Genomic DNA, 116250 nt, shown 5'->3' on the forward strand with positions numbered 1-116250 from the left:
GGAGCTTGCAGTGAGCCGAGATCGCGCCACTGCACTCCAGCCTGGGGCACAGAGCAAGACTCCGTCTCAAAAAAAAAAAAAAGAGACATGGTCTTGCTCTGTCTCCCAGTCTGGAGTGCAGTGGAACGATCACAGCTCACAGCTCACTGCAGCCTTTCCCTCCCTGGCTCAATGGAGCCTCCTACCTCAGCCTCGTGAGCAACTGGGACTACAGGCCCATGCCACCATGCCCAGCTAATTTTTGTATTTTTTTTTTTAAAGACAGGGGTTTCACTATGTTGCCCGAGCTGGTCTTGAACTCATAGGATCAAGTGATTCTCCTGCCATGGTCTCCCAAAGTGCTGAGATTACAGGCATGAGCCACCACACTCAGCCAAAACATTATTTATAATAGCTGTCTGGAAAATAATCAACTTTAGGGGAATAGCTAAATAAGTCATGGTGTCACCTTTTAAGGAACAGTGCACAGCCATCAGAAATTATGTTTTCAAAGGATAAACACCCACAATATGATGTGAAGTGAGCTCACCAGCTTATAAAATGCAGGCACATTACCATCCCAGGTGTGTAGTGGAGTGGACTCGTGTTTTTGTTTGGTTTTGTTTTTTTGAGACAGAGTTTTGCTCTGTCACCCCGGCTGGAGTGCAGTGGTGCGATCTCGGCTCACTGCAGCCTCTGCCTCCTGGGTTTAAGTGATTCTCCTGCCTCAGCATCCTGAGTAGCTGAGACTATAGGCATGCACCACCACACCCGGCTAATTTTTGTATTTTCAGTAGAGATGGGGTTTCACCGTATTGACTAGGCTGGTCTGGAACTCCTGACCTCAAGTGATCTACCCACCTTGGCCTCCCAAAGTGCTAGGATTACAGGCGTGAGCCACTGTGCCAGGCCTTGCAGACCTATTCTGCTCCAGTACTTTATCTATCTATCCCTTCTCATGGACTCTATCCGTTCTCATGATGATGCCATATACTTTGATGATTATAGCTTTAGAATATGTTTACCCCTGATAGTGCAAGCCCCTGACATTGTCATTCTTTAAAAAGTTTTTGCTAATTCTCAATTGTGTATTTTTTTTTTCAGATACTTTATAGAATTTTGTCAAACCTTCCCCAGCCTCTGAAATCCCACCAGAATTTTTGTTTGTTTTTGAGGCAGAGTCTCGCTCTCTCGCCCAAACTGGAGTGCAGTGGTGCAATCTTGGCTCACTGCAACCTCTGCCTCCTGGGTTTGAGTGATTGTTGTGTCTCAACTTCCCAAGTAGCTGGGAATACAGGCGTGCACCACCACACCCAGCTAATTTTTTGTATTTTTAGTAGAGATGGGGTTTCACCATGTTGGCCAGGCTGGTCTCGAAATCCTGACTTCAGATGATCTGCCCTCCTTGGCCTCCCAAAGTGCTGGGATTACAGGCATGAGCCACCAAACCTGGACCTCATCAGAGTTTTGATTGGTGTTGCACTAAATATGTTTAAATTGGAGAAAAACTAACATCTTTACCCCCAGTTTTTCAGTTTAAGAAGGAAGTAAATGGGCCAGGTGTTATGACTCACACCTATAATCCCAATACTTTGAGAGGCCAAGGTGGTAGGATTCCTTGAGCCCAGAAATTCGAGACCAGGCTGGACAATATAGGGAGATCACCGTCTCTACAAGTAACTAAAAATTAGCTGGGCATGGTGGTGCGTGCCTGTAGTCTCAGCTACTTAGGAGGTTGAGGTAAGAGGATCACTTGAGCCAGAGAGGTCAAGTCTACAGTGAGCCATGATCGTGCCACTGCACTTCAGCCTTGGCAAGAGAGCGAGACCCTGTCTCCAAAAAAAAAAAAAAAAAAAAAAAGGAAGAAAGAAGGAAAGAAGGAGAAAAGAATGAGGTGAATGTCTCATTTATGTATTTATTTATTTGATACAGAGTCTTGCTCTGTCTTCAGGCTGGAGTGCAGTAGCACGATCTCTGCTCAATGCAACTTCTGCCTCCCGGGTTCAAGCGATTCTCCTGCCTCAGCCTCCTGAGTAGCTGGGACTACAGGCGCATGCCACCACGCCCAGCTAATTTTTGTATTTTTAGTAGAGATGGGGTTTCACCATGTTGGCCAGGATGGTCTCGATCTCTCGACCTCGTGATCCCCCCGCCTCAGGCTTTCAAAGTGCTGAGATTACAGGCATGAGCCACTGCGCCCGGCCGTGAACATCTCTATTTATTCAAGCCTTGCATTAAGTTACGGTTTCACAGGCCTCTTCACCTAGTACCTGAACGGTTTCTATAGTAGTTGTTATTGCTATTTTCCCAGTACCCTTTCTAATTGGCTATTGACTATAGCTTCTTTATCTTGTAACCTACCACCTCCCCACCTTGCACTATTTCTGTCCTCAGCAATGTCATGTGCCCATGATGGTGGAAAGCACCCGCCAAGTTGTCCTCATGTCCTTGGGACCCAGCTCAGAACCCTGCACATCACAGGTCTGTGTGGTGAAGGCTGATTAAATTAGTGAATGATGAGTGAATGAATGGATTGCTTCAGGATACAATTTCCTCCCTCTTTCCTCGGGTTAGTGTTCATCATAGTAGCCCTTCGTGCCTTTGATATCTGTGTCCATCACCCTACAGAGGCACATTCCAGTGAGGCACCTAGCATAGGTCATAAGGTGGGCCACCCCCCGCCGCCACCAGATGCCCCAGCTCAGAATCCCTGGGAACAGGCTGTATTCGGCAACAGCTCCAAGTCAGACAAGAGGCAGAGAAATATATAAGACCATATGCTTATCATGTGGCCTCCCCAGTGGCTGTCGCCACCTGTGCCTTTTCCTAAAAATAAATGGAATATGAAAGGGAGAGGACAGAGGCAGGGAATAGCCAGATGGGCACGAGCTTGTTGCTGCCCCTACCTTTCAGGGGACCCAGGGTAGGTCCTGACTTAGGGCTCTAGTTTGGCCATCTCTGCCAGACAGGACTGACTTGTGGATAACAGACTCTGTCTCCTTCCTTACCGCATCCAGCCACACCCTCTGCTACCTTCACAACACCGAATAAGTTTCTTTGGACAGTGCAATGGTGATGATGGTTATAATGACACTATTTGTAGCTCTCATTATTCACAGTTCCAGGCACTGTTGGATGATTTACCTAAGTTGTTATTACATTACTGAACCTTCACACAATCCTATGAGTTAGGGGTTATTATAATCCTCCTTTTACAGATGAAGAAACTGAATCTTTGGAAGGTAAAATGACTTGCCCAAGGTCATCAGGTTAGAAAGTGACAGAGGTGGGATTTGAGCACCAGGCAGTCTGGCTTCAGACCTAACCATGGCATGATTAGCACACATGGGCACCTGCCCTGTTCTAGGCTCACGGGGAGCCCTTCAACAGGAGATGAGGTGATGCAGGCACAGACGCCTGGACTGCCAGAGCCCCAAAGCCCATAGGAAATATTGGTGCCCAGCCTGCAACACATAGAGAAGGCCCAGTCTGACCCAGCTGTTTCCTCAGCAGTGACCCTGCCCCAGGCTGTGCCAGGTGCCCTTGTTCCATACACCTGGTCCCCTTAACCCCTCCCCTGTGACTCCCATTCCAGCAGGATGATCCCTGCATCTTATTAACCTCTTCATCCCCCTGTTGTCTTGCTGAGATCTGGCACAAAGTAGCCACTGATCCATACCTGTGGAAAAAATGAATGAATGAATGAATGGATGACTCCAAAGAGCCAGACCCTGAGCAGACTTAGTGACTAAATATAATGACTTGACCCTGGAGCTGTGTACTAAGGCCACTGCTCAATTCAACTGGCATTTATTGAGCACCCACTGTGTATGTATACAACACAAGCACTGTCAGAAAGGGCTCATGTTTTGGCCAGGCATGGTGGCTCACGCCTGTAATCCCAGCACTTTGGGAGGCCAAGGCGGGTGGATCACAAGGTCAGGAGATCAAGACCATGATCAACATGGTGAAACCCCACCTCTACTAAAATACAAAATATTAGTCAGGCGTGGTGGCGAGTGCCTGCAGTTCTAGCTACTTGGGAGGCTGAGACAGGGGAATTGCTTGAATCCAGGAAGCAGAGGTTGCAGTGAGCTGAGATCGCACCACTTCACTCCAGCCTGGCAATAGAGCAAGACTCCATCTCAAAAAAAAAAAAAAAAGAAAGGGCTCATGTTTTATTTTATGTGCACTAAAAATATGTATTCTCCACACAGCATCCCTGGGAGAAAACCATCGATTACCAGAACTGGCATAGTGTAGGATGTAAATATGGAAGCTCGAAGTCAAACTGACATCCGTCCACACCTTGACTCCATCATTTCTTGGCTATGTGACCTCAGACATGCTCTTCACTAACCTCTCTGTGCCTCAGTTTCCTCATCTGTCAAAGGAGGCTAATAAAACTTCTTTCTCGGCAGGGCATGATTGCTCACACCTGTAATCCCAGCACTTTGGGAGGCCGAGGTGGGTGGATCACCTGAGGTCAGGAGTTCAAGACCAGCCTGGCCAACATGGTGAAACCCCATCTCTACTAAAAATACAAAAATTAGCCGGGCATGGTGGCACGTGTCTGTAATCCCAGCTACTTGGGAGGCTGAGGCAGGAGAATCGCTTGAACCTGGGAGGTGGAGGTTGCAGTAAGCTGAGGTTGCGCCATTGCATTCCAACCTGGGTGACAAAAGCAAAACTCCGTCTCAAAAAAAAAACTTCTTTCTCAAGTTTGGGAGACAATACTGGTGAATCCCTCAGCACAGTAAATGGGCTGGGAGGAAATGCCCAGTAAACACTCCTGCTGTTAATAATCTGCCCAGGGCTGGGCACGGTGGCCCACATCTGTAATTTCAGCACGTTGAGAGGCCGAGGCGGGTGGGTAATTGAGGCCAGGAGTTCAAAGCCAGCCTGGCCAACATGATGAAACCCCATCTGTACTAAAAACACAAAAATTAGCTGGGCGTAATGGTGGGCACCTGTAATCGCAGCTACTCAGGAGGCTGAAGCAGGAGAATTGCTTGATCTCGGGAGGCAGAGGTTGTAGTGAGCAGAGATCACGCCACTGCACTCCAGCTTGGAGCTGGAGCAAGACTCTGTCTCAAAAAAAAAAAAAAAAAAAAATTCTGCCCAGCACAGTTGGTGGTCAAAACTTTGGGAACTCAGCCACGGATGGTGGCTCACACCTATAGTGCCAGCACTTTGGGACGCCAAAACAGTAGGATCATTTGAAGCCAGGAGTTCAAAACCAACCTGGGCGACAAAGCAAGATCCCGTCTGTACAAAAAAAAAATTGTTTTAACTAACTGGCCATGGTGGTGTGCACTTGTAGTTTCAGCTATTTGGGTGACTGAGGCAGGAAGCTCACTTGAGCCCAGGAGTTTGAGGCTACAGGGAGCTGCGATTATGCTCCTGCAGCTCAATTCAGCCTGGGCAGCTGAGCAAGGTTTATCTTATCTCTAAAAATAAACCAAAGAACAAAAAAGCTTTGGGAACTCAAGAGAGAGTAAAGAAGCCATTTCTTTTCTTTTTCTTTTTTTTTTTTTTTTTTTTTGAGAAGAAGTCTTGCTCTGTCACCCAGGCTGGAGTGCATGGCATGATCTCGGCTTGATGCAACCACCACCCCTGCCTCCCAGGTTCAAGCAATTCTCCCACCTCAGCTTCCCAAGTGCCTGGGATTACAGGCGGGGGCTACTATGCCCAGCTAATTTTTAGGTATTTAGTAGAGGCGGAGTTTTGCCATGTTGGACAGTCTGGTCTCGAACTCCTGGCCTCAAGTGATCCACCCATCTTGGTCTCCCAAAGAGCTGGGATTATAGGCGTGGGCCACCGCATCTGGCCCTGAGATTCTTCTTTTCAACCAACTCTATGTGATGCCAGGCTGCTGGCCTGGCGTCAGTGATACAGCAGTATAGGATACTTAGTATGATCCCATTTCTGTAAAAACAAAATGGAACAAAATGAATATGTATATATATGAAAAACAAAGCCAGATAATAAAACCTAAGCTAGGCCGGGCGCGGTGGCTCAAGCCTGTAATCCCAGCACTTTGGGAGGCCGAGACGGGCGGATCACGAGGTCAGGAGATCGAGACCATCCTGGCTAACATGGTGAAACCCCGTCTCTACTAAAAAATACAAAAAACTAGCCGGGCGAAGTGGCGGGCGCCTGTGGTCCCAGCTACTCGGGAGGCTGAGGCAGGAGAATGGCGTGAACCCGAGAGGCGGAGCTTGCAGTGAGCTGAGATCCGGCCACCGCACTCCAGCCTGGGCGACAGAGCCAGACTCAGTCTCAAAAAAAAAAAAAAAAAAAAAAAAAAAAAAAAAACCTAAGCTATAGTGGTTATCTCTAGGTGAGAGGATGACCAGAAGTTTTTAAATACTTGTGTAAACTCTGGTTTTACAATAACTTTCAATATTGCAATTAGGGGGAAAAAAGTAAAAATAACAAAAGCTGGCTGGGCATGGTGGTTCACAGCTATAATCCCAGAATTTTGGGAGGCCGAGGCGGGCAGATCATGAGGTCAGGAGTTTGAGACCAGCCTGGCCAAGACGGTGAAACCCCGTCTCTACTAAAAATACAAAAATTAGCTGGGCACGGTGGCGAGTGCCTGTAATCCCAGTTACTCAGGAGGTTGAGGCAAGAAAATTCCTTGAACCAGAGAGGGAGAGGTTGCAGTGAGCTGAGATCACACCACTGCACTCTAGCCTGAGTGACAGAGCAAGACTCCATCTCAAAAAGAAAGAAAGAAAAGAAATACACAAAAAAATCAGCCCGGGTGGTGGCCTGCGACTGTAGTCCAACTACTTGGGAGGCTGAGGCAGGAGAGATGCACTTGAACCCAGGTGGCAGAGGAGTTTGCAGTGAGCTGAGGTGGGCAAATGGGGGCTGGGAGGACTAGTACCAGGTGACCAGACAGGCAGGCAGGCGGGGTCCTGCTCTGCTCGCCCAGGCACTGGAGTGCGAAATGGCGAGATCAACTCTATCCGCCTCCCAGTTCCGCGCCGTCCCGACCTCAGCCTCCGATAACTGAGGACTGGCGCCCGCCACCGCTGCCCGACTGGTTGTATTTCTTAATAAGACGGGGTTTCACCCGTGTTAGCCGGATGGTCGTCCTGACCTCGTGATCGCCCGTCTGCGGCCTCCCAAAGTGCTGGGATTACAGGCGAGCCGCAGCCCGGCCTAAATAAATAAATTTTTAAAAAGGCTGGGTGCAGTGGCTCATGCCTGTAATCCCAACACTTTGGGAGGCAGATCACAAGGTCAAAAGGTTGAGACCGTCCCAGCCAACATGGTGAAACCCCATCTCTACTAAAAATACAAAAATTGGCAGGGCATGGTGGCTCACACCTGTAATCCCAGCACTTTCGGAGGCAGAGGCGGGCAAATCATGAGGTCAGGAGATCGAGCCCATCCTGGCTAACACAGTGAAACCCCATCTCTACTAAAAATACAAAAAAAAAAGCCAGGTGTGATGGCACGTGCCTGTAGTCCCAGCTACTTGGGAGGCTGAGGCAGGAGAATCGCTTGAACCCGGGAGATGGAGGTTGCAGTGAGCCAAGATTGCACCACTGCACTTCAGCCTGGGCAACAGAGCGAGATTCCATCTCAAAAAACAAACAAACAGGCCGGGCTCAAGCCTGTAATCCCAGCACTTTGGGAGGCCGAGACGGGCGGATCACGAGGTCAGGAGATCGAGACCATCCTGGCTAACACGGTGAAACCCCGTCTCTACTAAAAAATGCAAAAAACTAGCCGGGCAAGGTGGCGGGCGCCTGTAGTCCCAGCTACTCGGGAGGCTGAGGCACGAGAATGGCGGGAACCCGGGAGGCAGAGCTTGCAGTGAGCTGAGATCCGGCCACAGCACTCCAGCCTGGGCAACAGAGCGAGACTCAGTCTCAAAAAAACAAACAAACAAACAAACAAACAAAAAATACAAAAAGTAGCTAGACGTGGTGGTGGCACATGCCTGTAGTCCCAGCTACTCGGGAGGCTGAGGCAGGAGAATCGCTTGAACCCAGGGGGCAGAGGTTGCAGTGAGCTGAGGTCGCGCCACTGCACTCCAGCCTGGTGGCAGAGTGAGGCTCTGTCTCAAAGATAAATAAAATAAATAAATAATATTAAAAGCTCGCCATGATGCCCTCTAGGCGGACATCTATAAACTGCACCCCCTCCCGGTGCCACTCATCCAGGCTCCCATCTCTGCCTTCTTTTGTCCTCAGAGCATAATAACAGGTTGGCGTGGAACAGCTGCCAGGATGCAAGTTGTGTGGCACTGATGCTCCAGCTGTCTGGTGAGCTGTCATCATTGGCATCTTCACAGCTGCAGCTTAATAAGGGTCCCCTGAGCACCAGGCCTGGGCTGTGCCCTACACAGGCATTTGATCTATTATTATCCCCATTATCCAGATTAGTTAACTGAGGTTCAGAGACGTGGAGGGACCTGGGTCATGCAGCTTGTTTAAGGCCCAGATTAGGCTCCTAATCCACTCCTTTGTGCTACTAGGGAGAGGGACTGCTTGTTCCCCATGCCTGCCTCGAAGATTCCTCCCCACAAGGGTCACTCTCTGATCACCATCTTCACAATAGCAACACCACCCTACCCCGCCCCTGCTTTCTGGCTCTGCAGGGCACATCATCTAACAGGGCCATGGGTATTGCCCTATTTGCATATTGTCTGTCTTTTTCCACTGAATTGTCAGCCACATGTGGGTAAGAACTTTGTCCATTTTGCTCACTGCTTTATCTCTGGAGTCTAGCATAGTACCTGGCTCAACAAATACGCATTAAATGGATGAGTAAGTGAACAGTCTTCAATTCACAGACCACTTTGTCAGCAGTGCCCCCACACTGTTCACAGCACAGGGAAATGACTCACTGACTCCCCATAAGCACAGTGTAGGCTAGCCTTCCCTTCCTGGCCTCCGCCATGAATACTAATTAGGTTTCTTAAATGCAGAGGTGGATGGCTGGGCTCAGGGCCCCATGGTCTCTCCGTGTGAAAGGGTAAGCAGGGCAGGATTGTAGGAGCCTTGGATTTGAATCCCACTGCTTTTTTTTTTTTTTTTTTTTTTTTGTGAGACGGAGTCTCGCTCTGTCGCCCAGGCTGGAGTGCAGTGGTGCGATCTCGGCTCACTGCAAGCTCCGCCTCCCGGGTTCACGCCATTCTCCTGCCTCAGCCTCCTGAGTAGCTGGGACCACAGACGCCCGCCACCACGCCCAGCTAATTTTTTGTATTTTTAGTAGAGATGGGGTTTCGCCGTGTTAGCCAGGTGATCTCCCGACCTCGTGATCCGCCCGCCTCGGCCTCCCAAAGTGCTGGGATTACAGGGGTGAGCCACTTCGCCCGGCCGAATCCCACCGTTTTATGCTGTTTTACCACCATCCTGATGGGCTGGAGCAAAGACTTCCAACTCTAGGGCAAGAGCTTCCAATTCTCCCAAGAAGGGCCTTTCAGGCGTCAGGGCCTCTGCACTTGCTGGTCATTCAGCCTGGCATGCTCTTCCCCCGATCTGCTTGCTGCTGGCTCCTTCTCATCGTTCTGGTCTCTTCTTAAATGTCACTTCTGCAGAGAAGTCCCCCGACTCCTCCCAAGTCAATGTGAACTTTTCACACCCACAATGATACCTTTTTTCACACTGTTTATTTCCTCCATCCCTGTTACTATAAACTATTTTCATTTTTACTGTTTCATGTATCTGCTTATTCATTTAGTGTCGGTCTCACCAGCTTGATGCAAGATCTATGAGGGCAGAGGCCTTGGCTGTCTTATTCGTTGCTCAATCTTCCGTGCCTAGGACAGGGCCTGGCTTCTAGCAGGTACCTAGTAAATATTTGTTGAATTCATGCTCCAACTTTCTCCTTCTAGAAACAAGGAAACTGAGGACCAAAGGCAGAAAGGGACATGTTGGTGATCAGAGTCAGGATCTAGGGGTCGAAGGCAGCGAGGTGAAGGGGAACTCCAGGTCAGGAAGCTGTGACCTCAGAGGAAGCCCATCTACTCTCCAGGCCTCAGTTTCCTCATCGGTAAGATAGAGTGAAACATCCATGACCACTATCCAAGAGGCCTGGTACTAGGAGAGAGATCCCACCCATTGACAAATATATTCTGCGCAGCATCCGTCCGCGCACCCTAGACACTGCTAAAGCACCCCGAAAGCCGCAGAAGGTTAAAACTACGACACCCATGGTGCCCCGGGCGGCGCCTGCGCACGGCGGCCGGCCCGCAGCGTCGCGGGCTCCCCCTAGCGGCTTCCCGGAGCGGTGCTCGTTCCGATCCCCGAGGGGCGGGGGCCGCGCGGCTCAGGCAGTCGGGGCGCGAGGCTGCAGCGGCGGAGCCGGAGTCGGAGCCGGGAGCGCGAGCGGCAGCCGGATCGCAGCCTGCGGGGCCCGCCGCAGCCATGGGCAACCGCGGCATGGAAGATCTCATCCCGCTGGTCAACCGGCTGCAAGACGCCTTCTCTGCCATCGGCCAGAACGCGGACCTCGACCTGCCGCAGATCGCCGTGGTGGGCGGCCAGAGCGCCGGCAAGAGCTCGGTGCTCGAGAATTTCGTAGGCAGGTAGGCGCGGCGCGCCCCCAGGCGCCGACCCCCGACCCCCAGGATCCCCGGAATCCCTGCCCGGGGCACCGACGGCGCGGCGACCTCGCAGCCCCCGACGCTGCACCCGCGGCCGGCGCGCCCCCCACCCCCAGCCGGAGCGAGGCGGCCCTCCCCACCTCGAGAGCCCCTCCGGGCAGCAGCGCCGCCCGCTAGTCTGCAAACGTCGTCAAGCCTCCGGCTGCCGAATCACGCCCCCTCCTCCGTCCCATCCTTTAGGGCAGACAACCCTCTGCCAGAAGCCCCGGCCAAAGGGCTGCCCCCCGCCCCCAACATGGGCATGGAGAGAGCCCGCATTACTCAGCGCCTCCGTTGGGCTCCGGGAGTCCCTTGGAGCGGGCAGCACCCGGGGGCAGCGGCCCCCCCACCGGACTCTATGGGGGACATCCTCCTACCCCCATGGGAATTCCTGGGCCGTGGCAGGGGTCAGACCCCCACCCCAGTCCCTAGAAGAGGACGTAGTCCCGTGGGCATCGAGGACCCGGTACGGCCTCCCCCCGGCACACACACACCTCTGCGGCTCCCGCCGCCATCCGTGCGCAGCGCGGCGGAGAGGGGGAGGCGCGGGCTGCAGGATGAGGAAGGGAAGAGGGGAGGAGAAACCACTTCTTATCCTTTTCTGAGCAGCCGGCCCCTTGCTTCGCCACGGCCCCTGGGTGGGGGGCGCCTCTCAGTGTCGCCCTCCCCTTGGCCTGGCCAGAGGGATCGTGATGGAGGGAGAGGCGGCAGAGGGCAGAGATGACTAAGACAGGGATGGCGGGAGGGGGGAGCCATTTGCAGAACCTAATCCCCCTCCCGCCTCTGATCCCACAAGGCGCTGGGAGGCCTAGGTGGCGGAGAGGGGAGCAACCACAAAGACAAAGGGTCCTGGGTTTATGGGGGCAGGCAGGGTCGTGACCCCCAGGCTCTCCCCAAACCCCCAGAGGGAGGAAGAAACAGTTTTTCTGGTGCTGAGGACAGAGAGGAAAGATAGGAGCTCTCCAGGTACTGGAGGTGAGATGGGGGGCTGGGCAGACTGGGAGATGAAGTGAGAGAGTTTACACTGACCCCCTCTTTCATCTCCCCCCCATCTTCTTCAGAAACCCTTGCTTTCTTCCAATGACCTTCAGGGCCAAAAAAGTGACTGGCACATGGGAGAGGGAGGCAGGGGTCCTTCTCCGCAGAGGGACAGCAATTCTGTCCCAGCCAGGTTCTGCTGCAAAACCTCAGGCAAGTCACTTGCCCTCTCTGAGCCTTAGTGTCCCCATCTCTAACATGGACAGTGGGACTGGATGGTTGTTCCTGCCCCTCAAATGTCCTGGGAAACCCATGCCAGCCCTAGAGGTGAGAGGGAGAGGGCCTGACTGGAGCCACGTATGTGTGGGATGTTGGAATGCCACCGTGGGGGCGGCCGTGCCCATCTGGTCAGCAGAGGGGGAGGCATCTGTCTCTCCGATGGCTCCTGCAGAACCCCCCTTCTGATCACATGACCCCCAGAGCTGCAGAGACCCAGGCAAGAGATACACAATGAGCCCCTTCCCCAAGGGCCGGCAGTCAGGGACAGCCAACAGTTTAGAGTGGAGAAACCATATTCCTACCTCTCCTCGTTTGAATGTTGGCTGAATTCCTGCCCCACGCCAGGCTGCGTGCTCCAGGCTTGGGGTAGGGAGGGAACCAACTGGTGATTTCAGCCCCCGTCTACTGAGTCCATCCTATGTACCCCCTATGCTGAATCAGTCATAGGCTCACAGGAGCTCCCAAGAGGCAGGTACCATGATGCCCATCCTACAGATGAGGAAATTGAGACCCTGGAGGTTAAATGCCTTGCCCAAGGTCACACAATCAGGAAGGGCAGCAGCTGTTAGACTCCAAAGCCCAGTTCCTAATCTCGACGCTGCACATCCTCCAAGAGCCGGGTCCTGCACCAGACACAGGGACGAGCGGGTGGGTGGGCCTCCATTTCCCCATCTGTGGAATGGGAACGCTGACAGCCACTGCCCTGCCTTCCTGAGAAGGTGACTGTGGGCTCCACTGAGTTCATGGGTGGAAAGGTACTTTTGTAAACATGCGGGACAGGGTGTTGATAGCCAATTAGGCTTGGGGACCTGCATGCCCAGCCCCTGCCCTCCTGGAGCCCATGATGCAGGGGCCAGCCCTGACCACGGCAGATTTCAGCAAGTACTTGCTGGCTGAGTGGCGGAGCAGGGTGTGGACTGTACCCCAGGAGGCTTGGGCCTTCTGGCTGCCCTCTGCACCCCAATGCCCTTGGCCATGGTCCCCGCAGGAGGATGTGCAGGGTGTCCAGATGCAGGCTCAGGGCAGGGGAGGGGGCTTAGGTTGATGTGAAGGAGTAGGCAGGAAAGCATTCATGATCCCCTGAAAGTTAGTGAGAAGGCCAGGGAAACTGAGGCTCAGTGGGTTCCACCATCTCAGTCTGCCAACTCCTTCAAGGGCTCCTGACCTCTCCAGCAGGGCTCAGTCCCCAGCCTGGTGAGCATAGTAACAGCCATTCTGTCTCCTGGGGCTTCCCAGGAGCCAATCCCCCACGGAAAATGCTTCAAAGGAAAATGCATCAGGGCTGCCCCAGGTCCACCCAGGCTTCTGGGCGCTCAGGAGGATCTTGCTGTCAGCTCTGCAATGGAGGTAGCGTTGCAGCTGCCCGGGATGCTGCTAGAACTTGTCTGGGTCTATACTGTTTCTTCACCCCCTTCCCTTTTACAGAAGGGAAAACTGAGGCTAATTCATTCAGTCATTTAGTAAACATTTGTGGAGGGTGCACGATGTCTCGGCACTATGGTGGAAAAGACCAAGGCTCTGCATTGCAGAGGGAAAAACTCAGAAGACAACTGGAAAATGTGGTCAACATCAGGGAAGGGAGCGGGGCTGCTCTCCCAAGGGAGGTCAGAAGTCTCCGGGAGGAGGTGGCATCTGAGATGAGAACCGAGGGATGAGAAGCTGTGTAACTTGCCGGGGTGGGAGAGTTCCGGGCCGAGGGAAAGGTGCAAAGGCCCTGGGGTAGCAAAGAATTTGGTGCCTTTGAGGAACAGAAAGGACCCCCTGTAGCTGGTGTTTGGCTAGCAAGGGGGAGACAGGACCTGAGAGACAGGCAGGGGCTAGATCTACAAAGCCCTTAGGCCACGAGGAGTGAGGAGTTCGGGTTTATTTTCTCTCTTGTGGGAAGCTTTTTAGTAGTGGAGTGACTTGAGCTGATTCTAGCAAGGGTGTGACTTGGGGAGGGGGTGAGGGAAAAGGCAGGAGACTGGTGGGGAGGCTGCTGCAGTGGGCAGAGGGCAGTGGAGGTCCTGAACGAGGGCTTTAGCTGCAATGAGAAGGAGAATGGTGGGTGGGTTTCAGGATATATTTTGGAGGAAGTCCTGCTGGAGGATGAATGTGGAGGGTGAGGAAGGAGGAATCAATGATGACGTCTGGGATTTTGACCTGAGCTCCTGGGTGGGTGTTGGTGCCATTAACAGAGTCGGGAAGAGTAAGGAGGAGCAGACTGGGGGGACGGGGGAAGACCAGGGTTTGGTTCTGAACATATTGAGCCTGAGATGCCTGTTAGACTTCTGAGTGGAAGATGTCAACTGGCAGTTTGGTGATGCAAGTCGGGAGCTCAGGGGGAAGGCGGACTGGAAATAAAAATTTGGAAGTCGTTGGTGTAGAGATGGGATTTAAACCCGAGAGTAGATGAGCTCATGCTGGGGGTAAGTGTAGACGGGGGAGTGTTTGTGGACCCAGCACACGCCAGCCTTTCATGAACAGATGCCTGGTGCCCTAGGCCAAAGGGGCCTCCTTGCTGTCCCTCCAGCTCCTCTTTATCACCCCCGCCCCGCTACACCCCCCACCCCAATGCTCCCGTAGGGCCAAGAGTGGGTTGTCCTGGGACAGGCCAAGTCCGGTGGGAATGTGGCAGAGGAGCCGAGAGCATGCTGTGAAGTCAGACCTGCTGAGTTTGAAGCTCAACTCTGCCACTTACAAGCAGAGAATCCCTGGCCATGTTCCCCAAACCCTGCCCAGTTGCTATTTCCTCATCTGTAAAATGGGGATAATAATAGCACAGCCCTTGTGAGATTATGGTGAGTGTTGAGACAATCCCCAGGAAGCACTCGGGGCAGGGCCTCGCATGGAGGACGCGCTGCTTCTATCCCTGCCTGGGCATAGGCAGGCAAGCCCCCTGGTATGGTGCGGGCTGGGAGGTGCACCAGGATGGGGGCACGGGTTGGGGATCTTCTCCATCCAGGGTAGGGTAGGGGTCCTGATGAGCGACCCTCTGCCCAGAGCCCAAGGAGCAGCCCGGGGGGAAGGGTTTTAGCTTTCCCCATGGCTCTGCCTACCCCCCCCTCACCCCCAGGCTTCCTGTCTGCCCCAATGCCCTTGTCCCTTCCTCCACATTCTTTTTTTTTTTCCTTCTTTTTTTTTGAGACAGAGTCTCGCTCTGTCACCCAGACTTGGAATGCAATGGTGCGATCTCAGCTCACTGCAACCTCCACCTCCCAAGTTCAAGTGATTCTCCTGCCCTAGCCTCCTGAGTAGCTGGGATTACAGGCGTGCACCACCACACCCAGCTAATTTTTGTATTTTAATAGAGATGAAGTTTCATCATGTTGTCCAGGCTGGTCTCAACTCCTGACCTCCAGCGATCCACACACCTCAGCCTCCCAAAGTGCTGGAATTACAGGCGAGAGCCATGGCACTCAGCTCCTTCCTCTGCATTCTATCCCAGCATGGACGTGGTGCTGGTCTCTGGCCTCTGAGAGCCCCTTTCTTTGTCAAACGTAGCCTTTCCCGGGCAGACAGCCCACTCCCCATGATTAAGCTCTGTCTCTTCCTCTGAACACACTGGGATGCATCATAGCGGTCTCATTTCTTAGATTTGGAGATGGAGGCCAAAGACTATTAGGGGATAAATGAGACATCCTACGCAGAGTGTGGATGACCTGGAGGGGGCAGAGGGAACTGACATTTCCTTGGCACTTGCCGTGTGCCAGTCCCTGAGGATACAGCTGTGAATCAGCCGGACCCATCCTGCTTGGGAGGCTTGTCGCTGATCGGGGCAGACAAACATGAAATCCACAAAGAGCACGTTTGTTGTGTGTTTTGAAGGAGGCTGCTCCTGTGTTGCAAGGAACCTGACATTGAGGGGAAGGGAGCTTTCTGAGCCATCAGAAGGCCTCCTGAGGAGGTAGCATTTAAGACTGGACCTGAGCAAGACTAGGACGTGGTCAAGCCAAGGCGTGGACTGGTGCAGGTGCAGGGACTGTCCTGAGCAAAGGCCTAGGGGGAAAAGAACCCGGATGAAGGATGAAGGGCAGTGTGGCTGAGTGAGGAGCAGAGGCCAGAGGTGAGTCTACGAGGGTTGGGGAGGCAGGGCTTGAGGGGCCTGTTAGGGGCCCTTTGACAGTCCCCAACCGACGTGGAGAGCTGGCTTGAGGGGCCTGTTAGGGGCCCTTTGACAGTCCCCAACCGACGTGGAGAGCTGCCACACTCTGCTCCGGCCTCTGCATGCTCAGAGCACGCACCTGCCACATGCTAAGCACACACTGCCTGTGGGCCACATGTGGAGCACACCCCCGAGGTTGGATGCATGGAAATGCACCCATCCGCAGCCAGAGGACATCCTCTCCAAACCCACGCCCCACCGTGGCCCAGAGGAGCCGGAGTGAAAGGTGACCCTGGCAGACAGTATCTGATCCCGGCACCAGGAGAATCGAGTTTCCCAGGCCCTGGCTGGGTCAGAGGGTCGGACTCAGGGAAGGGGGTGCAGGTAGGAGAGTGGAGAGAGTGGGCAGGGCAGGAGTGGAGGAAGCGGGTCATGGACACAGTACTGTCAGGCATGGAGAAACGGACGCCCACGTACCATATGTCTATGTATTCCAGTTATAAATCAAGCTGAGGAATTGCTAAATGCAATGCATTCTGCCCTCCCACCATAACAAATGCACCTTCATCACAACCTGGCCAGCTGGGTTTGAATTCAGAATTTCAGACTCCTTGGAGTTCCGTGGTGGATGTGGAGGCGTGAGGACACAGGTGTCCCCTCTCCCCGGGCTGCCCCATCATTTCCCTCTTTATCCCTCCAGGGTTCACTTGTGAACACCCCAGCCCTCATATCCCAGCTCCAGAAAGGACCCACCTTGGGCCTGAGCTGGTCCCCACATGGGCCTGGGTGGTGGGCTTGGAACTGCTTGAGAGGGAATCCTGGGGCACCTGAGCGTAGCCTACGAGGGGAGCACAGGCTCCAGCTGGGCACCTCCCCTGGGTTCTGGGGAACTCTTTGCCCCACGGGGAGGGTGAGGCCAGGGGAGGTCCAGAGAGGGACCCCTAAGGACAGTACTGATGTCTTCTATCATTCAAAGTTTTTGTTTTGTTTTGTTTTGTTTTGTCTATTTTGTTTTGTTTTGTTTGAGAAAGGATCTCACTCTGTCACCCAGGCTGGAGTACAGCCGGGTGATCTTGGCTCACTGCAACCTCCGCCTCCTGAGCTCAAGCCATCCTCCCACCTCAGCCTTCCAAGAAGCTGGGATGACAGGCATGCGCCACCACACCCGGCTAAGTATTTTATTTTATTTTTTGTAGCGATGGGGTCTCACTATATTGCCCAGGGTGGCCTCAAACTCCTGGACTCAAGTGATCCTCCCACTTCGGCCTTCCAACCAGGTTTTTATTTTATTTGTGTTTATTTAGCATTATTATTATTATTAGAAACAGGGTCTTGCTCGGTCACCCAGGTTGGAGTGCGGTGGCACAATCTCAGCTCACTGTAACCTCCGCCTCCTGAGTTCAAGCGATTCTCCTGCCTCGGCCTCCCAAATAGCTGGGACTAATGGGCATCCGCCACCATGCCCAGCTAATTTTGTGTTTTTAGTAGAGATGGAGTTTCACCATATTGGCCGGGCTGGTCTTGAACTCCTAACCTCAGGTGATCTGCCCGCCTTGGCCTTCCAAAGTGCTGGGATTACAGGTGTGAGCCGCCAGGTTTTTAGATGGCAAAAATGACACAGAGAGGGTAGGGAATCTGCCTAATGTCACACAGCAATTGAATCAGAGGCAGGCCAGGAACAGGCATGGGTCTCCTGCCTCCAGTCCATACCTTTCCATGTTTCTGTCTCCCTGTTCCCCACCCCAGTCCCACCCATGTGTGCACACACCTACACACTGGAGAGTCTTCCTCATCTCCTCCTCTTCCTGGGTGACTCTCTGGCACTCTCACCCATTCCCTGGAATGAAATCTGGCTAAGAAACAAGAATCGTTTGGAGAAGTCAGGCCTGGCAACTTAGAATTACTATAAACAACAGGAAAAAAAAAAAGTAATATTGAGCTTGGAAGGTGTTCAAAATATTCTCCTAAATGGCATCTTCCCATTGCCCTGGCCAGAGGCCCTAAGATCGACTGCCTGCCGGCTCCGCCATCCTCCCCATCCAACTTGGCCCCCATGCCCTGTGGATTCTGCCCAGCTCACTCCTGTCTACCTCAAACTCCAGCCCCTTTGTCTTAGCAGCAGAGTAACTTCCTCCCTTGCCCCCCTAACCCATTCCCCGCCCAATAGCATGGAACTCTCTCCAGCCTCCCAAATCTATCTTCCTAACTTGAAGCCCTCTTTGGACTCCCAGCCCTCAAAACCGAACCCCACACCTGAGTTGGGTCCCTGAGGGTTGATTACCCAGTCCTGCTTCCTTTCAGCTGCTCCCTCCTGGTCTACCTGAATATATTACAGTTCGTGGGGAAAGCAGGGCTGTGCCCACTCTCTCACTCTCCTGGGGTGCTGTTGCATATGCTGTTCTGTCACCTGGAAGCGTCTTTTTTCTTTTTTTTTTTTTTTTTTGAGACGGAATCTTGCTCTGTGCCCCAGGCTGGAGTGCAGTGGTCGGATCTCAGCTCACTGCAAGCTCCTCCTCCCGGGTTTATGCCATTCTCCTGCCTCAGCCTCCCGAGTAGCTGGGACTACAGGCGCCCGCCACCTCGCCCGGCTAGTTTTTTGTATTTTTTAGTAGAGACGGGGTTTCACCGTGTTAGCCAGGATGGTCTCGATCTCCTGACCTCATGATCCGCCCGTCTCGGCCTCCCAAAGTGCTGGGATTACAGGCTTGAGCCACCGCGCCCGGCCGAAGCGTCTTTTTTCTTTCTTTTTTTTTTTCTTTTTTCTTTTTTCTTTTTTCTGTAGAGACAGGGTCTTGCTACGTTACCCAGGCTGGTCTCAAACTTCTGGCGTCAAGCTGGGGCTTGAACTCCTGGCCTCAAGCAATCCTCCCACCTCAGCCTCCCAAAGTATTGGGATTACAGGTTCCAGGTTCCAACCACCGCGCCTAGCCCCTGGAAAGCTCTTCACCCTGCCCTTGTCTTCCTCTTTCACTGGGTCTTTCCTGCAAGTCTCACGTCACCCAACACCTCCTCTGGGATGCCTTCCCTGGTCACCCTCTCCCGCCATGACCTGGCCCTCCCTGTGTGGGGTAGGGCTTTGTTTTCTCCCAGATGGGAAGCTGTAGAGGATGAAAGAAGCCTGTTGCCTTGGGCTCAGAGCTCCTGGCAGAGGGCAGCTCCAACCATGGTTAATATTAACAATGTATCTAGTCATGACTGTGTTATTCTTTAATCACTCTGTCTCATGTGCCTCTCTTAGCTCAGGGAAAGGAGGCCACTAGCCAGGGCGAGGAGAAAAATCTCAGCAGGTGAACGCACCCTCACCTCCAACCTGGGTCCCCATTTCGAAGGAATGCAATGCTTTAGCACATAAAGCACCCAGCAGGTGGCATGTGCTCAGGAACTGGGACCCACCAATGGGCACCCCCGTTAGGTCCTTCTACTGCCAGATGTCACGGCATTCCCTTAACAGACCCAGGAGGGAGCTGCTGGCCTGTGTCCTATTTCACTGATGGGTAAAATGAGGTTCAGAACAGGGAAATAATTTAGTGGCCGAGCTGGGGTTCCTTCTCATCAAGATGCTGGTGATAAGAAATAAGGATCCATAGCCGGGCATGGTGGTGCACACATGTAGTCCCTGCTACTTCAGAGATTTAGGTGGGAAGACCGCTTGAGCTCAGGTATTTGAGGCTGCAGTGAGCTATGATCGTACCACTGCACTCCATCCTGGGCAACTGGGCAAGAACCGGCCGGAAGGAAGGAAGGAAGGAAGGAAGGAAGGAAGGAGGAAGGAAGGAAGGAAGGGGAAAGAGGATCCAGATGTAGCTGCATGCTGAATAACTTTGGAAATATCTATGATATGTTAGGTGAATAGAGAAGCTATCAAAGGAGCTGAAAACCCAGTGTGCATGTGGGTGCCTGAGAGGCATGTGATTTCACCTTTCTGAGTCTCAGTTTCTTCCCTGTAACATGGAGAAACTTATCACTCTGATTTCACACAGCCATGCAAGAATCAATCCAAAGGATGCAGATTTTCTTAAACAGCTTTATTGAGGCATAATTTACATGCCATACAATTCACCCATTTTAAAGGCACAATTCAATGATTTTTAGTATATTTACAGAGTTGTGCAAGCATCATCACTATCTAATTTTAGGATATTTCCGTCACTCTAAAAAGAAATCTTGTGCTGATGTAGATTTTCAAGTCCCTGGCAGAGTCCCTGGCTGACAGTCAGCAATTCATCAGTGTTTAGCCATGATGATGATTATTAATGATAAAATGTTTACAGTGGCTCTCATCAGGTGTTAGGAGGATGATTGGTTTTTATTTTTTAAATATTTCACGTATTTTCTGAATTTTTTTTTTTTTTTGAGATAGAGTCTCACTCTGTCGCCCAGGCTGGAGTACAGTGGCAGGATCTCGGCTCACTGCAACCTCCGCTTCCCAGGTTCAAGCGATTCTCCTGCCTCAGTCTCCCAAGTAGCTGGGACTACAGGCACGTGCCATCACACCCTGCTAATTTTTGTATTTTTAGTTGAGATGGGGTTTCACCATGTTGGCCAGGCTGGTCTCAAACTCCTGACCTCAAGCGATCTGCCTGCCTCAGCCTCCTAAAGTGTTGGGATTACAGGAATGAACCACCGCTCCTGGTCATTTTCTGAATCTTTTAAAATGGAGAACATATGATTTTTAAAATTAGAGGCAAAAGCGATCGATTTCTATTTTGAAAATATAAAGTCATCAACACTTGGATGGATGGAAGGGAGGGAGGGTGGGAAAGAAAGTAGGAAGGATGGGAGGATAAGGAGTAAGGGAAGGTAATAGGCTCGGCTTAATAGGGAGAAAGATTGCTGTGGAGAGAGCACCTACCCGGAGTCAGGAGCCCTGGGTACCAGTCCTGCCTTGTCACCAACTTGCACCATGATCTTGGGCAAGACTCTTCCCTTTTGTGCCTCAGTTTCTACCCCTACACAATGAAGCCGATGGTAGAGCTCATCTTGCATTCACTCTTTTGGTCAATGCGGGTGTCCTGAGAGTCTGCTACGTGCCAGATCCAGTGCTGGGTGCTGGGATATTGTGACAAACAGGTCTAGCCTAGTCCCTGCTCGCGGGGCCATCAGAACATCAAGGAAAGCCAAGGCCAGAATTGCCCTGCAGTATTCAAACCTCAGCTTGAAATTCATGAGCTGTGACGTGGGGCTGCCTAGGGTCCCCTGGGGCAGCTGGAACAGAGAGGGACTTGTTGCCTGGGGGCAGTCTCACCTCCTCCCAGCTGTATTTCTTGGCCCACCCACTCCCTTGCAGGCACCCCAGCTCCCTGCTTCAGAGGGCGCCCCTGCCCACCCCCCTCGCCTTCCACCTCCAGCTCTCTCCCTGCTGCCTCTTCTGGTGACGAGGCTGTGGGAGTCTAGCCTGTGCTCTCAGCATGCCCAGCAAACTATCATTATTTATAAGCATAGTAGCCGCCATTGGTTCAATCATCAGCTTGTATAAGCCTCACAGCAACCCATTTTACTGATGTGGAAACTGAGGCTCAGAGAGGTATGGTCATTTGTCCACAGCCACACAGCTCCTATATGACAGCTTGGACATTCAATGCAGGATTCATCTGATATCAGAGCCCAAGAAGGAGGAGGCATAGAGGAATGACTGGCAGTGGGTGCATGCCCAGTTAAGCACGTTACTTCCTGGCATCATTTGCATTCAGCGGGGCCTGGGAACCAGGATCCCGGAGCTCTGGCCCCAAGTCTCGGGTCCTAGAGTAGGGGTAGGGGTAGGGGTCACGTCAGCCCTTGGGTTCAGTTTCTCCAGACCCCTCTCAGGGTGACAGCACCAGTTCAGATAGGGAGTGTGGCATTTGGGGGTCCTGAGAGGTGTTTATTTTGTCCCCCTATGCTTCACATTTGAAGGTGCCTCTGCAGATGGCCAGGCACAGCCTCCCTGGGAACCCACCATCTGCTCCAAATGAGTGGGGAGAACTGGCATGCCAGCAGCCGCCCCTCCCACGCCGGGCACAGCACACAGCCTCCGAGGCTGGTGGGCCTGACACTTTTCTCTGGGCACCTGTTCTGTCCTCCCTCAGCCTAACCAGGAGCTGGAGGCTGGATCTGGTCTGGATCCCCACTCGGAGGAAGGAGGACCACCCCAGGGGGCCCTTAGACAGAGCGCAAAAGTGGGACAGTGTGTCCAGGTGAAAGGGAAGAGCTAGGGAGCTGCTGAGTCATGCACATTCCTTCCCGTGTTGCCTGGGCACCTACTACGTGCAGGGCCTGTGCCAGGCAGGAACCTGGAAGTGAGTGAGGAGCTCATTGTCCGGACCTGGGGACCTGCTGGTCCTCCCCACTGTGCGTCTAGGCGTGAGACTGGGAAGCAGACCTCCCGGGTCCTGGCACCAGGCACCAGGCCAGGGAAAGGCCAATGTAGGATCTGATGTAGGAGCCGGCCTGGCCCTGGCTCCTCAGCAGGAGGCAGGTGGTCCTTAAAGTTGACAGGGAGTGTGGAAACCACCGGAGGATCTGTTTAAAATCCAGACTCTGCCTCCCGGTGAAGCCTTCTTGAGATTCTAGCCCAGCATGCCTAAGGAGCATGCATCTGGACAAACTACCCAAGGCATTCTGAGGCAGGCTGCATGAGGGCCTCACTTTGAGAACCTGGGCCATGACAGAGATGGGCCACCTCCCCATCTGGGCACCAGGAGATCTTGTCCCTGGGAGGGGTTGACCCCCAGACATGGTCCTGCCTCTAGTTTCTGCTTCCCAGAAGCTACTTGTCCTTTAAGCAGCCCTTGGGAGGCAGTGGGCAGCTGGCCCAGACCCTGACCACGTAGCATTCTCGCCAGCTGGGTCCTGGGCTCCTCGCACCCCCTATGGGGCACCTTGGAGACCTCCACCCCTCAGGCTCACCAGGACTGAGTGGGCCCATCTGCTCAAGGAGAGGCCTCTCGGGGAAGAACTCCAGGGAAAGTCCATGTCTCTGCGTGGGGGACTCTCTGTGGGGAGTCCCATCCTTTCCAGCCCCTCCCGTGGTTTCCATGGCAACTACTGTTACCATGGTGTTGCTGGTGAGGAGCTGGTGGAGAATAGGGTGGACCCCCAGCCCCCACACCCACCCCAGCTTCTATGAGAACAGCTGTTCTATCTCCACAGCCCTGGGGGACTCCCAAAACTGGAAGTCACGCCCCCAAAGGAGTCTTTGAGTAAAGGACGGGAGAGATTGAGACCGGAAGTCCTCCTACCCCCAGCAAACTCCCTCCCTCTGTGCCGCCTGGCACACCTCTGTTCTAGCACATACCACACTGCATTGCATTATCTGTTTACTTGTCTGTCTCTCCCACCACACTGTGAGTTCCTCAGGGTGGGAACTGTCTGACTCATCATCTCCCATCCCCAGAGCCCGGCACAGGGCCCGGCACAGACTGAATTTAATTGAATTACATAAAAAGCCAAGTCTGGCTTCTTGGGTTTGAGGCAGCACCATTGAATGAGGAAGTTCCCAGGCTGAGGGGCCAACAGACACTCGGCTTTGAATCCCCGCTTGGCTGTGTGACCTCGGGTGAGTCACTTCACCTCTCTGAGCCTCGGCTGCTTCCTCTGTAAAATGATAATCTCTATATCAGAGCAGAGATTCGAGGACTTGGGGATTCAGTCAGAACTTATTGAGTGCCCCTTGTGTGCTAAGCCCTGTCCTGGGCACTGGGATACAGTGGCAGACAGAAAGAGGCTGCCCTGCCTGCCTAAAGCTCACTGTCTGGCAAGAATGAAAAGCATTTGCCTGGTGTGTAGAAATGATGAATATACATAGGGCTTACCATCCTTCTCCTTCTCCAGTGTAGTTCCTGACTCCTCCCCAGCAGCCTCGGCTTCCCCAGACATGAGGCAGTGGAGAGGCTTCAAGAAGGGGCTTTGAACCTAGGAGCTCTGGGTCTAGTCTGTTGTACCTAACACCCTTTGCTCCTGACCCTGGGGTGCAAGAAGACTTGTGAGTCTGGATCAGGCTCTGAGCTGGAGGCAAGAGACCTGGGTTCCTCCTCGGGCTCTGTAGAGCCTGAATGTGTCTTTTTCCCTCCCTGGGCCTCTCCATGAATAAGGCGCTGGCTGGGTCTCAATGGTCCCTTGGGCTTCGGCCTGCTCCCCGCTTTCTTGGGCCCTGGGGATCCCATGACTGGCAATTCTGACATCCTGGTTCCTGGAGAGGCCTTCACTCTCATGCTTGCACCACCCTGGAGGGCGGTGCAGAGGGAGGTAGACGAAAAGAGCTGACTGGACAGAGAACTGGCACCCATAAGAGTCAGCCAAAAGAACAGCTGAGGTTGACATTGGCATGAGCAGATGTCTGAGCTATAGACTGTCAGGTCTGGGGACAGTGGATGACTTTGGGACCCCTCGGTCCAGTCCTTCAAAGGCGGCTGGATTCACAGGGGGCTGAAGCGCAGGGGAGTCTCACTGCAGAGTAAATAGATCTGAGACCAGGGTCTGCTCTGCCAGATACTGGCTGTGCAACCTGAATGTCGCTAAGCTGCAGCTCCCTCATCTGCAAAATGGGGGTAATAACAGCACCTGCCTCATGGGGCTACTGTATGGAGCCCCACTCAGCGCCTGGCATGCAGTAGGCACCAAGAAGCATGAGTTTTTTGTTTTTTTTTTTTGTTTTTTTGAGATGGAATTTTGCTCTTGTCACCTAGGCTGAGTACAATGGCGCAATCTTGGCTCACCATAACCTCCGCCTCCTGGGTTCAAACAATTCTCCTGCCTCAGCCTCCCAAGAAGCTGGGATTACAGGCACCTAACACCCTGCCGGCTAATTTTTTTTGTACTTTTAGTAGAGACAGGGTTTCACCATGTTGGCCAGGCTGGTCTCGAACTCCTGACCTCAGGTGATCCGCCCACCTCAGCCTCCCAAAGTGCTGGAATTACAGGCATGAGCCACTGCACCCAGCCCATGAGTCCTTTTCCTTGCCGCCTCCTTCCCCACTCTTCTTCAACCCTAGCCATATGGGGCCTGGAGAAGGGGAAGTGAGATGCTGCCCTGCCCCACAGCGGAAGGGAGGGGAGAAGTTACAGCTCCGTTTCCTGGGACCCACTCTCTGGGCACTGGATGCATAGGCGTGTGGGAAACCCCATGCCTCAGTTTCTCTGGGACTGAATGGCAGTGACTGGGTTGGGGCGGGGACTTCCTGTTGGTTCAAAACCAACACAGGACGTATCTAGGAGTTGATCCAGTCTCTTGGCAGCTCAGATACATAAATTCTGTGACCCCAGCGACTTAAGGAAAAGTATTTTCCACCTTTCTGGGCTGCCATATCCCCTTAGTTACCTGAAGCCCTTGGGCTAAGGAGTGGTGGGGCCAGCACTTTGGAGGGAGCTTTGGCTCTCCCAGGGGCAGGACAGGTACCCCTGGAACAGAGGGCGCACCCTCATATCTTGACCCTCCTTTGACCTCCAACTCATTGCAGGGACTTCCTGCCTCGAGGATCTGGCATTGTCACCCGACGTCCCCTGGTCTTGCAGCTGGTCAATGCAACCACAGGTACGTGCCCTCCTTCACCAGCAGCCAAGCCTGCCCACTCCAGCCTCTCCTCCGTCCCCAAGCTGAGGGCCAGCCTGGCCACGAAACTTGGTTGCTGTGTGACTGTGGGCCTCGTCCCCCTTAGGGATAGCAGGGATCAAAATACGTAATGGAAACGTGGGTGGTGGTTCTGCTTAGGTGTGTCTGGGGAGTCCTATTACCGGTGGGAGATGAAAACCCCCAGGTGGGGTTCCAGAACTTGATGCCTACTGCCCTTCCCCTGCCCGCTTCTGGGGCAGAATATGCCGAGTTCCTGCACTGCAAGGGAAAGAAATTCACCGACTTCGAGGAGGTGCGCCTTGAGATCGAGGCCGAGACCGACCGGGTCACCGGCACCAACAAGGGCATCTCGCCGGTGCCTATCAACCTCCGCGTCTACTCGCCGCATGGTGAGGACCCTGGCCCCGCCCCAACCTCTAAGAATCATTTTCTTGGCCACGCCCCTCTGCGTGCTTCTCTCCTCCTGCAGACTCCGCCCCTAGAGCGACCCTGCCTCCGCATCATCCTATTCCAAGCTCCACCCAGCCGTGGATTCCGCTCACTTCCGGCCACGCCTCCAACATGCAGCCACTTTCGCCCTGAGATTTCCTAGTCCCGCCCACCTGCCACCCTGCTCCCAAGCAGCTCCTCTAAGCCCCGCCCTATTCCTTAACCTCGCCCGCGGCCACGCCCCTCGCCTTGAGCCCACCCTTTCGCCGCTCTGTCCAGTGCTGAACCTGACCCTGGTGGACCTGCCCGGAATGACCAAGGTCCCGGTGGGGGACCAACCTCCCGACATCGAGTTCCAGATCCGGGACATGCTTATGCAGTTTGTCACCAAGGAGAACTGCCTCATCCTGGCCGTGTCCCCTGCCAACTCTGACCTGGCCAATTCTGACGCCCTCAAGGTCGCCAAGGAGGTGGACCCCCAGGGTAGGTTCCCACCCGGTGGCCAATGCACAAAGTCCCAGGCTTGCGGGCTGTCTATTCTTAGCGTAAAGGGGAGCCTCTGAACGGTCTAAGAATAGTGGTAGGATCAGATATGTACCTTTAAAAATAATTTTGAGGTCAGGCATGGTGGCCCATGCCTGTAATCCCAGCACTTTGGGAGGCCAAGGCGGGAGGATCGCTTGAGCCCAGGAGATCGAGACAAGGCTGAGCAACATAGTGAGACCCCATTTCTACAAAAAAATTAAAAATTAGCCGGGCACCGTGGTGCACGATTGTGGTCCCAACTACTCATGAGGCTGAGGCTGGAGAATCACTTGAGCCTAGGAGGTTGAGGCTACAATGAGCTCTAATCGCACCACTGCAGTCCAGCATGGGCAAGAGTGAGACCCTGTCTCCAAAAAGAAAAAAAGGCCAGGTGCAGTGGCTCACGCCTGTAAATCCCAGCACTTTGGGAGGCCAACCTTGGGAGGATCGCTTGAAGCCAGGAGTTGGAAACCAGCCTGGCAACAAAGTGAAATCCCATCTCTAACAAATAAAAAAAAACAAGAAGAATAAATAAAAATCATTTTGGCTACTCTGTGGAAAATGAATAAGGGGGAAAGAGAGGAGGCAGTGAGCGGGCAGGGGGCTGCGGAGGCAGGGGGGCGGGAGTGGGAGTGCATGGAATCATGTGTGAGAGTGGGTGCAGCTGTAGACAGCCCTCCTGCTGGTGCACCCAGGCCAGCGCACCATCGGGGTCATCACCAAGCTGGACCTGATGGACGAGGGCACAGATGCCCGTGACGTGCTGGAGAACAAGCTGCTCCCCCTGCGCAGAGGTAAGCAGGCCATGCCCCTCAACCACTCCCCAGCCCTTCCCCACCCCTCTCTTCCCCTTGAGGCTGGTTGCCCTGACCTTGATACTGTTCACAGGCTACATTGGGGTGGTGAACCGGAGCCAGAAGGACATTGATGGCAAGAAGGACATTACCGCCGCCTTGGCTGCTGAACGAAAGTTCTTCCTCTCCCATCCATCTTATCGCCACTTGGCTGACCGTATGGGCACGCCCTACCTGCAGAAGGTCCTCAATCAGGTAGGTGACCAAGCCAGGATGGGCCTGGGGAAACAAGCATGAAAACAGGATAATTTAAGTGTGTTCTGACAGTGACCAGCAGAGGTTAGCCTCAGATAGACAAACTGAGGCTCAGAAAATCAAAGCAACTTTCCCACAGCCCTACAGCCAGGTAGCAGCAAAGCTTCGCTGACATTTCCCTGTCTGGGACCTGGAAGTCCCCAACATGGAGAAGGCCAAGACCTATGTGGAGGGTGTCATGGGGAAGAGCTTGGGTTTGGGAGCCAGGATTCAAGTATACTTGGCTGAAGACCTTGACAGGGAATCCCAGGGACTTTCTCAGGACTTTTCTCCATCTGGAATGGGGCGTCCAGAACTGAAGCATGTGTGTTGTGTGTTTCTGTCTGTCTGTCTGTCTGACTGTCTGTCTGTGTAGGCAAGACCTGGGTTCCAATCCCAGCTTTGTCACTCCCTCTCTGAGACACTCTCTCTGGCTCTCTGAGCCTCTATTTCTTTTTTCTTTATTTTCTTTTTTTCTTTCTTTATTTATTTTGAGATGGAGTTTTGCTCTTGTTGCCCAGGCTGGAGTGCAATGGTGCGATCTCGGCTCACTGCAACCTCCGCCTCCTGGATTCAAGCCATTCTCCTGCCTCGGCCTCCCAAGTAGCTGGGATTACAGGCACACACCACCACACCCGGCTAATTTTTGTATTTTTAGTAGAGACAGGGTTTCACCATGTTAGCCAGGCTGGTCTCATATTCTTGACCTCAGGTGATCTGCCCGCCTTGGCCTCCCAAGGTGTTGGGATTACGGGCATGAGCCATAATCGTGCCTGGTCTCTAAGCCTCTATTTCTGCATCTGTAAAATGGAGACAATGGTGATCAGACCTGTTTCATAGGATTGTTGTAAAGATTCAGGGAGATACTGTGTGGGGGCACTTAGCAAGGAGTGCTAGAACTTGAGAATGACCTCAAAGGAGGCTTTAAACCCAGAGGGTCCAAGGGGCAGCCCTCTGGCCACCCCTGCCTCAGACACACGTCTAAAAATATTAAATTGGGACGGTATGGTGGTTCATGCCAGTAATCCCATCACTTTGGGAGGCTGAAGCGGGTGGATCACTTGAGGCCAAAAGTTCGAGACCAGCCTGGCCAACATGGCGAAAACCTGTCTCTACTAAAAATACAAAAAATTAGCCAGGCATGGTGGCACATGCCTGCAGTCCCAGCTACTCAGGAGGCTGAGGCAGGAGAATTGCTTGAACCTGGGAGGCGGAGGTTGAAGTTGCAGTAAGCCAAGATCACACTATTGCACTCCAGCCTGGGTGACGAGTGAAACTCCGTCTCAAAAAAAAAAAAAAAAAAAAGAAAAAGAAAAATATTAAATTGGCCAAAAATCAGGAAATTCCAAATACAAATCCAGATTTCTGGCTTTACTGAAAATTATGCACCCATTAATTCAACTAATATATCTCTGCAAGCTCCTTCTATGAACCAGCTTTCATGCCAGTGGTCCGGGCAGCAGTGGCAGGGCTGCCCTCCTTAGCGCTCCACCTCACCACATTCACACAGTCCCCTGGCATCCAAGTCCCTTCCTGGCCCTGTGACCATCTGTCCTTAACCCTTTCCTCACCCTTACCCCCAGCAACTGACGAACCACATCCGGGACACACTGCCGGGGCTGCGGAACAAGCTGCAGAGCCAGCTGCTGTCCATTGAGAAGGAGGTGGAGGAGTACAAGAACTTCCGCCCTGATGACCCGGCTCGCAAGACCAAGGCCCTGCTGCAGTGAGGCTCCCCCAGCTCCTGCTCCTATCACTGAATCCCTACCCCCAGCCTCTCAGCAGGGGGCTCTCCCAGGGTTCCCTTTGCTGGGCTGCTCCTGCCCCCTCAGGCCACACCACTCTCCCCCCAGGATGGTCCAGCAGTTCGCCGTAGACTTTGAGAAGCGCATTGAGGGCTCAGGAGATCAGATCGACACCTATGAACTGTCAGGGGGAGCCCGCATTAACCGAATCTTCCACGAGCGCTTCCCCTTTGAGCTGGTCAAGGTAGGTCAGGCAGCCCTGGGGACAGGATGGCTCAGGACCCCCCCACCCTCACTCAGGGGTCTCTCTGTGTGTGCTTTGGCTGACCCCCACCCCAGAGGCCCTGATGCCCAGCCCTGGGTGTGGTATGGGCCCTGTCTTGACCTCCCAGGTAGGAGGACAGGCCCTGACCAGCCTTCTCTCTGCTTTTCTACACAGATGGAGTTTGACGAGAAGGAACTTCGAAGGGAGATCAGCTATGCTATCAAGAATATCCATGGCATTAGGCACGTATTGGGGCCTGGGAGGGGGGCTGAACTCCAGAAGCAGGGGGTCTGGGACAGAGGCGCAGGGAGTGATGAAGTGGGCCTCCCTCAGGAAGGACTGAGAGCTCTGTTCCCCAGTCCTCTCCACCCCAACTTTTTGGCTCCCTGCATGACAGGTTCCAGCTTGGGGCGGTGGACCCGGGCCACCCCGCCTACTGCAACTTGCTGGGCCAACTGGGCACAGCCCAGGGCGCAGGTGGCCGGGGAAACACCCTCTGGGGCTGGGCCCATCCCCAGGGTGAGATAGCTCCCCTAGTGCCACCCGGGTGACTGGGCAAAGATGCCCAAACCACTAGGTAGGGCCTGGGGTGGAGCATCTAAGTATGAGGCTGTGTCCTTTTATGACGGCCGGGGACTTTGCAACCCTCCAGACCCTCCTGTATTCACATTAGCCCAGAGTCAGTCCCATTCCACCCCACTGCCCTCCTTCTAGGCAACCTGTGGAGCAGGAAACAGGATTGGGAGGTGGAATCTGTTCCTCAAAAGCTTAGATCCCCTTCAGAGACCCAGATCTATGCTGTGTTCATCCAACAAATCCACTGGGCAGGAAAATTTAAAGCACCTACCCTCTGCCAGGCAGTGAACAAGACCCAGTGTCCCCTGCTCTCATGCAGGTTCATTTCCAAGATTTGGCATGGAATTTACTTCCTGATAACTGCACTGGCCAATTCACAGAAAAAAAAGATCTCTTTCCTAGTCTTAAAACAAAGCACTCTATTCCTGGAAAGGCTCTTATGGAGAACCCAGTTTGGCAATTTTCAAGCCATTTGTGGCCATAGAACCTTCTGTATGCACAGACCCTTATGAGGAAGCAGGACTTATATTATCAGATACTCAGTCCTCTCAACCACCTTGTCTTGCCCCAAACAGCCTCAATTGAAAACCTTTCATTAAGGCCGGGCGCAGTGGCTCATGCCTGTAATCCCAGCACTTTGGGAGGCCAAGGCAGGCAGATCATGAGGTCAGGAGATTGAGACCATCCTGGCTAACACGGTGAAACCCTGCCTCTACTAAAAATACAAAAAAAAATGAGCCGGGCATGGTGGCGGGCGCCTGTAGTCCCAGCTACTCGGGAGGCTGAGGCAGAAGAATAGCGTGAACCCAGGAGGCAGAGGTTGCAGTGAGCCGAGATTGCGCCACTGCACTCCAGTCTGGGCAACAGAGCGAGGCTCTGTCTCGAAAAAACAAAAAAAAAAAAACCCTTCATTAGAACCCCTCCCTCCCATTTTACAGCTGGGGACACTGAGGCCCAGAGAGGGGTAGTGGAAGGGCCCTTCGGGCAGAGTTCATGGGCTTGGGGAGGGGCCTCGGCCTGGCCCTCCTGGCTGGCACTGGCCTGTGACACTGTGCCCTTCTCCCGCTCCGGGCGTTCAGAACGGGGCTGTTTACCCCAGACATGGCCTTTGAGACCATTGTGAAAAAGCAGGTGAAGAAGATCCGAGAACCGTGTCTCAAGTGTGTGGACATGGTTATCTCGGAGCTAATCAGCACCGTTAGACAGTGCACCAAGAAGGTAACCCGGAGGCCCGGGCCAGCCCCCACTGCCTCTGCCCCGCCCTGCACTGCTGCCAGGCGCTCCCTCCCCGTGTCCCCCCCTGCCTCCTCGGTAGCATGTACAGACCTCAGCGGGGTGGGGAGGCAGGCCACCACTGACCAGGAGAGAATGTGCCTCTGAGGGGGCCTCACCCACCCCTGGCCCCCAGGTCTGGGGACCCAGGGATTGGACATGGGTGAGACGGGGATGATGGCTGGCTGTTTACCCCAAGAGCCCACCAAGAGCTCCCCCAGCTCAGAGAATAGGGCTTGAGGGGACCCTGCGCCCCCTCCCTGTCCTCAGAGGTGTCATCTTTGGGAGCTCCAGGGAGGGGTCTGGGGAAACCTTAGCCTTGGAGACAGGTGAAGTGCAGGGCCTTCTCGGGCACTGCTCGGTGGGCCTGGGTGGCCAGAGGGGTGCAGAGGACCCAGGACTAGCAGGTGCCCTGGCTCCCCGCTGTCCTTCAACCTCCCCATCCTCACTTCACCCTCACGCAGGACCCTCACGCAGGGCCTCTCCCTCCCTTCCATCCACATTTGGCCTTCCAAGGATAGAGCCCTTCTCCCATCTGCGCCACCACCCAAGCCTCACAGAACCACGCAGGGAGGCAGGGCACGGAGGACAGTGCTCATTTCACAGCACGAACAGTGAAGCTCCAGATCAAGTGGCTTGCCCAAGGTCACAGTAGTCAGGAGGTGGCAGAGCTGTTACTTGAAGCCACGGCTCTGGACTCCAAGTCCAGTGCTCCTCGATTCCACCCTCCAGCCTCCCTTCCTTTCCTCTCCCCACTGCTGTCCTGGCCCGTCTCTATCACCACCTCCACTCTTTCTGTCTTTCCTCTTCTCTTTCTGTCTTTTGGTTCCACCAAACCCCTGTGGAGGAGAGATAAGGAATGCCCCTTGAAGAGAAAGGGAGGGTCACGACTAGAGCAGGGAGCTGGAGAGTGGAGGTCAGGCTGCTATGCTGCAACTCCAGGAGGCAGCCTCTGCACCATGATTTATGAGAATGGAGCCCCCTGGAGTTGTGCAGTGCATGGCCTGGGCAACTGGATGTGGCAACCCTAGAGATAGGAAATGGTGCTGAGGTTTGGAGTCAGGATGAAGCAAATTCCAGGACACTGGGAAACGTAGAATTGAACAGGATGGGTGGATGAGGTCCTGGCCTTGTCCTGGCCTGGGTCAGCTCCTTAGAAGAACCCAAGGCCGTGGACAAAGATGGCACTGGGAGAGAGCAGGCAGCCTCAGTGAGGCCGAGGAGCATCCCTGGGAAGAGGATCTGAACTCAATAAGGGTATTGTACGGAGCAGGGACTTGGTCCCTCGTACCTCTGGCCATACCCACGGAGCCCAGGGGATGCTTGGCAGCACCTGGGAGGTGCCGACCCCGGGTGGCGAGGGAGGGCCGGTCCCACGCTCACATTGTCTTCTGTTCTCTCTCTCTCTTTATCTGTGTCGATGTCTCTCTCTTCCCCCATGCCCGTGCCATCCTCTCCACCCCTGGATTCCTGTCTCTGCTTGGCTTTCACCCACTTCTCCCCACTCACGGCTGCTCCTCCTCCTGTCCCCACCTCCTCCCCGGGTGCAGGACGGGCCTCTTCACACCTGACCTCGCTTTTGAAGCCACAGTGAAAAAGCAGGTGCAGAAGCTCAAAGAGCCCAGTATCAAGTGTGTGGATATGGTAGTCAGTGAGCTCACAGCCACCATCAGAAAGTGTAGCGAAAAGGTATGACAGCCGCCTGGGCGGGGCTGGACCTGGCCGTCCATTCCTTGTGGCCATGGCCTCCCGTGGGCAGAACGATCTCCTGAGCAGGCCTCACGGTTACTCACAGGGACCCAGCCCTAGTGTTTCCTGCCAGTTTCTAACCCTGGGTGCTTGCACTCATGACTCCTCCAGGCCCCCATCCCTGCCAGAAGACTTGACTCCAACCCAAGCCTCCTTGGTGGCACCTATGCCAGTGATGAAGATGATGTTAAGGAGATGGCAGCTGTTTACTGAGCACCTACTATGTGCCAAGCACGGGCTAAGTGCTTGCCCTTACTATCTGACTCAGTCCTCTCAACCACCCTGAGACGTGGGTAGTGTTGTTATTCCCATTTTGCAGATGGCAAAACAGAGTCTCAGAAAAGAGAAGCAGAGTGTGATTCAGATTTAGGAAGGTCAGAGGAAAGGGTGTGAGGTCAGGGACTCCTGGGCAGGGGGAGCTGTCCTAGTTCCTCAAAACCAATTTGCCTAAAAGCATATTGGATTACTCACTTTACAGTGAGTAATCTGTGCATGCTAGACAGGGGCGGCCTCTTTTGAGTTGTCTGTGACTTTTTAGATGCCTTTTTCCTATTTGTCTGCTTTTGGGCATTTTGAGAATTTTTAGCCAGGTTGTCTAAAGCAGTTCTTCCCAGGGGAGTGCAAGAGAATCAGTTGCCTGCAGGAGCTTCTCCAGCAGGCTAAATCAGAGGCGCCAGGGGTGAGCCCAGCCTCACCTGTATCTGAAGGACTTTCCTATGCTGGTGGGTGGAGGCACATCCGCCTTAGCATTGAGTTTCAAGTAAGCATCAATCATCTCCATTCCTTTTTTTTTTTCCCCCCCGAGATGGAATCTTGCTCTGTCGCCCAGGCTGGAGTGCAGTGGCACCATCTCGGCTCACTGCAACCTCTGCCTCCTGGGTTCAAGTATTCTCCTGCCTCAGCCTCCCGAGTGGCTGGGATTACAAGCATGCACCACCACCGCTCGCTGATTTTTGTATTTTTAGTAGAGTGGGGTCTCACCACATTGGCCAGGCTGGTCTCGAACCCCTGACCTGAGGTGATCCGCCTGCGTCGGCCTCCCAAAGTGCTAGGATTACAAACATGAGCCACCGCGCATTCTTTTTCACTGAGCAGTGTGTTGTGTAATCCTTGTATGTTGCTCCATAAAGATTGGTCTCATGCCTTTTCTTTTTTTTTTTTTTTTTTGAGACAGAGTCGTACTCTGTTGCCTAGGCTGGAATGCAGTGGCATGATCTCGGCTCACTGCAACCTCCACCTCCTGGGTTCAAGTGGTACTTCCACCTCAGCCTCCCAGGTAGCTGGGACTACAGGTGAGCACCACCACACCTGGCTAATTTTTGTATTTTTAGTAGAGACAGGGTTTCACCATGTTGGCCAGGCTGGTCTCAAACTCCTGACCTCAGGTGATCTGCCCACCTCGGCCTCCCAAAGTGCTGGGATTACAGGTGTGAGCCACCACGCCCGGCCGGTCTCATGCTCTTTAACTACTGAGTTGTATTCTACTGTAGAAATGTGGCATGATTTATATGTTCAATGTCCTCTTGACGGACATTTAAGTTTAAATTTTTTGCTTTTTTTTTTTTTTTTTTGCCTTCACAAATGATGCTACAGTGAACATCCTTATAGATGTATTTGTAGTACTTATCCCATTGTTTTTTCTTTCTTTTTTAGAGACAGGGTTTTGCTGTATCTCCCAGCGTGGAGTGCAGTGGCACCATCATAGCTCACTGCAGCCTCAAACTGGGTTCAAGCGATCCTCCCGCCTCAGCCTCCCAAGTAGCTGGGACTACAAGCACGTAGCACCACACCCAGCTAATTTTTTTGTTTGATTGGTTTTTTTGGTTTTGTTTTTATTGTTTATTTTTTGGGTTTTTTTGGGGGGGAACAGAGTTTCACACTTGTCGCCCAGGCTGGAGTGCAGTGGTGCGATCTCGGCTCACTGCAACCTCTATCTCTCAGGTTCAAGCGATTCTCCTACCTCAGCCTCCCGAGTAGCTGGGATTACAGGCGCCTCCCACCATGCCCAGCTAATTTTTCATATTTTTAGTAGAGTTGGGGTTTCATCATGTTGGCCAGGCTGGTCTTGAACTCCTGACCTCAAGTGATCCACCCACCTCGGCCTCCCAATGTGCTGGGATTACAGGTATGAGCCATCCTGCCCAGCCTAATAATTTTTTTGTTAAGACAGGATCTTACTATGTTGCCCAGGCTGCTCTTGAACTCCAGGCCTCAAGCAGTCCTCCTGCTTCAGCCTCCCAAAATGCTGGGATTATAGGCATGAGCCACCATCTGGCATCAGTCCCTTCTTGATGGACATTTGGGTTGTTTCCAAATTTTACCATAATTACTGCTTTCCTTTTGGAATGAGAGTCAAAGTGTTTCATGGTTTTTAAATGTTTATATCTAGTAATCAGTCTTCTAGGAATCTATCCTAAGGAAACAATCACAGAGAAAGAAAAGCAAAAATCTAACCACAGAGATATTCATTGTCAGGCTATTTAGAATATTGAAAAACTGGAGACTATCTGGCCAGGTGCGGTGGCTCATGCCTGTAATCCCAGCACTTTGGAAGGCTGAGGTGGGTGGATCACAAGGTCAGGAGTTCAAGACCAGCCTGGCCAATATGGTGAAACCCTGTCTCTACTAAAAATACAAAAATTAGCCTGGTATGGTGGCATGTACCTGTAGTCCCAGGTACTCGGGAGGCTGAGGCAGGAGAATCGCTTAAACTGGGGAGGTGGAGGTTGCAGTGAGCCAAGATCACACCACTGCACTCCAGCCTGGGCAACAGAGCAAGACTCCGTCTCAAAAAAAAAGAAAGAAAAAAAGAAAAAGAAAAACTGGAGACTATCTAAATATTCACCAATAGGAAAATTGTTAAGTAAACTGTGATAAATCTATTCAATAGAATATTACACACCCATTAAAATGTTTATATAGGCCAGGTACCATGGCTCACACCTATAATCCCAGAACTTTGGGAAGCTGAAGCGAGAGGATTGCTTGAGGCCAGAAGTTTAATATCAGCCTTGGCAACACAGCAAAACCCTGTCTCTACAAGTTTTTTTAAAAATTAGCCAGGTGTGGCCGGGCGCGGTGGCTCAAGCCTGTAATCCCAGCACTTTGGGAGGCCGAGACGGGCGGATCACGAGGTCAGGAGATCGAGACCATCCTGGCTAACACGGTGAAACCCCGTCTCTACTAAAAAATACAAAAAACTAGCCGGGCGAGGTGGCGGGCGCCTGTAGTCCCAGCTACTCGGGAGGCTGAGGCAGGAGAATGGCGGGAACCCGGGAGGCGGAGCTTGCAGTGAGCTGAGATCCGGCCACTGCACTCCAGCCTGGGCGGCAGAGCGAGACTCCGTCTCGAAAATAAAAAAAAAAAAAAAAAAAAAAAATTAGCCAGGTGTGGCAGTGTGTACCTGCAAGTCCTTGCTACTTGGGTGGCTGAGGCAGGAGGATGGCTTGAACCAAGGAGTTCAGTTGCACCACTGCACTCCTGGGTTATTTTAGAGACCCTGTTTTTAAATAAATAAAAAAGAAGTTAGAGGCCAGCCTAGGCAACATAGTAACACCCTGTCTCTACAAAAATTTTAAAAAATTAGCTGGGCATGGTGGCACAAGCCAGTAGTCCCAGCTACTCGGCTGGCTGAGGTGGGAGGATTGCTTGAGCCTGGGAGGTCGAGGCTGCAGTGAGCCGTGATTGTGATCACACCACCGAACTCCAGCCTGGAAGACAGAGCAAAACCCTGTCTTTTTAAAAAAAAAAAAAAAAAAAGCTTGGCCATGTGCAGTGGCTCACGCCTGTAATCCCAGCACTTTGGGAGGCCGAGGCAGGTGAATCACCTGAGATCAGGAGTTTGAGACCAGCCTGGCCAACACAGTGAAACCTGTCACTACTAAAAGTAGAAAAATTAGCCGGGTGTGATGGTGGGCACCTGTAATCTCAGCCACTCGGGAGGCTGAGGCAGGAGAATCACTTGAATCTGGAAGGCGGAGGTTGCAGTGAGCCAAGATCACGCCACTGCACTCCAGCCTGGGTGACAGAGTGAGACTCCGTCTCAAAGGAAAAAAAGAAGACAGGGCAGGGGGCCGGGCGTGGTGGCTCATGCCTGTAATCCCAGCACTTTGAGAAGCTGAGGTGGGTGGATCACAAGGTAAGGAGTTCAAGACCAGCCTGGCTAACATGGTGAAACCCTGTCTCTGCTAAAAATACAAAAGTTAGCTGGGTGTGGTGGCCGGTGCCTATAATCCCAGCTACTTGGGAGGCTGAGGCAGAGAATTGCTTGAACCCAGGAGGCAGAGGTTGCAGTTAGCTGAGATCGAGACATTGCACTCTAGCCTGGGTGACAGATCGAGACTCTGCCTCAAAAAAAAATTAAAATTAAAGATTAAAAAAAGATAGGATTTGCTTGTCCCTCCTTGGGGGAAAAAAAAAAAGCAGGTTTCAGAAAAGAATATATAGTATTTTGGAGAAAAAATAATATATGTGAATGATAAAATCCCAAAAGCGTATTCACCATAGGAATCTTTTGATTTTCAATTCACAGATTTTATTACTGCCATGCAGTAGGCACTAAGAAACATGAAGTTTTTTTTGTTTTGTTTTGTTTTGTTTGAGATGGAGTTTCGCTCTTGTTGCCTAGGCTGGAGTGCGATGGCGCGATCTCGGCTCACTGCAACCTCTGCCATCCAGGTTCAAGCAATTCTCCTGCCTCAGCCTCCGAGTAACTGGGATTACAGGTGCCCGCCACCACACCCAGCTAGTTTTTTGTATTTTTAGTAGAGACAGGGTTTTACCATGTTGGCCACGCTAGTCTCGAACTCCTGACCTCACGTGATCCACCCGCTTTGGCCTCCCGGAGTGCTGGGATTACAGGCATGAGCCACCACACTTAGCCCACTTCATAAATTTTAGTCATGCTCTAATCTTTTTTTTTTTTTTTTTTTGAGACGGAGTCTCGCTCTGTAGCCCAGGCTGGAGTGCAGTGGCTCAATCTTGGCTCACTGCAAGCTCCGCCTCCCGGGTTCCCGTCATTCTCCTGCTTCAGCCTCCCAAGTAGCTGGGACTACAGGCGCCGCCACCACACCTGGCTAGTTTTTTGTATTTTTAGTAAAGATGGGGTTTCACCGTGTTAGCCAGGATGGTCTCGATCTCCTGACCTTGTGATCCACCCGCCTTGGCCTCCCAGAGTGCTGGGGTTACAGGCTTGAGCCACCGCGCCCGGCGTCATGCTCTAATCTTTTACAGTGAGTCTGTGTGATTTTTTTTTCTTTGTCTTTTTTTTTTTTTTTTTTTTTTCTTGAGACAGAGTCTTGCTCTGTCGCCCAGGCTGGAATGCAGTGGCACAATCTCGACTCACTGCAACCTCTGCCTCCTGGGTTCAAACGATTCTCGTGACTCAGCCTCTTAAGTAGCTGTGATTAAAGGCATGCGCCATCATGCCCAGCTAATTTTTGTAATTTTAGTAGAGATGGGATTTCACCATGTTAGCCAGGCGGTCTCGAACTCCTGACCTCAAGTAATCCACCTGCCTCAGCCTCCCAAAGTGCTGGGATTGCAGGCATGAACCACTGTGCCCTGCCATCTGTGTGATTTTTGTGAGCAGAAAAAACCGATCAACAAATATTTGAAAAGGAAACCTTTGGTCTACAAGGAGGAAACGGATACTTTCACCCTTTTGTCGTTGTAGTTGTTGTTGGAGACAGAGTTTCGCTCTTGTTGCCCAGGCTAGAGTGCAATGGCACGATCTCGGCTCACTGCAACCTGTACCTCCTGGGTTCAAGCGATTCTCCTGCCTCAGCCTCCCAAGTAGCTGGGATTAGAGGCACACACCACCACGCCCGGCTACTTTTGTATTTTTAGTAGAGATGGAGTTTCTCCATATTGGTCAGGCTGGTCTCAAACTCCCAACCTCAGGTGATTTTTAGTAGAGATGGAGTTTCTCCATATTGGTCAGGCTGGTCTCAAACTCCCAACCTCAGGTGATTCACCCGCCTCAGCCTCCCAATGTACTGGGATTACAGGTGTAAGTCACCGCGCCCCACCACTTTTGCCTTTTGATTGGTTTAGTGGATCATAATTATTTTTTTCCTTATAGTCAAAACTCACCTATCTTTGTATGTGTATTTTTTTCCTTCCCTCGAGTTTTCTAAGTTTAGCAAGTCACTCCTGTCAGAGGTTTAAAGAGTGTTAATAAGTGAACTGTCATTACTCCTAGCCCTGCTGGGATTAGACTTGCCATCTCTGAGTGAAATCAAGAGTTTAATGTTGGGCATGGGGTGTGCTGCTCAGTTCTCTCAACAACCCTAGGAGGGAAGGTGTCATTACTACCCCATTTTCCACATGGAGAAACTGAGGCCCAGAGCGGTCTGGTCACTTTTCTAAGGAGAGTCAGCAGACAGTGGCTGGCTTTGAACCCAGGGCTGAATGGCTCCAGGGGCTGTGTCCCTGACCGCTAACCCAGGGGGCTCCAGGCTGACCGCCCCCTCAGCCAACGGCTGAGAGGGGAAAGTTCCTTTTGAAAAGCTGGCGAAACGTCCTGGAAATGTTCAGAGGCAGCCAGAGTGGAAAAAGATGCTCAAAGGGAACAGAACTTCTCAAAGGGGTGGAGGCTGCCCTGCCATGGGTGACACGTGGAAAACTTGAGACATGTGACATCCAGGCGGTTAGTGGGAGAATTGGTCATGCTCTTTGGCAAATTGCTCCCTCCTCCTCCCTCCTTCTCCCCGCTCCTCCAAACTCTACCCTGGGAGGGAGCACTTGGGACCACCTCAGAAGAGGCTTGGTGGTGGTGACCCAGTCCTAAATGTCTGCCCAGACTTGCAGACTGCAAAGAGCAGGAGCTCTTCCTTGAGCCTCAGGAGCAGTGGGGTCCACAGAGCCCCTCTAGTCACTGTTTTTAAGCCCCTGGTCTCAGGCTGCCCCTCCCTCAGGCCTCCTGAGCTTAGCCACATCAGCCACACCCTTGGCACAGCCACGGGATGATGGGTGTGATGTGGGCATCCCTCGTGTTGGCATCCTGGACTGATATCCAGGGCACTGCTTTCTCCCCATCCTCCTGCCTCTCCTGATGCCCCTCCTCCAAACTCCTTGGCCCCCATCCTGCCCTCAGAATCACCACCTGTGACTCAGGCACACCAATCCCTGGGCCTCTTCCTCCACTGGGGGACCCACCTGAAGGGCCTGATCCAGCCACGGGAAGAAGGACAAGGAGCGCTCCCAGCTTTGCCCCATCACGCTGCCTGGGCCCCAGGTGGCCAGCGTGTGGGGAGGATGGGCCCACAGGACCGGAGCCCCTGGGGGTGGGCTCCCACCAACAGAAACGCACTGAGTCTCCTCCCCGGGAAGATCTGATCATGGGCCAGAGGGCTGAGGACCCTGTGCCACTCACCCTGGCATCCATCCTTCATTCATTCCCTCATTCTCCAACATGCCCTCTTCCGGCACTGGCCATGGGCCTGGCCCTGCCCCAGCCCTGCCTCAGGGGCAGTTGCAACCCAGTTGATTGGAGGAGGTGGAGTGGGAGAGGAGTGGAGAGAGGCCCCTAACTCAGCTCTCAGGCAGTCGGGGCGGGCTTTCTGGAGGAGCTGAAGTCCGGCAGAACCTTGTAGTCAAGTGAATCACCTGGGCTGTGTCCAGAGCCTGACTGAGCTGAGGGCACGATTCACAGGCAGAGGGGGATGGGCATGGAGCAACTTCCCCTTCAGCCTCCCTTCATAAGAACTGGAGGGAAAAGGGTGCTGCTGAGCTCCTACCCCAAGGGAGTGGGGTCGAGAGAGTGTGGCTGGCCAGAGCCAGGCAGATGTGGTTGGGGATGGTGGTGCCAGGCAGGGGCATGCAAGGGAACCAGCTGAATGGATTCCACCAAGAGGGCCAGGGCCCAGCCAGGCCCCGCGGGGTACTGCTCATGCTGCTGGCCCCCGCCTCGCATGTCCCCCAGCCCTTGCATGCTTTTGCCTGTGTTTCCTGCATGTCCTCTGGTGTGACTGCTGGTTTTCCCCGAACCCCCTCCCCAGCTCTGACAAGGAGCATTGCCTGTCCCCAGCCTGACTCAGGAGGCCAACTGGCACCTTGGGCCCTGTCCTCCCCCGATTCCTCCTGGATAGGAATCCGGAGGCTGTCCCCTGCCCGATTCCCCGTCTAGCTGTCCCTCCACGCCTTTAGGAAGGCACGGGGTGGCCCTGAGGATGAGGGAACACCTTGGGAGCTAACGGTCCCAAGGTCTCGACCTAACCAGTCAGTGAGGCAGCCTCATTCCCATGGCCTTTCTCCCACGGGAACCACCCCTTTGCCCTGAAGTTGCCCAGGTAGGCCAGTGAAGAGGGCCTGGAAGCAGGAAGACCCTTGAATTGACATTTGGAACCCACACTTGGGGGAAAGGGGTGGCCGTGGCTTGGTGCCATCAGCGTCCTGGGACCCCAGGTCTCTCTTCCCCGCGTCGTGGGTGTTCTGTGTGTGCCTCCCACCCTGCGCCGCGGATCCCTGGACTCGTGGGGTGTGGGTGCTCCCTACCCATGCCCCCTGTGTACGTGGCTTTCTGCCCTCCTGCCCTTCCCCAGCTTCAGCAGTACCCGCGGCTGCGGGAGGAGATGGAGCGCATTGTGACCACCCACATCCGGGAGCGCGAGGGCCGCACCAAGGAGCAGGTGAGCCCCGTGGCACCCAGCCTGGCCGCGCCTTCCTTCCTCTCCTGGCCGCCTGCACCTTCCACTCCTGGCCCTGGGGTCGCTTCCTTCTCGTTTTGTCTCTTCGGTCTCAGTCTTCCTCCCTCTCATACTGATTCTCTGCTTCTCTCTCTTTTTTTATTGTAGTAAAATACACATAACATACCACTTTAGCCGTGTTTCAGTGCACAGTTCAGTGGCACTAAGTACATTGCATTGTTGCACAGCATCATCCATCCACAGAACTCTTTGTTTTTGAGACAGAGTCTTGCTCTATCGCCCAGGCTGGAGTGCAGTGGTGTGATCTCAGCTCACTGCAACTGCTGCTTCCTGGGTTCAAGCGATTCTCTTGCCTCAGCCTCCCGAGTAGCTGGGAGGCTACTGGGAGGTGGCGTGTGCCACCATGCCCGGGACATTTTTGTATTTTTAATACAGACGGGGTTTCACCATGTTGGCCAGGCTGGTTTCAAACTCCTGACCTCAAATGATCCGCCCACCTTGGCCTCCCAAAGTGCTGGGATTACAGACATGAGCCACCGAGCCCGGCCCACAGAGCTCTTTTCATCTTGCAAAATGGAAACTGTCCCCATGAAACACTAACACCCCATTCCCTGCTCCCCCAGCTCCCGGCAGCTGGCAGCCACCATTCAACTTTCTGTCTCTATGAATTTGTTTTTTTTGTTTGTCTGTTTGTTTGTTTGTTTTGAGATGGAGCCTCGCTGTTGCCCAGGCTGGAGTACAGTGGCATGAAATCGGTTCACTACAACCTCCGCTTCCTGAGTTCAAGCGATTCTCCTGCCTCAGCTTCCCAAGTAGCTGGGATTACAGGCATGTGCCACCATACCCGGCTTATTTTTTATATTTTTGGTAGAGACGGGGTTTCACCATGTTGGCCAGGCTGGTCTCAAACTCCTGATCTCAAGTGATCCACCCGCCTTGGCCTCCCAAAGTACTGAGATTACAGGCGTGAGCCACCGTGCCTGGCCTGTCTCTATGAATTTGACTTTTCTAGGGACCTCATGTAAGTGGAGTCATACAGTATCTGTCACTTAGCATAATGTCTTCCAGGGTCATCCATACTGTAGCATGTGTCAAAAGCTGCTTCCTTTTTAAGACTTAAATAATACTACATTGTATGGATGGACCACACTTGGTTTATCCATGTGGGTTGTTTCTAACTTTTGGCCATTGTGCATCACGCTGCTATGAAGATGAGTGTACAAATCCCTATCTGAGTCCCCACTTTCAACCCTTCTGGATATATACCTAAAAGTGGAAGTGCTGGGCCATAGGGTAATTCTATGCTTATTTTTTTGGAGACAGAGTACTGCTCTGTCGCCCCTGCTAGGCTGGAGTGCAGTGGCATGATCATGGTTCACTGTAGCCTCAACCTCCTGGGCTCAAGCGATCCTCCAACTTCAGCCTCCTGAGTAGCTGGGGCTACAGGTACATGCCACTAGGCCTGGCTAATTTTAAAATCTTTTGTAGAGACGGGGGTCTCACTATGGTGCCCAGGATGGTCTCAGACTTCTGGGCTCAAGCGATCTGCCTCAGCCTCCCAAAGTGCTGGGATTACAGGCATGAGCCACGGTGCCCAGGCTAGTGTGGCTTTCTTCACTTTCTGGTCGTCTATCCTTGTGGTCCTCTCTTTGGGCCTCTCTTTGTCTATTTGCTGGTTCTCTGGGTCACATTATACTCCTCATAGCGACCCCCACCTTTTTTGTCATCGTTGATCAAATATTCACTCATTTCTTCCTTCAATCACAAACAGCCACTGAATGCCACCTCTGAGCTGCATGGAGCAGAGGTGAACAGGGCCCATCGTGGCCCTCACGGAGCTCAGAGACGAGTCCTCCTTCCTGATCCATGTCTGCCATGCCCCTGCCTGTCTGTTGTAGGCTCCTCTGGCTCCCATTTCCCATTTCCTGTTTTCACACATCTCTTCATGATGGTGCCATCTCCATTCATTCATGTTTTTGTTGTTGATGTCATATTTTTTAATCCTTATCGATTGCTTTTTAATTACAAACAACATAAATACTCAATAAAAGATTCAATCAGTATTGAAGTGGTTAAATTACAAGGAGATAGCCCTCCATTCACTCTTCCCCACCCCCAGTTCCTCCTGAAAAATAACCATTAGTAACAGTTTGGGACTCCACACAGTGGCTTATACCTGTAATCCCAGCACTTTGGGAGGCCTAGGTGGGAGGATTATATGAGCCCAGGAGTTTGAGATCAGCCAGGGCAACATGGCAAGACCCCGTTTCTACAAAAAAATTTAAAAACTAGCTAGGTGAGGCAGCATGCACCTGAATTCCTAGCTACATGGGAGGCTGAGGTGGGAAGATCGCTTGAGCCCGGGAAGCGGAGGCTGCAGTGAGCTGTGATCATGCCACTACATTCCAGCATGGGCAACACAGCAAGACTCTGCCTCAGTAATACCCCAAAAAGCAAAACAGTTTAGTGTGTCACCTTGCAGGCATTTTCTTATGCAGGTACACTCACACACAAACACACACAATCCAGATTCCATCTTTATCCTAAACCACGATCCTGGTATGTGCCTTGCCTTTTTCTTCAGAAGATAATCGTAATATCTAACATCTGTTGAGTATCTCATCTTCTGTGTCTTCACCAGTTCTAAGAGGAAGAAAGAAGAAGAATTTGTGGAATCTGAGGCTGAGGACAGACCCCAAGCTCATAGGAAGCAGTGGGGCTAGGGTCTGAACCTGGCATTCTTTGTGCCATCTGGAAAGTCATTCTTATCACTACTCAATTCCAAATCTGTTCACACTTAATCATTTGCAAGGGTCTTTTCAGGCTGGAACCTGGAGATTATCCTTGTTCTTTTTTTTTTTTTTTTTTGCTTTTTTTTTTGAGATGGAGTCTTGCTCAGTTGCCCAGGCTGGAGTGCAGTGGCTTGATCTCGGCTCATTGCAACCTCTGCCTCCCAGGTTCAAGCCATTCTCCTGCCTCAGCCTCCCAATTAGCTAGGACCACAGGTGCACGCCACCACACACAGCTAATTTTTGTATTTTTGTAGAGACAGGGTTTCACCATGTTGGCCAGGCTGGTCTTGAACTTGTGACCTCAAGAGATCTGCCTGCCTCGGCCTCCCAAAGTGCTGGGATTACAGGCGTGAGCCACCCCACCCGGCCCGTCCTTGTTCTTTTGAACAGCTGCAGGGTGCTTTCTTGTCTAGAGAGTATCATAATCTATTTCACCCTCAGCCACTGGCTTGCTCCCAATTTTTCTCTATTACAAACTGTACTACTTTGAATACTCTGGCTCCTGTATCTTTGCTTACTTGTTGAGTGTATCCGTGAGATATAATTCTGGAAGTGAATATGTGCATTGCTTTTTTTTTTTTTTTTTTTTTGAAATAGGGTCTCGCTCTGACACCCAGGCTGGAGTGCAGTGGTGCCATTATGGCTCACTGCAACCTCTGCATCCCTGGGCTCCAGTGATCCTCCCATCTCAGCTTCCCAAGTAGCTGGGACCACAGGCGTTCACCACTACACCTGGTTAATTTTTCTATTTTTTGTAGAGACAGGGTTTCTCCATGTTTCCCAAATTGGTCTTGAATTCCTAGGTTCAAGCGATCCTCCTGCCTCAGCCTCCCAAAGTGCTGGGATTATGGGCATGAGCCACCACACCTAGCCCTGTGCATTTTAATGTTTGTTAAATATTGCCAAATTGCCCTACAAGAAGGTGATACTGATTTACACTTCCATCAACAATATACGAGAGAGCTCATTTCCCAACACTTGTGCCATGCTGATCATTTAAAAAACCTCTTTTTGTTTGTTTGTTTGTTTGAGACGAAGTTTCGCTCTTGTTGCCCAGGCTGGAGTGCAGTGGCACCATCTCAGCTCACTGCAGCCTCCACCTCCTGGGTTCAAGTGATTCCCCTGCCTCAGCCTCCCAAGTAGCTGGGATTACAGGCATGTGCCACCATGCCCAGCTAATTTTGTATTTTTAGTAGAGACGGGATTTCTCCATGTTGGCCAGGCTGGTCTCAAACTCCCGACCTCAGGTGATCTGCCCGCCTCGGCCTCCCAAAGTGCTGGGATTACAGGTGTGAGCCACCACACCTGGCTAAAAGCCTCATTTTTAACTTACATTTCTTTATTAATGAGGGTAAGGATTTTTTACACATCCTTAGTGGTTGTATGCATTTCTTCTGTGAATTATTCATCATGTTCTTGACTATTTTGATTTGTGATTTTCTTTCTTTCTTTCATCCTCTTCTCTCCTCTCTTATTTTCTTTTCTTTTTTCTTTTCTTTTCTCTCAGGGTTTTGCTCTGTCTTCTAGGCTTGAGTGCAGTGGTGCAATCTTGGCTCACTGCAGCCTCAACTTCCTGGGCTCAATCAATCCTCCCGCCTCAGCCTCCCAAGCAGCTGGGACTATAGGCACATGCCACTATGCCTGGCTAACTTTTGTATTTTTTGGTAGAGACAGGTCTCCCTATGTTGCCCAGGCTGGTCTTGAACTCCTAGGCTCAAGCAGTCCTCCCACTTCTACCTCCCAAAGTGCCGGGATTACAGGTGTGAGCCACCACGCTCAGCTTTTGTCTTTCACTGATGGTAGGGACTATATTTATTATGGATACTAACCTTCTATATGTGCTGCAAGTATTTTTCTCCCAGTTTGCCCTGCGTTTTAAAACTTTGTGGTGTCTTTTCCGCTTGCCCACCAACTTACGTATCCTTGAAGGTCATGCTTCTCATCGATATCGAGCTGGCTTACATGAACACCAACCATGAGGACTTCATAGGCTTTGCCAAGTGAGTGCTCTCCCTGGGCAAAAAGTGAGTGCTCCCTGGGCAGAGAAGGTAATAACGTGTGTGTATGTGTGTGTGTGTGTGTTTGTGTGTGAGTGAGTGAGTGTGTGTAGAGCCCAGGTCTGCTAGGTTAACGCTCTGGGTCCTGTGCCCACTAAGCAGTGGGCAGTAGAGTTGGGCCTCTTGAAAGGAGAAGTTCTGAGACTCCTCCCCTCCCTCCCATTAGTGCTCAGCAGAGGAGTAACCAGATGAACAAGAAGAAGACTTCAGGGAACCAGGTGAGTGGGCCCCAGCACCCCAGACCGAGGGATGGAGGGTGCCGGACGGACGCCAGACTCTGAGAGCTCCTCCCCTGAGGGGAAGAGTCCCAAGGGGGCCAGGGACCTGTCAGCCGCCAGCCACAAGCCTCCCACTCTGCCTCAGTAACCCTCTCTCCTCTCTCCCCGATGCCTCTCGTGGTTGCTATGGTTACCTCTTTGCAGGATGAGATTCTGGTGAGTACCAGGACTGGGGCTCTCGGCTTGTGTAGTGAGGGGGCGGAGGGTCCATTGGCAGTGGGAATCTGCAGTGGGTAGGAGGGCACCCTTTGGCTGAAGCTGCTTGTACACACCAGCCCCTGGCATTTCACACCTGCCCTCAGACCAGAGGCAGGCCCAGCCGCATCCACCCGTCCACCTGTGTGCACCAGCCAAGCACCTACGTCAGGCAAAACTAGACCGTGTGGGGCTGGGTGGGTGAGAAGGCCGGGCCTGGCATGGAGTAGGTGCTCCTTAAACATCTGTTGGATGGATGGATGCACGTGAGTGAGACACGTTTTTAAGAAGCTGACAACCATCGCCTCCGGACTTGAATGAAGAGACGAATGAGAAGTCAAGAGAAGTTAAGAAATCACTGCTCACCTGGCCTCCTGCTCTCTGTCCTTAGATGTCTGCGGAAACGTCCCTGGTCCGAAGCGCTTGCTCAGTTGTACACATGAGCCCGAGGGTCCTCAGCTTTTCTTTCCATAGGTTCCAGAGGCCGTAGTTTCTTTGTAAGACTCTAGGTGTTTATGTGATTATTGGCTTAATGTCTATTTCCTTCCCAGGCCCCACAAGGGGAGGGCTGAGTCTGTCCCGTTTATCATTAAATCCTCAGCTCAAGCCCCGTGCCTGGCACGCAGTAGGTGCTCAACAGAATGAAGGGAGGAATGAACATAGTATCAGGACAATTCAATTCAGCCAACATTAGCTGTTGCCTACACGGCGCTGGCCCCTGGACAGGACGTGGAGACCTGGGCCTGCTGGTAGGGCCCAGCTAAGGCCCCCGAGAGCTCCATGCAGGGTAGGGATTAGGAGAGCAGGAAGTCCCTGGTGCGGGGCTGCAGAGAGGGCTTAGGACGAGCAGAGAGGAGTTCAGGGTTGGGTGTGGCCAAAGGGGAGGACAAAGACTACAGGTTAGGGTGGGGAGCAGGTGGCAAGATCTGCTGGTCACATCCTGGGACAGTGGACTCAATTCCAGAGACGGTGACAAGACCCTGTGGGAATCCTCGCCTGATCGGAAAGGGGTGAGAGAGGCAGCTGGTGGCCTCCCCTCAGCTCAACTGCTGCTGGGCTGTGCAGCTTGGGTTCTCAGCCAGGTTCTCAGGGAAGCCAGAGAGGCATAAGGAGGGCTCCAGAAGCAAGCCTGGCCCCAGAGGGCTTTGCCACCAGCCGCAGGCCTCCTTGGGTCTTCTCTGGATGCTCAGAGAAGAATCTGGGGAGGTCAGGGTCCAGGAGGGAGCAGAAGCAATTCCCTCATCCTCCCGGTCTGATCCATGGCCAGCGCCTGGCCGGTGACCCTACCCCCGAAGTAGAATCCACAGGACCTGGACTGTGGCCATGGCTCTGGACAGTCCTGGGGACAGCTGCTTCCTGCCATGAAAAGGGACCTTAGCTTGTTACTCTGGGCACTTCGTGGCGCAGCCCTTGCCCCTGGGGACCTGGAGCCAAAGACCCTTAGAACCATACTATCATAGTTTTTATTTATTCATACTACAAATATGTATTGATCACTTACTATCTGCCAGGCCTTCTGCAAGGTGCTGGGATGTACTAGTGACCAAGAGTTCACGATTTAGCAGGGAGGCTACATAGACAGATAATCACACACACGCATGCGGAGAAGTTAATTAAAAATCGAAATCATGTTATAGAAGTCAACTTCAGGGAGTGATCAAAGATTATTATAGGAATCCTGATTTATACTGGGGGCCAGGAAGGGCCTGCCTGAGAATGTGAATTCTTTTTTTTTTTTTTTTTTTTTTTTTTTTTTTTTTTTTTTTTTGAGACGGAGTCTTGCTCTGTCGCCCAGGCTGGGGTGCAGTGGCCGGATCTCAGCTCACTGCAAGCTCCACCTCCCAGGTTTACGCCATTCTCCTACCTCAGCCTCCCGAGTAGCTGGGACTACAGGCGCCCGCCAACCCGCCCGGCTAGTTTTTTTGCATTTTTTAGTAGAGACGGGGTTTCACCGTGTTAGCCAGGATGGTCTCGATCTCCTGACCTTGTGATCCGTCCGTCTCGGCCTCCCAAAGTGCTGGGATTACAGGCTTGAGCCACCGCGCCCGGCCGAGAATGTGAATTCTGAGCTGATACCCGAAGGCTGAGTAGGAATTTGCCAGGCAAAAAGGAAGAAGTGCTTTCTAGGCAGAGGCAGCAGCAGCAGCAGCATGTGTAAAGTCAGAAACACATCTCAGAACAGATGAGACCTTAAGCTTCCAAGACTCACAGTTGGCTTGCCCAATCACCCCCATTAACTGTGCTTGCATACTCCTAGTGACAGGGAGCTCATCCCCTACCCAGGCCTCCAGTCCCTTACTCGGCCAGGTCTGCCTGTCAAAGGCTCTTTATCCTGAGCTGATCTCTGTCTTCCTCTGTCTTCCACTCTGTTCACTTGTGGTTCAAACCAAGGCAGGTCTGGCCCCCACCCTCCCTGACTGCCAGGCCTCCGAGAGCTGGGGGAGGGGTGGGGTTCCAAATGCCTCTCTTTGCCTACCCCATCCCCCACAGGGAGGCTCAGGCCCCGTCTGCTGACCTCCTGCCCCATCACCCTCCAGGTCATCCGCAAAGGCTGGCTGACTATCAATAATATTGGCATCATGAAAGGGGGCTCCAAGGAGTACTGGTTTGTGCTGACCGCTGAGAATCTGTCCTGGTACAAGGATGATGAGGTGAGTCAACGGCCAGTAGTCATCAAGGGGCTGGGCTGGTGGCCAGAGTCAGGCTCAGACCCTCCTATGGGCTTGGAGTGGGCTGGACCGTGGAATAGGGTTTTAAAATGTCTCATCAAAGATCCGTGGGCAGGCCAGGCATGGTGGCTCACACCTGTAATCCCAGCACTTTGGGAGGCTGAGGCGGGTGGATCACCTAAGGTCAGGAGTCTGAAACCAGCCTGGCCAAAATGGTGAAACGCTGTCTGTACTAAAAATACAAAAATTAGCCTGGCATGTTGGCAGGCGCCTGTAATCCCAGCTACTAGGGAGGCTGAGACACAAGAATGCCTTCAACCCGGGAGGCGGAGTTTGCAGTGAGCCGAGATCGCACCATTGCACTCCAGCCTGGGCAACAGAGCGAGACTCCGTCTCAAAAAAAAAGGATCCACGGGTGGAGTTGGGATGCAAGGGTCCAAGGCAGGTGACCCTGGGGGTTCAGGGGGAGGCACCCTCTCACCCAGGTTGGAAGAAGAAGATGGCTTAGCAGGACTGAGGAGCCTGGGGCTAAGTGCCCTGGGGAGGGTGGGCAGGGGCCTTGGGTGCCCCTCCCTGACCCTGCGGCCCAGCGGCCTTCCTGTTTTCCCGCTGCAGGGCGTGCCGCCTCCTCTGTGGCCCCCACAGGCCCATGACACACACGAGTCCAGCTGCCAGACACCCGGTTAACCCCTGCACCCCAGTCCCCTAGACCCCTGCAGTCCAAGGGAAATGCGCAGAGTGCCCCCAGGCTGAGAGGCAAGAAGTGTGGGGGCCCTGCCGAGTTGCCACAAAAAAACCCTCCCCGCCCACTAGGGTGCACAGAAGCCCCTGCCACCTCCTTCCCCTGTTGCTGGTCTCCTTTAAGAATGAGTCTATTTGGCTTTCACATCTGGATTCCAGAGGTGACCAGAGAGAATGGGGAGGGCTGGGGGTGGGCTTGTGGTAATGAACTCCAGCTGGCCAAGGAGTGGGGGAAGGGACCCTCTTCTTCCTGAGGGGCTGTTGGAGGCTACAGCACCCTCAATGGGGGAGCGGGGCTCTGGGTGGGGCCTGTGATTTTGGCCTCCAAGCCCCCTCCCAGGTCCCTGTCTCCTCCAAGTTTGTCCTGGGCAGGGGCCCCAACTCTCCACCTTGGGAGGGGCCCTCTGTCGTCACTGGCGGGGGCGCCAAGCCATCTGGACCTCATTACCCCAACCCTGGCCTCCCCCAGCATGGGAGCCCCTGGAAGGGATGGAGTGTGCGGTGGCGTGGGGTGCGGGTAGGGGGCGGCTTCCTGCCGGTCACTCTGCAGGCTGCCTAGATGCCCCCATGGGTTTGGGGTCTCCCATGTTGAGGCTCCTTACACAGGGCCAGGGAGACCATGTGAGCTGGGGCGAGGGCCTGAGACCTGGCGATACTGTGGGGGAGGGGCGCGTGCCACTGAGGGGGTCCCCTGTCCTTGTGCCTGAGCCTGTAGGTCTTTCTGGAGATTTTGTGTACATCTGAGTTAAGTCGTGTGCGAAAGCAGCTCTGAGAATCGTATGTGGGGAGGTGGCAGTGGGCTGTGGGCTGTGGGTGCTGGGAGGCAGGGGGTATGTGTGTGTGTGTGTGTGTGGCTTGTGGGTCTGGTGTGTGGGTGTTTTTTAGGAGTGTGACTGGGGTATAAGCATCTAGGTGTGTTTGGAATATGTGGTCTGCATTTGCATCTGGGGGTGAAATCTGTGTACCTGCGGAGTGACTCTGGGCACGTGCCTGTACTTGGGATGTAAATGCAGGTGTGTGTGGGGAGGGGGCTCCGGAGGGACTGTGTGAGTATGGGGTGTTTGAGAATCTGTGTGTGTCTTTGGGATGTGAGAATGGGGGGAGTGTTCCAGTCGTGAGGGTGTGTATGGGTGTGTGTGCATGCACTTGTGTGTGTCTGGGACACGGGTGTGAGATTGAAAGTATGGGGGTGCTCATGTATGTGAGTTCTGGGGCTGTGAGTATCAAGGTGCGTGTATGTTGAATGTGAGTGGATTTTTGCACTAGGACCACTGGGGATGTGGAGGTGGTCCAAGCTGGTGGGAGAGTGGTCTGTACTTCTCTACCCAGCCGCCAGCCCTCAGGTTTTGGGGTGAGGGAGGCTCTTTGGGCAGACCGGCAGCTGCCCACATCCCCAGTCCCCATTGACCCCCCCCATCCTCTCAGTCTTCCTCGGCCACCCTTCCCCCATCACCGCTACCCCCCACCAGTCCCACAGCAGGGTGGCAACCCCATCCCTCTGTGCCTCCTCCCAGCCCACCCTATGCCCCAACGCCCTGGCTCCAGGCTCCGGTTCTGGGATGGCAGGCAGGGGTCGGTCCAGCTCTCCAGTGGCGGCGGCGCCGAGGGTCTAACCCAGCCCAGCCTAACCAATGTGCAGACTACTGTACAATTTGGGAGTCCTGAACAGATAGTCTAAACACTGGGTAGACGGAGTGGAGGTGTCCTCTGGTCCATCCAGGCAGCAGTGTCTGTCCATCCGGTGGGCGCTTCAGCCCCATCCCCTGGAGATCCAAGAACCCCCCAACCCCAGCCTGTGTCCCCCCAGCCCCAGACCAGCCAGCCCGTGGTCCCCTCTCTGCTCCCAACTCCCCTTCTGCCTCCTTTGACGTGGCAGGGGTGAGCGGGAGCTGGGGCTGAGAAGGAGGGGCCTGAGGAGGGGGCCGGCCGGCAGGAAGGGAGGGGTGGGGGGAGGAGGCCGCTCCTACCTAGTGTCCAACCCCGAAGCGCAGGGCGGGTGGCGGCGGGGCCTCTCTCGAACGGTTCCAGATGTTCCCTGGCCGTGTGTGCAACTTCCTCCTCTCCTCCCCCAGCCGCCCTCTGGGGCTCCCGGCCACCCGCCTGGCATAAAGAGGGCTTTATGTGGCTGCATGGGCCAGGGGGACGTGGGGGGCAGAGAGGGGTGGGCAGGATGACGCCAGGACAGGGGAGCAAGGTCTCCCTAAACCCAGCCCCCTACCTGAGATCCTAGGCAAGGCTCATGCCCAAGCTCTTTGAGTCCCTGAAGCCCACACACACGACCCCCGTGAGCAAGTAGGGCATGGGTGACAAAAACCCCTCCCCTCTCCCAGAACCCCATCCTGGGGTGTCTCCTCCCCAGATCCCTGAACCCCTCTCCTGGGACACAGCAGCCTACATACACACGTGCCCACACCAAGCATACACATGGGCCTAGCACCCTACACGCCTGTGCGCAGAGACACAGAACTCCTCCTAGACAGCTCTAGATAAACCAAACACACAGCCCATTGTACCACAGTGTGCAGGTAAGATGTGCACCCCAGTATAAGCGTGTGGTATAAGCTTGTGCATGGCTGTGCAAACGTAGTAGGCTTGCACAATTGCCACACACATCCACAAAGTGTGCACACATCCACACTGAGATGCAGACACGCTCACACTGACACGTGGTTCATGCTGGGCACCTCCCCAGATACACATGTGCACACACACAGTAGGTAATATGTACTTGGGCTTGCATGTGTTGGCACAAACACACAACTACACACATGTTGCACACACAGGCACACCATCTCCAGGCTTGTGCTGGCTGCCTTATTGCTAACACATGGGGAGCTTGGGGGAGTGGGCTGAGCCAGCCCTTTGAAGCCGCCGGGGCTGGTGGCCCCCCTTCCTGGTCTCTGCAGTCAGGAAATGAAGTCAGAGGCGGCCAGGCCGGGGGCGAGAGAGGCCTGAGTGTGCGGTCCCTGCCTGAGGCCGGCCTGGCTTGTATCCAGGACTTGCCTGGGGAGGGATTGTGGGAGCCTCCCACACTCTCACCTCCCCACCCCTCACCAGCCTCCTGGCCTCCGGCATATATGCAGAGCTGGTGGGACCGGCTGGAACGCCACTGGGGGCCAGCGGTGCCCAGGAGGCCTATGGTCCTGTGGCCAGGATTTTATCTAGCTGCACCTTCACAGTGGGAGGGCGCTGATGCTTAGAAGCCCTGGGCCAGTCAGGGGGACTCTTAGGGAGTGAGGTGTGGCAGAGAACAGTGCCAACCTCACTCATTGCTCCTACCTCCACCCACAGGAGAAAGAGAAGAAATACATGCTGTCTGTGGACAACCTCAAGCTGCGGGACGTGGAGAAGGGGTTCATGTCGAGCAAGCACATCTTTGCCCTCTTTAACACGGAGCAGAGGTGCCTGCCTGCCCCTGGCTGTAGCTGCTGCAGCCCCAAAACCACCCGCACTGAGTAGAAGCTGGGTACAGGGATCCAGGGAGGAGAGGAACCTGCCCCAGGCCCCACAGCAAGCAATCCACTGACAGATGCTTACTGAGTTCCTGCTCTGAGCTAGACATCATGTCAAGATCTCCCATCCCCTCCCCTTCCCTTCCCTTCCCTCCTCCTTCCCTCCCTCCTTTCCTTCCTCCGTTCCTTCCTTCCATCCTCCCTCCTTTCCTCCCTCCCTTTTTTCTTCCCTCCTTCCTGCCTCCCTCCCTTCCTCCCTTCCAGTCTCCCCCTTCCCTCCCTCCCTCTATCCCTTCCTCCCTTCCATTGTCACTGGTATAGTGCATGCTCTTCGTGCACTATACTCTGCCAGGCACTGGAGCCAAAGGGCCCTAGTCAGGCCTGGTCCTCTTCTCCTGCTCACTTTCCTATAGGGCGGTGGCAGTACCAGGCCTCTTCCTTCCTGAGCCAAGGCGGACTCTAGTGGGCCCTCTGCTACTCAGAGATGAGGGTTCAGTCCAGCTGCCATCAGAGGGGTCCTCAGAGAGCCACAGAGGAAGCTGGTGGGGTCTTGGGTCCCAAGCTAGAGACTTCACTGAGTATGGTTGTCCCCTTATCAAAGGTCCAGTCCCCTTCTAAGCATTTTGCCACTCACTTCACTGAATCCTCAGTGACCCGAGGCGGCAGGAATTCTTATTAACCCATCTTCCCAATGAGGAAACTGAGGCTGAGAGAGAGGAAGGGACTTGCACAGGTCACACAGCTGGGAAATGAGCTGGCCTCAGGCATGGTGACCCCAAAGTCTGGGCATGCCCTTAACCCCCAGGGAGGGTGGGGCTTTGCCCATCTGCCCTCACCATCCGCCCTGTCTTGCAGGAATGTCTACAAGGATTATCGGCAGCTGGAGCTGGCCTGTGAGACACAGGAGGAGGTGGACAGCTGGAAGGCCTCCTTCCTGAGGGCTGGCGTATACCCTGAGCGTGTTGGAGTGAGTGGCAGGGCAAGGAGAGGAGGGGCAAGCATGATCCTAGGGCCCCTGGGGCACCATCCTCAGTGATGCCAAGTCATGTCATGTTTCCGAGCCCTTATTTGGCTCAGAAATAATAGGAATCCTTCCCCCCTACCCACTCTGGGGGTGGGAACAGAGATAAGTCTCCTGGTCCTCCCATCCTTCTCCAGTGGCAGTTTCACGTCTCTGTCTCTGTTGCAGATGGCATTTCTATATTCCCCTTTCTATGATGGTGGTTTCTTGTGACTGCCTTCTCTTTCCTCCCCTATTTCACTGTGGCAATGTCTAGAGTAGCCTGAGAGTTGGGGTGCAGTGTCCCCAGGTTCACTCAATCTCTCCCCTTTTCCTCTCTGTATGTTTCCTTCGGCTGTGCTCCCTGGTGGTGGCGGTGGTGACAATGTTGGTGTGTGGGCCTCCCAGGACAAAGAGAAAGTGAGTGTGCCCTTCTCTTGCCTCCTGTCAGGCATCTGCAGCCTGGCACCAGCTCCAGCCAGGTTTTCAAGCAAGGGACCAGGAGACGTTCTTTTCTAATTTCTGGATTGGTGCCAGGCGCAGTGGCTCGCGCCTGTAAACCCAACACTTTGGGAGGCCGAGGTGGGCCGATCATGAGGTCAGGAGTTCGAGACCAGCCTGGCAACACGGTGAAACCCCATCTCTACTAAAAATAACAAAAGTTAGCCAGGCATGGTGGTGCGCACCTGTAATCCCAGCTACTCAGGAGGCTGAGGCAGGACAATCGCTTGAACCCGGGAGGCAGAGGATGCAATGAACCAAGACAGCACCACTGCCCTCCAGCCTGGGCGACAGAGCAAGACTCTCTCAAAATAATAATAATAATAATTTCTGGATTGGGAAATTGAGGCAAATTCTAGGCACTAGAGTCAGAACCAAGACAAGGCTGAATCAGGGGAGTCTAGGGTCCTGAGAGGCACAGGGATGGAGAGCCTGGTGTGTGTTCAGGCCAGTTGCTTCTCTCTGTGCCTCAATGTTCTGGGTACCTTTGGAGGGGCTGAGATCCTGGCGATGCCTGGAGCCTGGCTGCGTGGCCTGGCCACCCTGATGCCCTTGTGTTCTCCATGGCAGGCCAGTGAGACCGAGGAGAATGGCTCCGACAGCTTCATGCATTCCATGGACCCACAGCTGGAACGGCAAGTGGAGACCATCCGGAATCTTGTGGACTCGTACATGGCCATTGTCAACAAGACCGTGCGGGACCTCATGCCCAAAACCATCATGCACCTCATGATTAACAATGTGCGTGCTCCGCCGCATGGGGGCAGGGAAGTCCTGTGGCACTGGGGACGCAGGTGGCCATGTTGGCCTGGGGGAGATGCCAACCAGCCCTATGGGACCAGGTCCAGGGAGGGAGGCACGGTCCAGACCAGAGCTGTCCGATAGAAATATAATGAGGGGGCCGGGCGCGGTGGCTCAAGCCTGTAATCCCAGCACTTTGGGAGGCCGAGATGGGCGGATCACGAGGTCAGGAGATCGAGACCATCCTGGCTAACACGGTGAAACCCCGTCTCTACTAAAAATACAAAAACTTAGCCGGGCGAGGTGGCGGGCGCCTGTAGTCCCAGCTACTCGGGAGGCTGAGGCAGGAGAATGGCGTAAACCCGGGAGGCGGAGCTTGCAGTGAGCTGAGATCCAGCCACTGCACTCCAGCCTGGGTGACAGAGCGAGACTCCGTCTCAAAAAAAAAAAAAAAAAAAAGAAATATAATGAGGGTCTGAGCACAGTGGCTCACACCTGGAATCCCGGCACTGTGGGAGGTCAAGGCAGGCGGAACACTTGAGGTCAGGGGTTCAAGACCAGCCTGGCCAACATGGTGAAACCCCGTCTCTACTAAAAATAGAAAAATTAGCTAGGTGTGGTAGCGTGAGCCTGTAATCACAGCTACTTGGGAGGCTGAGACAGGAGAATCACTTGAACCCGGGAGGTGGAGGTTGCAGTGGGTGGAGGTTGCAGTGAGCTGAGATCCTGCCACTGTACTCCAGCCTGGCCGACAGAGCGAGATTCCATCTCAAAAAAAAGAAAAAAGAAAAAAGAGAAAAGAAAGAAATATAATGAGGGGCTGGGCACGGTGGCTCATAACTGTAATCCCAGCACTTTGGGAGGCCAAGGCAGGAGGATCACTTGAGCCCAGGAGTTCAAGACCAGTTTGGGCAACACAGTGAGACCTCGTCTCTACACAGAAATTTTAAAGAATAGCTGGGTTGGCTGCAGCTGCAGTGCTCATATGCCTGTGTAATCCCAGCACTCTTTGGGAGGCCAAGGTGGGCGGATCACCTGGAGGTTGGAGTTTGAGACCAGCCTGACCAACATGGAGTGCAAAACCCCGCCTCTATTAAAAATACAAAAAGCCAGGCCGCGCGTGGCTCACGCTTTGTAATCCCGTAGCACTTTGGGAGGCCGTGAGGCAGGCGGATCACCTGAGGTCGGGAGTTCAAGACCAGCCTGACCAACATGGAGAAACCCGCTCTCTACTAAAATACAAAAAATTAGCCGGGTGGTGGCATGCCTGTAATCCCAGCTACCGAGGCTGGAGGCGGTGAGACTCACTCTGAAACCGAGGTGGGGTGGAGGTTGGCAGACGGGAGATCAAAGGCCCATTGCACTCCAGCCTGGGCAAAAAGAGCTAAATTCTGTCTCAAAAAAAAAAAAAAAAAAAAATACAAAAAATTAGCTGGTCGCTGTGGTGCATGCCTGTAATCCCAGCTACCGAGGCTGAGGCAGGAGAATTGCTTGAACCCAGGATAAAATGCATAAAAAAAAAAAAAAAAAAAACAGGACCAGCCCACAACAAGATAAAATCCCCCTGAGGAAGGAGGGACAAATGGACCCTGGACTGGAATGGAAAACTGAGTAGACAAGTGTTCTAGTGGTGTGATAGGTCCTAAGTCCCCTCCCGGATCTGTGACCTTAGGTGACTTTTCCTGTGGACCTCAGTGTCCTCATCTGAGCGAGAAAAGCGCGGTGGGGAGGCGAATCTTCCAGTCTACGCAGTGTAGGAGCCGCGTGGGAAAAGCCATACCAGCTCACAGTCCCGTGGGGGGCCGTGGGGGCCGGCCCGGTGGGGCGGCCAGGGCGGCACAGGCATCAAGTCCCCACCTCCTTCCCTCTTTGCCTACTCGCAGACCAAGGAGTTCATCTTCTCGGAGCTGCTGGCCAACCTGTACTCGTGTGGGGACCAGAACACGCTGATGGAGGAGTCGGCGGAGCAGGCACAGCGGCGCGACGAGATGCTGCGCATGTACCACGCGCTGAAGGAGGCGCTCAGCATCATCGGCGACATCAATACGACCACCGTCAGCACGCCCATGCCCCCGCCCGTGGACGACTCCTGGCTGCAGGTGCAGAGCGTACCGGCCGGACGCAGGTACCAGGGCCGGCCCCCACGGCCCCAAAGCCCCCCAGCCCGGGGCCCACGGGAGGAGTGCCGGGACCGGGCAGTGGCGCGCCCGCGTCACCGGGGTGGCTCCCACCTGGAGCGAGGGGCGGAGCTTAGAGAGGGCGGGGCTTGCCGCGGGGCGGGGCTTGCCGTGGAGAGCTGGCTGCGAGGCGGGGTGGAGCTGGGACGTTGGCGCCGCTGGGGGCGGGGCTTAAGCTCCGGCGACCGCCTCGGGGCACGGCAGGGAGGGGCTTTGCGTGCATGGGCGTGGCAAGCACTGGGCTGGGGCGGGGCCTCAGTGTGGGCGGAGCCGCTCATCTCGCGTCTCCTTGTTTCTCGCTCACTGTCGCCCTCAGGTCGCCCACGTCCAGCCCCACGCCGCAGCGCCGAGCCCCCGCCGTGCCCCCAGCCCGGCCCGGGTCGCGGGGCCCTGCTCCTGGGCCTCCGCCTGCTGGGTCCGCCCTGGGGGGGGCGCCCCCCGTGCCCTCCAGGCCGGGGGCTTCCCCTGACCCTTTCGGCCCTCCCCCTCAGGTGCCCTCGCGCCCCAACCGCGCCCCGCCCGGGGTCCCCAGGTGAGTAGGGGCTGAATGCGGCTGGAGAGGCTGCCGGACGGGCGTGGCCGGGAGGGAAATGGGGCTGGATTCCAGAGCATCGGACCCGGCCGCCAGAACCGGCCGTTTCCATCCCAGGCAATCGGACTCTGGGTGCCGGAGCCACGCCACGTGTGGCCGAGGGCTGGCGGAGCCTGCCCCCGAGGGAGCGCTGAGTCCCGGAGGTGGTCGTTTCTGGGGAGGGGGCTGTGGGGCTCGTCCCACCTGCCCCCTTCTTTCCAGCACTTGCATGGCGCTTCCCTCTATTTTCACTCTTGGCGGCCGCCTACACATTGCATTCCTCCTCCTTTCTTCTTGCTGTCCTCCATCCTCCATTCCGTCCAATTCCTCTCCCAGCCCCTACGGAGCCTACCTTAGGTCTGAGTCTGAACCCCTATCTGCTCTGGGTGTGTGGATTTCCTTCAGCTACCCTGATGTCCCCATTTCCCAGTCCTGACTCCTTTGAGCCATCCCAGGGGGTGTCCAGCCACTGGCCCACAGGAGCAGAGACCAGGCTGTGACTGTGTGACTAGAGAGGTGTGTGATGTGTGTGTGGGCGTGCACACGAGTGTGAGAGTGTAAGAATGGCACCCAGGCCCGGGCTAGGACAGGAGCAGCTGGGGAAGGAGCCTGGGGCCTTGGGCAATCTGATGGTTTTTTTCCTCCCCACCCCCACCCCCCGCTTCCGGCCCTACCCAGTCTAAACCAATGTGGTAGGGGTGGCGGCAGGGGCAGGGATGGGAGTGGCTGAAGCCTGCTTCATTCCCAAAGATTTCTAAGGAAAAGCTTTCTACTGCATCCTTTGGCTTGACTTTCTTGACCCATGACCCTCTTTCAAGGAAGTGCACTCCAATTCCCAGTCTGCCCTGTTTCCACTGGCCACATTCTCTAAGGAAGAACACTGCAGGACAATAGCATCTGTTTTGTTTCTGCATGGCTGGAGGGTAGGGCTGTGGGTCTAGCGCCCATAAACCAAAATGAGGCAGAGATTGGGGCTTGCCCTGTGATGCTCTGATGACCAAAGCAGATGGGTAGAGGCAAGCAACATGGTATTGGGCAAGAGGACTGGACTGGGAGTCCAGAGATGCTGCTTTACCCTGCGCCTTTAGACATGTCTCTTTCCCTCCCAGAGCTTCAGCATCCCTTCTACCAAATGATGACATTCTGCCTTTCTCCCAGGGTGGCTGTGGGGATCGAGGGAGACAATGGCTATAGGGATGCTGTGTTAACTGCAGATGCAGCCGTAGGAGCACTTTGCTAACTTCCAACGTGAGTTCAGATTTGGCACCCAGGTCTATGGTGCGGTGTGAGATATGTGACGTAAGGTTTGATGCCAGCCTGACTCCAGTCTTGCTAACACACATGAAACTTTTGGCAAATCATGACGCTACCTTGGGGAAAAGAGCAGTCTGGGAGAGCTTCTTCAAGGCAACGTGACTTCAGTGCGGTCTGAGGCATGGCTGAGATAGGCTTATGTGGCAAGGAGGGTATCTGGGTAAAGAGCTGCAGTGTGGGCAGAGGTGCAGTGTGGGCTGCATCAAGGACAGCCACTGGCCAAAGCAGAGAACAGAGACAGAATGAGGAAGAGCTCTGTGGGGAGGGTGGGGCATAGGATGGAGAACCTTCAAAGTCCGGAGAGTTTGACTTGTTGGGGCTCAATGCTGTAGGCAGTAGGGAACCACAGAAGGCTCTTAGGTGGAGAAATGACAGCTGGACATTAGCGAGCTAGCCCTGTCTCCATGAGCAGCACGGGTGGTCCTCTGAGCACGCCAGGCACGAGTGTGCAGGGAGCTGGTGCAAATGCCTCTGTGTGCGGGTGAGCTTCTGTGTTGTGACTCGGCCCACACGTGTGCTTCAGTGTGCTGAGTGGCTGCATGCCCCAGATCCGTGCTGCACGTGCCGCCGGCCAGTGAGGGTGCTGGGCACCGGGAGGTGGCAGGGAAGGAGGCGTATGCGTGTTGTTTGTGGGCATGTGTGTTAGCGTGTGCATGTGGGCCATGGGGCCTCACAGCATGTGTGTGCACGCCCGGGCGTGTGCGTGTGTGTGTCCCCCACCCCCAGGCCTGTCCCACCCGTGCGTGTGAACTGCCATGTTGATTTCGTGCTGTCTTTCAGAATCACTATCAGTGACCCCTGAGGAGCGTCAGCCATGGTAGGTATTGCCTCACCGCCTGCTGCATGAACGGTGTGTCTGCCCCGCTGCACTAGCTCCACACGGGGCACGCACCTGGGACCTCAGAGCCAGGCTCCCCGCCCCTCCCTTCTGCAGCTGTACACTTGCTCTTTCCTCTTTCTGTCCTTGTGCCACTGGCTCTCTCACCTCCCTTCCCAGCGAGCCTCGGGACTCAGTGCCACTGCCCAAGGCCTCCATGGCTGAGCCTGGGGACTCTTGGAACAGGCTCCGTGCCCAAGCTGGCAGACATGGGTGCTCTCTGGAGCCATCAGAGAGGGCAGAGAGCTCGTGGTTTATTGTGTAAAGGCTGGGAACTTGGAGGGGGTTGTGTGTGGGGCTGGACTGTGAGGCGGCCAGAGGCCTAGGAATGTCATCCTGGGCACATCCTGCCTGGTGTGCAGTCAGAGTCATGCTCCTGGGGTAAGGCATCCAGCTCCCAGCCTGGCAGCGCTGAGAGCCAACTCCACTGCAGAGCAGGGGTGATAGTCAGGGTACCACCTCCTCTATCTGCTGGCAATCCAGTGGTGATCTAGGGTAAAAGCTTGAGAGTCCCATACCCACGGTCATCCCACAACACACCTCACAGGCCAGGCAGGGACACACAGCCCCCTTCCCTCCCTCCCAGGTACCATCATAGCTGCTAGCGTGTGACTGAAGGCAGTGTCCCTGGCCCCAGTTGAAGCACTGTAGCCAGCCAGCGGGCTCATGCACCTTGGCCTGTTGCTCCTAGGGTTACTTGTGCCATTCAGCCAAGGGGACGACCGTGCCTGCTGGTCCTGCTGAGCTCCACCCAGTGAGCCCGCCCCCCTTCTCCTGCCACTGACTCTCGCTCTTCTGCTTTTCCCAGCAGGAAGGGCCCAGCCTCACCTACGCGACCTGCAGCCCCCCGACCAGCTGAGGCTCCCCTCTTAGACTTATAAGTCTATGGCCACTGGCATCCGGCTGTCTGCCCTCCCTGCCTCCCCCAGGGTCATTTCAGAGGGTCCTGGGTTTTCTGACCACCCAGAAGGGCCTCTGGCGCTCCCTCCAGCCATCCCTTTTAGTTTCACCCTCCTAGTTCAAGCAGTGTTCTTTCTCTATCAGGCCTGGTGGCTGTTGCCTGGGGCTCCCCAAGGCAAGGGGTGGCCCTGGGCCGGTGGGTTGGAAGACAGGGTGACCAGAGAAGAGGGAAGCCCGAGGGGGCCGAGCATCAGCTTGAACTGTGGGTGCCCTGCCTGGGTGCTGTGTGAGAGGCCAGCGTGTGTGGGGTGGGGAGGGCCGCCACAGCCCCCAGGCAATATCTGTGAAGCTACAGCTCCTCCCTCCATCTTCCTCCCCTTTTCCTTCCAGCCCGTCTTTTCCAGGAACCTTGCCACACCCACACCTGCACCCTCCCCTCCCCGGCCCTCCCACCTGCTGCGGTGCGGCCGGCCCCAGCCGGCTGTGTGCTGCACTTGCCTTACCAGCTCTCTCCTCGATTTTCTCTCTCCCGTTTTCTCTTTGCTTTCTCTCCAACTGCCAGCCGATCGGGTCAGGCAAGTCCATCCCGTCCTGAGAGCCCCAGGCCCCCCTTCGACCTCTAAACAGATCCCTCCTCTTCTCGGAGACCTCCCTTTCCAAGCCTGCCTGGATGGCTGTTCTGTGACTTGACAGTGGCTTCCCTAGCCCCAAAGCCAGCCCCCTTCATCTGTGACTTAGTCTGTTGTAGTGGTGAGCTGACACCTCCAGGCGTGACCATTGGTGAAAACTTGTGCCCCTTCAGTGGTATGCCCTTGCCCTGTTCTATAAATATCTATAAATACTCATATATATACACACCTACACATGGCCGACCGCCTCGCCTCTAGCGCTGGGAATCAGTCACCGTGCTGTCCTTGTGGAGTCTTGTGGCCCAACTACAAGAGAACGCTGTCCCCTGACATCCCCCTCTGAAGTGTGCCACCTCCAGTGAGCCTCCCTGTCATGCCCAGCCTGCGGACAGCCAGCCCCCGCCATACCTCCCGCCCCCTACCAAGCATGGGGGTGCTGTGCAGGCAGCCGTGTGGCCTGACAGTCTCTACCAGTCCTGCTGTCCCTCGGCTGAGAATAAAACCTATTTCTGGATGACGGGGAACGTCTCCTCTGCTGGTTGTGTTCTCTCTGGAGCTCAGGGGAGGGGAAGGGCTAAGCCATTACTAGGGTGCTGTTGGGGGCGGTAAAAAGACCACATCCTTTCCAAGGGACACTTTTCCTGGAAAGTCCCTGGAGCTTAGTTGGCTCTCATCCTGTGAAGCCGGCTCTGGCCACTAGGGGGCAGGGCCATTAACTCAGTCTAGAGGGAGCCTGCGGGGTGGCCAGCATTCTGGGGAGGGACAGACAGAACAGGCCACCAGGCTCAGGCAGGCGAGGGAGGCAGGAGGGCAGAACAGAAGACACCTTGGGTGCTGGCACCCTGCCTTCCCGGCCACCGCTAGATCAGGCTTCTGAGCCTGTTGGCCATCAGGGCCGAACTGTCCCCATAGGTACCATGGTAGTCCCTGTGTAATCCCCTAGATGTCACCAGGCAGCATACCGGTAACAGGCCTGGAAGGTCCCAACAGCCCACATGCGCAGGCTCAGACACTCTGGGGCTCCCCGTTCAGTGGCACAAACTCCAGAACCCAGTGAGAGAAACAGGAACACACCAGGCAGAGCAGTATGGCTAAATCCATTTATTCCGAAATAAAAAGCAAAATAAACAGGAGTCGCATCACCAGGGTGCCACGACCCCATCCCCGCCTCCTTCCTCTGTCCTATGCTATCAATAAATAAGTTTCCCAGCCCCAAATAATTATTAGAACCTCCTCCCCATGTGCCAGCTCCAACCTCTGCTAGGTATGATACAGGGGGCTGCCGTACCCCTGGAATATACAAAATGTTACACAGATACAATATGTACACTGGGGAAGCGGGGCCACCCCAGCAGCCCGTGCCCTCACCTGGTCTACAGTTAACCCCACTGTCCTGCCTCAGCTGCCTCTCTGTGTAAGAAGATGGGAGCCCCCCTGAGGGAAAAATTGCTTTGGTGAGAGTAAGGAGGCCATCAGGCCTCCTCCAAACAAGTCAATTCTATGAGCCTCTGGCTATTTTTTTTTTTTTTTTTTTGGAGACGGAGTCTCGCTCTGTCGCCCAGGCTGGAGTGCAGTGGCCGGATCTCAGCTCACTGCAAGCTCCGCCTCCCGGGTTCACGCCATTCTCCTGCCTCAGCCTCCCGAGTAGTTGGGACTACAGGCGCCCGCCACCGCGCCCGGCTAGTTTTTTGTATTTTTTAGTAGAGACGGGGTTTCACCGTGTTAGCCAGGATGGTCTCGATCTCCTGACCTCGTGATCCGCCCGTCTCGGCCTCCCAAAGTGCTGGGATTACAGGCTTGAGCCACCGCGCCCGGCCTGAGCCTCTGGCTATTAAATAACAATCATCATCATCCAGAAATTTAAGGAATCAGCCCTGGCCAAGGTGGCAAAGGCTCTACACATTTGTCTCCCCCCATTAGACAGGGGTCTTATTTGCTACTGTAAGAGTAAAGGGGTGACTGGGAAGGGGTGGCAGGGACATGATGGGGGCGGAGCCTCCGGCCCCACTTCTCCAGGCTTTGCTGACCGTGGCCTGCTTTTTAAAATTTTTATCCTGACTTTTTTTTTAATCCCGTGTTTTTTTGTTTTTTTGTTTTTGAGACAGAGTCTCACTCTGTCGCCCAGGCTGGAGCGCAATGGCGCCATCTCAGCTCACTGCAACCTCCGCCTCCCGGGTTCAAGTGACTCTCCTGCCTCAGCCTCCTGAGTAGCTGGGATTACAGGCACACGCCACCATGCCTGGCTAATTTTTGTATTTTTAGTAGAGACACGGTTTCACCATGTTGACCAGGCTGGTCCTGAACAACTGACCTCCTGAACTCCCAAAGTGCTGGGATTACAGGTGTGGGCCACTACGCCCGGCCTTTTTTCGTAACTTCTATACCATAACTTACCCATAACCTTCTTTATCCCATAACTTCTTTTAATCCCATAACTTTAATTTTTTTTTAAGTTTAGTGGCCAGCTTTTAGATGACAGTGATCTTCACCTCATCTGCACCTGTCTACCCCCGTTAGACAGGGGTCTATGCTTGCTACTGGAAGGGTAAAGGGGTGACTGAGGGGGTGGTAGGGATATAGTGGGGGCAGGGTCTCCAGCCCCCCTTCTTCAGGCTTTGCTGACAGCGGCCGGCTTTTAGATGACAGTGATCTTCACCTCATCGTTCTCGTCAGCCCGGTAAAAAAAAGGAATGCAGGGGTTGCTGCCCAAGCCTGGGCGCTCCCGGGGGTTCTGCATCTCACGAAGCAGCTGCATGATCTGCTGTGCAGTGGGGTTGTCATGGGGAGAAGCCTCCCTGGCCTCTCCTTGGGCGGCCTCCGCACTGCCGGTGAGGCTCACCTCGCAAAGATCTTTGGAGAGAGAGAGGCAGGGCTCTGAGCGCCACGCAAGCCCTCCCTTGCTCCTGCCTGCCCACCCCTCCCGAGGGCTCTACTCACCACCCTGCTGGTCGGCAGCCCCAAGCTCCTGGGGGGCTGGGGCCCCTGGAGCGGGCTCATTGGCAGGGTTCTGGGCAGCTGCCAGGAATCTGCCATGCCACTCGCTGCGGTCGCCCACAAGCCGTAAGACCAGCTCCTGCAGCTCCAGCAGCTTCACCTGGAGGGAGGGGTGCTAAGCTGCCATGCCTGTGCCCGTGCCCACCTCCACCCCCACAGAGATGTTCCACGCCCTACCTTCATCTCCTCCTTGTCTTGGGCCAGCCTGCTGATATACTCCTCCTTCTCCCGGTGCCGCTCCTTCAGCACTGCCCTCTGACTCTGGTACAGTGCGATGTACTCTCCTGCGGAAGGACAGGGCTCAGATACTGGGTTCCCTCCGACCACTGTGCAGCTCCTCCTGCCGTGCCCTGGCCTCCCACTCACCAATGGTGTCTGTCTCTCCAGACAGCTGGATACAGCGATGTTCCAGTTCCTCTACCCTCTCCTTCAGGTCCGCCTTCTCCTGCATGAGCTCCATAAAGCGGCTCTGGAACCAAAACAATGGAGTCACATCTTGGCAGCGACCTGCCCCGCCCCCACCCTTCTTGACCCATGCCAGGAGAGACTCATTCACCTGCAGCTTCTCCATGGCCCCCTGCAGGGCCCGGTGGGTTTCCCCACACACAGAATCGCCCCCAGTCCCTGGGGCCGGGGCTGCCACCTCAGGCTCCTTCTGGGCCAAGGCCAGCAGGTGAGCCAGGCGCCGGCAGCGCACCCTTTGCTCCTTCAGCTGCCCACGTAGCCTTGCCTGCTCCTCCTCGGCACTGGCTACAGCTGAGTTGAAAAATGCCACCTGCAGGCAAGAGAGGTGCGTTCTTGTAGGAGGATATATAGGACGAACAGGCAGGGAGGTAGAGAGCAGCCCTTCCCTTGGAGCCTCAGAGGCTGCACTTGTTGGTCCCAGGTGAAATGGTGTCTGACCACTGGCTCCCAGGAAAGAGGTGAGTCTGAAGAAATCAGAAGGCCGGGAAACCAAGAGCAGAAGGGGGTCTGGGAGGGACCACAGAGGGAGGCAGCAAAGGCCGGGGAGGGGGAGTCAGCCTTACCATGGCTTCCCGGCTCTCCAGGTCCTCCGGGATGCTTGGCATGGGCCGAGGCGCCGCCTCCACCTCCTCCTCCTCTTCCTCCTCCTCCTCCCTGTCCAGTCCATCTCCTGTGGGGGTGGCCAGAGGGGTCATCAGACCACCCAACAAGGGTACCGTGTGCCCACCTCTGCCCCCACCCTCACTGTGTAACCCTGGGCCAGCCCCTCCCCAGAAGGGAATGAGCAGCTTTTTATTTTATTCTTTTTTAAGAGCCAAGAGCTCGCTGTGCTGCCCAGGTGCAGTCCCACTACCGATCAGCATGGGAGTTCTGACCTGCTTCATTTCTGACCTGGGCCAGTTCACCCATCCTTAGGCAACCTGGTAGTCCCCTGCTCCCAGGAAGTCACCATAATGATGCCAAACTTAGTGTGGACACCCGGTTGACATAATGACCAGCTGTTCTAAAGGTCTCTTCCAACTCAATTCCACACTGCTAACAGTCCCCCCTTCCTCCTGGGGCTCTCTCCTCTTCCTGTGAGCAGGTTCCCATACCTTCCCCAGGATGAGCCATGAGGCTCAATTGGGACCGTAGCTGCTGGTTCTGCTGGGTGACAGCTTCCAGGCGCTCCTAAGGGGCCAAGAAAGAGAGTGAGAAGGCATGGAGGTTTTCAAGCATCCCCCTCAGGGCCCTGCCCTCAGCAACTCCCTCACCTGGGCTTCCTGCAACTCTTGGCGGGCCATCTCGGCTACCGCTTTGCCCTGAGCTTCCTGCTGCTGCAGCTGGTCCACGAGCTGGGTCTGCAGCAGTAACTGGTTGTGCAGCACCTCCTTCTCAGAGGTTAGCTGCTGATAGGTGGCCACCTGCTGCTGATAGGCAGCCACATACTGCTGCAGGTGTCCCAGGTACTGGTCTCGCTGCTGCTGTAGACTCTGAGCCTCTTGGCTCTTCAGCTCCACCTGTAGGAAGACCCTAGGCATGAGGGCAGGTGGTGGCCTGCTTTCAGATTTGGGGCCCATAAATAGGGTAGCGAGGGCTCTGTGAGGCTCTGTTGCCTGCCCAGACCTCTGGCCCCTTGCTCCAGGCCTAAGTGACTGCCTCCCTTGCCTAGAGCCTACTGCCTTCTTTCCCAGCCTCAAATCTCACACCCTGCTTCCCACCACTTAAACTGTAGGCCATAGACTGGTGGAAATGCAGAGGGAGCCAACCACCATCTGCTAAGTGTGCTACATGCCTAATGCTTTCCGTGTATTATCTCATTTAATCCTCTACACCTCTGCAAGGAAGATGCTAACTTCCTTTTTAAGTTAAAGAAACTGAGGCTTAGAGATGCAGAGTAGCTGAATGGTGACCAGTGGAGCAGAGGCCAGAATCCTGTTTGAATCTAAGGAGCCTCTTATACCACTGTCTCTTTCCCTATGATTGGGGGAAATCCATGCCTCTAGCTGGGACGATGATGTCCAGATCTGAGAGGAACCCAGGGCTATCCACCTCTAAAAGTCAGACGGCAGGGAGCAAGAAACAGTCACAGGACTGCCCCGGAGGGTGCTGGGGTCACCTGTTCCCCAGGCTGGAGCTGCCTCTGGCCTCACACCACCCCTCCCCAGAGGCTAGTGCCCGCCTCCCAGCACTTCTTGGATGGGGTAGGGTTACCGTTTCCTTCAGCTCGCTCAGCTTCTCCTGCAGCTCACCCAGCTTCTTTCCCAGCTCCCTCTTGACGTGCTGCTCCGACTGCAGTGCGCTGGTGATCTCCATGTTCTCATTAGTCTGGACAGAGAGAAGCAATCAGCGGCCACCCACTGCAGCTGGAGACCCCAAAACTTGCTGCCTTGGTGTTTGCCTCCCATGACACCAGGAAGGGTGGAGACAGGTTAGAAAAATCATCCCCTCTCCCCTACAGCCATCGGAGCAGGGCTCTGGCTCACAGGTGCCTCCAGAAGTACCATTTCACGTGAGGGCTACACTGCCCCACTTTACAGGTGGGAAAACAAAGGCCTGGAGGGCTAGTGGGGAGGGTAGGTTCTCCAGGTGGGGCTGCGCACCAGCTTTACGAATCCGCTCTGCAGCTCAGCCAGCTGCTCCTTGAGCTCCCGGTTCTGGGAGAGTGCGCGGCTGATGGTGGTGCGGTCATTCTGCATGGTCTCCAGGATTTGCCTGCGCGCCTCCGCCTGCTCCCCCCAGAGCTCGGCCGCCCGCTCCAGCTCCAGCAGCCTCTCCTCCTGCTCCCGGTTCAGGCGACTCAAGCCCTCATTGTCTTGCACCTGGGCTTGGAGCTGTCCTGCCAGACTCTCCAGCTCCTTCCGTAGGTGCTCAGCCTCCGCTTGTAGCTGCTGCTCCACCTCGGAGGGCCCTGCTGGGGGCTCTGGGGGCGGGGGTTCAGCTGAGAAAGGAAGCAGACAATAAGGGCCTCTGGATTCTCAAAGAAAACCCTCCTCTTGGTCCATAGCTCCTCTCAGGCTCCCCAAACGTGGCCTCCCTGCTAATGATTCCTTGCACCCAGATGTTAGCCAATCTTCCAAGCCACTTTCCAACAGTGACAATTGTGGGTGGCCGACAACGGGCACTCCTCCCTCTTTGCTGATGGGGCACTGAGGCTTGTGGAGATGATGAGACTTGCTATCTCCTGGCACACACCTCTTTCCCTCTGCCTCAAAGCCCTTCCATCCACCCAACTCCATGGGGTATTCTAAACCACCCCCACAGCCCTCTGACCCCAGTCCTGCTCCCAGGTTACCCCAGCCCCAGCTTACCCATCTGGTTCCTCAGTTCAGCCAAGCTCGTCTCCAGCTCCTGTACCCGACTCATGCTACATTCCTTCTCCTCCCTCAATGTGTGCACCTGCCCAAAGCACAGCGGGAAAGGGCCCTGGAGAGGGGCTGGTGGCTGGACAGGCTACCATCTCCCTCTCTGCCCCCACCTCCAAAGGCCAGACCCATGAGCACCTCTGGCTGTGCTCCTCCCATTTCACAAATGCCCAGAAAGATCAAGTGACCTATCTAAGGTTGCGGGGGAGCTGAAGGGTCAGGTCTCACCTGCTCTGACATCTGCTGCATCCTCTGCCGCCACATGGCGCTCTCTCCTTTGAGATTCTCTGCATATTTATCTCTCTCCATTTGTAGTTGTCTAACTGACTCCATTACCTGCAAGAATGGCCACAGAAATTAGGAAGGACTGTCACTGGTTGTCACCTACTCCTGGCCACCTGGGATCATCTTCCTTCTACATCCCTCCCTACATCCCTCACCTGCCCCAGGTGTGCTTCCAGCTGTGCCCGCTCCTCCATGGCCTGCTGCAACTGCTGGTTAGCGTCAGGGGCTTCACACCGGCTTGAAAACTGGATGGTGGAGAGCGAGAAGTTTAGATCTGGGGAGCCCAGGCCGTTCCAAACAGTGCCCCTTAAAAGGGCTAGGGCTAGGCTCAATGTGCAGCTCAGTCAATACAACTCTGCTGTCACGTTTCTTTGCTTTAGAAATAAAAAATAATTTTAAAAAGATCTCAGGCCAGGCATGGTGGCTGATACCTATAATCTCAACACTTTGGGAGGCTGAGGTGGGTGGATTGCTTGAGCTCAGGAGTTCCAGACCAACCTCAGCAACATGGCAAAGTCCTGTATCTACAAATACAAAAATTAGCCAGGCATGGTGGTATCGCCTGTAGTCCCAGCTACTTGAGAGGCTGAGGCAGGAGGGTGGCTTGAGCCTGGAAGGTAGAGGTTGCAGTAAGCTGAGATCGCACCACTGTACTCCAGCCCGGGTGACAGAGCGAGACCCTGTCTCAAAAAAAAAAAAAAAAGATCTCTACTGTCTGTTATTACCATGGAATAGTGAAAGTGTTGGCTTGAACCTCAGAAGGAAATAAACAGACTCATGACCTAGCCATATAAATGTAATCTCTAAAATAATGGTTTTCACCCATGATGCTTTAAAACAAAACAAAACAAAAATTGTTTTAAGCCCTAACCCTAAGATTCTGATTCCCCAGGTCCCCAATTTGTAGATTTTTAGCACTCTCTAGAGGATTTTACGCCAGGACTGGAACAAGGACCCAAATTTTCAGCTCTTGGCTGGAGCCTCCCCATGCCCTACATGATCCCTAGACCATGGCCCCAGCTGGATGGGGCTCCCACCACCCATGGGGCTGCAGCCTCTTGCCTGTTGAAGCAAGAGTTCTGTCATCTCTAACTTCTTCTGCAGTTCTTCCAAGTTAAGTTGCATGCCAGCCTTCTCAGTCACTAGGACCCGAAGCTTCTCTTCCAATTCTGATTTCTCTTGCTTCAGGTCTTCATTGTTTTGGCTATGGCCAGAGGCAGTAGAGAAAGGAATGAACAAAGAACAGAAAGGACTGCTTTGGTGATCCACCCTCTACCCTCGCCCCACAACCACGGAACTGTGGCACTGGAAGGAACCCCAGGAATCAAAAGTCACATGTACAGGCCAGAGATAAGACATGAGTTACCCAAGGCTACACCATGAGTCAGTGGCGCAGCTGGCACTAGAGCTTTGCTGGGCACACATGCAAACCTGTATGACCACCTCACCATGCTTACCTGTACCCCCCACCTCCCAGCACACCACCCATGCTAAGGGCCCCCAGACCTCCCATCCCACCATCCCCTGTCCTACGTGTTCTTGTATAACTCCAGCCGGAGGGCATCTCTCTCTTTGGTTAACTCCTTGTTGTACTGTAAACACAGAAAGGTTAAGTCAGGATATAGCAGGCAGAGGAGCAGCTGGCCGACCAGTAACAACAGCTACAGTAACTACTCCACAGTAACACTTCTTCACTCTCAATCACACTTGACATGTTTTCAAGGCATTTCCAAGCCCACGGTCTCACTTTGTTGTTGTTGTTGTTGTTTTTGAGACAGAGTCTCACTCTGTCACCCAGGCTGAAGTGCAATGGTGAGATCTCAGCTCACAACCTCCGCCTCCCAGGTCCAAGTGACTCTCCTGCCTCAGCCTCCTGAGTAGTTGGGACTACAGGCACACGCCACCATGTCCGGCTAATTTGTTTTTGTTTTTCTGAGACGGAGTCTCACTCTGTCACCCAGGCTGGAGTGCAGTGGCGCCATCTCTGCTCAATGCAAGCTCTGCCTCCCGGGTTCACGCCATTCTCCTGCCTCAGCCTCCTAAGTAGCTGGGACTACAGGTGCCTGCCACCATACCTGGCTAATTTTTTTGTATTTTTAGTAGAGACGGGGTTTCACCATGTTAGCCAGGATGGTCTCGATCTCCTGACATTGTGATGCACCCATCTCAGCCTCCCAAAGTACTGGGATTACAGGCGTGAGCTACCACGCCCAGCCTAATTTTTGTATTTTTAGTAGAGATGGGGTTTCACCATGTTGGCCAGGCTGGTCTTGAACTCCTGACCTCAAGTGATCCACCCGCCTCAACCTTCTAAAGTGTTGGAATTACAGGTGTGAGCCACCGTGCCCAGCTGGTCTCATTTGTTTTTAAAAGAACTTGGTAAGGGTGGCCGGGCGCGGTGGCTGACGCCTGTAATCCCAGCACTTTGGGAGGCCAAGATGGGCGGATCACGAGGTCAGGAGATCGAGACCATCCTGGCTAACACGGTGAAACCCCGTCTCTACTAAAAATACAAAAAATTAGCCGGGCATGGTGGCAGGCGTCTGTAGTCCCAGCTACTTGGGAGGCTGAGGCAGGAGAATGGCCTAAACCCGGGAGGCGGAGCTTGCAGTGAGCTGAGATCCGGCCACTGCACTCCAGCCTGGGCAACAGAGTGAGACTCCGTCTCCAAAAAAAAAAAAAATACAGAGCTTGGTAAGAGTGGAAGGGACAGGGCTGGGCGTGGTGGCTCAAGCCTGTAATCCTAGCACTTTGGGAGGCCGAGACGGGCGGATCACGAGGTCAGGAGATCGAGACCATCCTGGCTAACCCGGTGAAACTCCGTCTCTACTAAAAAGTACAAAAAACCAGCCGGGCGAGGTGGCGGGCGCCTGTAGTCTCAGCTACTCGGGAGGCTGAGGCAGGAGAATGGCGTAAACCCGGGAGGCGGAGCTTGTAGTGAGCTGAGATCTCTGGCCACTCCAGCCTGGGTGACAGAGCGAGACTCCGTCTCAAAAAAAAAAAAAAAAAAAAAAAAAAGAGTGGAAGGGACAGGAAAAGACAGTGAATTTATTTATGTATGTATGTATGTATTTATTTGAGATGGAGTCTCCCTCTGTCACCCAGGCTGAAATGCAATGGTGCCATCTTGGCTCACTGTAACCTCTGCCTCCCGGGTTCATGTGATTCTCCTACCTCAGGCTCCTGAGTACCTAGGATTACAGGCATGCACCACCACACCTGGCTAATTTTTGTATATTTATTTATTTATTTATTTAGAAACGGAGTCTCCCTCTGTCACCCAGGCTGGAGGGCAGTGGTGTGATCTCAGCTCACTGCAACTTCCGCCCCCGGGTTCAAGCAATTCTCCTACCTCGGCCTCCCAAGTAGCTGGGATTACAGGCACCTGCCACCACACCTGGCTAATTTTTTGTATTTTTAGTAGAGACAGGGTTTTGCCATGTTGGTCAGGCTGGTCTCAAACCCCTGACCTCAGTTGACCTGCCCACCTCGGCCTCCCAAAGTGCTGGGATTACAGGTATAAGCCACCACACCTGGCCAAGATCGAATTCACAGCTGGCTAACAGAGGCCCAGAGAGATCAGATAATATTGCTATTGTTATTATCATTATTACTACCACTGTTTGAACCTTTATTGAGTGTTTCACCAGGCACCATGCTAATAATCCCATTTAATCCTCATAACCACCACATGAGACAGCTCACTGCAATATTATTACCTCTATTTTGTAGATGAAAAATATGTAGTATTAGAGGTTAAGTGCTTGCCTAAGATCACTTAGACAGAGCTGGGATTTGAATAGCCAGGAATATCTGACTAAGTTCATTTGTTCCCTGGGGGTGGAAGAGGGAAATTAATCTTTTGTTCAATTTTTGAAAGGATCATACATTCGCACAGTCCAAAACTCTGAAGGTACAGAAGGGAAATATCTTCCAGCCATGCTGCTCCTCTCTCCTGAGTTTTTTATGAATCCTTGCAGACATGTTTTATGTATATTGTCATAGTACATATGTACAGACACACGGACACACACACAGACACACACACACACGTTCCCTCTCTCTACACAAATGGTAACATACTAAAGATACTCTTCTGTACCTTCACAGAACAAATACCACATTCCCCAACCTAGGACTTGGCCAAGGCCACAGCCAGGTAAGGGCAGGGCAGGCACTTGGCCTCTGAGCTCTGCGTCCAGTGTTCACTCCTCACAGTGCCCCCCAACCCACACACAGCAGCTGACTCAGCCCCAGGATGTCTCTAACAACCACACACAAAAGCAGTGACAAATGGCCCATGCTGCCTTCTGGGCAGGACACTCAACCCTGCAGAAGAGACCTTTAGGCTCACTCCTCCACCTGGGAAGCCAGGCTGCCAGGGTTCGGGGCAGGCAGTTGGACTCACCCTGTCTGCTTTCTTCTGCTGCGTGGAGACAGCAGAGAGAGCCCGCTCCAACTCTCCCACACGCCTCCGGGAATACTGCAGGCGACTGGCCAGATCTTCGGACTCTCCTGGAATGAGAGAGGTTGAGATGGGGTCCAAAGGACTCACCCTAAAGGCCTGTCAAAGTGCCAGGTTGAAGGATGATGGGGTGCCCAGATTCCCACCTTCTTTCTGCCTGGCAGCATGCTGAGTGTGAGCCAGGGCTGTCTGTAACTCAGCTTTCTCTGATACGAGGATCCCTATGGTCTGAATGTGAACCTTTGGGAGGAAACCCAAGCAAGTGCTGAAAAAGAAGGAAAGAAACATTCTCCAGAGGACAGGGCGGAACTTCACCCCCTCCACTCACCTGTAACTGCTCCCTTAGGGCTCCCTGCTTTTGGTGGCATTCTTTCTTTTCCTACAGGAAGAGGAAGACAGAGCTCTTACTAGGGGGAGGCAGAGATGGCACAGCAAGGGACATGCCCCCAGAATGCCACCAATGCCCCAGGACAGGCCCACCCATGGGACCAGGTTATCAGGGACCCTGTGGGGATGGGGTGGAATCTTGGGGGGTGAGCCTTCTTCCCCAGGCTGGGAGCGGGTGAGACGAGACTGAGGCCTCTACATTTGAGTGCCCCCCAAACCCAGCTGTCATGTTGTGAGCAAACAAAGAAATCACGTTACTTCTTCCAACTGATCCGTAATTTCTTGGTTCTGTTGTTTCTGTGGGGAAGAGTCAAAGGAAGGTGACTGAGGGTGGCCCCCTCAACCCTATTCCCCACACCAGGAAGGGGTAGGCAGGGGCCAGGAATGGATTTTAAAGGCAAAGTTCTCAGACCCAATGGGAACACGAACTGCTCAACTCTCCTCAGGCTCCCAAGGAAAGGGGATTTGTGTCTTTGTTGGTTTTTGCCCACAGCCACAGAACTGAAAGTCTGAATCTGGATTCTCTTGAAAGGACAGTAACATAAACCTCTAGAGATGGAGTGTGAGAAAAGCCCACCCTCTGCCAGTTTGTGATTTAGAAAGGTGTATTCATTCAACAAACATCTGCTGAGCACATATAGGCCAGGTACAGTTCTTAATAGCAGGGATATCAGACAGAAAAAGACAGACAGGAGCCCTTGGCCCTGAGGTTTACATTCTAGTGGGCCTTTAAATCTTCGACGCTCAGAGCTAAGAGACCTTTGATACTCTCTAACTCTACCTCCTCAGGAAATGCAAGCCCAAGAAGGAGAGGTGGCTTGTCCCGAATCCAAGAGCAAATTAAGGACTGAGTCAGGGTGGAAATACGGGGCTCCTGACAACCAGTCAGGCTAGTGCTTCCCCAAGAGGCAACAATCCCAGGGCATGTGTGGCAAGGACTCGAGCAGGGGTGTCTAGAGAAGAGAGAGTAGGCAAAGAGGGCAGCAACAGAAGAGCCATGCTGCATGCTCCGTGCTCTGGGGTCCCTCCAGCTGAGGCCTGGGCCCCCCAGCTCCCCATTCGCCCTTGGCACCAGGGGCCCCCTGCCCCTTTCTTCAGGGTCCCAAGGGGAAACTGGAGCCCAGGATTAGCAGCGTGGAATCAGGGGACCCCACTGGACTCTTACCAATTTCTCTATCGTGATATTGAGTTGTTTGTTTGTTACATAGCTGGAGTCCAGGGCTACCGCTAGCTGTTGGTACCGGCTCTGAGGCGCATGCAGAGAGGAGGAGTTGGAGGAGGATTGGGGGGAGAGGTAGAGAGAGCAATCATTAGGGTTGGGGGGTGTGTGGGCTGTCTCAGCTGGCAGAGGGGCACCCAGCCCCCGCTATGGGAGGAGGTTGGAGGGCTGGCCTGCAGGGTCACTGGGCCACGGCCCAGGGCCTCTTACCTCCAGATCCTTCAGGTTAGCAGATGATGCAGGGCCCTCCCCATTCACACATGTCGTAGACTATAAGAGACGAGAGTGCACATGGAGATGTTCTGTCCCCTCAGTGTCTAAGCCCTCTGACTTCCTTTCTTCCCCAGCAATTGGCAACATTTTCTCTTCTAACTTGGACCCTTTGTCCCGTAACCCCTTTGTGCCAACTTCTCTCATGGTTCTTATTTCCCCACCATCCTTCCCTCCCGAGCACCTCTCATCCAGTGCTTCTGCAGCAGGATAAAATTATGCAACCAGTCACAGGGTCCAACTCCTTCATGTGCACAACTTCAAGGGAGAAAGCTCAGGGAAGAGCCGACTTCCTCAACATTGCCCAGCACATTGGCTGGTCCCAGGATCTTCCCTCTCTTGTGAATCCCTGCCTCAGTTTCTTTCTATCATAGTTCCCTTCCCCCCGCACCCCACTCTGGGCCTCAATTCCTCAGGTACCTCACAAACAAGACCATTGAGCTGTTGGGAGAGTTGTCGCAGGCTCTCGGTTGATGAGAAAGTCCTAGGGATAGAGACACAGGGGTCAGGGGTGCAGGTGGCTCAATGGGAAAGAAGGTCATGGGCAGTGGCCTCCCTGACTCTCTCGGCCTAGAGACTGCTGCCCCAACAGGAGACACTCACTTAGTTTCATCCATGAGATTAGGGACATTGTCAGCATCATGATTCTGTGTGGGAAGAAACGTATGAGATGGTCATTCAATGTCTGCTAAGAATCACCCAGGACAGGGTGAGTCAAGCTCCCAAACTCATTCCAACAATCTTCCATATCCCCAGACCTCAAGAAAAAGCCTAGTCTGAGCCTTCCCCCAGCCCGTTCCCCAGGAAGAGCCCTTGGCCCTAAGGAACAAGCTACCTGTGAAAAGAGAAGATAATCCATAGTAGGTACAGGAGGGGAGTGGGCAGAGGGGGAGGAGGCACGAACCTGAGATACCGCCATGCTAGTGAGACTGGCACCAGGGGAGGGGACACCGCCAGGTAACACAGTGTCATCAGACGGTTGTAGAGAATCAGCATTGTCCTTGGGCGTCTGTCACAGAACAGAGCAGGGGGTTAGGGGGCCATGCGGGATAGAAGGTGCCTCAGTGCCATGAACACAAGGGTGTGGAACAGGTAGGACAGGTGTTGCTGCAGTCAGAGTGACAGTCACACATGCTAGGAGCCACTCAGGGGTGTGGATATGGTTGCCCAGGCCTTGGGCTGCTAGGCAGCATTTCAGATGGCCAAAGCTCAAAGCAGGGGCTGCACGGCCTCCTTCATGAACACGAGGACCTCGCTCTCTCTGGAGCTCAGCAAAAGACAGCAGCAGGCACTGACCTGTGGCAGCCACAGCAGGTGGGAGGAAGGTGTGCCAAAGTCAGGGAGGAGAAAGGCACTGTTCTTCCAGAAGGCCAGTCTGTGCTGCAGAGTGACCCTAACTGGGCCCCTAGTGGGCAGAGGATGGTGATGAGGAAGTAGTTGTCTGGGCAATGTAGCTATCTGCCTGCTTCTCTCCTCCTTTCCTCCCTTCCCTTCTCCCCTGCAGTGGCACAATCATAGCTCACTGCAGCTTCCACCTCCTGAGCTCAAGCAATGCTCCCACCTCAGCCTCCCTAGTAGCGGAGATTACAGGTGCACACCACCATGCTCAGCTAATTTTTATAGAGATGTGGTCTCGCCATCTTGCCCAGGCTGGTCTCAAAGTCCTGGGCGAGATGTGGTCTCGCCATCTTGCCCAGGCTGGTCTCAAAGTCCTGGGCTCAAGTGATCCTCCCACCTTGGTCTCCCAAAGTGTTGAGATTACAGGTGTGAGCCATTGAACCTGGCCTATTGGCTGTGTTTCTGATTCAGACCTTTCCAGGAAAAAAAAAAAAGTTACCCAACTAGAAGCCTCTCCCCAACTATCTGGAGGTAAAAGGAGAATAAACCATGGCTACCACCCCCACCCCAACCTCTTACCTCCAAAAACATCTACCCAACCAAGAAACCACCCAAGAAAACAGAGGTAAGACATCTGCCCTATGGCTCCTGGCAACTTGGAAGTTATGGGGCCTCTTTCCTGGGAATTGTACCTGGGGACAATTCTAGGATTCAGAACTTGGGGTCACATGGAGCCTCTCCCTCGCCCCCAACTGGACCTACCTGCTTGATCAGAGCCCCACCCGGCCTCTCTCCAGGCTCTGGCCTTACTCTTGACCCAAGCCTCTTTTTCTAGAGGTCTTCTAATATCTGACAGGCCAGATGGGCAGACAGTGGAAAAAGCTGGCTGATCAGCTAAGCTGGACAAGAGAAAAACACCAGGGAGCCAGGGCCTGGCCACGGAAGCTGGTTCTGCGAGAAGTGGCTACACCTCTCTCCAGGGAAGCTGGGTCTGGGGGAAGTGGCTGCACCTCTCTCCAGGGAAAGGACTGCGTACTCACTGGACCCTTCAGCCCTGGACTCTGAAAACCCAAATCTGTTTCCCTCCTTACAGCAAGTGCTGCAGAGGCTGGTGGAACTGAAGATGAGCCAAGCTGTCTTTGCATCTTTGCAAGTTTACTGTGACCATGGAACCTGGTGTTGCCTTGACAATGCCTACAACTGAATCTAATAGGTCAGAGCAGGGGTTCAGCTGCTGGCCAGGCATAAGCCTTTGAGGGAAGGCTGGCACTCCTAGCAATGGACCCTGCAAGTCTTTAGGGTCCTCCTGGCATCCTGGGTTCCCACTGATCTCTAGGATTAGAAACAGGAATGCTCAGAGGAAGGGAAATTTTTCTTTTTTTTTTTTTTTTTGGTTTGAGATGGAGTCTCACTCTGTCGCCCAGGTTGGAGTGTAGTGGCAAGATCTCCGCTCACTGCAACCTCTGCCTCCTGGGTTCAAGATTCTCCTGCTTCAGCCTCCCGAGCAGCTGGGATTACAGGTGTATACTACTATGCCCAGCTAATTTTTGTATTTTTAGTAGACATGGGGTTTCACCATGTTGGCCAGGCTGCTCTCGAACTCCTGACCTCAGGTGATCCAGCCTCCTCAGTCTCCCAAAGTGCTGGGATTACAGGCATGAGCTACTGCACTTGGCTGAAAAAGCATTTTTCTGAGGACTTTTTGACACACAAAGCATGATTATTTTGTGAGCAATCAAGTTATTTCATAATTTTAAGTCTTGTAGCCAAGATAGAGTTTTTAAGAAAGCCTATTCTGGCCGGGCGCGGTGGCTCAAGCCTGTAATCCCAGCACTTTGGGAGGCCGAGACGGGCGGATCACGAGGTCAGGAGATCGAGACCATCCTGGCTAACCCGGTGAAACCCTGTCTCTACTAAAAAAATACAAAAAACTAGCCGGGCGAGGTGGCGGGCGCCTGTAGTCCCAGCTACTCGGGAGGCTGAAGCAGGAGAATGGCGTAAACCCGGGAGGCAGAGCTTGCAGTGAGCTGAGATCCGGCCACTGCACTCCAGCCTGGGCGACAGAGCGAGACTCCGTCTCAAAAAAAAAAAAAAAAAGAAAGCCTATTCTCCTCAAAATGTACCATCCCATTAAGGTATTTTTTCTCTCTCCATTATTCCCTACTTCTGGAAATGTTATCAGCTCTACTCAAGATACTACAATCACGGGCCTGCATTCCTGGAGTAGAAAACTTACATGGTAATAAAAATGAGAAATTAAAAAAAAACAACCTACATTAGAAACAGTTATGCATATAGAGAAGGTATAAAAATAGCAAGGGGCTGGGCATGGTGGCTCACGCATGTAATCCCAGCACTTTGGGAGGCCAAGGCAGGTGAATCACTTGAGGCCAGGACTTCGAGACCAGCCTGAGCAACACGGCAAAACCCCATCTCTATTAAAAATACAAAACAACATGGCCGGGTGCAATAGTGCAACATCTGTAATCCCAGCTACTTGAGAGGCTGAGGCATGAAAATCACTTGAACCCAGGAGGGGGAGGTTGCAGTGAACCAAGATCATACCACTGCACTCCAGGAGAAAAAGCAAGACTCTTTCTCAAAAACAAAAACAAAACAACAAGACGGAAATATGAGGACCGAGGCCTTTGTTTCCAGAACAGAGGGACCTGGGCTGGCATGGAATCTCAGAGCATAAGGAAACAGGCTGCAGACCCCCTAATCCACTGGACCATTGGCAGAGCAAAAGCCAAATACTCAGCTACAGGACGCTTCTAGGCCTGTGCTCCCCAACCGTACCACTCAGTGTCTCCTCTGAGCTGGCAAGGTGAGTCACAGCACCTGGACAGACCTGATCAACTGGAGGGTAACAGGTGTGACGACTGGACAACTCTAACAGCAGCCAAGGCTGCTCTGTCTCAGTCCCTCTCCCCATACCTATCTCCAACAGGCTCTATTTGTGTCCTGCTCCTCTGGCTTGGCAGGAAGGAGTCCCCCAGGTGAGTCAGAGATGGAGGAAACACCAAATCACAACCAGAGGAGGTTGTCTCCTAGCCCTGTGTACCCCCATGCCCTGCCCCCCAGCAGACTCCCTGTGTTCCTGAAAGGTGATCTGTGAGTTCACACTCTGGCCATGACCTCACCACTCCCCCGGCCTCCCCCACTCCCCATATGGATTAATGTTACCCACCTTTAATCTTCAAGCCAGCCTCAAATGCCACCTTCTCCAGCCTGGAGTCCATTCGGAACCAACCTCCCCCTGAGCTGAGCATTTGGAATGGTCCAAAATTATCTCTTGCCTCCTTCAAAGGAGTCTGCCTCCCTCGGTGTGCAGCCTACCTTGTTCATCTATTTTCTCCACTGTTTATTTATCAAAGTGCCTTTGTTGTCAAGAGCCCAGTGAATATGGCTAAATGTCCATTTGGAGAAGTTAGGGGCAGAACGTCTTGGTCACTCATCTGTTTAGTTAACCTCACATCTTTTACAGTTAGTTCCTCTGAAAAAATAGCTTCAATCCTTCCAACTATAATGTGGACTCATTTTCTCTTAACCCTTTGTTCCCTACTCTTAAACCAAAGTGAATTAATTAAAAAAAAATCACTAACTTCTATGTGGTTTACTGATCTTTGCCTTTAGGGCAAAACCTAAAGGTCCGTTGGGTTTTTTCTTTTTTTTTTTTTTCATCTCTCCTAGTCTGAGAGTACCCACAATAGGCATTCAAAAGCCCAAATCCTAGGCTGGGCACAGTGGCTCACGCCTGTAATCCCAGCACTCTGGGAGGCCAAGGTGGGTGGATCACTTGAGGTCAGGAGTTCAAGACCAGCCTGGCCAACATAGTGAAACCCCATCTCTACTAAAAATACAAAAATGAGCCAGACATGGTGGTGGGCAACTGTAATCCCAATTACTCAGGAGGCTGAGGCAGGAGAATCACTTGAACCCGGGAGGCGGAGGTTGCAGTGAGCCAAGATTGTGCCACTGCACTCTAGCCTGGGCAACAGAGTGAGACTCTGTCTCTGGAAAAAAAAAAAAAGAAGAAAAAAAAAAAAGCCCCAAATCCCACACACCTCTGAAAGTTATTCCCAAATTACCTTTAAACTGTTAAACTTTAAGGTATGTCTCACCTTCTCCAAGATGATAAAAGATTTTGGGGAAGAATAAAAACCCGATCAATCAAGCAAGTGAAGAAGCGGACATAAACAGGCGGAAGGTTAATGGCAGCAACATAAAATAAGCCAGAGGCAAAGTATCCCCCAAACCAGAGAAGCCTCAGGGGCATGCACAGCTGGAGAGAGCAAGCCAGAGAGGGGTCTCGGCACTGCCTCACCTTCCACTTGTCCAATGGGGGGAGCGCTACCCCATTGGAACGGTTAAGGTCGGACACCAGCACCTTCAGAATGTCCTGAATCTACAGGAGGCGAAAAGGGAAAAACAAGGGCAGGGGAAGAAAGGTAGAAGTGGCTTAGAGAGAGGCAAGAAAGTCAGGGAAGGAGGAAGATGTGGGTTCAGGGAAACGAAATGCTGAAGAAGAGTGGAGGAGATCAATACCATGGCCTGTGCCATCCTTCCAAATGGCCACCTGCTGCCTTGCCGGGGGCAGAAACAAATAGATGGAAAAGTCCCCTGAAGGATGCAGTCACACAGAGTGGAGTCACCTGACCAATGCAGCTCTTAATATGCTCACTGGACCCTTCTCCTTAGGCCCAGGATGTGGGCAGTGAATCTAGCAGAGCTGCAGACCTCCACCTCCATTTTAAAAACCAGACTTCTGAGTAAGGGTTCACTTGAACGAAGGGGGCTCCAGCTAAAAAACAAGTTTGAGAGACACTGATCTTAACCAATGTCATCTTACAGAGGAGGAAACTGAGGCCCAGGGGAAGAAGTGGTTTTTCTGTGGTCACGCAGCAAGCTGGTGGCAAAGATGAACTCAAAAGTTAGATCTTCCCCTAATCCTAGTGCCTGGGGCTCTCCTCACCACACCCTGGGGCCCTTTCAATGACTCCTAAAGGGATAGCCTGATGGCCAATGGCTGTTCTCATTGGCCTGGCTTCCCCTTGAGACTGGAGATGAGGAAAATGAAACAGCAACTACCATTTCCTGGATGTCCTGGGTGTTTACAGCAGGCCCTGTACTAGGGATTAACATAAAAACAACAATAATAACAAATCTCATTTAAACTTCACAAGTGTAAGTAAAAAAATAGTTTACAGATGTGAAGAGAGAGGCCCAAAAAGCTCAAGTAATTTGCCCTAAATCACATCCCTAGCAGATGGACAGGTAGGATACACACCCAGAACTCTTAATCAGTACCCAACAGTTCTTCCACAATCATAACAATTACCCTCTACTGCCCCTTGGGCCCCCTGTCCCCAGGAGCCTAGCCAGCCAAGACTCACATCCTCAGGTGAGTGGCAACCACCAGAAGTGGTTGTCTCAGGGTTACTGCCATTTTTTATTTTCTTCTTCTTTTTCGCTCCTGTAGGAACACCAGGGCTGTTCCTCTGCTGATATTCTCTCAACTGTGGAAAAGAAGAGCAATAATACTCATGAGATCTACAAGCCCCTACAGTTACATCCTACTTTACAATTTTTCCAAAATACTCATATATACCATCTGATTTAACGCCACCAACAAGTCTACAAGGTCTTGTCACAATCACTTAGTGACTGAGAGGGACTGATACCATGGCTTAAAAAAATGCAAGAATTGAACTTAAACTCAGTCTTCTGACTCCAAGCTCTGGGGTTTTGCCACAAATCAGCAGCTGCCAGGGGCCAAAACCAGAGGCAGAGGTACCTTTCTACCTCTCATCCCAGAAACAGGATGAGAACACTTAGGGGACTGGGTCCTAAGATCAAAAGTCAGTTTCACGCACTAATTACGGTTCTGAGGGGGATTGCGACATCACTACATTCCACTCCGCTATGGAGAATTCAAATATGAGGTGGAGAAGTCAAGCCTGGAGTCCCAGCTACTTAGGAGGCTAAGGCAGGAGGATTACTTAAGGCCAGGAGTTCAAGGCCAGCCTGGGCAACATAGTGACATTCCGCCTCTCAAAATAAATATGTATCTTAAAATGTGGGCTGGAACATTAAGTCGGCAGGAACTGTACACTGTGTGGTTTGGAGTCATACATCCTCACACATTTGTTAATGTAAGAAATGCACCAATGCCTCTGAAACTTACATCAATGTATCCTCCTGGCAAAAGGCAGCCTTTCTGTTGAACCTGGGAATTCAACAGAAAGAGGACAACCCAAGCCTCATTTCAGAGAAAAGTCTGGTATACTCTTACAAATTTATGTGACTGTCCTCCCTAAGTAATGTTTTTTTCTCAAGAGAATAAAGGGAAACTGATGCTTCAGAAAGATATTTATCCTGTGGCACTTCAAGTACCCCAGGCTGAGATGATATGAGGAAGATTCAAGCTGTCAAGTTCAGTTTCCCAAGACCTGTTCCACAGGAGATAAGCAGATCTCATTCCAGAGACCACTGAAGGGCACTCTGGTCCCAGAACCATGGAGAATTCGAATATGAGGTGGAAGTCAGAAAAAAAATGTTAGTCTCTCTGGAGAGTAGAAGCCTGGGGGAAAATCAAACCAATCCCGTTCTCACATTGCCACCCAGAGATACTGCCAATGTTTTGAGCTCAGGGGGGAAGTGTAGGCTTTTCACACTATCAGTGTCTATGTTAAGGGTGTAAGGCAGCCTGAAACCTCTCCCTCCTAGGTGCCATAGTCCCCAATCCCCTTCCAGCTGGAAATTTATGTTGTGACCAGAGGAACCAGAGGCGGGATGAGAACACTTAGGGGACTGGGTCCTAAGATCAAAGACGGGTCTCGCGCACTAATTACGGTTCCGAGGGGGGCTGTGACGTCACTACATTCCACTCCTGGGGGGGAACATCAGCGCGACGTCCGAGTCGCTGCTCTGCGATGGGGGAGGGGAGCGCAGGGCCAGGACCCAGGTCCTTGGAGACGCGAGCCCAAATCGCCCAGGGAGGTCCGGTTTGGGGCGGCAGGAGGTGAGGGCCGAGTCTGGAGCGGGGAGCCCCGGGAGTCACCAGCCCAAAGTCACCCGGGGGCGACTGGCGAGGGCGGGGGCTGGGCGGCTGAGGGGGCGGGGCTGGCTGACAAGACTTTTGTGGGGGGAGCCCAGAGGCGCTGGGGGGAGCCCAGCCCGGTGTGCCTCAGGAGTGGCAGGGACTCTGGCCGTGGTCCTGCCATCGGAATGGGGCTGGGGCTGGGCCAGGGGGCCGCGACCCGGTGCACTTTACCTTTTTCTTCGCTGCGGCCAATTTGCTCTGTCGGGTTTCTTCCGACATCGCGGGGCGGGGAGGGAGGCGGGGTTGGGGCCACATCAGCGCGATCCCGGCAACCACTGCGGAAGTCAGTCAGCCACCGCGCAGCTGTGCGACCGAGCCAGAGGAGGCGTAACGAGGGCGGTACTAGAGCGCAGAATAAGGGCGTGGCCTCAAAGATCAAAGCCCATTCGTCAATGAAAAAGATAAAGCGGAAAGGAGGCGTGGCCAGGCAGCGGCGTGGCCAGAGGGACCTGTGGCGTCACAACAAAAGCTGCGCACGCAACCGCTGTCCCCGCCCACTTAGGAGAGGGGCGGGGCCGGCTTTCCTTGGGTGCGCGCGCAGCTTGCTGTGCGACCATCAAGCTCCGGGTCAGTGTTCCTTGCCCCGCGCACCTGAGAGGCCGCTCTCCGACTCCCGCGCTGGACCCTCTTGCGCCACTGAACCCCCTGATCCGGGGGCCTCGGACCCCAGGGCTCAGGAGGTGGGCGAGGAACGGACTCCACAGTTTCTTTCCTGACTTCTTACAGCCCTGCCCCAGACTTTCCCTTTCCAGAAATCACCTCCAAAGACTCCCATCCAGTGCTTCAGACAACCCCCGCCTCAGAACGCCCCCTTCCTAGAGGGTCTCTACCCTGATCCTGGGAGCATATCTGCCCCCTTTCCAGATGGATCCAGTCCCAGGCGCTCCTACTTCCCAGCTGCTCCTCCTCCCGCATCCCCACAGTACCCCTGTCCTCACAGCGGACTGTGGGTCCAATCAGGCTTTCCCCTCGGATTCCTCTCCAGGACTGAACCAGGACTTACCCGAAGTTGCCGCGGGGCCTTCCGATCCCCTGTGAGTATTTCTTCCCCCACACCCCCCTTCCCATCCCCGACCCTCCCTCGTGCGCTCCCGGCCCTCCTCCCCATCCCAACCGCAGCCAATCCCCGCTTAGCCCTCTTCCATATGTTCTCCTAGCCGACTGAGAAACTCCAGGTCATTCCTCAATCCTTCCCTTTCCTTTCCTCAGGCCTGCCAGTCTTCAAAGAAGTGCTATCCTGTCCTGTCCTAGGCTAACTCCTCTCCCTCCCCATCCTGTCTCCTGGCCCCTCAGATGCCTTTCACTCCAGTTCAGCACTAGCCATCTCTCCTCCTCTCTCGTTTCACCCCTCACCCAGCCCTGCCTTTAAACAAACCCACAGCTCCCCAATCAGGAAAATGCTTGGTGTTCACCCTGGCCACTCCTTTAGTTGCTAATAGTCTCTCCTCTTCTCTGGCAAGCCACCCCCAAAACCCAGCCTCCTCCTCCTCTCATCCCCCAGATGGAGTTGCCACTACCACTACCACCACTCTCAAGTTAGATCGTGAGGGCCAGGCACAGTGGCTCACTCTTGTAATCCCAGCACTTTGGGAGGCGGAGGCAGACGGATCATTTGAGGTCAGGAGTTCAAGATCAGCCTCCCCATCATGGTGAAACCCTGTCTCTACTAAAAATACAAAAAAAAAAAAATGTCAGCTGAGCATGTTGGTGCAGGCCTGTAATCCCAGCTACTCAGGAGGCTGAGTCAGGAGAATTGCTTGAACCCGGGAGGTGGAGGTTGCAGTAAGCAGAGAATGCACCACTACACTCCAGCCTAGACAACAGAGCTAGATTATGTCTCAAAAAAAAAAAAAAAAAAAAAAGACGTTAGATCAGGAAAGACTTGGTATTTGTTCATTGATTTAGCAACTGCTGCAATGCAGGTGTATGCCAGATAGCCCCCTGCCCTCCAGGAGCCACGGGCAAAAAAATGGTTCCATGACAAGTATGCACATGATTCTGAGAGGGGGAGCCCAGTGTTGGGCTTGCAAAGAGGGCTCTCCAGAGATGGCAGGGTCAGAGGTAAGGCCTGAAGGGCAAGTCACAGTGAGCTCAGATGATGATGACGGGGTGGCAGCCACAGTTTGCCAAAAGCATTGGGCTGATTGAGCTTCTCTCTGCAAGTGAGTTGGTGTCCACTGTCTTTGACCATGGGGTAACTCACTGCAGATCATGCCTTTCTCATTCATGCTAATTCATTCCTTCTTTTTTTTTTTTTTTTTTTTTTTTTTTTGAGACAGGATCTGTCGCCCAGGCTGGAGTGCAGTGGCGCTATCTGGGCTCACTGTAACCTCTGCCTCCCGGACCCAACCCATCCTCCTGCCTCAGCATCCCAAATAGCTGGGACCATAGTTGTGTGCCATGACGCCTGGCTAATTTTCTTGTATTTTCAGTAGAGACAGATTTTCGCCATGTTGCCCAGGCTGGTCTCAAACTGATGAGCTCAAAGCAACCTGCCCGCCTTGGCCTCCCAAAGTGCTGGGATTACAGGCAGGAGCCACTGTCCCAGCTTCCACTTTTAAAAACAAGGCTCGGCCAGGCACGGTGGCTCATGCCTGTAATCCCAGCACTTTGGGAGGCCAAGGCGAGTGGGTCACCTGAGGTCAGGAGTTTGACCAGTCTGGCCAACATGGTGAAACCCCATCTCTACTAAAAATACAAAAATTAGCTGAGCATAATGGTACATGCCTGTAATCCCAGCTACTGGAGACTGAGGCGGGAGAATCGCTTGAACCCAGGGTGGAGGTCGCAGTGAGCTGAGATCCCGCTGCACTCCAGCCTGGGCAACAGAGCGAAACTCCATCTCAAAAAAAAAAAAAAAGAGGCTGTATTGAGCACTGTCCCCACCAGCTTACTTTACATACATCATCTTTCCAGTTCCTTCCAGCAACCTTTGAGACAGACACTTTACTGTCCCCATGTTGAGGTGAGGCCTGTGAGTTCCAGAGAGATGAATATAGCCAGGACGTGGCAGAGCTGTGGTCTTCAAATTGAGAAACTGAGTTGTTTTTTGTTTTGTTTTGTTTTGTTTTTGAGACGGAATCACTCTGTCACCCAGGCTGGAATGCAATGGCACGATCTCGGCTCACTGCAACCTCTGCTTCCCGGGTTCAAGTGATTCTCCTGCCTCAGCCTCCCAGTAGCTGGGATTACAGATGCCTGCCACCATGCCTGGCTAATTTTCATATTTTTAGTAGAGACAGGATTTTGCCATGTTGGCCAGGCTGGTCTCAAACTCCTGACCTCAGTGATCCACCCGCCTCAGCCTCCCAAAGTGCTGGGATTACAGACATGAGCCACCTTGCCTGGGCTTGAACTGAACTCTTAACCGGTACCTTGGGCTTGCTCCTCTCAGGGCCTCTTTGCAGCAGCACCCTCCTGACCTCTCCTGCCTCTTTTTCTGTGCCCGCTTGGCTGGCTCCTCTGCTTCCTGCTACTCCTGAGGTAAATGTGGGCATTTCTGTAGGGTCCAGCCCTACGGAGCTTAGCGGGTGTTCTCCCCGTGTGCAGAGACGAGAGATTGTAAGAAATAAAGACACAAGACAAAGAGATAAAGAGAAAACAGCTGGGCCTAGGGGACCACTACCACCAAGACATAGAGACCAGTAGTGGCCCCAAATGGCTGGGCACACTGATACTTACTGCATACAAAACAAGGGGGGCAAGGTAAGGAGGGTGAGTCATCCAAGTGATTGATAAGGTCAAGCGAGTCACGTGATCATGGGACAGAGGGCCCTTCCCTTTTAGGTAGCCAAAGCAGAGAGGGAAGGCAGCATACATCAGCGTTTTCTTCTATGCACTTATAAGAAAGATCAAAGACTTTAAGACTTTCACTATTTCTTCTACCGCTATCTACTACGAACTTCCAAGAGAAACCAGGAGTACGAGAGGAACATGAAAGTGGACAAGGGGCATAACCATTGAAGCACAGCACCACAGGGAGGGGTTTAGGCCTCTGGATGACTGCAGGCAGGCCTGGATAATATCCAGCCTCCCACAAGAAGCTGGTGGAGCAGTGATCCCTGACTCCTCCAAGGAAAAGAGACTCCCTTTCACGGTCTGCTAAGTAACAGGTGCCTTCCCAGACACTAGCATTACCACTTGACCAAGGAACCCTCAAGCGGCCCTTATGCGGGCCTGACAGAGGGCTCACCTCTTGCCTTCTAGGTCACTTCTCACAATGTCCCTTTAGCACCTGACCCTATACCCGCTGGTTATTCTTAGGTTATATGAGTAATGAAACAAAGAGGAATATTAAAAGCTAATGATTAGTAATGTTTATACTAATGATTGATAATTGTCCATCATCATCTCTATATCTAATTCGTATTTTGACTATTCTTATTCTGTTTTCTTTATTATACTGAAATGGTTTGTGCCTTCAGTCTCTTGCCTCGGCACCTGGGTAATCCTTCGCCCACACATTTCCAAGTGACTCCGCTCTCCTCTTGCCGTTCTCTTTCTACACACCTGCTCCAAGGTCTCACTGCCACTCCCTCAGCCCATCCCAGTGCCCACAACTCTCCTGTCTCTCTCCAGCCCTGACCTTTCTCGGGACACCCAAAGCTGCCTGCAGAATCTTTGCCTTCCCACTTGCCAAGTCTGAAATCACACTCAGCCTCCTAACCAGGACCACAAACCAACTCCTCCAACTGCCCTTGCATCATCAGAGGAACCCCAAGCTCTTGAAGTGGGCTCTGCCTCTCCTCCTTTCTAATAGTACTACTCATGGTTGCGTTTGTTCTTTTTTTTTTTTTTTTTTTTTTTGAGGCGGAGTCTCGCTCTGTCGCCCAGGCTGGAGTGCAGTGGTGCGATCTCGGCTCACTGCAACCCCCGCCTCCTAGGTTCAAGCAATTCTCCTGCCTCAGCCTCCCGCGTAGCTGGGACTACAGGCATGTGCCACCACGCCCAGCTAATTTTTTGTATTTTTAGTAGAAACGGGGTTTCACCGTGTTAGCCAGGATGGTCTTGATCTCCTGACCTTGTGATCCTCTCACCGCGGCCTCCCAGAGTGCTGGGATTACAGACGTGAGCCACCGCGCCCAGTCGCATTTATTCTTTTTCACACCACTGTCCCCTCACTCACCCATTCACACACGTGGAAACCACTTTCATTCCCCCGAACACATGTGCTGTCTCCTACCTTAAGGCATTTGGGTACACATTCACCCCTGGGTGTCCATGGAGATTGCTACCCGGACCCCCATGGAGTAATGACCAGAAAAAGAACTCTGGCCGGGCGCGGTGGCTCAAGCCTGTAATCCCAGCACTTTGGGAGGCCGAGACGGGTGGATCATGAGGTCAAGAGATCGAGACCATCCTGGCTAACACAGTGAAACCCCGTCTCTACTAAAAAAATACAAAAAACTAGCTGGGCGAGGTGGTGGGCGCCTGTAGTCCCAGCTACTCGGGAGGCCGAGGCAGGAGAATGGCGTAAACCCAGGAGGCGGAGCTTGCAGTGAGCTGAGATCCGGCCCCTGCGCTCCAGCCTGGGCGACAGAGCGAGACTCCATCTCAAAAAAAAAAAAAAAAAAAAGGAAAAAGAACTCTACCTGTTCAATACAGACTCAACCATGCTTTTTTTTGAGACGGAGTCTCGCTCTCACCCAGGCTGGAGTGCAATGGCATGATCTCGGCTTGCTGCAATCTCCACCTCCCAGGTTCAAGGGATTCTCCTGCCTCAGCCTCTCAAGTAGCTGGGACCACAGGCGCGCGCCACCATGCCTGGCTAATTTTTGTATTTTTACTAAAGACAGGATTTCACTATGTTGGCCAGGCTGATCTCGAACTACTGACCTCATTATCTGCCTGCCTCGGCCTCCCAAAGTGCTGGGATTACAGGTGTGAGCCACCGCACCTGGCCAACCATGCTTTTTTTCCATCAGATATTTTCAATGTGAAACCCACTGATATGGAGGGCCAACTGTTCTGTCCCCTCTGTCTGCAATACATTCTTCCACCTTTCTGCCAAGCTAAAGCCTGCTCATCCTTTAAAATTTAGCTTCCTCGGAGAAGCCATATCCCCACTCCTGGGTCAGTCCAGTTGCCCTGTCAGACCTCCCATAGCACACTGGACTTCAACTTCAAAGCATTTTTCAGACATAATTCATTTATTGGTTACTTATTCATTCATTCATTGATAAATATTAATATTGAGTGCCTACTGTGTGCCATGTACTGTTGTAGACACTGTGCGATCAGCAGTGAACAAAAGTCCCTTCCCTCATGGAGGTTACACTTCAGTGATGTAAAGCAATGTAAGACAATGAAAATAACGAAATGCATAACTTGTCAGGTGATGAAAAATGCTGTAAAACATCAGGAGGCCAGGTGCGGTGGCTCATGTTTGCAATCCTAACACTTTGGGAGGCCAAGGTGTGAGGATTGCTCCAGCCCAGGGTTTGAGAACACACGGGGTGACATGGCAAGACCCCATCTCTACAAAAAATAAATTTTTTTTTTTTTTAAATTAGCTGAGTGTGGCCGGGCACAGTGTCTCACGCCTGTAATCCCAACACTTTGGGAGGCTGAGGCGGGCGGATCACGAGGTCAGGAGATTGAGACCATCCTGGCTAACACGGTGAAACCCTGTCTCTAATAAAAATACAAAAAATGAGCTGGACGTGGTGGGGGTGCCTATAATCCCAGCTACTCGGGAGGTTGAGGCAGGAGAATGGCATAAACCCAGGAGGTGGAGGCTGCAGTGAGCCAAGATCGCACCATTATACTCCAGCCTGGGCAACAGAGCCAGACTCCACCTCAAAAAAAAAAAAAAATTAGCTAGTGTGATGGCACATGCCTGTTGTAACAGCTACTCAGGAGGCTAGGGTGGGAGGATTGCTTAAGCCCAGAAGGTTGAGGCTACAGTGAGGCGTGATTGTGCTACTGCACTCCAGCATGGATGACAGAGCGAGACAGACCCCATCTTAAAAATTAAATTTAAAAAAGGCCGAGCACGGTGGCTCACGCCTATAATCCCAGCACTGTGGGAGGCTGAGGTGGGCGGATCACGAGGTCAGGAGTTTGAGACCAGCTTGACCAACATGGTGAAACCTCGTCTCTACTGAAAATAGAAAAATTAGCAGGGCGTGGTGGCGTGCACCTGTAATCCCAGCTGCTCGGGAGGCTGATGCAGGAGAATCACTTGAACCCGGGAGGCGGAGGTTACAGTGAGCTGAGATAGCACCACAGCACTCCAGCCTGGGTGACAAAGCGAGACTCTGTCTCAAAAAAAAAAAAAGAAAAATTAAATTTCAAAAAATATTAAAAATCAGGAAAAAGGAATAGTGAGTGATTGAGACATTACCGTTGTAGACAGGACTGTCAGAGAGGGCCTTTCTGATGGGGTGATGCATAAGTAGAGCTTTAAGTGGAAGCATCTGGAGGAAGAACTTCATTGTGGGGCACTTTCTCTTTGAGGCTAGGCTGTACCTTCTATGAGAACAGTGGGCTAGGCTTGATGTCTCATTCATTGCTGCGCTCCTGGACCCTTTGTCAGTTCCTAGCAGAGAGTGCTCACTCCTTCCTCTGAGTGACTGGTTACAAGCTACTAACCTAAAACCAGGAAGACCGTCCTCCTCGGTCCCTTCTTGTATCATGTGTAGACAGCTCATCCAACATACATTTCCTGAAGATTGGCTGTGTCCTAGGCACTGGCCTTCACAGCTTCTACAGGCAGAAAGGGCAAAGATGAAAGCCCCAAGGAAGGGTTTTATCCAATGAGATTCTAAACCCAGTGACAGCTGGGCATGGTGGCTCACGCCTGTAATCCCAGCACCTTGAGAGGCCGAGGCGGGCAGATCACTGGAGGTCAGGAGTTTGAGACCAGCCTGGCCAACCTGGCAAAAACCCTGTCTCTACTAAAAATACAAAAATGAGGCCGAGAGCAGTGGCTCACACCTGTAATCCCAACACTTCGGGAGGCCGAGGTGGGTGGATCACCTGAGGTCAGGAGTTTGAGACCCGCCTGGCCAACATGGTGAAACCCCAACTCTATTTAAAAAAAAAAAAAAAAGTAGATGGGCATGGTGGCAGGCGCCTGTAATTGCAGCTACTCAGGAGGCTGAGGCAGGAGAATCGCTGGAACCTGAGAGGTGGAGAATCACTGGAACCTTGCAGTGAGCTGAGATTACGCCATTGCACTCCAGCCTGGGCAACAAGAGTGAAACTCCGTCTCAAAAAAAAAAAACAAAAATACAAAAATTAGCCGGGCATTGTGGTGTGCACCTGTAATCCCAACTATTCAGGAAGCTGAGGCAGGAGAATTACTTGAACCCCGGAGGCAGAGGTTGCCGTGAGCTGGGATCATGCCACTGCGTTCCAGCCTGGGCGGCAGAGTGAGACTCTGTCTCAAAAAAAAAACCAGTGACATTGTAAATGAGAGGAGAGCCCAAGACGGAGGCCTGGAGCAGGTTCTCTGGGGTCAGACTGGGGACCAGGGCGGTCCCATTGGTTAGGATTGGGTTTGGCTAGGAGTGAAGAAAACTTCAAATAACAATGGTTTAAGCAGTCATTGGCACCCAGGCCTCCATCTAATTCAACACCATCTTCAATGTATGACTTGTACCTTATCATCCAAGATAGCTGCTCAGCTCCAGCACTGCATCCACATTCCAGCCAGAGAAAGGCATGCCCTCTTCCTGGGAGGACAATTCCCAGTCACTGGCTGGGAACAGTGGCTCATGCCTGTAATCCCAACACTGTCGGAGACTGAGGCTAGAGGATAGATCACCTAAGCCCAGGAGTTTGAGGTTGCAGTGACCTATGATCATGCCACTGCAATTCAGCCTAGGTGACAGAACAAGAACAAGACCCTATTTAAAAAAAAAAAAAAAAAAAAAGTAGGGGGGAGGTTGGGCACAGTGGCTCACGCCTGTAATCCTAGCACTTTGGGAGACCGAGGCGGGCAGATCACGAGGTCAGGAGTTCAAGACCAGCCTGGCCAGTATGGTGAAACCCCATCTCTACTAAAAAATACAAAAATTAGCTGGGCATGGTGGCACACACCTGTAGTCCTAGCTACTCAGGAGGCAGAGACAGGAGAATCACTTGAACCTGGGAGGCAGAGGTTGCAATGAGCCAAGATTGGGTTACTGCACTCCAGTCTGGGCGACAGAGTGAGACTCCGTCTCAAAAAAAATTCCCAGATGATTAAGTTCTACTTGCTGGAACTTAGTCATAGGGCCACATCTAATTCCAAGGAAGGCTTGGAAATGCAGTCTTATTCAGGGGGTTAGGGTGCCTATTAGCAAGCATAAGCAGGAAGTGACTACTGGGGGACATGTAAGCTGTGAATTTTGGATAACTGGTCAGTCTGGCTGATGACTTTTTTTGCCTCTCAGAGGCCATCGCCCAAGTCTGGCCAGGCTGATGGAACCAGCGAGGAGTCTCTGCACCTTGACATTCAGAAACTGAAGGAGAAGAGGGACATGCTGGATGAGGAGATCTCCCAGTTCATATCTGAGTAAGTTTCACTGGGTTCCCCATCATGGTCAAGATAACTTTGGGCCAGGCATAGTGGCTCACGCCTGTAATCCCAGCACTTTAGGAGGCTGAGGCAGGCAGATCACTTGAGGTCAGGAGTTTAAGACCAGCTTGGCCAACATGGCAAAACCCTGTCTCTATTAAAAATACAAAAAATAGCTGGGCACGGTGGTACGTGCATGTAGTCCCAGCTACTCCAGAGGCTGAGGCAGGAGAATCGTTTAAACCTGGGAGATGGAGACTGCAATCGGCTGAGATCACGCCAGTGCACTCCAGCCTGGGTGATGGATTGAGAATCTAGCTCAAAAAAAAAAAAAAGATAACTTTTAACTCTCTAACTGCCCAGTAACTGAAAAACCCAGTCGCACTGGCTTAGCATAGAAATAGGACTGTGCACTACTCGGGAGGCTGAGGCAGGAGAATCGCTTAAACCCGGGAGGTGGAAATTGCAGTGAGCTGAGATCGTGCCACTGAACTCCAACCTGGCTACAGAGCACGACTTGGTCAAGAAAGAAAGGAAGAAAGGAAGGAAGGAGGGAAGGAGGGAAGGGGAAGGGAAAGGGAAGGGAAGGAAAAGAAAGGAAAGGAAAGAAAGGAAAGAAAAAGGAAGGAAGGGAAGGGAAGGGAGAGAGACGGAAGGGAGAGGGAAGGGAGAGAGACGGAAGGGAGAGGGAAGGGAGAGAGGAAAGGGAAAGGGAAGAGAGGGAGGGGGAGAAAGGAAGGAAGGAGGGAGGCAGGGAGGGAGGGAGGGAGGAAGCAAGGATGGAAGGAAGGACGGAAAGACGGACAGACGGATTATGCTTCTGGATTCAGGACATCTCAGCAGCCTCTCAGGTAGTGAGATGCTTAGGCTGTGGGAGGGCCTGAACTGGGACCTGGAAAGCTATCTGGGATGGAAGCTGTTGCTCTCTCAGTCTCTGGAGCCATGTTCTCCGCCTCTACTTCCCTCTGCACAGACTCCTTTCTCTCTCTGCAGGTAGAGTTTTCAGTGTATAGGGGAAGCTGGCTCTTGAACACCTCCTAGAGTTCCCCACACCTCTTGCTCCAGCCACATGGCAGAGACTAAGCTGCCTTTGAATGTGCATGTCACACTTGAAGGAATCCACCTGGCTGTTTGGATCATGTGCCCATCTGCGAGTCCCTCAGCTGTGGCCAGGGTCACATGGTACCATTGTAGCTGGAGACCCCGCCCTAAGGAGACAGGACACGTTTGCCAGGAGTGCGGACCTGGGAAGATGCCCTGCCCTGCTGTAAGCTTCATGAGGGCAGGGCCTATCTTGCTGTCACCATATCCCTAGTACCTAGCACCAAGTAGGCCCTTACAGATGCCTTATTACTGTCTGAGCCTGGGGTCATCATCTGCTTTCTTAACTGAGCTGTCTTTCCCCCTCTCTCCATCGCTCATCCCAGAGGCTACAGTGTGGATGAACTGGAGGACCACATTACCCAGCTTCACGAGTACAATGACATCAAGGATGTGGGGCAGATGCTGATGGGCAAACTAGGTGAGTAGTTGGGACTGCAGAGCCACAAGCAGGCATCACAGGGTGTCATCTCGCCTAGGGGTGTTGGGTTTTGCTCCTGGGCCTCCTAACTTGCCAACTCTCACGCCCTCCGCAGGTGGCCTGGTCCTGGGCTGCCCCAGCCCCTCTCCTTACCAGCCTCTGGTCTCCCTGGCCACCTAGGTTTGTTCCTCAAGTACAGAACCTGCTTTGGAGCTGCAGCCAGGTTTGAGCGGGACTTGCCCATCTGCCAGACTGAGGACTCAGGGTCTCCCCAGTCTTCTGGGGCCTACTCAGAGTGATCGAGATACCATCCATGCCTCAAGTGGCTGGCTTGCTAAAGAGGCAGCAAGTGCAAGGGTGACCCTTTGTGACTTAAAGAAGTATTTTCTTCCTCCCTGAACAAAATCTTGCTATCTAGAGGGCTTTAGCCAAGGCACCAACACCTGCATGTCATGCTGGCTAGGAGAGCCTACCTTGGAGGTGACGAAATGTGCAGGTGGCCCCTACAAACCCTTCAGTTCCATCCCCTAGCTTGGAGTGCTGGGCACTCTGATGTTCAGCAGCCAGTGACCAGCAGCCAGGGGTAGTGTTCAGAGCTGGGCCGTCTGCCCAGTTGCTGTGTGAGATTTGGCACTTGTTGCAGAAATGCCTTCAGCATCCAGGATTCCACGGCAGGGAGGGCTTCTCTGTGTTTCATTGGACAATGGGCCCCAAAGGAGGAGAGGAAAAAACTGGAGGCGGGAACTATAGATGGATAAAAAGATGGGGGTGATCAGGGCCCAAGAAGATGGGGGTGTGAGGGGAGTGTAGCCTAGTGGTTAAGAACACACACTCAACTGGGCACAGCGGCTCACACCTATACTCCCAGCACTGTGGGAGGCCGAGGCAGATGATCACCTGAGGTCGGGATTTCAAGACCAGCCTGACCAACATGGAGAAACTGTCTCTACTAAATATATAAAATTAGCGAGGTGTGGTGGCACATGTGTAATCCCAGCTGCTCGGGAGGCTGAGGCAGGAGACTCACTTGAACCCGGGAGGCAGAGGTTGTGGTGAGCTGAGATCGTGCCATTGCACTCCAGCCTGGGCAACAGGAGCGAAACTCCATCTCAAAAAAAAAAAAAAAAGAGGGCTGGGCTCACTGGCTGGCACTTGTAATCCCAGCACTTTGGGCATCCGAGGCAGGCAGATGACAAGGTCAGGAGTTCGAGACCAGCCTGACCAACACAGTGAAACCCTGTCTTTACTGAAAATACAAATATTAGCTAGGTGTGGTGGCATGGGCCTGTAATCCCAGCTACTCGGGAGGCTGAGGCAAGAGAATCTCTTGAACCCAGGAAGCGGAGGTTACAGTGAGCCGAGATCACACCACCACACTCCAGCCTGGGCAACAGAGCCAGACTCCGTCTCAAAAAAAAAAAAAAAAGAACACAAGCTCTTAGTAGCGAGAATCAGCATGAGGCCTGTTACTTCCAGGTCATATGACCTGGAGCCGGTGGCCTCTCCCTTTTTTTTTTTTTTTTTGGTTAGACTGATCTCACTCTGTCACCCAGGTTGGAATGCAGTGGTGTGATCTTGGCTCCCTGAAACCTCCACCTCCCAGGTTCAAGCGATTCTAGTGCCTCAATCTCCTGAGTAGCTGGGATTACAGGCATCTGCCACCACGCCTGGCTAATTTTTTTTTTTTTTTTTTTTTGAGACGGAGTCTCGCTCTGTCGCCCAGGCTGGAGTGCAGTGGCTGGATCTCAGCTCACTGCAAGCTCCGCCTCCCGGGTCTACGCCATTCTCCTGCCTCAGCCTCCCGGGTAGCTGGGACTACAGGCGCCCGCCACCTCACCTGGCTAGTTTTTTGTATTTTTTTGGTAGAGATGGGGTTTCACCGTGTTAGCCAGGCTGGTCTCGATCTCCTGACCTCATGATCCACCCGCCTCGGCCTCCCAAAGTGCTGGGATTACAGGCTTCAGCCACCGCGCCCGGCCTAATTTTTGTATTTTTAGTAGACACGGGGTTTTACCATGTTGGCCAGGCTGGTCTCAAACTCCTGACCCCAAGTGATCCACCTGCCTTGGCCTCCCAAAGCACTGAGATTATAGGCTGAGCCACCGTACCTGGCATCCTTTTTGTTTATTCAGTGAACATTTACTGAGCAGCTGCTCTGTGCCCAGCACTCTATAGAGTGCTGGGGACACTTTGGTGATCCAGACACTTTCAGGTCTCTTGCTGTCATGTGGTTTGTTTTCCTGTTTGGGGTAGAGTAATGCCCAGGAAGTAAGTGGACTCAGCAGTTAATTACAAAATGTGTTAGGTGCTATGAAGGTGACAAACGGCAGAGATGGGGAGAATATTGAGGTATGAACAGGGGGGCAGTGGGGGTAAGATAGGTAGTCAGGGGAGGCCTCTGAGGAGAACCCTTCCTCAGGAGAAAGGACCAGCCTTTGTGGAGAACAGAGGAGGGATAACATCACAGAGGCTGCAGAGGGGCAAACTCGAGCACGTGGGCCATGCCGAGGAGTCTGGAATGTTCAGCAGGCACAGCATACAATCAGCTTACATTTGAAGCAGATGAATCCAGCAGCTCTGTGTGGAGAATGGAATCGAGGGAGCTGTTTCATTCCTCTGCAAAATGGGGTGAGGGTCCAAGGAGTCCTCCTAGGTCCATTGTTGAATACAGTAGCTGGCACATGGCAGAGCTCCAGCGTGGCCAGGCAGGGCCCGAAGTGGGGCAGCCTGGAAGGAGCAGCAGAGGGCTTACCTTAGCCAGTTAGGCGAGGCACAAGTGTGCGGACCGGCTTGAAGCCAGAGATGGTCCTGGGTGGGTCAGGGCAGTGACACTGGCTGGGGGCATTGGCTGTACTCCCTCCCACCTGTCCCCACTGCACATTCAGCCTTCCTTCCTTCCTTTCAGCTGTGATCCGAGGTGTCACCACCAAAGAGTTGTATCCAGAGTTTGGGCTGGACATGAATGACTGAGCAGGCTCATCGCCCCTTGTCCACAGTCCCCAGGGACAGAAGGGTGTGGACATGATAAACGCCGAGAGCCCACCCAGCACACCTACAGAGTTTCCAGCGAGAAAATGCCAGAAGCGCTTTTCTAGAGAGCCCAAGCTGAATCAGGAGGAGCCTAGAGAAGAGGCGGGCAGGGAGGAAGGGGCGTTCCCAGCTCCAAGGTTCCTGAAATGTCGCAGTGATACTTATATAGGGGTACCTGTACTTTATTTGTCAATAAACATATCTGTACACTGATTCCCTCTTCTCCAATAGCCCCCAATAGTACCTAAGATAAAGAGAGCGTGCCTTGGATTAGAACAGGCCTACATGAGCCAGGCATTTTGCTAAGTGCTTTATATCCATTGTCTCTGATGCTTAAAATCATCCTGTGAGAAATTAGCATAATTATCCCCATCTTACAGATGAAGACGCTGAGGCTCAGAGAGGAGACAAAGTGACTTGCCCAAGGTCACACAGCTAGTAAGGGGCAGAACAGGGATTTGAGCTCAGGTCAGACCCAAGCTTGTGCTTTGCAATACTGCCTTTCTTGGCTGGGAAGAAGCAGGCAAGAGTTTAGAGTGGGCCAGGTGTGGTGGCTCATGCCTGTAATCCCAGCACTTTGGGAGGCTAAGGCAGGAGTTCGCTTGAGGCCAGGAGTTCAAGACCAGCCTAGGCAACGAAGAGAGACCGCCCCCCCCCCCCCTCCGCTTTCTTTTTTCTTTTCTTTTTTTTTTTCCCCGAGATGGAGTCTCGCTCTGTTGCCCAGGCTGGAGTGCACTGGCACAGTCTCGGCTCACTGCAACTTCTGCCTCCCGGGTTCAAGCAATTCTCCTGCCTCAGCCTCCTGAGTAGCTGGGACTACAGGAGCGTGCCACCACGCCCATCTTGGCCATAATGGTCTCAATCTCTTGACCTTGTGATCCACCTGTCCCAGTCTTCCAAAGTGCTGGGATTACAGGCGTGAGCAACTGCCCCCAGCCGAGAGACCCCCTTTTTGTTTAAAAATTATGTTCTGTGTTCCCAGAGGTAAATTTTTTTTTTTTCTTGTTAAAAATAAATTTTGCCGGGCCAGGCGTGGTGGCTCACACCTGTAATCCCAGCACTTTGGGAGGCTGAGGAGGGCAGATCACCTGAGGTCGGGAGTTCAAGACCAGCCTGACCAAAATGGAGAAACCCCTCTCTACTAAAAATACAAAAAAATTAGCCAGGCATGGTGGCGCATGCCTGTAATCCAGCTACTTGGAAGGCTGAGGCAGGAGAATCACTTGAACCCAGGAGGCGGAGGTTGCGGTGAGCCAAGATTGCGCCATTGCACTCCAGCCTGGGCAACTAGAGCAAAACTCGGTCTCAAAAAAATAAATAAAAAATAAATTTTGCCGGGCGTGGTAGCTCATGCCTGTAATACCAGCGCTATGGGAGGCCGAGGTGGGTGGATCTCCTGAGGTCAGTAGTTCGAGACCAGCCTGTCCAACATGGCAAAACCCTGTCAGTACTAAAAATACAAAAAAAACATGTCCCGAGATTGCGCCACAGGACTCCAGCCTGGGCAACAAGAGTGAAACTCCATCTCAAAAAAATAAAAAAGTAGGCCGGGTGCAGTGGCTCATGCCTGTAATCCCAGCACTTTGGGAGGCCAAGGAGGTCAGAGACGAGGTCAAGAGATTGAGACCATTCTGGCCAACATGAAACTCCATCTCTACAAAAAATTCAAAATTTAGCTGTGCGTGGTGGCACGCACCTGTAGTCCCAGCTACTCTGGAGGCTGAGGCAGGAGAAACACTTGAACCCAGGAGGCAGAGGTTACAGTGAGCTGAGATCACACCATTGCACTCCAGCCTGTTTGACAGAGCGAGACTCCATCTCAAAAATAAATAAATAAATAAATAATATAAATAAATTTTAGACCAGACTACAGGCTCATACTTGTAGTCCTATTACTTTGGGCAGCTGAGGCAGGCAGCTCACTTGAGGTCAAGAGTTTGAGACTAGCCTGGCCAACTTGGTGAAACTTGGTTTCTAAAAACCAGCCATACAAGTAAGACCTCGATTTGAGTCTCAGCTCTGCCCACTTACAAGCTGTGTGACTACAGGCAACTGACGTGGTCCCAATAAACTGGAGATAATAGTAGCACTGTATTCACCAGGGTAATTCGCATTAACCAACTCAGCAAACCACCACAAAACCTCTGTGGCTGAACACAATAAAGGTATGTTTGTCTCAGTTTAATGAGGGTCTGGTAGCCCTCCTCTATTTTGAGCTATACCATCAGAGCATGTGGCCACCAGAGTGGCCACAGCAGGGGAAAAGAGAGATGAAGACACACCAACTCCAAACCAACTCCCCCTTATTTGGGAGACATAACTTCTACTCACAGCTCCTTGTCTATAACTAGTCACTTGGCCCAAACTAGCCAAGAGGGAGGCTGGGAAATAAGGGTGAGCACACAGGTATTTCATAGGGAGTCAGCCACAAAGACCCACCTCCAAAGGCGGCTTTGAGTATCTGGTGGGCAACTGCCCATGACCGGGCTCCTAGGGTTACGCTAGACAGCGACCCATTACCCCCACACCCTGCCATCAAGTATCCCATGCCTGTGCTCTGGTCCTGGTCCAGACTTCAGACCCTTGTCTCCATCTATCAGCTCTTCTAGATGAAACACACAGCCAGGTGTGGTGGCCCACGCCTGTAATCCCAGCACTTTGGGAGGCCGAGGCAGGCAGATCACATGAGGCTAGGAATTCAAGATCAACCTGGCCAACATGGCAAAGCCCCATCTCTACTAAAAATCCAAAAAAAATTAGCCAGGCATGGGGGCACATGCCTGTAATCCCAGCTACTCAGGAGTCTGAGGCAGAGAATCGCTTGAACCTGGGAGGTCGAGGTTGCAGTGAGCCGAGATCACACCATTGCACTGCAGCCTGGGCAACAGAGCGAGATTCTGTCTCAAAAAGAAACACACACACAAAAAGTACAAGCCTCAGTGACAGTGGCCCCAGGCAGCAGGCATTCTCATTTCTGGGATTTCCTTGTCATTTCTTACACTTTCTGCTTTCTCCTCGTCATGTCAACAGGTTTTCACAACCACCTTTGAACTAAGTTCCATAATTATTCCCATTTGGATGAGGAAACAGGTTCTGAGAGCGGAAACGACCTATCAAAGTCCCACAGTGAGTCAGGGGCAGCTGGAACCAGCACCCAGGTCTGTCTAACCCCTTTCCACACACACGGCCTTGCACCAGACTCTTACCAAACCAGATGCCCCTGGGAACAAGATTTTGTCAGATTCACATCAGACGACATCATTTCCACCTGCACATCTCACACGCTCAGCATTTGCCTTGATGAACATGGCTGCTCCTGTTCCCTTAGGTCTTGGGTGAGCGCGAATGACCTCACTGGAGATGGAACCAGGACTGTGAGGGGCTTCAGGGGCTCTCATGTATCTTAGGTCCCACCCAGCTTTGAAAAATTTTATTTATCTATTTTATTTTGAGATGGAATTTTGCTCTCGTTCCCCAGGCCGGAGTGCAGTGGTGCGATCTTGGGTCACTGCAACCTCCGCCTCCCGGGTTCAAGTGATTCTCCCACCTCAGCCTCCTGAATAGCTGGGATTACAGACACGCGCCACCACACCTGGCTGATTTTTGTATTTATAGTAGAGACTGGGTTTCACCTTGTTGGTCAGGCTGGTCTCCAACTCCTGACCTCGGGCGATCCACCTGCCTCAGCCTCCCAAAGTGCTGGGATTACAGGCATGAGCCACCGTGCCTGGCCCAGTCCCACCTAGCTTTTGCCTTGCCTGAGGCAATGAGTGCCTGAGTGCCTTACCTGCTCTCCTCCCTTAATGTTCTGGGCCACATGGGTTTGTCTTTTGTGTTTTTATTTGTTTGTTATTTTTCTTTTTTTTTTTTTGAGACAGAGTCTCACTCTGTCGCCCAGGCTGGAGTGCAGTGGCCGGATCTCAGCTCACTGCAAGCTCAGCCTCCTGGGTTTAGGCCATTCTCCTGCCTCAGCCTCCCCAGTAGCTGGGACTACAGGCACCTGCCACCTCGCCCGGCTAGTTTTTTGTATTTTTTAGTAGAGACGAGTTTCACCATGTTAGCCAGGATGGTCTCAATCTCCTGACCTCGTGATCCGCCCGTCTCGGCCTCCCAAAGTGCTGGGATTACAGGCTTAAGCCACCGCGCCCGGCCTATTTGTTTGTTTTTTAAAACAGGGTCTCACTCTGTCGCCACAGGCTGGAGTACAGTGGCGCAACCCTAGCTCACTGCAACCTCCACCTCCTGGGTTCAAGCAATTCTCCTGCCGCAGCCTCCCAAGTAGCTGGGATCACAGGTGGCCACCCCTATGCCTGGCTAATTTTTGTATTTTCAGTAGAGACAGGATTTAACTATGTTGCCAGGCTGGTCTCAAACTCCTGACCTCAAGTGATCCGTCCATCTCAGCCTCCCAGAGTGCTGGGATTATAGGAATGAGCCACCATGCCTGGCCGGCCACCTGGTTTTATGGTGGAGAAGGAGGAGGAGGAAGAGAGGGAAGCGGCCAGGTTCTGAATGGGTGGGAGCCCCATGAGAGGTGAGCCCTTCCTTGAGGTTTTCTCACCTTATACCATGTTCTCTATGTGGAGAGCTGGCTGGTCTTGCCTCTTCCTACACAAAAAACCTGTCAGGGCCAGGTTCTGGGGAGCCCCGGTATCTGGGTCCCTGCCACACAGTGCTCGCCTGCCTGTCAGCGGGAGGTCAGAGACTCAAGCAGCCATGACAATATGGATAAAATGCGGCCACAGGGCTATGGAAGCACATTGGAGCTGCATCCAACCAATATGGGACACTGGGAAACTTCCCAGGGGAAGAGACATCCATGTCTGTCCAGTAGGAGGCAGCCAGGTAAGAATGTGGGACAGGGCTGCACACCTGTAATCCCAGCACTTTGGGAGGCTGAGGCAGGTGGATCACCTGAGGTCAGGAGTTGGAGACCAGCCTGGGCAACATGGCAAAACCCCGTCTCTACTAAAAATATAAAAATTAGCCGGGTCTGGTGGCACACAGCTGTAATCCCAGCTTCTCAGGAGGCTGAGGCAAGAGAATCACTTGAACCCGGGAGGCAGAGGTTGCAGTGAGCCAAGATTGTACCACTGCACTCCAGCCTAAGCAACAGAGGGAGACTCTGTCTCAAAAGAAAAAAGAATGTGGGAGAGTATTCCAGAGGCAGAAAACGTAGTTGGTCCAGGACACAAAGGGATTTGGTCTGGTTGAAAGGTGATCAGGGATGGCGATTTGCAGGCTATGTCCGCTTGGATTCTTGGTGCAAGATGAAAGCCTTCCCCAAACACAATTGTAACCCAGCTCTGCATTTTGGTTCAATCTTGAGGCACCCAGGGAGGACACTTGGAAGGAAAGCATCCACCTGGGTCTGTTTCTCTTGTGTGAGCTCATCTTGCTCAGGTGTCTTAGTGGGCACGGCCTCGAGGGGGCAGTGTCCACTCAGAGATGTGCTCAACTGCCCTGGGAGGCAAGCCCTGGGAAGGCCTTGTTGGAAAGATTCCAGCCTGCCAGGCCAGATTCATGAAGGCTGAATCCTCAGAACACATAGAAGAGGGGTTCTCTGGCAGCACCCCTCTTAGGAGTTTGAAGTGACAAGATGCGGATTCCTCAGGGTGTGCCTCCATGTACTGGAAAACAGGTGGCAGAGGTTACTCTGCCTGGTGTGTACACATACATGGTTTGTTTGATCATATCCGGTATCAACCCTACTCGAAAATATTTATCATCCGGCACCTACAGAGTTCAAAATACGAACACAGTACAGCCTGCACTGTTGTCCCTGGGGACTGAAGGGGTCATTTTTGGGTGGCCTGACACAGAAATGTGTCACAGAGCAGTGTCACCAAATAGTGCCCCACTCTGATTTTGCTCAGAAGGGGCCACATCAGCTGGGCAGGGTGTGGTGGCTCATGCCTATAATCCTAGCACTTTGGGAGGCCAAAGCAGGACAATCAATTGAGCCCAGGAGTTCGAGACCACCTTGGCAACATAGTGAGACCTCGCCTCCACAAAAATTTTTTAAATAGCCAAGCATGGGCCGGGCGCGGTGGTCACGCCTGTAATCCCAGCACTTTGGAGGCCAAGGCAGGCGGATCACGAGGTCAGGAGATTGAGACCATCCTGGCTAACACGGTGAAACCCCATCTCTACTAAAAGTACAAAAAATTAGCTGGGCGTGGTGGCGGGCGCCTGTAGTCCCAGCTACTCGGGAGGCTGAGGCAGGAGAATGGTGTGAGCCTGGGAGGCGGGGTTTGCAGCGAGCCGAGATCACGCCACTGCGCTCCAGCCTGGGCGACAGAGCGAGACTCCATCTCAAAAAAAAAAAAAAAAAAAAAAAAAGCCAAGCATGGTGGTGCCCAGCTACTCAGGAGGTTGAAGTAGGGAGGATCTATCGAGCTCAGGAGGTCAAGGCTGCAGTGAACCACGATCACACATTGCACTCTAGCATGGGTGATACAGTGAGGCCCTGTCTCAAAAAAAAGGAGGGGCCACTTGGGGAGAGAGGGAAGGGAGGAAGCCCAGGCCAAGGGCCCAGTGCCCTCTGTGGTTGGGGCTAAGAGATGTTGGGGCCCCCGACCCCGATTTTTTGGAGGAATTGGGAGGAAAGCTCCAGGTTCCATGTCATGTGGATGGACCTGAGAATGAGGTGAAAGGTAACAATCACACACCCAAACCAGTTTTGAGCCAAAGGTTTCACCAGATAAGGGATTGATGGCCACAATCTCCAGCACGTATGCAATTCTGCGAGGCAGATGGGGAGCTGAGTTACCACGCCCCACAATATCTCATTGACTGCCCCCAACAACAGAGAGTGGTTGAGAGTCCCCATTTCCAAATGGAGCAAACTGAGGCTCAGAAGCGTGCAGAGAAGCAGCGAAGCTATCTGACTCCAGAACCTGACTAAGTAGCCACAGTGTGCTGCCTGCCTCCCCAGTGGAGCCTCTGGAGTCTCTTATCTGAGGTCATGCATTACTAAAACAGGAATCAGAACTTGAACGCAGCGCTCTCCAAGCCCTTAAGCCTCAGGTCTTAACCACAGAGCCCTGCTATGTTTCTTGTATGTTGTATCTGCCCAGAGCCCTGACCTAGCGGCCAGGTCAGTGGCCAGAAATGAACAGCCTCTGCCTTGGACTTGGCCTGGGCCCCTCCTTCCTGGTTCCTGTAGGCAGCCTGCTTGGCTTCCTTTCCAGTGAGCCTCTCATTCCTAACATGAGCAAGTCTGGACAGGAGTGAAGTCCCTCCTGACCTTTGACTCCTTCAGCTTCTCATGTTCATCCCACAATCCCAAAAGTTCTTGGCAGAGTAATCATTGTAGCAGCTAATGAGCACACTCTAACTTGGAGAACATTCCCTGTGCCAGACCCTGAGCCTAACGCTCTGCCTATCACATGTGTTCCTCATGGTCACCCTGAGAGGCAGTTAGAGTTGTCCTCATTCTCCAAATGAAGTAAATGAGGCTCAGAGAGGTTAAGTCACTTTCCCAAGGAAGCACAGCTAAGGAGCAGACTCACAGGTTGAAGGGGTTTCAAACACTTGCTCTTCAAAGGCCAGGTACTAATTCCCAAACTTCTGAATATCACAATTATCTGAGAGGGATTTTTTTTTTTTTTTTTTCTGAGACAGGGTCTTGCTCCGTTACCCAAGCTGGAGTGCAGTGGTGTGATCAGGGCTTACTACAGCCTCAACCTTTCAGATTCAAGCCATCTTGCCACCTCAGCCTCCTGAGTAGCACATGCCCCCACATCCAACTCATTTTTGTATTTTTTATAGAGATTGTGTTACCCTATGTTGCCCAAGATGATCTTGAACTCCTGGGCTCAAGCAATCCGCTCACCTCAGCTTCCCAAACTGCTGGGATTGAGAGGGATTTTAAAAATAAAGATTTGGGGCTGGGTGCCTATAATCTCAGCATTTTGGGAGGCTAAGGTGGGAGGATCACTGGAGGCCACAAGTTCAACACCAGCTTGGGCAACATAGCAAAATCCCATCTCTACAAAAAATACAAAAATTAGCCAGGTGTGGTGCCATATCCCTGTGGTTCCAGCTACTTAGGAGGCTGAGGCAGGAGGATCCAGGTCAAGGCTACAGTGAGCCGAGATCACGCCACTGCACTCCAGCCTGGGTGACAGAATGAGACCCTGTCTCTAATAAATAAATAAAGATGTGGGTATCCAACCTCTAGGAATCCTGACTTTGCAGGCCCAAAAATATATTTTAATAAACTCCTTGGGTGTTTTTCTGTTTTTTGTTTTGTTTCGTTTTTTTTTTTTTTTTTTTTTCGAGACGGAGTCTCGCTCTGTCGCCCAGATTGGAGTACAGTGGCCGGATCTCAGCTCACTGCAAGCTCCACCTCCCAGGTTTACACCATTCTCCTGCCTCAGCCTCCTGAGTAGCTGGGACTACAGGCGCCTGCCACCTCGCCTGGCTAGTTTTTTGTATTTTTAGTAGAGGCGGGGTTTCACTGTGTTAGCCAGGATGGTCTCGATCTCCTGACCTCGTGATCCGCCCGTCTCGGCCTCCCAAAGTGCTGGGATTACAGGCTTGAGCCACCGCGCCTGGCCTGTTTCGTTTTTTTGATACAGAGTTTCGCTCTTGTTGCCCAGGCTGGAGTGCAATGGCACAATCTCAGCTCACTGCAACCTCCGCCTCCCAGGTTCAAGCGATTCTCCTGTCCCAGCCTCCCAAGTAGCTGGGATTACAGGCATGTGCCACCATACCCAGCTAATTTTGTATTTTTAGTAGAGACAGGGTTTCACCATGTTGGTCAGGCTGATCTCGAACTCCTGACCTCAAGTGATCCACTTGCCTCAGCCTCCCAAAGTGCTGGGATTACAAGCGTGAGCCACCGTGCCTGGCCCCTTGGGTGTTCTTGGTACATTGTTCTGTGCGTGTACCTTGATGGTTGATGAAATTGCTTCTTCTGACTACCACTAATCACATCCTCTGAAATCCTGCCTCAAAACCAGCCCATCTTCAAACACATCTACACAGTCACCTGATCCTAAAATGCTGGCTGTGGTCCGTGCTAGATCAAACCCAGGCATGATTTTTATCTGGATTCGCCCCACAGCTGTCTCCCAGACCCTGGCATTTGCTGGCTCCATTCATTCCCTGGAGTTTACTCGCTCCTCCACCCTCCACCCTTGAACCAGCAAACTTGCCCAGCTGGTTTGCCAGGGAGGAGCAAGACCTGTTTTCCCATCTTAGGGCTCTTCTCGCTTCTGATTTCATAGGTGGTCAGAAAATACATGTAGGGTTAGAAGTAGGGACTGCTGGAAGAGGAGTGCAGGCAGGAGGTCACTGTGACCTCAGCCTGCTTTACAGACCCCATGGCTGCTGGAAGGCCCTGGGACAGCACCCCCGCCCCCACCATTCACCACACCCTGGCCGCCTACCTGCGATGCTTGTCTCCTAATCAGCCTCCACCACCCATAGCAGCATCCGGATCCAGAGTCACTCAGATAGGAGCTCCTTTGGTGTGACTAATGTTAGTCCTTCCTGTTACCCAGCCTATCTCTGGGATAAGTTTCCAGGCCCCTGCTAAAGTGCTCAGAGGGCCCAGGTGCGGTGGCTCACACCTGTAATCCCAACACTTTGGGAGGCCAAGGTGGGTGGATCACTTGAGGTCAGGAGTTCAAGACCAGCCTGGCCAACATGGTGAAACCCCATCTCTACTAAAAATACAAAATTTAGCTAGGCATGGTGGTGCGGGCCTGTAATCCCAGCTATTTGGGAGACTGAGGCAGGAGAATCGCTTGAACTCTGGAGGCAGTGATTGCAGTGAACCGAGATCACTCCATTGCACTCCAGCCTGGGCAACAAGAGGGAAACTCCATCTCAAGGAAAAAAAAAAATTAAATTAAATTAAATTAAAAAAAAATAAAGTGCTCAGAGGATGGGGTTAGTCAGGGACTAACAGAATGTTTCAGAGGAAATCAAGACATTGATGATATGGTGGCAGGGATGGGTTTTTTTTTGTTTGTTTTTTAAACTATGGCCAAACAGAAAGCTCAACAGGCCATGTCATGGAGATAGACTATGTAGATATAGGCCGGGCTAGTAGCTTCACCTTACCTGGCCTCAGTTTCTTCATCCATAAAATAGGTCATATCATGCCTGCTGTAGTCACTTCTGAAGGGCTCATCTGTATGGAGACTGACTTAATGACTGTAAAGTTGTAGGTAAAATGTCAGCTCATTAGTATGATGACATTTCGTGTGTCCCAAGCATATTCCTGGTCCTGGGGAAATGCAAGGTTGTTATAGCTTAAAGTAGGACTTCAATGATCTGACACTCCAGGTGCCTGGGAGGGCTGCTGCAGTGGGGTCTGAGGAGGGCTGGGGATGAGTAGAGAGGGGGCACTTAGGAGAGGGAAGTGGGCTGGGGAGAGTAGAGGGGAAAGCTGACCTGGAAAGCTGCAGTTAGGTAGGCATTTGCATTCTTTCCACAGTATTCTTTCAGGCACTGCTCTAAACTCTAGGGATGCAAAAGTGAGCAAAGCAGACATCTCTGCCCTCCTAGAATTTACATTCTAGGGTGAAAGGAGACGGATAATAAACCAGATAAAAAATAAATATTTGTTCAGATGGTGATAAGGGCTAGAGAGAAAAATAAATCAGGAAAGAGGGATGAGACCTGAAGCTCACCAAATGTGAGTCTCCCTGCCTCTCCCAAATATATACTGAATGAATTCAAATTTGGGTCCAGGGCCTAGGAAGCAGAGCATTCAGGAACATTTTTTTTTTTTCTTTTTTTTTTTTTTTTTTGAGACAAAGTCTTCTTCTGTCACCTAGGTTGGAGTGTAGTGACATGATCTCGGCTCACTGCAACCTCTGCCTCCCGGGTTCAAGCGATCTGCCTGCCTCAGCCTCCCAAGTAGCTGGGATTACAGGCATGAGGCACTGCATGGCCTCTGGGGCAGTTTTAAATAAAGTGAGACATCAGTGCAGTGGAGACTTGTTGGAGGTAAGAGAGGGAGCCGTGGCTCCCTGGGGGAAGCCCCCTGGGAGAAGAGTGTTCTAGGCAGGGGAACAGCAAGTGGAAAAGGTCCTGGGGCAGGTGTGATTGGGAACAGTGAAGAAGCCAACATGGGCCGAGCACAGTGGAGTGCGCCTATAATCCCAGCTACTCAGGAGGCCGAGGCAGGAGGATTGCTTGAGCCTAGGAGTTTGATATCAGCCTGGGCAACATATCAAGACCTCATCTCTATCAACAAATTAAAAGAAAAAAGAGGCTGAGCATGGTGGCTCATGCCTGCAATCCCAGCACTTTGGGAGGCTGAGGCATGCAGATCACAAGGTCAGGAGTTCAAGACCAGCCTGGCCAACATGGTGAAACCCTGTCTCTACTAAAAATAGAAAAATTAGCTGGGCGTGGTGGCATGCCTGTAATCCCAGCTACTTGGGAGGCTGAGGTATGATAATCACTTGAACCCGGGAGGCAGTGGTTGCAGTGAGCTGAGATCGTGTCACTGCACTCCAGCCTGGGCGACGGGAGTGAGACTCTGTCTCAAAAAAAAAAAAAAAAAAAAAAAAAAAAAAGAGAAGCCTGTGTGGACTCAGCAAGAGCATCAATGGGGAGAGCAGAGAAGTCAAGAGGGAGCGGAGTAGGGGGTGCAGATCATGAGGGCTTCAGGCCGCTTAAGGACTTGGGCTTCTGTTGATTTATGTATGTATTTATTTAGAGATGACAGGGTCTCACTCTGTTGCCCAGGCTGGAGTACAGGGATGGGATCACTGCTCACTGTAGCATCAACTTCCTGGGGTCAAGCTTTCCTCACACTTCAGTCCCCCAAACAGCTAAGGACTACAGGTGTGTGCCACCACACCTGGCTAATTTTTTATTTTTTGTAGAAATGGTTCTTACTTTGTTGCCCAGGCTGGTATCCAACTTCTGTCCTCAAGCAATCCTCCTACCTCAGCCTCCCGAAGTGCTGGGATTAAAGGCACCCGGCTGGCTGGGTGCGGTGGCTCAAGCCTGTAATCCCAGCACTTTGGGAGGCCGAGACGGGCGGATCACAAGGTCAGGAGATCGAGACCAGCCTGGCTAATACGGTGAAACCCTGTCTCTACTAAAAAAATACAAAAAACTAGCCGGGTGAGGTGGCGGGCGCCTGTAGTCCCAGCTACTCGGGAGGCTGAGGCAGGAGAATGGCGTGAACCCGGGAGGCGGAGCTTGCAGTGAGCTGAGATCCGGCCACTGCACTCCAGCCTGGGCTACAGAGCGAGACTCTGTCTCAAAAAAAAAAAAAAAAAAAAAAAAGGCACCCGGCCTTGGGTTTCTATTCTAAGTGAGATGGGAAGGGCACAAATGTGATAAGATCCCATTGCACTTTTTTTTTTTTTTTTTCCTTTGAGACGGAGTTTCGCTCTTGTTGCCCAGGCTGGAAGTGCAATGGCGCGATCTCAGCTCACCGCAACCCCTGCCTCCTGAGTTCAAGCTATTCTCCTGCCTCAGCCTCTTAAGTAGCTGGGATTACAGGCATGCGCCACCACACCCAGCTAATTTTGTATTTTTAGTAGAGATGGGGTTTCTCCACGTTGGTCAGGTTGGTCTTGAACTCCCAACCTCAGATAATCCGCCTGCCTCGGCCTTCCAAAGTGCTGCGATTACAGGCATGAGCCACCGCGCATGGCGCAACTGCACTTTTAGAGGAAACTTCTGTCCACTGAGTGGAGGAGGACCAAGAGCAGCAGATGAATGGTGAGAAGTGGTCAGATTCTGGAAACACTCGTATTTTGAAGTCAGAGCCTGATGATTTAATAATGGGGTATAGCCAGGCGCGGTGGCTCACTCCTGTAATCCCAGCTACTCGGGAGATTGAGGTGGGAGAATCACTTGAACCCAGGAGTGGAGGTTGCAGTGAGCCGAGATCGCACCATTGGGCGCCCAGCCTAGGTGACAAAGCGAGACTCCGTCTCAAAAAAATAAAAATAAAAACAAAAATAAAATGGGGTATGGGCCATATGCAGTGGCTCACACCTGTAATCTCAGCACTTTGGGAGGCCAAGGTGGATCACTTGAGGTCAGGAGTTTGAGACCAGCCTGGCCAACATGGTGAAACCCCGTCCCTACTAAAAATACAAAAATTGGGCTGGGCGCGGTGGCTCACGCCTGTAATCCCAGCACTTTGGGAGGCCGAGGCGGGCGGATCACGAGGTCAGGAGATCGAGACCATCCTGGCTAACACGGTGAAACCCCGTCTCTACTAAAAATGCAAAAAAAAATTAGCCGGGCGAGGCGGCGGGCGCCTGTAGTCCCAGCTACTCGGGAGGCTGAGGCAGGAGAATGGCGTGAACCCGGGAGGCGGAGCTTGCAGTGAGCCGAGATCGCGCCATAGCACTCCAGCCTGGGCGACTAAGCGAGACTCTGTCTCAAAAAAAAAAAAAAAATACAAAAATTAGCCGGGCATGGTAGCATGCACCTGTGGTCCCAGCTACTCGGGAGGCTGACACAGGAAAATTACTTGAACCTGGGAGGCAGAGGCTGCAGTGAGCCAAGATCATGCCACTGCACTGCAGCCTGGGCAACAGAGTAACAACTCAGTCTCAAAAAATAAACAAATAAATATGGGGTCTGAGGAAAGGGAATCTTGCTAGGGTTTTGACCTGAGCAACTAGAAGGGTGAAGCTGTGATGCGCTGGAGTGAGGAAGTCCCTGGGAAGAGCCGGTCTTGGGGGAAGATGAGGAGTTAGGATTCAGAAGTGTTCAGTTTGAGATGCAAACACAGCTCCTAAGTGGAAATGTTAAAGTAACAGTGGAATGGAGTTCATGGGAGAAGTCAGGCTGAAGGTGTAAAAATGGGTACCATCAGTATAGTGAATGCATCAATGCTATTAAAAACCATGGTGGGCCGGGCGCGGTGGCTCACGCCTGTAACCCCAGCACTTTGGGAGGCCGAGGCGGGCGGATCACAAGGTCAGGAGATCGAGACCATCCTGGTGAACACGGTGAAACCCTGTCTCTACTAAAAATACAAAAATATTAGCCGGGCGTGGTGACGGGTGCCTGTAGCCCCAGCTTCTCAGGAGGCTGAGGCAGGAGAATGGCATGAACCCGGGAGGCGACGGAGCTTGCAGTGAGCGGAGATCGCGCCACTGCACTCCAGCCTGAGAGACAGAGCGAGACTCCGTCTCAAACAAACAAACAAAAAAAACAACAAAAAAAAACCTATGGTGGCCAGGTGCAGTGGCTCATACGTGTAATCCCAATACTTTGGGAGACTGAGGTGAGCAGATCACTTGAGTCAAGGAGATTGAGACTAGCTTGGGCAACATGGCAAAACCCTGTCTCTACAAAAAATACAAAAATTAGACAGGCATGGTGGCTCGCACCTGTGGTCCCAGCTCCTCGGGAGGCTGAGGCATGATAATCGCTTCAACCTGAGAGGTGGAGGTTGCAGTGAGCTGAGAACACACCACTGCACAACAGAGCGAGACTGGGCAACAGAGTGAGACTCTATATCAAAACAATAAGAAAAACCATGGCAATATCGAGTTGATGTCACCAAGGGACTGGGTGTGGGCAGAGGAAGAGCCAGGGCCACAGAAGAGCTCAGGAGAGGAGGAGCCCCACAAAGGAGACTGAGAAGGAACCAGGGAGGGAGATGGGGAGACCAGGAGGAGCCTCCTGAAGGCAGTGTCTTTTGGGAGGAGTCAGTGACCAGCTGTGTGAGATGCTGCTGAGAAGGAGCTGCTGGATTTAACAAGGAGGAGGTCATTGTTGACCTTGACAAGAGTCATTTCAGGAACGTGTTGGCGAGGGAAAGTCTGATTAGCATGGATTCAGGGGAACGTGGGAAGAGAGGAACTGGGGACAGTGACTAGAGACCACCTTTCCAGGAGTTTTGCTCTAAAGGAGGCAGAGGAATGCAGTAATCATAAAGAGTTATCAGGTCAAGAAAGAGCTTTTGTTTTGTTTTTATGGTTTTTATGTGGGTGTGATAAAATGTGTATAATGTAAAATTTATCATTTTAGCTTTTTTTTTTTTTTTTTAAGAGTTGAGGGTCGGCCGGGCGCAGTGGCTCACGCCTGTAATCCCAGCACTTTGGGAAGCCGAGGCGGGAGGATCACGAGGTCAGGAGTTCAAGACCAGTCTGGCTAACACGGTGAAACCCCGTCTCTACTAAAAATACAAAAAATTAGCTGGGTGTGGTGGCGGGCGCCTGTAGTCCCAGCTACTTGGGAGGCTGAGGCAGGAGAATGGCGTGAACCCTGGAGGCAGAGCTTACAGTGAGCCGAGATTGCACCTCTGCACTCCAGTCTGGGTGACAGGGCGCGACTCCCGCCCCCCCCCCAAAAAAAAAAAAAAAAAAAAAAAAGAGTTGAGGGTCTTAATTAGCCAGGTGTCACGGTGTGCACCTGTAGTCTCAGCTATTCGGGAGGCTGAGGTGGGAGAATCACTTGAGCCTGGGAGGCAGAGGTTGCAGTGAGCTAAGATCGCGCCACTGCACTCCAGCCTGGGTGACAAAGTCAGACTCAGCCTCAAAAAAAAAAAAAAAAAAAAAAAAAATTTTACATACATACTTACATATTAAATAAATCAGGTCCCCAGCCTCTGCTTCACTGACCAGCCAGATCTCCTCCCTGTGCTCATCACTCCATTATTTTCTTGCCTGCTCCCCTTACATCATCATCTCTGTGAGACCTAGAGCCTCATGTGTCCTTGAGTACCAAGTCCTAGCACCCAGAGCAGTGGCTGGCCTACAGGAGCATGCGATTAACACACGTGGGTGGGATGAAAGAGAATGAGCAAGTGGGTGTCGTTTTAATCCCCATTTTATAGATAGGTGACCAGCTTCACAGAGGTCACATTACCCAGTCAGTAAACACAGTAAGCTGAGGCTCAACCTAGGCCTTTCGGCTGTGAAGGCCAAGAAGAGTAGCCTGGGGGCCACGCCCCTCCCGCAGGTGCCCAGTTCATCCAGGCAGGCAACTGGCAGACGTGGGGGCCTGTGGATTTGTCAGCAAGGTTGCTGGTGGGGTTTTTGTTTGTTTGTTTGTTTGTCTGTTTTGAGACAGGGTCTCGCTCTGTCACCCAGGCTAGAGTACAGTGGTTTGATTTCGGTTCACTGCAACCTCCACCTCCTGGGTTCAAATGGTTCTCCCACCTCAGTCTCCAAAGTAGCTGGGACTACAGACAAGCGTCACCATGCCCGGTTAATGTTTGTATTTTTGGTAGAGACAGGGTTTCACCATGTTGGCCAGACTGGTCTTGAACTCCTGACCTCAAGTGATCCACCCGCTTTGGCCTCCCAAAGTGCTGGGATTACAGGCGTGAGCCACCGCGCTCAGCCTGTTGGGTGACTTTTTCTTTTTTTTTTTTTTTTGAGATGGAGTCTGGCTCTGTCGTCCAGGCTGGAGTGCAGTGGCCGGATCTCAGCTCACTGCAAGCTCCACCTCCGGGTTTCGCCATTCTCTCCTGCCTCCAGCCTCCCGGTGGCTGGGACTACGAGCCGCCACCTCGCCCGGCTAGTTTGTATTTTTTATAGTAGAGAGGCGGGTTTCTGCTTACAGCCAGGATGGTCTTGATCTCCTGACCTGTGATTCGCCAGAGTCTCGGCCTCCCAAAGTGCTGGGATTACAGGATTTGGAGCCACAGCCCGGCCCAGCTTTTTTCTTTTTCTGACATAGGGTGCTCTATTATTGCCCAGGCTGGAATACAGATCTCCATTTACTGCTGCCTTGACTTACTAGGTTCAAGCGATCCTCCCTTCTCAGCCTCCCTAGTAGCTGAGACTACAGGCCACCACCAACTGCGCCCTGGCTGGTGAGAGACAGAGGTCTCCTTGTGTTGTCCAGGTTGGTCTCAAACTTCTGGGCTCAAGCAGTCCTCCTGTGTGAGGATCCCAAAATGCTGGGATACAGGCATGAGCTGCCACACCTAGCAGAATTTTAATTTTAAAACTCAGCTTAGGCGGGTGGTGGCTCAAACTGTAGTCCCAGCACTTTGGGAGGCAGGCGGGTGGATCGAGGTCAGGAGATCCCGAGACCATCCCTAGCCTTCTTTAGTGAAACCCCGTCTACTAAAAAATCCTAAAAAACTAGCCGAGGCGAGGTGGCGCCTGTAGTCCCAGCTACTCGGAGAACTGTGAGCCGAGGAAAAATAAGTGAACCGGGAGGAAGCCGAGGAGCTAGGTGGGGCGCTGAGATCCGGCCCTGCACTCCAGCCTGAAGTGACAGAAGGCGAGACTCGTCTCAAAAAAAAAACAAAAACTCAGCTTAAATACCTCATGACGCTTACACATTTGGTACATTTTTAACAATCATTGATTGTTCAACTCCACCTTTCTCAGAGTTAAAGACACGGGATAAGGAAAACATCTTCTTATCCAGGTGATTTGGGGTGGTATTCCCAGCTGTCTGAGGCTGTGTACATTGACCAAATATTTTGGCCACGACTCAGAGTTCCCCTATCCTGCTATCCTGAGATCATGATAGGCCATCACAGAGTCCACTTTTGTCATCTCTATGGCAATAAGGACTCTAAATGGGGTGTCTGTGACAGCCCATTTGGTCCTAGGTTCAAGTTACCTAATTTTTCCAAAGAACTGAGTTTTGCTGATACCCTCCACTCCCACCCAGCTTTCCTCACTGTTTTGTTGGATTCTGCTTTCTGCTTATCTAAATATTGCTCGATTTTGTTCTGTTTT

The 116250-nt window shown here is 53.0% G+C and overlaps 3 protein-coding genes across 20 annotated transcripts; 2 read left to right on the top strand and 1 right to left on the bottom strand.

The window, feature by feature from the left end:
* Positions 1-10259: 10259 nt before the first annotated feature.
* On the top strand, positions 10260-63195 carry DNM1 (dynamin 1). Of its 15 annotated transcripts, none has more exons than XR_004178013.1 (23): positions 10260-10531; positions 25364-25437; positions 25716-25865; positions 26185-26388; positions 27126-27224; positions 27319-27479; positions 29102-29244; positions 29372-29507; positions 29703-29770; positions 32927-33065; positions 41669-41755; positions 46495-46565; positions 46789-46840; positions 47045-47056; positions 49633-49746; positions 53797-53906; positions 54813-54924; positions 55366-55377; positions 56029-56199; positions 58083-58298; positions 58693-58908; positions 61042-61078; positions 62601-63195. XR_004178013.1 is itself a non-coding variant. In XM_031654568.1 (23 exons), exons 1-22 carry the CDS (start codon positions 10371-10373, stop codon positions 61061-61063), a joined length of 2556 nt encoding a protein of 851 aa, XP_031510428.1. In that variant the 5' UTR covers positions 10260-10370; the 3' UTR covers positions 61064-61078; positions 62601-63184. The 15 variants fall into 15 exon arrangements, 12 of the variants coding, with proteins under 12 accessions (XP_031510428.1, XP_031510425.1, XP_031510426.1 ...); XR_004178014.1 differs by lacking the exon at positions 62601-63195 and adding an exon at positions 61947-62167; XM_031654568.1 differs by lacking the exon at positions 32927-33065 and adding an exon at positions 31184-31322 and having other exon boundaries at positions 58083-58324; positions 62601-63184.
* A 1565-nt stretch (positions 63196-64760) lies between these two features.
* On the bottom strand, positions 64761-84852 carry GOLGA2 (golgin A2). 4 transcript variants are annotated; one of them, XM_009188104.3, is made up of 27 exons: positions 84711-84852; positions 82831-82953; positions 81762-81842; positions 77001-77105; positions 76700-76743; positions 76517-76580; positions 76037-76096; positions 75773-75853; positions 74866-74904; positions 74549-74599; positions 74367-74460; positions 74164-74270; positions 71289-71347; positions 70818-70959; positions 69911-70000; positions 69699-69806; positions 69417-69504; positions 68709-69046; positions 68320-68433; positions 67380-67625; positions 67221-67296; positions 66690-66796; positions 66218-66436; positions 66028-66130; positions 65839-65945; positions 65605-65761; positions 64761-65517 (listed from the first exon to the last, which is right to left on the bottom strand). In XM_009188104.3, exons 1-27 carry the CDS (start codon positions 84792-84794, stop codon positions 65303-65305), a joined length of 3102 nt encoding a protein of 1033 aa, XP_009186368.1. In that variant the 5' UTR covers positions 84795-84852; the 3' UTR covers positions 64761-65302. The 4 variants fall into 4 exon arrangements, with proteins under 4 accessions (XP_009186368.1, XP_009186370.1, XP_009186369.1 ...); XM_009188106.2 differs by lacking the exon at positions 75773-75853; XM_009188105.4 differs by lacking the exon at positions 81762-81842 and having other exon boundaries at positions 84711-84849.
* Positions 84853-84905: 53 nt separating this feature from the next.
* Positions 84906-98809, top strand: SWI5 (SWI5 homologous recombination repair protein). The gene is given in 7 exon segments (XM_009188108.2): positions 84906-85037; positions 85040-85090; positions 85093-85219; positions 85525-85573; positions 93920-94041; positions 95472-95566; positions 98472-98809. Coding segments are annotated over 7 exon segments (615 nt in total). The 5' UTR covers positions 84906-84931; the 3' UTR covers positions 98537-98809.
* Positions 98810-116250: the final 17441 nt, after the last annotated feature.

This window comes from Papio anubis, chromosome 13 (genome assembly GCF_008728515.1).
Source record: "Papio anubis isolate 15944 chromosome 13, Panubis1.0, whole genome shotgun sequence".
Classification (NCBI taxonomy): Eukaryota; Metazoa; Chordata; class Mammalia; order Primates; family Cercopithecidae; genus Papio; species Papio anubis.

Excerpts from the sequence above, each read along its gene's own strand:
- DNM1 (XM_031654559.1), top strand. The coding sequence starts at position 10,371 with ATGGGCAACCGCGGCATGGAAGATCTCATCCCGCTGGTCAACCGGCTG. Across the intron at positions 25,438-25,715 it reads GCTGGTCAATGCAACCACAG|AATATGCCGAGTTCCTGCAC; the intron begins GTACGTGCCCTC and ends CTTCTGGGGCAG. Across the intron at positions 46,566-46,788 it reads GACTTCATAGGCTTTGCCAA|TGCTCAGCAGAGGAGTAACC; the intron begins GTGAGTGCTCTC and ends CCCTCCCATTAG.
- GOLGA2 (XM_009188104.3), bottom strand. The coding sequence starts at position 84,794 with ATGTGGCCCCAACCCCGCCTCCCTCCCCGCCCCGCGATGTCGGAAGAA. Across the intron at positions 74,905-75,772 it reads ATATCACGATAGAGAAATTG|AAACAACAGAACCAAGAAAT; the intron begins GTAAGAGTCCAG and ends TCTTCCCCACAG. Across the intron at positions 67,297-67,379 it reads AAGAGTTGCAGGAAGCCCAG|GAGCGCCTGGAAGCTGTCAC; the intron begins GTGAGGGAGTTG and ends TTGGCCCCTTAG.